The 131,771-nt window shown below is 31.6% G+C and overlaps 11 protein-coding genes and 3 non-coding genes across 18 annotated transcripts; 6 read left to right on the top strand and 8 right to left on the bottom strand.

The window, feature by feature from the left end:
- Nucleotides 1–7,064: 7,064 nt before the first annotated feature.
- On the bottom strand, nucleotides 7,065–7,361 carry LOC146535889 (signal recognition particle RNA). The gene has a single exon (XR_014878391.1).
- A 6,135-nt stretch (nucleotides 7,362–13,496) lies between these two features.
- On the top strand, nucleotides 13,497–13,569 carry TRNAK-CUU (transfer RNA lysine (anticodon CUU)). Its single transcript has one exon. It is a non-coding gene; the product is annotated as a tRNA-Lys (tRNA).
- Nucleotides 13,570–14,698: 1,129 nt separating this feature from the next.
- On the top strand, nucleotides 14,699–16,323 carry LOC146535887 (uncharacterized). The gene is made up of 3 exons (XM_085191415.1): nucleotides 14,699–14,853; nucleotides 15,384–15,551; nucleotides 15,713–16,323. Exons 1-3 carry the CDS (start codon nucleotides 14,817–14,819, stop codon nucleotides 16,186–16,188), a joined length of 681 nt encoding a protein of 226 aa, XP_085047541.1. The 5' UTR covers nucleotides 14,699–14,816; the 3' UTR covers nucleotides 16,189–16,323.
- A 535-nt stretch (nucleotides 16,324–16,858) lies between these two features.
- LOC146535886 (uncharacterized) lies at nucleotides 16,859–26,345 on the bottom strand. 5 transcript variants are annotated; one of them, XM_085191411.1, is made up of 5 exons: nucleotides 26,194–26,345; nucleotides 19,054–19,234; nucleotides 18,657–18,719; nucleotides 18,246–18,393; nucleotides 16,859–17,384 (listed from the first exon to the last, which is right to left on the bottom strand). In XM_085191411.1, exons 1-5 carry the CDS (start codon nucleotides 26,243–26,245, stop codon nucleotides 17,190–17,192), a joined length of 639 nt encoding a protein of 212 aa, XP_085047537.1. In that variant the 5' UTR covers nucleotides 26,246–26,345; the 3' UTR covers nucleotides 16,859–17,189. The 5 variants fall into 5 exon arrangements, with proteins under 5 accessions (XP_085047537.1, XP_085047540.1, XP_085047536.1 ...); XM_085191414.1 differs by having other exon boundaries at nucleotides 19,177–19,234; XM_085191410.1 differs by lacking the exon at nucleotides 18,657–18,719 and having other exon boundaries at nucleotides 18,246–18,516.
- Nucleotides 26,346–32,349: 6,004 nt separating this feature from the next.
- Nucleotides 32,350–37,047, bottom strand: LOC146535885 (uncharacterized). Its single transcript, XM_085191746.1, has 4 exons — nucleotides 36,927–37,047; nucleotides 33,214–33,283; nucleotides 33,045–33,075; nucleotides 32,350–32,835 (listed from the first exon to the last, which is right to left on the bottom strand). Exons 1-4 carry the CDS (start codon nucleotides 36,973–36,975, stop codon nucleotides 32,641–32,643), a joined length of 345 nt encoding a protein of 114 aa, XP_085047872.1. The 5' UTR covers nucleotides 36,976–37,047; the 3' UTR covers nucleotides 32,350–32,640.
- A 3,136-nt stretch (nucleotides 37,048–40,183) lies between these two features.
- On the bottom strand, nucleotides 40,184–43,385 carry LOC146535884 (uncharacterized). Its single transcript, XM_085191925.1, has 4 exons — nucleotides 43,275–43,385; nucleotides 41,393–41,441; nucleotides 40,812–40,842; nucleotides 40,184–40,618 (listed from the first exon to the last, which is right to left on the bottom strand). The coding sequence occupies exons 1-4, from the start codon at nucleotides 43,321–43,323 to the stop codon at nucleotides 40,424–40,426; spliced, it is 324 nt and encodes a 107-aa protein (XP_085048051.1). The 5' UTR covers nucleotides 43,324–43,385; the 3' UTR covers nucleotides 40,184–40,423.
- Nucleotides 43,386–45,549: 2,164 nt separating this feature from the next.
- Nucleotides 45,550–47,184, bottom strand: LOC146535883 (uncharacterized). Its single transcript, XM_085191194.1, has 4 exons — nucleotides 47,025–47,184; nucleotides 46,383–46,431; nucleotides 46,216–46,246; nucleotides 45,550–46,017 (listed from the first exon to the last, which is right to left on the bottom strand). The coding sequence occupies exons 1-4, from the start codon at nucleotides 47,071–47,073 to the stop codon at nucleotides 45,823–45,825; spliced, it is 324 nt and encodes a 107-aa protein (XP_085047320.1). The 5' UTR covers nucleotides 47,074–47,184; the 3' UTR covers nucleotides 45,550–45,822.
- Nucleotides 47,185–53,803: 6,619 nt separating this feature from the next.
- Nucleotides 53,804–58,878, bottom strand: LOC146535882 (seroin-like). Its single transcript, XM_085191193.1, has 8 exons — nucleotides 58,818–58,878; nucleotides 58,374–58,410; nucleotides 57,435–57,450; nucleotides 56,763–57,024; nucleotides 55,503–55,527; nucleotides 55,310–55,313; nucleotides 54,799–54,822; nucleotides 53,804–54,163 (listed from the first exon to the last, which is right to left on the bottom strand). The coding sequence occupies exons 1-8, from the start codon at nucleotides 58,867–58,869 to the stop codon at nucleotides 53,942–53,944; spliced, it is 642 nt and encodes a 213-aa protein (XP_085047319.1). The 5' UTR covers nucleotides 58,870–58,878; the 3' UTR covers nucleotides 53,804–53,941.
- Nucleotides 58,879–64,170: 5,292 nt separating this feature from the next.
- Nucleotides 64,171–66,808, top strand: LOC146535881 (uncharacterized). Its single transcript, XM_085190622.1, has 3 exons — nucleotides 64,171–64,748; nucleotides 64,971–65,145; nucleotides 66,507–66,808. Exons 1-3 carry the CDS (start codon nucleotides 64,339–64,341, stop codon nucleotides 66,666–66,668), a joined length of 747 nt encoding a protein of 248 aa, XP_085046748.1. The 5' UTR covers nucleotides 64,171–64,338; the 3' UTR covers nucleotides 66,669–66,808.
- Nucleotides 66,809–67,710: 902 nt separating this feature from the next.
- Nucleotides 67,711–68,006, top strand: LOC146535880 (signal recognition particle RNA). The gene has a single exon (XR_014878393.1).
- A 14,822-nt stretch (nucleotides 68,007–82,828) lies between these two features.
- LOC146535879 (uncharacterized) lies at nucleotides 82,829–85,744 on the top strand. The gene is made up of 4 exons (XM_085190779.1): nucleotides 82,829–83,122; nucleotides 83,378–83,588; nucleotides 84,658–85,030; nucleotides 85,273–85,744. The coding sequence occupies exons 1-4, from the start codon at nucleotides 82,856–82,858 to the stop codon at nucleotides 85,289–85,291; spliced, it is 870 nt and encodes a 289-aa protein (XP_085046905.1). The 5' UTR covers nucleotides 82,829–82,855; the 3' UTR covers nucleotides 85,292–85,744.
- A 4,289-nt stretch (nucleotides 85,745–90,033) lies between these two features.
- Nucleotides 90,034–97,333, top strand: LOC146535878 (uncharacterized). The gene is made up of 2 exons (XM_085191804.1): nucleotides 90,034–90,193; nucleotides 96,755–97,333. Exons 1-2 carry the CDS (start codon nucleotides 90,142–90,144, stop codon nucleotides 97,051–97,053), a joined length of 351 nt encoding a protein of 116 aa, XP_085047930.1. The 5' UTR covers nucleotides 90,034–90,141; the 3' UTR covers nucleotides 97,054–97,333.
- A 294-nt stretch (nucleotides 97,334–97,627) lies between these two features.
- On the bottom strand, nucleotides 97,628–101,517 carry MED30 (Mediator complex subunit 30). The gene is made up of 7 exons (XM_085190778.1): nucleotides 101,182–101,517; nucleotides 100,793–100,908; nucleotides 100,344–100,416; nucleotides 99,773–99,878; nucleotides 99,429–99,636; nucleotides 98,981–99,112; nucleotides 97,628–98,347 (listed from the first exon to the last, which is right to left on the bottom strand). Exons 1-7 carry the CDS (start codon nucleotides 101,297–101,299, stop codon nucleotides 98,252–98,254), a joined length of 849 nt encoding a protein of 282 aa, XP_085046904.1. The 5' UTR covers nucleotides 101,300–101,517; the 3' UTR covers nucleotides 97,628–98,251.
- Nucleotides 101,518–102,885: 1,368 nt separating this feature from the next.
- On the bottom strand, nucleotides 102,886–128,331 carry LOC146535876 (RNA-binding protein 38-like). The gene is made up of 5 exons (XM_085190777.1): nucleotides 127,959–128,331; nucleotides 122,405–122,531; nucleotides 108,744–108,816; nucleotides 105,388–105,623; nucleotides 102,886–105,245 (listed from the first exon to the last, which is right to left on the bottom strand). The coding sequence occupies exons 1-5, from the start codon at nucleotides 128,178–128,180 to the stop codon at nucleotides 105,115–105,117; spliced, it is 789 nt and encodes a 262-aa protein (XP_085046903.1). The 5' UTR covers nucleotides 128,181–128,331; the 3' UTR covers nucleotides 102,886–105,114.
- Nucleotides 128,332–131,771: the final 3,440 nt, after the last annotated feature.

The raw sequence follows: 131,771 nt of genomic DNA, 5'->3' as shown, positions 1-131,771 counted from the left end.
ATTACTATTTTCTTTGGCACCAAAGTATTTAATGCGAGCAGTTAGCAGCTACTGTCCAGTTAAATGCCCGTGATAATTTATTATTGTTCATTTTAAGTACAACAAGAAACAAATATTATTGTTTTAATTATTAAAAACTAGCGACCCTGTTGCGGCTTCGCCCGCTTTAACTACTGGATTATTCATATAATGTATGTTTGCAAAGCATTTAAGATAATGTGAAAATTAATTAAACCCTAATGCAACCCGCATTTTCGTACTTTCAATAAGGATTTTCCAATTGTTTTACACAGCAAGGATTTTTTAGTAGGTACCGTAATTTTAAATCTGTGCTACTAATCTTTTCAAGTACTTATTAAAATTTATTTAAATTACTATTTTTAGATAGTTAAATGACATTAAATAATACATTCAACTCGAATTATCCAATACGTGCAAACGCATCTAAATCTTCGTTGCTATAAAGGCAGGCGGGTTTTTTTTTTTCGAGCTTGTGGTTAATGCTGAAGAGGGTATTCTGTCCCTGATGAAAAGCAAACACTACGTGGCTGCCTGTGACGAAAATTAAATAGAATGCATCGGCCGGGAATTGAACCCGGGCTGCCCGCGTGGCAGGCGAGCATTCTACCACTGAACCACCGATGCGTGTAAGGCAGGCGGCCGCGGCGGACGCATGGCGAGTGGCGAGCCGTTTCGCAGCAAGGATTTTTTGATATTGTAACAACTTCTAAAGTACTTATTAAAATGAAAAACAGAAAAGACAGTTTTGATCTACATTAAATGGCCAACGTAACTAATATACTTATTTATATGCTGAGAGTAAGGGATAAGTGAAACTTGACTCGATACAGTTGATGTGTGAACGGCGTGATGTGTCAATAATTAAATGCGTTTTTCTCTAAAACTATTCGCAATTTCGAAATAGTTTGAAAAACAAATTTTATCTTCGTTTAACGTAGAAATTTAATAAAGTATTTTAAAGGATAAGGATTAATACCATTATGGAAAAATAACCCTCACAATAAAAAATATATTGAAATTACTATTTTTAGACAGAAATATGATCACTACACGTTATTCTTAAAAGATACGAATATGCTCTCGCGGACTTTTTTGTAGATCTTATTAAGAGGAACAATACTCCAGTACATTTTTTTCATGTAGTATTTACCATTAAAGCAGCGCATGCGCCAAAGTGTCTCAGCGGGTAGGACTTTATACACATTTATCGTATTTATGTTAATTTACATAAGAATTTACAAATAATAAACTATATATAAACCTTCCCTGAGAAATACTCGACCTAATGGTGAAAACCGCATCCAAATCCGTTGGGTGGTTTAGAAGAAGAAGAGTTAGAAAGTTCAGACAGACACAAAAAGCGACTTTGTTTTATAAGATATAGGATAGGATATCAATTATTGATAATATTATTTACTAATAATATATGAAGGTTTTATTTAGTTTATTGAGTTCTATAGATTAATTTTCTAAAAAAAAGCATAAAAAATTTAAAAAGATAAGATTAATGTGGCCTTGCGTTACGTCACTCATCCCGTAATCTTAGAGAAGATAATACTAAAAGTAAGCAAATAAAACGATAAAGCAGGTAACCTTTGCCTGTCCTGCAAAATAAAAAAAAAATAAAAAAAAACCAAACACAAAAATGGCGGTAAACATATTGTCAAAATCAATTTAACCATTTCCGGTCGTAATAAACAAACAAACTTGTATATTCAAAATATATTATGTACATTCAAAAACGAGTTTTAATATTCAATTCATAGCGTCATGTTAGAATGTGATTTATGCTTCTATTTATGATAATTTAATTTTGAAACTATGTTCGTAATGTTTATAAATATGATTAAGAATAAAATTATAACAAAACTGGCACAAGTAGTTATACTTGTGGCTTCGCCCGCGCCGCGTGTTTAGATGGATAAATAACAAAGATTTGGGTATGACACATGACATCACGCTAAGTACACAAGGGAACTCTGACCGCAGGTACAATAGGTTACAGCGAAACTGTTCCTAAAAAAAAATTAACATCATACATATATGAAATAGCCCCTACCTTTCTTGGTAAACGGACTATCCGACTCAATTTTTTTTTCAATTCGCACCCACAGTTCTTGAGATAAGCACGTTCAACCAAACAAATTCATCAGCTTTATGATATGAGTATAGATAAATATTTACTTTACATTAACCCACATCTACGGGTAATAGTAAAGTTATTTGCTAAGAGTTTTTGCCTGTACTAGATATTATAAATTAACAAATATGGTAACTCATATAAGCTTTATACATTCCATTTTCTTCTTTTATATTCATTTCCATTTGCTCTGGTGTAGAGGCAAAGCGCGGCGTTGAATTCTGCCATTTAACACGCAATGCCACTAGAATTCAGCAGAAAGTGGGGAACGGAGTATCTTAACACTAGGTCTCTCTGCGTACCCGGCTGTGTGCGGGATACAGCGTGAAGCTGATATAAAAAAAATCAAACCTAAAATAAATAAATAGCGCTATACATTTTGCCAACTCGATTAACTTGTCGGTTGTATTTGTACTAGTAGTTTGGCGTAACTCGATTCCCAGTTTAAATTGTATCGGCGCGCGGCGTGCAGGCCCAAGTTGAAATGATCGTGTCGCGCTAGGCAGTTTATATTTTGAACTACTTTTTTTATCATAATTTTCGAAAGTTTATTTTTTTTATAGTTTGTTTAAAATGTTATATATTTTTTTATTAAAAGTTACACGGATAGAAAAAATAAAAAAGGATGACGTAGTGTTACTACACAGACAGCGTTTAAATATTTAAATATTTTCCAATCCCCACTCTGGTAAACGCAGTGTTGTAGCCTATTAATCCCTTTTGAATATTCTATCTCGATTTCGGAGTAAAAGGGAAGGATGTAGAGTTTAACACTACCTTCCCTATATCGAGCCCGTTATATGAAGAATAAAACTTGAAGTTAAAACAAAAAAAACAACAAGATTGCTTAACGAATTCTTATATTGATTTGTTAGTCACTTCTAAAGATTTAATTATGTTATAGAATTTATTCATTTTTTATTTCAAATTCTTTTTATTAATTTAATAATGACTAAAACAATCATAAAACTGACATTGCCAGTTCAAAATGATAATCACTATGGCTGTTCTTCAAACTTTTCAGTCGTTAGTTTTATTTGTTAATTTGCTTCGAAGCCCCACTTGCGGCTACCGTTTTACTGCTATGAGATTGGGCTGCTAAAGTTTTCTCGATAAGCTAAATTCGGATGGCTTGCACTAGACTTCTATAATTTTGCATATTAATATTATTTGCATGTTTTTTGTAGTATAAAAAAAGTCTTGAGGAATTTATGTATTATTAAATTTCATAAAACTCGTTTAGTAGATGATATATCAGTTAAAACTAGTCGAGTTAGACATAAAAAATAAAAATAATATTTTAATAGTAAAATTTACTGTCGAGTATTTTCGCAACCGTGAAAATGGCGCTCATTTCTCGGTATTCTCAGCCAACCTCGACGATCGTGCGCCCAAGGCACGACGTAGATTTATAATGTCTCACCTAGAAGGAAACAGTTCTGTCAGACATTCCAATCGGAATTATTAATTTAGATTTTTATTTACTGTTATTTCTTATAGTCTTAACAACTACTTTAGTATTTAAATTTAAATAGGTTCTTAAACAAAATGGGCATCCAGGTGTATTTACAATAAGTAATTACTTTCAGAAAGGTTCTCTCTCCATTCACATAGAACCAGAAAAAAATAAAAGATAAAATAATCACGTCATTTATAAAATGAACCCCAACAACGACAAGAAACAGATAGACTAATAAAGAATCTCATTATTGCGCGAAAATCGGCGTGCTCCCACGATATCGAATCCGACATGCCGCTACAAAATAAATACTTAAAATAAATTATCCGTTTCCAATAAAACAACTTCCTCGACGCCATCCATGAAATACTATATAGAAAATATAAAGCAATTTGAATTCTATCTTTAGTTGAGAAGATTGAATATGTAGGTAGTGCTGCGAGCTAGGGATGTGCCACGTGACACGAGTTAGCAATTCGTACATTTTTCAAAACCTATCCTCCGGTTTAATCGAGCGCGGGTAAATATCGCGTTTCTCGATGTTCGCGAAAATTATCGATAGGGTGACTCGCATTGTGTTAGATCGAAATATAGAAATGGGGTTCCCACGAATATGTTTTTCGGCCGAAGTCATTAATCATACATTGAGTGCTACCACAATACGCCTAATGGAGGGTTTTGTCGCGAATGGGATGCTGATGGGTCTACACTCTATACTCTATACGTGTATGTCTAAACGTACGGCAGCAAGGTGAACAATGCCTTGGCTTTTGCTTGAGCTTTTGTCTCAAATGTCTCGTAATTTATCATATTTCTTGAGAGTCGCCTAGAAATGTAATTAATGATAAGTATGATCGAAACGGCACTCACCGCCTCCGGCTACTTCAACTACAGCCATTAATATAAAACGGAAAATGACTGTTTGTTATAGTTACGTGATACGTGTTATTGATAGCTTCTAAATTACATATTTTATACACATTCGTCCGATAAGAAAGTATTATTTATTTTCGAAACGCTTATATAAATAAAAATAAGTAGAAACATTATTTTTTTCTCAATAAGGTTTACTTCGTAAAGTTGATAAATATGGTAAAAATGAAACAGGAATATTAAAAATGCTTTGAGACGATCAATCATCGACGTAGCGATACGCTGTTTCTTATTTGCATAACTGGAGATGGAGATAATTGTAGATAGTTAAAAGTTCCCCCTTAAAATTCCACGGTGAAATTCACACTAATGATTGGACTCTACTGCATTTATTAATATTCTGTGGCAATAAATCTGGAAAACAACCGTTACGGACTGCTTTCAACTAACCTGATTGTAGATAAAGTAGACTCAAACTGTACTAAACATATTATAATAATAAAGTGCTTTTAAAATAGAACAATTTAGTACATTTTAAATTAGCAGTTCGTAAGTCATTTGAGGACAGAGTAACTGTAAAGGCGGTAGGTTGAGGGTTGGATTCTCACACGAGAAAATGGCATATTTAATATTTTCATTACGTCTCTCTCGTGTCGATCTAAAGCGCGGTGTTGAGCCTCGCCATTTAACATGCTATGCCTAATTGCTTAGCATGATAGAAAATAAAACCAGTACTTTGAGAATAAAATGAATGGAAGGAAGTACAAGTTATATTTACATTCAGTTAAATTTTATCTTTTCGAAAGGGTCAGTTAACTTCTTCCAAAATATTTTAAAATTCTAATCACGCTCATATGACCTGTAAATATCAATTTCGATGATTTATTTATGATGGATGATCCCGATAAGGTAGCTACGATCGAATTATAATAATAATAACGTGTTTGTTTACTCGTTTGTAGGCCTATCGCGTCGGTGCAGGCGTTGATCCAACAAATTTAAAAGTTAGCTCTAATATTTTCGAAGTTACTATTTTACGCCTTATATGTAGGAAAAACAATGTGGCCGTCCGTCGTCGCCCATGGGTAGACGGGAGTGACTGTAAGGCGACGGATGTGAGACGATCCCTATTGGGAAATGAAATATTTGTTTAAATTTATATTTTCTTGTCTTCATTCTGGCGTCGAGGCAAAGCGCTAAATTCCGCCATTCAATATACAATGCCACTCCAGGATTCGGTGGAAAATGGGGAAAGGAGTATCTTAACTACCAGGTTGCCTCTGCCTACATGTATCCCGCACACTGTGTTGCCCACTTTCCACCAAATTCTTCTTTATCTTATGATATTCCTGTTAAAATTTAAGCACGATTTCATAGTAGAAAAAGGACTAACAATTAAATAACAAAATAAAAGACGATTATTTGTAGGGTGACGGGACTAGTCTAAACATGTCCGTCTGTCTGTCCGTGTTTATTTGTGCAGGGTGTTTGTTTATACAGTTGTCTGCGGTCCGACTTAATAATAGACTGTCTCCAATATTGATACCAGAATTGTGTGCGGTAGGGTTTGATTCTGTAAATTATGTTTTTTGTATATAGATAATTAAATAAATTGAGAGGCTAGTCGTGGCTCAGGGGCATAAAGTGTGCCTGTAAGCGCGACTGGTGGTGGGTTCGACTCGCACTCGAGGAAATGAAATATTTTTTCAAATTTATATTTCCCAATTTTCCCTCTGCCTATCCTGCTGTGTGCGGCATACAGCGTGAGGTTGAAAAAAAGTAATTAAATAATTGCATTATCTATATAATATATAAAAAGAGATTTCCCACTGACTAAGGTAAGATGAACGCACAGCAATAAAGTATAAACGTGATAGGACAGATGTCTATTTTCATAGTGTGGTCTATTTTCATAACCCGCTAAGAAGGGATTTTGAAAAATTTTAACCTTAAAAGGGGTAAAATAGGGATTGAAAGTTTGTATAGAATTTTAGTTTTTTTAAATCGGCACCGATTTTTATAAAATTAGAAAGGGTGCAAATTAGCAGGCGAAGCTGCGCGCGTCCGCTAGTACCTACAGTATAACTGACATTACCTACAAATATAATCGAGTAGAGAATATGTTTTTCACTGTCATTGTTAGCAATATAGAATTGTAGACCACGTTGCGCAGTTGTTGTTTGACGAAGGGGTTTTTTTTTTATAATATTTGTAGCTTATGAAAAAAAAATGATGTGTCATGTCAAATCAATCCGTCATTGTAAGGTAGAATCACTGCACATGTGACATTGTTTGTCAGTCAATCGTTTAGTATTGAGTATATTATATACATTTCTTTAATTTTTTATATAATATTATATTGTATGAGTGCCTTATATATATAACTCTGTATGTATTATAATCAAATATGCTATACCTACATCCATATTTTAATATTATCCTCAAGGAATTATGTATTGAGGATGGAATGGAATGTCAAATAAATATAATACTATTTAAACCTTGTTTTACAAATAAAACTAGATTTTTCAAAGTCAAATAAAACAATAAGCTTATATCAAATGTAAGCAAAAAGGATCGGGTCTGGTTGTATTGGTCGGGCTGTCACCGCGCGCCCACTCCCGGTCGCTGTCCCACTACTGCCCCATGCGGAGACTTTTGGCTGCTGGGTTTCCCCTCTGGCCCGGTGCGCCCCTCCTCAGTGAAACCTGCACCTCCCGGACTCCTCCGGGTGGTCCATATTAACACCAGGCTTAGTGTGGACGTCCAGTCAACGTGGACCACGCAGCGCCAGGACTCCCGGCCTCAGACCATCCTCCGAGCCCGACCTCCGAGAAGCCGGATTACAGGAGACGCCACGCTCCCGGTCGAACGATGTGGTGAAAATATTGTTCCCTATCAGGCCAAATTACATGATTCAAATCCTACCTTGTCCAAAACTTTTTTTATTCTGGCGTGATGTTTATTTTTTTCAATGCATTTATGTTTTGCAAATATAATAAAGAAAGATAAATAATTTATTTTTTTACTTTTAAACTTTATTGTTATTATTATCAGGTTAGCTTTTATACAATAGCAAGCTTTAAACAAATTGTTAAATTCAATGTATGTAAAATATAAAATATTTTTATTTTTTAAAATCAATCACTAAATCAAAACTTCAAATATTTTTGTTATTTTTCTCTAACTAGATGGACAATATACAAGATTACTACAAGATTACTATCAACAAAAGTTTAGTCTCAATAAAACGATCTTATATAAAGCCAAAACCAAAAGCCAAAGTTATAATATTTTCTTATACGGTTAAAGTAATATAATATTCGAACAAAAACCACTCAAAATAATAAATAGAAAACAGCCACAAAGTACAGACTATTTTACATAATATATACTTATCATCAGTTTCCATTCTAATTATATTCTTCTCCGTTTTTATAATTGATTATGGAGAAATGTTTACTTGACGTACTAGTGACTATAATGAAAGTCGGCTATAATAAGGAAAATTACTTGTAAATATGATACTATGGTAATTACAGGGACGAGTCGAATCAATGGCATGCGGTCATTTTTAAAGCACACATTGTAAACTTGAAATTGATATAATCGCTTATGTTAAGTAGTAATTATTTATTTTTTATTGTTATTATGTAGAATGTGGATAATAATTTATATATAAATTAAATAAAAAAATATCTTTTAAATGTCCTTAACAATTATTAAATGTAAATGTAAACGTAAACGTAAAAATCCATTTATATAAAGTTTTGTATATTAAAGCAATGAAAATTCCCATAATCATTTTAGACATAAAAATGTTCATCTTTCATAATTAATTAATTATTATGTTCCTAATTTTATGCAGGTTTCCTTTTTATATTAACATTTGACCTTAATGTACCTATCATAAAAATGATTCCCTATTCCCATTTAGGGAGTACCTTACTGTTTTAGCGTTTAATATATTCTTATTATGCCATTCTTTTGGCTAAATTATGATTTAAAGTTACGATTACGACCAAAAAGCTTTCCTTGTGGGGGAGCCGCCTTAAGTAACAAAAGATGGTTTTCATAGCTTAGAATAAGAGCACGAATTTTAATATATATTAATCATGTAACACAATTTAATAACTTTTGGAATTAATACAAATATGTATATTATTACCGTTGATAACTTTGGAATTCGTAGACTATTCACAACTCGCCTTGTAAAGGTATCTGCCGTATAATATTTCGAAATTGGTGTATAGCCAAAAATGTCACTGACCCTTATTACATACTAGCGACCTAAACGTGGCCTCGTCCGCTTTAAATTTGTTGTTATATTATAACCATCATATAAAATCTTTACATGAATTGTAGCCCCTCTATAATTCTGGCGTATTCGTATGAGCTACGTTATTATAAAGTTTAATCTAAATCCGTTCAATAGTTCTGCGCGAAAGTAACCAAACATCTATCCTCACAAAGTTACACATTAATAATATTATTAGGATAATATAGTGATTAAACACTCCTGTATAACAACGAAAAGTTAGTGCTTAAGATTTATAACACCGCATGGGATGTAGGCTTGAAATTATCTTCATTGCACTTAAAATGCAGCTCTACCATTTTGATCCATATTATAATAAGATAAGGTGCAAAAGTGTATTTACTTAGGAGTATGCATTAAACAGATTTGGCGCAGGTGGCTGAGAGGAACTTCTGGTAAATGGTTCCGTCTTGGTGAACAGGTTAATTATTCATACTTTAGCTTAAGAAATTGGTTCTAATCTCTTGGGCACAGCACTGAATTTGATGACTGAAATATTAAGAGTGATAGTCCAGTAGTAAGCTAATCTAGGTCTTGAAACCCAGGTTTGTTTATAAGTATGTCTTGCTGAGATATATTATAGTTTTAATACTTTTAACGTGATATTTTGGATTCTATTTTATTAATAATGTACAAGATATCTGTAAAATTATTTACTTATTTGAATAATTTAATACAGACCTTGTGCTTAACACTTACGTATATATCTAGCTGTCCCTATTCCGCTTTCCTACAAGATAAAATTTCCTATAAGATAAAGACTGATTACAATTATTTAATAATATATTTTAACAATACAAATATTTTAACAATATAAATAATATTTAATAATTGTAAATGAATCTTTATCTTATTATTTTTTTATTATTGCCTCATTTCTGAATGTACCACAATCTATTTTTTATTTTTAACATTTATTTAATTATATTTGTTTTATCAGCAAATTAACACAAATTTTATCAATAATAGTATACTTAAAATAATTTAAATTAGTTTAAAAAGTAATTGAAGGTGATTTCAAAAACACAGAGCACTTAAACCCTTAATAACAACATTCGGTTAAAATCTCTCCGTCGCGTCGCTCAGCCGTCATGTTCAATCACGAAACTTGAAATTCAAGTGGCACGGACGCTTATGCTTACTGTGAATTATAATATCTTGGGATAGGCTCGTTCTTTTAGTTGTATAAGATAGAGAATTAGAACTAATTAAATATATAAACGTGTTGTTTTTTTACGTAGTAAGTAACCAAAACAATATAAGAAATACAAGTATGGAGTATTATTATCTAAATAAGTTATTAAATAGTTGTTGGTACGATTTTATAGCTTTATGTGATATCTCGCATGTAGCGGGGTAGCAGAGGGAATTTAGTGTTTACAGAGCGGGCAAAAGAAAATAATTAATTCCCCTGAATGAGAATCAAACCCAAAACCGTCGTTTTTACAATTAAACACTGTGCTACTGCCTCAAGACGGTTTCAATATAAAAAAATATTTAATAGTAAAAATATCATTAACACAAAAAACTATTTAAGCTATAAGCTGAGAGTATGGTCACTCTACTCCCTTTCCATTTGACATGAGGTGATTACGGCGCTTGTTTATTTTGTTATTATTATATTTTATCTAAACACAATCGTGATTATCGAATGGACGTAAGACGTAAGGCGGTCCGCCTTATGAGTGATTTGGTTTTTTTGCTGCCATTCCTTTTGTAACTCGTTGGATTGGAGCGACGCGTAGATCTCTTGTTAGTGATGGATTTATTTGCCTTTCTGTCAGAAAGATAGATTTGGAAAAAATATTGTCTTATTTTATAGTGTCTGTGTTTATTCAATGTCAACTTCATTAAAGGTTCAATAACAAAAAAATCTAGGTTTGATTTCGGGTGAAAAGCGGAAGGTAAAATATTTTTAAATTTGAATCTCTCTGCTTCACTTACAGGATAAAGCGTGAAATTAAAGAAGATCAAAATAATTCTGAAAAAAGAAAAAAACTAATATTAAGCAAAATTTCTTATAAAAAAGGAGGTTTTCGAGAAATGATAGATCGATTTTAATGAAATTACTTAAAGAAACAGAACTATACTACCTACTACTACATATTAAATCCTAGTAGGTATATAAACTCTGTAAAAGATAAGATATTTCAAAATTTCAACGAATGTTTATTCAGTTGTAAATAGACAGCTGACATTTCGTATGTGGCATTTCATGTTTGTGAAATGGAGTCTAGATGGTAATGCCAGGAATCAAATCAAAGCGATGTTGGGGGAGCCGACGTTGGGAACCTAATTTCGTTTACATTGCTATAATACACTTATAAGTATCTATAGGTAAGTAGATACCTAACAGACCATACTGATTTTATACAGTTTTTTAACTAATTTCTGTAAAAGAAGGTCCTCAATTTGACAGTCTTTCTTTGCTGATTGTTAAATTTCGTTATTTCATAAGGTACCTAAGTTATTTTTAGTGGAGAACATATTTTTAATAACAAAATAGATTGAAATACTTTATATTTAATAAGAATAAATTTAAAAATAGCAAATAGGAATACAAATTCATATAAAACGTTATAAAAATATTTTCAACACTTCTCACGCACACTCTAAATGAACGTTTCTAATATCAAAGCTGGATCTTTTCCAACAAAAACGTAGGATAACATTCTTCGACTACCATTTTTTATTTTAACTATTGATTAATTGTAATGCAAAGAAAACTTATGTGTTTATTTCGGGGCAATTTGTTATCATTAAATTTTTATATAGGTAACAGAATTTTTAATAGCTTCACGCTGTTTCTCGCACACATCAATAGACAGATTTATTTAATTTTATTTAGAGAATTTAGTGTATAGACTCACTATTCCACTTTTTCCGCCGAATTCTGAAGACATTTTGTGTTGAATGGCGGAACTAAACGCCAAATTTTAACAGATGAAATTAAAAAAAGGAGTATTCTGTCATATTTCATTAAATATTTCGTTAACACTTTAAACGCCCAAATTATAAAATCTAAATAATTTTATTAGATATCGTAGCAAGATATTGACATAGTATAATACAAATTAAAATGGACATCAGGAGACATTCTATAATGAATAGTAAAGCTAAGCAAATAAACAATACTGCAATATGAGAGGATGGCGCTCGCCGGGCGCGGGCGTCCTCCTTCCATCGGCCTCGGCGCACTCTGCTGATTGCGACTCGCGTGCCATTTGCATTTTACCATCGATGGTATGATTGCGCTCAGAGATTACAAAAATATTATTTTCATAAAAAATATATTATGGACCCTTTAATGTCTTATAGACCTTTTAATGTCTTATACATTTAAGTATAAATTTCTTTAATAAAAAAAAAAAATGTCGTGTCATTTCTTTAAAAAGCGTTGAAATAAATAATAATAAGTAAATTAATAATATGTTTTTAAATCGAAGAAATCGGGCTTTTATTTCATATTATTTATTTGGTTTGTTATTTAATTTTAAAAATATATTATATTATATTTAATTATGCACTATATATTATATTAAATTTATATAACACGATTGCCAATTATAATGTATTACCTACAAAAAAATTTTTTTTGGTATTTTTTTATTTTCCGAATAAGTTTTCACATTACCGCCTCGCCTGTACAGGTCCGGGAGAGCGATTTGGGAGCCAACACAACATCTTAGTAATTTGAAAGCGTCGCTCGCGTTACTGGAACTACGCGTAACATATACTTGCGAGTAGGCGCGATCATATCAATAGAACTATGATAACAGAATAGCTGCTTCGATAATCATTTTTCCCCTTTAAGATGAAATTGAAATAGGATGCTGTTTGCCATCCATTTTGTATGTAGTTATAGTTATTTCTTTGCTTGGAAAGGTTTAAAATTTGTATGCGTATTGTTTTACGATTGATGTATGGGAAACTGGGGGATGGATGAAATTTGAGGTGGGAAAATTTAACGTAGGTAGTACGATTTGCTAAATTCTTGTAAATATGTACTATTTAAAATAACTCTTAATAGTAAATACAACGATACAAAGTATAATGAAGATAATAATAATAATATCGTTTTATGAAAATTATTCATCCGAAAAAGTAAATGCGTACTTAGGCCAAAAACCCAAAACACTACAACTCTACGTTTACCTAGTCCTTTAGGATTAAGAAAATATATGAAAATATAAAATTACAAGGCCACTTAAAACACAAGTATTCATATAGTACGTTTCCTTACAGGATGTTGACATTTCCCCGTAGCTTTGAGGCCCGATGCGTCTTTATTTCTGTCTTTGATACGAATGCAGTGCAATATGCACTTGTCAACAAGCCTGAGACTAGACTTAAGCTACAAAGCTAAACTGCCGGCGGCTTTGATACCATCGCTTTTCAAAAAATATTAAAACTTACAAACATAGATTTTTCTTTTTTTTTGTGCAAAAAAAAAGCATATATAACTAAAAAGAAAAGGGCAAGCCCAATAGTTCATTAAGATTAACAGTCGGGACCTATATAAATTTTAAGAAGAATTATAATAGGTCTCGACTACATACGAGATAACTAAGAACTAACGAAAGAAACTTTATGCAATAGTTTTATAATTTTTCTATTTAACACTTAATAATTGAAGTATATAACAATATACAAAACTAGTAAATAAATTTCGATAACATGCTATAGCCCGGCTAGCTCAGTCGGTAGAGCATGAGACTCTTAATCTCAGGGTCGTGGGTTCGAGCCCCACGTTGGGCGAAATATTTTTTGTGATATTATATTAATAATATACTTAAATGAATAACACAGTATTTTAACAAAAATGAAGTTTTAACAAAACTTTTTAAAGTTTACTATTTTAATATATATGTAATGATTGATATCGATTATAATAATTGTTACTGAGAAAAAAAATTAAAAAATATTTTAAATTACATTATACGTGTAGCTAGCTATGTGCAAGAAAAAAATAATTTATAATTATTTAGGTACATATTTTATTTTTATATTTGGTATAATGCCTATATATTTTTAGTAAGATTAATAAAAAAAGGTGTGAATTAATAGTTTTATCTTTCCAGTTTCCTTTTTTATTCCAGAAATTAAATCTCTTTGAAATTATTATTAAATTATACATGTAGGTTTTTTTAATACAAAAAAGTCTATTATGTAGAATTAGAATTTATTCAAATTGTCTTTCGCTTACTGCCATCTTTCAGGTGTTTGCAGTACTACGTAGTAACGTATGGTGTCGAAGAAAACTTTAGCATAATAGTAACAAAATAAGCATATAGGTGACGCTGCCATCCTTTGTACGTTTGTTGGCATATATTGGTAATTTAAATTTTTATAATAAATTAACTATATATATATTCATATATTAATATATTATTGACTTTTCAATATCTTATATATTTATATTGAAAACTTATAAGATTCATTAAATATTTGTAGTATAATTTTTTTTACTTAGTTGATCGACATCTTAAAGCGACAATGTTTGTAATAAATCTGCAGTTTATTATCATATCAATAATTACTATTATTTTTTATTGTGTGCACATCAATTATTAAAATAAACATTCTTGTTTTTGCTTGCACTGCGCATCCGTATTATTGATTAACTCGTGTTCAATCTATTGATTATTTAAATAATAAAGTGTCCGTTTAACAGCCTTGTTCATCATTATAAGATTTTTATTGGCTTGTTTATAGGTATACTTCATATTAATACTTATTTTCTTTAACATAGGTACTTATTTCAACAAATTTTATACAGGATGTAAAATTATTTTGGGGCCCCCGTGGGCACAGGTGTCGTGCCCCATCACAAACAAAGTAGAATGAAACAGCCATCTTTAATGTAATAAGATAAAGTATTTTCTGTGATCTCAGGTAATTGCGGCACTTCCTTTGCGACATCATTTTGAGTAATTTGTGTAGTTTATATAAAACATAGGAGACATGCGAGTCAAGCTTTATAATGTGTTTGATTTAGGAGCAACATGTTGAGATCAGTGTCTATTTGTTTATTTATTTTAGGTAAGAACGTTACATTATATTTCTGTGATATATCCTTACTTAGTATATATTTTGAGTTTTGACGCTGTATATTACAGTGAGGGCAAAGGAAACCTAGTGTTAGGACACTCCGTTCCCCACTTTACGTACAATTTTCGAGACATAGCGTGTTAAAGAGGTGGAATTCAACGGTGCGCTTTGTTTTGTTACTAGAGCGAAAAAAAATATGTAATAAGCTCCCACGAGTAGAAATCGAACCCACACCGGTCCGATGATTTAAGATTGTTCCATGTTTTATCAATGAAGTATAAATAAATAAAAGTATGTGTGAAAGTTTACTTATTCCTCATATTAAGGTCAATAAGGACTTAACATGGAGAAAGTAGCAAGTTCTTTATTTAAATAGTCAGTATAAACAGATATTTAATTGCAAATCGATTTGACAATTCAGAAATGTAAAATACCATATTATTCACAGTCATTATAAATTCAAGAAAGCCATTTTATATGTTAAAATAATTTAAATAAATATATTTTATTTCTACATCAAGGCGTGTCTGGTGTAACCGACGGCATATCTACTAAAGTTGACTTCGGAGAAGAAGAATCTTCAGTAGTAAAGAATACAAGTAAAGAAGATGAAGATGTTGAAGTAAAACATACAATAGTTGTTTCTACAAAACTTAAAAATAATAATCGAAGAGGATTGCATACAGATGGTAGGGATTCACTATAGATGCTTACCCAAATATTTGTAATAAAAAAATTAAGCTCATTCTTCTCTATTTTTTTAATATTATTTGTTTAGATTATTTTTAAAATAATAAGTTTTTTTTTTATTTGTTCTGTATTTAATATGAACATTTGTTTAAAATTTTAGGCGAGTCAGCTGATCTAACATATTCTATTGGTGGTAAACATGAAAGAAAAGAAGACACTGGCGAGGTCCCTGTAATAAAAGGCTACAGAGCTCTCGAAACAACCCAGATTCGAACACCGGATTCTCGTTTCAAGCCCACTACATTTGTATATCCTGAAATTATTTTCCAAAATAGAAACGCTCGTGACGAATTCGATTTGTATCCTAATTTCGTTGCGAATACTCAATGGAAGCCGTCTTCCTTCTTCAACAATATAAATTCATGGAACCAAGCAGACAATTATGCCCGAACTAGACCAGACTATCAAAAATTTCATAGAAGAGTAACTGATGATGGCGTTAGAGAATTTTATTGCAGAAAATGTCGGGAATTAAGTGGGCCAAGGGGATGTGTCGAATCGAGAACTCATTCGTGGATATATGAGAGTACGACTCCAAAAATCAAAATAGACGGAAAAATTGCAAAATTAAATTGAATATATCAATAGACATATACATTTAAATAAGTTGAATGTTATTTTTATTTAAGTAATAAAAACCTCCGATGATGTTACCACCGTAACCTTCACGAAGACATAAAGGTTGCATGGTATGAGTAATATAATTACGTATATAATAATCGTACTGTACATACATACAGTTTTAGTAAATATTCATAGAATTTTATTTCACGTCCTTGCTCTGATAATAATACAAATAAGTTGTGTTTTGTAAACAATGTCCCGTAAATTGAACACAGAATCTTGCAGAGTACATTCCATCAGAGTACTTTGACAGGCCGTAGAGGCGCAGCGTCACAAGGGAGTGACTGTAAAGCGACGGTAGTGGATCCACTCGAAGAAGTAAAATATTTATTTACATTTATATTTCCATTTCTTCGCTCTGGTGTCGAGGCAAAGCGCGGCGTTGAGTTCTGCCACTCAAGACGCAATGCCTTCAGAATTCGCCAGAAAGTGGGGATCGAAGTGTCTTAACACTAGGTTCCCTCTGCCTAACCTACTGTGTGCGGCTGTGCGGGATACAGCGTGAAGCTGATTCAATTTTATCTAGGTCCTCTTTATTTATAAGGGATACAGTGTGAATATAATTATTTCTCATTATTATACTAAAATTAAAACATGATCTAAAAAAAACAAAGATTTTAAATTTTAACTATAAATATATTTCAAAGATATACAGGAAGAATTTATTATGTAAGTAAAAAATAAATTTAACGTTTTTATTTATATTTTATAATAATATAGGCATGAATGGCGCCGATAGTCTTACTGTTGGCAAGTAGAATCAGTGTTAATTAAATGTTTTATATAAATCAATTCTAATCACAGCCTTTTTGTACATTAGCTATTATTTTGAATCAAAAATATATATAATACATATATCTTGAAATCATCAGCAAATTTTATTAAACAAGATTAAATAATTTCATTAGAATACTGCATTAAAATTTCGATTAAATCAAATAAATTGAAATTTCTTAGCTTTCAACCTTATACTTAGTTACTTTTCCGTTATTATTGACGACAGTCTCAGCTCCTCTGTAGCCTGTAAGTTTTCCGTTGTCATTTGCTGATGAAGCAAATGATGAGCTGGAGACGCTGTAGAATTGTGGTTTCCCACTGGAACGATCAGCATCGTTGAAACGGTTGGTCACATCTACGTTCGGCATATCCTGAAAAAAAATATTGCATGTTTTGAAGTTCTTTTAAATGGAAAGGAATAAGGACTTCTTTCTAATATAAGGACGAAGATTTGTAATAAGTGAGAAATAAATACAGGATAAAGAAAGGTTAGTAGATACGAAAAGTAAAGGATTTGAAACTTAACTTATATTATCTTTAAATTTATATTTAAAATAATTTTGCAACTCATTGTTATTATATCTAGATAAGTTAACTTATTCATGGTTAAAATCTAGTAAATTGTGAGGATAAAAAAGAGGTGAACGCTCATATAATGCGTCTCCATGATTCCCATCGATAACAAAACTATATAGACGTCGTCGTTAATATTCATTAGACTTAGTCACGGTTAAAATTGACCAGCCTCAATAATGACGTAATTTCACAATAAAGCCTGCTTGAACCATAAGTACCTACAATAAGAGCTTTTAGGATATTATGTGTTTATTTTAGTGCATATATGATCCTCTAGAATATTCGCGCAGTATTTTGTTCTAGAATATTTAACGTAACTGCAGATTGTAAACTCAGGTATAAAATAATTAAAAATAGAAAAAAAATCTTAAATGAAATCTGCGAAGCCATCTAAAGCACTACATTGCCTTGCTTGTCGTATTTTCCAAAATAGATATTTAAAATTTAAAAAAAATACATTATAGTACATTTCATTTTAATTATATTAAACAACTACCGTGACAATATGCATTCGTTGCACCGGAGTGCGTGTTTAAATATGCTAAGTAACATACATAAAAAAATAAGTGTTATTTTTTGATCCTGTATTCCATCACTTTTTCATATCTTTTTAAGAATTTTAGAGTTATTGCAATAGTATCAAAAAACAATCTTACAATATTAATAGGATCGATAGCAGCCACTTGGTGAGAGAATCCGGGCCCCAAAGCTGCGCTTGCGAAGGCTGACTGACGAGATTGGTCCATGTTCGATAATCCTGCTCCTGGGCCGAAGAAAGGGAAGCCACCTCCAAAATTGCCGAACCTGAAGAAAGTTGGACTATAACCAAAGTTTTGGTTAATTGGCCAATTGTTATACGTTAAATCGTAAGCTTTACGAGCAGCATATGACGCCAGCCTTTGGCTCTCATAATCAGAACCAAAAATCCTGTAACACAATGAATGATTCAAATAATGTTCCCAAATTAGTTACATATGAGGTGAGCAATACGCAAGCGACAGCTTGGCGAGTGTTAGTAGAAAATTGATAAATAAAAAAAAGTCGAGCCCCATTTTCAATACAATTACCTTCGGGAAGGTCGACGCATGCGACGGAACGGTCTAAAAGGGGATCGGGTAACCCCAACGTCACTATAAATAATAATTATATTAATATCAAGTCTAAATGAATAGATTCTGTGTCTTATGTATGACAGTATATTTTATATACTGAACATAAAAATAGTATCAATTAATCTTTTGTATTCATAGTTTTATATATCTTAAGACTACCATAAAAACAAATGGTCAATGAACCTTCAGTTCACCATTGTGTTCGTACCAATCCATTTAATGTGTATTTGGGAGCTATGTAGTGTTAATATAGTGTAGAACAAGTAAATATGAAAAAAAAACAACAAATATAATAAATCTTTCACCATCCACCACCGAAAGCATCCAGCGACTATTTATGTGTAGTTCTTACTGTTGAATTAGATTGTCGTAGTTTGTGAAATAGTTAGGGTAAAAAGAGCTGACGTCGTTGAAAGGTGTGAAGAGATCGCTGTTTTGTACGAGCTTGTCGTTCAGGTCGTATGTGCCGCCGTACCTATTTCCCGCCGAGTCTTGGTAAGCGAATGATGCTACACCCTGTGATGCTGGATAAGCTGAAAAAATAGAGAAGAAACTGAAATGAAAGACAATTAAAAAACGACTCCGTGGCGTCTAGGATCTGTTCCTACTCGGGAATATATATATATTTTTGGTGAACAATTAATATTAGGTTAGATCTTAATATTAGGTTCCCTACCGGATTCCTATCAGAAAAATGTATATGGGTAAAGCGTGAAACTAAAATTACAATCTTATATGTGTTATTTCCTTTTGAGGAGTGTCTAAACAAGAGGCTAAATAATCACCATCCATCGGGTTATTGATTTAGAGTTGTTTGGTACCGTTAATACGTAGGAGTCATTGTGTTTGACTCATTTATGTACCTTCTTATATGGATTGCTTGAATATAAAAACAAACAAAAGCTGAATAAATTTAAAATTAATAATATAATGGAAGAAAGCCGAAATTGGAATTGCCATAGAAAAAAAATAATGATGACGAGTGATGTAAATCAATTTATTTCCAATTAACTTAATAAAATATTAATTGTTGTAGTTAATAGCTAATATTTATTGACGCGTCGGTAATTTAATGACAAGAGAATATGATAATAATAAAAAAAATACCTCGTGAACAAACTCACGAGCACTGATTGATGGAAAATCCTAATCACGTTATTTAAAAATAATTTTCTTATCTTGTTAGAACAGACGAGCTTTAAATGTATGTATATTACCTCTAATAAAATGACTCATACTTTGTTAACTGATGATTTATATCTAAGTTGCCTACTTTTCTAAGTTTTGTATATATATTTTATATTTTTACTTGTCCTTTTCAAATTTGTCTAAAATTTGTTTCAAATTTTTGAATTTATAATATTCTTATGATTCCTCTCTCTGTATTCTAAATCGTGTCCAATTTGAAAAGAAATAGCGTTATTATAACATGTACATTAAATTAAAAAGGAAAATATTTAGAAATGTATAAAAAAATCGAAAAGTCGGATCAATCGCTCTTGGAAATTAACTAAGCCGAAGCTGAAGCGTGATTTTGAACATAGAACAGACTAACAGAGCCTTGCTTGCTTGGTCTTTTTTACAAAAGTATGTAGTTATTATATACTTACTACATACTATATTATTTAATACTATTACTATTGATTGATCTCTTTAAATAATAAAAGATTATAAGTCCAGGATTCCGACTGCCCATTATTATTAATTACGAATTTATTTCTTATATATTTCCACTTTAATTTTATTACTTTAATTTACATAACAATTGAATCTACAAATGCTATTGTAAAAAAATACTTAATTGAATAATTACTAATTTAAAATATTAATTAATAAAATAAAGCTTACCAAATACTATAATATAATAGTAATGTCGATTTTTCTAGAAAAAATATAGATTTCACTTGTATATACTAAGGCGACGTTTAGTACACTGAAAACATTTCATTACTTCATTTACACCATGACTAATATACCTACGCGACTACTGCGCAGTAATATATTAAAAGGCTCTATTTAGTGTATTGATGTTATACATATTTCGTCATATATAAAAATAATCAACTATAGCAACTCTATGTGAGTGTGTGTTTGTAGAAAATAATTTATCATAATCATATAAGAATGATTCCAAAATTAGGTGGCAAGTGGGGAGTGGCGGAGTGTCATAACACTCTATCTTCCTATCCTGCTATATGTGGGATAAAAGCGTGAAGCTGATGAAAAAAAAAAACATTTTTTTTTAAGTTCAAGCTTTAGGCCAAAGCCAAAGGAAATCTAGTACCAAGACACTCTCTTCTCTTTCTCTACTTCGAGACATTGCGTGGTTATTTTTTATTGAAGGTTACATTAATATAAATAGGAAATCAGATTTCCATGATCTATTATTATAGTAAGATAAAATTTAATAGGTCGAAGATAATATTGTTTGTTTACTATTTATTAACTGTTAACTATTGATTTAATAACAATTATCTTCATAATATAAATACAATTTTATTAAAGTAGGTATATAGAATTCACTTTTAATAGTTTATATATATTTTATATAGCTAAAATTATGATTGTGGAAAACTTATCCTTTGCTTTTTTACTAATAATTCCATAATTATATAAAATTTTTAAAAAATGAGTTTTATTTAACAAAGGCGGTGATAAAAAACGCTTGGAATCAATCATACTCAAGAAAGCTCTCAACTTCTTGCTTAGAATGTTTTGCGTTAATTGTTATGTTATAATAACGGCAAAATACTTGTAAATTATGAGAAGTAGCGATGTTCAATTTATTTTATATTTTATAATTTACTTAAAAAAATCTAAAAATTAATCATTATATTAATTTATTTTTATCAGTTTAAACATACGAGACAACATTTTTTCACAAATGAAACATATTACAGGCATTAATTAATATTGTCATATGTATTAAGTTTTTTTAAGTATTTTAGCGTAAAAAAGCAACCTATTTTAAGTTTTCTAATTATAATAGATTGTAGTCTTATAAAATACCATTAAATTAATATTTCTAAATAGACTAAAAGTGAGAATAAATGATCTTTCATTCCAACACAAAGCAGTAACAAAGGCTTCTTGAACATAAAAATATATCAAATTTATTTTGATATTCTAGACAACTATTATTAAATGCTTCTAAACTTAATTATATCTCTCTACCTAACACCGGATGCTAAGTAAGATCTCGATAAGATCGCTAAGGCGTATTAAATCTGTACAATGAAAATAAATTTGTTTTAATGCTTTAACAAAGGAGGCGTTCAAGATAATTTAAAGTTTATTTCTCCAAAAGGTAACCTGACACGGAGATGAATATAGAGGTATTTTCAATGTATTTCATTAAATTAATGATAATAAATAGAAAATGAGATTATTAATATATGTTAGACTTAAATATTTATCTTACCTAGCATTAATTTTTAACAAAAGTACTCTGAATTGTAAAGCTAAACATATTTCTTCCGAAACGCTCATTACGCTAGTGACTTCTTTGAATATTGCATTTGCAATATATTGCATTGCTTTGAATTTGCAGTGATTTCCTTAGATTGAATTATTATTTTTTGGTATTTATTTTTAGTTACCTGTGTAACACTTGTTATACGAGTGACTTTACAAAAATAAACTAAAATAAAATAATAAAAGTCGTCATATCGCTAAGAATTTCTAATAAAAAGCTTTTAATAGTCTTACAAATATCCCATTATTTAACGACTTTAAATTTAATTTAAGATTATTAAATCAAATTGAAGTCTATTTTTTATTTCAAACGATAGAGTCATTAACATAATAAAACGCCTAACTATATGTTTTGAACAGTTAGTGAAATCTTCATTATGTATAATAAAACTGGCAGACAGACGAGATGATTTTGATACAAAAAAATATACCGTTTACATACTCGTACGTTTCGTATGTGACAAGGCAAGTAGGTATCTCTGGGTATGTGAACTTGAAACCGGTTTACATTTTTTTCAAGACAAATTCTCCAGAACTTGAAGCACGTTCATGATTAACTTCAATTTAATTACTTTATTGTTACTTTTGAAGAATATTTCTTTGTTAAATTAAAAGGACAATGTCCTGTGAAGGAAAAGTAATAATAAATACTTTTTTAGGTTTCAGCGATATTATTTTAAGAATTATAATCAATTTTCTTCACGCATATATAAATTTTATGAGGTAACATAAAACTTTGGAAATAAATATTTATTATATGAACATTACATTTTAAATCACTAGAATTTATGTTATGGTAAAATCTGTCGACCGGTTTGTTATCACCTCTTTAAAACATGTAAATATTTTCTATCGAGCTACGAGTAAATGCATGTTCTAGGACTAATCCTTTTAAGTGTTTTTTTCATTTATTTATGTACCAGACAAGAAAGAAAATTACAGAAAAATATGTTAACAGATTACTTAAATAATGTAATAATTAAAATATTTTTGAAATAAAAAGCTGTCACAAAATTGATTGTAGCTGTTTTTTAATATACAGAATACTGGTATTAACACTTTTAACGTGTATTTAAATTATATTGTATTGAATAAAAATAAGAAATAAATTGGATGAAATTTAAAATACTTTTAATTTACAAATATTCAACTACCTGTCCTGCCTTTATATAAAAAGATGTTGTTTAGAAAATGAGAAACGGTTTTTCCTTATAAATTTATAATTATACTAGTATATAATAATACCATATTACATTAATATTAAACAGAAATGTAGCTTTAACGATTATTTAATATAATAATTTAAGAAATAACAATAGCAAAGGTTGATAAAACTATTTAAATATAAGTCTCTAAGACCAGATTCAAAATATTTATATATATTATATTAACTATTATAATAAACTATGATAACGGTTATTAAACCAGTTTGGCTTTCGAATTCTTCTTTTGTTATTTTTATGTGAAAATCCAAAGTTTTGCCAATTTAATATACATACAATTTGATATCACATCTTTAATGGAGCCGAATCCTTATGGGCGTGTCGTGTAGATAAGTGGTTATGTACGTGGGTTTGTTAGTCCTAATTTCTATGTAAATTTTTCTGAGCTTTCTTCAATTTTTTTTCACGATTTATTACCAACATAATTTCTAATTTAACTGTTTATAGTTATTTATGATATAGCCATTAGTTAGGTGCAAGTTTAATTTAAATTTATATAACTGCTTCATGAACAATATCCGATAAATATTAATATCGTTAAAAATAATATCACGTTTTAATAATTTCGTTAAAAATATTTATATTTAAAAAGTTGATTATCAAAATCAGATCAGCTTCACGCTGTATCCCGCATATATATAATCCCGTATATACATATATAATTTTTAAAAGCTTTTATTATGTATCCTATTAAGATATCATAAGAAATGAGTAAAAAGCTGTATTAAAATTATTATAAAAATTTTTCATAATTGTCATTGAAAAAGAAACCCGTTGTTTCTCAGTGAAAACATTAATTGGAGATATAATTAAATAATTGCAAGAACGAATACTAAACTACGAACACCCTTGCTCGTAGTTTTCATTCCAGTATCCAAATAAATTCCAGATTTTTAATGGCTCTTTATAGTAACTTCTAGATCTTGTATTACATTTCCAATCATATCACCCGAAACTAATTGATCGTTACAGTTCTATGATGGTGAGTTTTTGTCGCACATTGACTAAATATGCATCATAATATATAAAATATTTAGTTGATTTTTTCTCAATATTTTGTTATTAATAATAAATAATAAAAACAATAATAATAAATAGAGGCCGTCGTGCCGCAGCGGCGCAAGGGTGTGGGTTCGATTCCCACTCGAGGAAGTGAAATATTTATTTATGTTTATATTTCCATTTCTTAGCTCTGGTGTCGAGGCAAAGCGCGGCGTTGAGTTCACTCAACACGCAATGCCTCCGGAATTCGGCTGAAAGTGGGGAACGGAGTGTCTTAACACTAGGTTCCCTCTGCCTACCATGCTGTGTGCGAGATATAGCGTGAAGCTAATAATAAATAAAAACTTTACAATTTCGACTTTATAAATGACTTTTTTTTTAAATAACACCGTTATTTTGTCAATATTTTAAGGTTACCTACTCTATTGGGTCGTAATAGATTTTTTAGAATATTCCACTCAAAAGCATTATTTTATTAAATACATTTTAATGACTTATTACTAAGTAATGACTAAAACTAATCTCTTCTATGTGGTCACATTTATCGTGTAATAATTGCTTTTTCATTACACTATTTAATGATTACTAAATCTTATTCTGTGTTCTAATTAATTATGCTTATACACGAGTAACTTACTATATGTAACTTTTACGTATATATTATGGCAAAAAAATAAATTAAAAAATTAAAGTTAAGTTAGAAAATCAAGTCATTTTAATTAGGCATGTTTCTCAACTCAAATACTATTTTTAAATAACAACCAGAACCATTCGTTCACTGAGTATAGTTTTTATTTCTGTTAAACTTTTACCTTAAACTTTTCACTATTTTTAAATCCCATCTAAAGCTTGTACAAAAATAGTGTTAGAACTAAGTTATGAATTATCTATTTCATGAGTCTCGAAATCTTCCAGTATTACAAGTTTCGAACAACATATTTTTTTTTCATAAGATGTAAAAATATCATTAACTTGGAACTAACGTAAAAAAAACACTTTTACATTTACGTTTGTTTATGTGTGAAATTTCAAACCTATTTGGCTTTGAAACCTTATACCAAAATATATAGAAATTATCACCCAATATTTAATTTAATTTGGTAACTATATGTATTAAATTTCACACAAAACTGCTAATACTTTAAGCATATGCCTATTTCTAACTTAGTATTGGGGATTTCCCTTGTTTATTTGTACTATAATTATTATTTGTACTATAATTATGTATAGTATACATTATATGAGTATTTCAATGTATACGAAAAAGGAAGAGACTCTTTGTTTAATTTATATAGATGGTTAAACTTGCATATCGCTTTTGTTTCATATGCAAATTAGTTTTTTGTAACACTAACACTACAGTTCATGAACTGGTGTTTTTGCGGGTTTATAGTAGTTTTAATTAAAGGAACGAGAATAACTATGTAATGTCAGATCACTCTACTTCTACTACTATTTGAGTTCAAATACATAGTGAAAAGCTATTTTTGTAAAACAGCTTAAATTTATAAAACAAACTTAAAATAATGTTACTATTTTCCATTGAAATAAATATTATAAAATACATATTCCCGCAGAAGCTGTCATTACTTTTTTTATTTAAACTTGACGTTATTAAAAATTAAAACATAAACGATGAAAATAACATTTCTAATAACTTAATACTATCGTAAAATAAACCAATAACTATAGGCGTGGAAATTAAAAAAAGCAATATAGCTTCTAAACGATTTAAAAAAGAAAAATTTACACATTGCTATATAAAAGTAAACAAAAACAATAGAAGAACTCACCATAGCTGTATGTTATCTGCAGGAGTACTGCACTGATAAATATAATTTTCATTTTCACGATATTTCACAGTTCGCGAGTCAAATTAAATGTCTGTTTGTTCAGGACACAAGTCTCTAGGTCGAATGGTCGATCGCTAATGTTGTTAACATGTAACCGCACTCTATTAAATGCTCTTCTTCGACGCTTATCAGAAGTTTTCAGATATGCCAATTTAGATCTTATAGTAATTGGTTTAGGGATTAATTTTGTAAACAAATAGTAAAATGTATTTTTAAGTGAAATCCTAGATTAACTGAATGCATTTCATGTTTGTAAACATCCGGGGGTGGATATTTTACTTAACGAATTGAAGTTAAACAAGGTATATGTTAGAATATTAGAAGGTATTAGATTAGAATATAGTAAATAATCCAAAAAAATAAATATTTAATTAATAACGTAGGCTTTAGTGTAGAGCTTCTAATTTCAACCAAATGTATCAATAGTCTAAACCTCATGTATATTTATATCTTTTGTGAAATCTTAATTTTATCATTTAATTATATCATCCAACCCAATCTCAGCATTGCTTCAAATAAATCAATATAAATATTTTCTAACGCGTATAAATTCGTCTTGCTCTCAAGTGCTTATTGTTATAGAACGCCTACAGTCATCAATCATTAGTCAAGTTACCTATACATTTTGATTATTTAAATTTATAGTGCGGCAATGTTGTTAACTTTTGTTATAGTTAATTATAATTGTTACTATTGCCAGTAGCAAAAGATTTAATTGACTTTTAATCTCTCGTCCTGTGCTTTTTTTACACATATATTCTTCTCTATTTTCCTCTAGTTGAGTCGGAAGCCTTACCTTCTCCTTTTTATGTAATATTGTATTTTTTCAGCCAAGCTTTGTAATTGCAGTATAGTGTTATAATAAATTTATTCATTAAATTTTCATATCTTATTTCTAAATTGACCGAAGCTTAAACGTCCAGATTTAAAGACAATAGAATGGAATTCTTTAATACAATTAGACTACGTTAGATTAAGGAAAAAGTGAAATAATGTTAGACATTTCCTTATGATATTTTTAGGGTTCCTTAGCCAAATACGGAACCCTTATAATTTCGTCAAAAATTTTCTTTTTCACCTCCTTAAAAAAATATGGATATCATATAGAATTACATGACTTAAAAATACATAAATTCGTATATGAGTAAATTAACAAACTAGCAATATTTACGAATAACTTTAATTAATATGCATTTTAAGATAATAACAATATGTAATATAAGTAGAATAACAATATGAACCCTGACATCATATTTAATACTGTAACCGATAAGATCTGAGATACGTACGTACAGTTTATCTTAGTGTTCATATGTATGTAGGATTGACACAGAAGACAAGTTCAAGGCGAAGGTGAATAAGTGTAACATATTGCATTAAAAAAAAATGTTAAGAAAATAGCTGGAACTATTTGGGTATAATTTCACTTTTTAGTTGTAAACTTTTCTTGCTATATTTATAAATCTTTCAACATTATTGTTTATTATACATACTATTTTAACAGCTATACTTCACGATGAAAGGACAGGAAGTTTCTTACTTAACACAAAGATAAAAAAACTACATCTCCTCTTCAATTTTCTTTCAGCTGCACGCTGTCTTCTTTTATTGACTTTTATTTGAATATTTCCTCATAATAAAACTAAGCGATAAGAATACTATTATGTATATTGTGTACCTACTTTACATAATAATTCGATCATTCAATTAATCATATACGAGCATGCCACTTTTTTCCTTACAATTTGAATTAGTCACCGTTAAAAGTCGTGACGATTTAAACACATCTTACTTAGTTTGATAATATAACACTATATTTTTCTTGAATTTTGTAAGTAATAATTCATTATTTACGTATATATTTCCATTTCTTCGCTCTAATATCAAAACAAAGCGCGGTGTTGAGTTCTGCCACTCAACACGCAATGCCTCGAGAAATTTGGCAGAAAGTGTGCAACGAAGTGTCTTCTTGTCCTCTGCCTATCCTGCTGTTTGCGGGATACAGCGTGAAGATGATTTAATTTTTAAATTTTTAATTTTACAGGTATATTTGATAAATGTGTCAACTGATGATTCACAGTAGAACATAATTACTTGCGGTTCGTAAATTTGTTTTGATATTAATTAACAAATTAGGTATATCCATACTTCGACGTCATCGTGCAGTGCAGTGGGTATTTTGCTTTGTCAAAGACGATAGTTGTACATACGAATCCTTATTTTTAAAAAAAAGTTATAATATACAGTCACTATACAGTCACCTTACATGTCGCTAAAATAAGCGATACCAAAATAACTGACCCCTTCAAATAAATAAAAAATATTTAGTACACGCAATGCCTCCAGAATTCGGCAGAAAGTGGGGAACGGAGTGTCCTAGCACTACGTTCCGTCTGCCTACCGTGCTATGTGCAGAATACAGCGTGAAGCTGATTTAATTTGTTATGAGATATTAATATACTAGAGTGACAGAACTTTCCATGCTAAATATGTGATGCATAGTTGTTACCCAGAATTGAAATAATGATTAGGATTTTTATTACAAAGCCGTGAGGAATGGTCATGTTAAATGCTTTATTTATAAGTATACGTTGATAGAATGAAACGAATTAGATAAGGCAAATTATAAACCTCCATGACTGATTCTAGCTTTGTTTTCAGTGTTAATAGATTTCCATTAAGAATTAAATTGTTTAAACAATTATATAATATATAGTGCATTTTGTATCGTATAATTTTAATTATGAGTATATAATATATATAATTTTAAGACTTGAGATCTTTTGTTTTTGGAAAAGATTTATTTCAATTCGTTTATTGTTTTGATCGCGTTTTTCGTATGAGGACTACGTGGACAACAGAGCTTTTATGCATAGCTTGTGATAAAAAAAATGTTTTACTTGCAGCAAAGCTTACGTTTGTTTTTTTATAAATTGGCTTACCTACAAATAAATTCATAATATTATATTTATTATAATAGCGAATTGTTCGGATATGGAGCTCTCACGCGAAAATTTTGCTGCAAGAAAATTCTATACAAATGGACAAAATAAAATAGGAGAAAACTCTATTTAACGTGAAAGGAGTCATGGCCAATACTAGTATCTACTAGATATATAATAGAAAAATTATTTTAAAACAATTTTTATAATAAAACCAATCGGTAGTTCTATAAGAAGCTTATTAGTCACAATTTAATTAATCAAAATATACAACTAAATTATTATTCGAGACATTTTGAAACAATAATATCTAATGGTTTTTACGAACAAACCAGTTTTCTATCGTCCAAGACATCACAGGAGCACTTTTTGTGACAGCTCAATTAGCATTAGCTAGGTATATTGTGATGTAAATTCTTCGAATTTCCCAACAAGAGACAGGTAGAAGTAACCTATTCCTTTTTTGCGTCCACTAATGGTATTAATAATCTACCAAAGCCGTGTTTGTTATTTTTCATAGCCATTAATCTGGGGAAAACCATTGCATCATGGTACCTTAAAACGATAAGATAACTAGAGGTGGTGTATGCAATATTCTCAATAATAAAATTTATGCTAAATGTTAAATGTAAAATTTGAGGCCAGTCGTGCCGCAGGAGTAATAAATAAGTGTGTGACTGTAACGCGATGATTGTGGGTTCGATCCCCGCTCGACGAAAGTTAAATATTCATTTACATATTTCCATTTCTTCGCTCTGGTGTCGAGGCAAAAAAAAATCCGCCAGTCAACACGCAATGCCTCCAGAATTCGGCAGAAAGTGGGGAACGGAGTGTCTTAACACTAGCTTCCCTCTGCTTATCATGCTGTGTGCGGGATACAGCGTGAAGATGATTTATTTTGTTTTGATTTAATTTACTCTCTCTCACTCAAAGGAGACACTAGATAACTAGAGGTGGTGTAGTGTAATACTTTTAGATTTGTTAGTAATAATTTAAACTATTTATTAGATGTAAAATTAAATTAGGACTGCATCGAGTTAAGAATGTACCTACATGCGTAGTTAGAAGCCAAGTCATATGAAAAAGATGCGCAATAAATACCTTCTACGCATCTGTTACATTTGTTACACATTAGGTTACATATACGAGTACGGATCAATTTATGATGACACGTGGTGAAAATTGCATTTTCCGTGGTCATGATGGGCATGGGCAAATTCTATTAAATGGTGGTGGTTCCTAGCGTGGGTTAGAAATTAAGAACTACGAGCTTTGCGTCCTTCTAATGAAAGTACATTTTTACCATATCATATCAATATTATGGTCTTTCTCCATAAAACCCGATGAATATTTGTGATATTTTTTCTCAATAAAATTATTAATTGGCTAGTATGAAATATCTGCATTTTATCTTGATTAAATATACAGTTAAAATCTCTATATTTTGTCTATTTATATTTTTATGTATCTTAATTTTTATTTCAAATAATGTATTATTTGAACCACTGCGTTCAGTTTCGGCAGTCAACACGGAAGGTTTTGAAATTTCGGCGAAAAATTAGAACTCCAGTTCTATTCTGGTCCCAACAATAGGTTCCGTCTTCCTACTCTACTATACACAGAATACAGGTTTAAATAATATTCTTAAATATGACAAAATGAATACTATCTCCAGTATTAGAAATAGTAAAATTAGAATTAAATTATTAATTTAGGTATCCATATTAATATATTAATCTCGACATCAGTATTTGCACTTAGACGCGCCCAGCAGTTAATTATACGCAATTAATCTCACCAACGTGCTCCACGATCCGAAACGAAACATCACGACCATCAAACCGGATCAGTCCATACCTAACTAAACATTAGTAAATAGCATTTTTAGATCACTTCGATATTTATAGTCTTTTTATTATGGCGGTATGAGATAGAAAAGGAATATATTTATTTCTTTCTTATATTGTAGAGTGATTTATAGGTATAATTTTATTTTTATAGTCTATAATTTAAAGTCAAATAGCAATCAATTATAATGACAATATTGCATTATAAATAAAATATTTGTTTGCTTCAAAATTAGATATTAACCCTAGTAAAAGTAAAGCATCTTCTTCTTCTTCCGACTACAAGATCTCCAAATAATAATTTTAAAATAAGATGCAAGATAGATGTAGTACAACTTAGTTAATTTTTATCCAATCCAATGCTATTTACTTTGTGTATAAAGACACATATTTACACTTATGCTATTAAATTTGTTAAGGCGCTAGAAGCATTTTTTTTATCTTCACGCTTTATCCACCATGTAGCAGGGTAAGCAGAGGAAGCCTAGTAAATAACGTGATATTTCAATTTTTCCATTTCGTAAACTAGGTGACGCAAACAGACATAAACATAGAAATGGACGACAGTTAATAAAACACAAATACATGTGTAAATTTCTGTATAAATTTGAATTTGGAATTCCTAACGAAATGAAGGAAATTTGTGATTTAAGTGGCCAGTACGACAAAACGCCAATTTCATTTGTAAGGACCTAATATTATAATTGATCGCTGTCTTTCTATGAAAGAAATATGAGAAACTCTATTATACTTTTATATTATACTTTTACATGTATCGATATAATAAACAATGATTTTTAATTTTATCGTCTGTTCGTCTGTACGATGTTACACGTTAATCTCAGAAACGGCTTAACCACCAAACATTAGTTACAAACTTTAGTTTTCAATGCATGGATAATTGGTAAAGTAGTTCAGATGAGTAAACGAATATCTATGTAGCTTAAGCGGGCGAATCTGCAAGAGGTTCGTTAGTATTAATACTAATACTACTATATATATCAACAACTGTCTGAGAGACTGACAACACGTTAACTAAAGAGTATTAGGTTTATGAACACATACGGGCTGTATATGGCCTAGAAATGCCTCTGTCTAATACAGACGTTTTACCAAAATAAAGACATTTAAAAGGAAAAATAGTCTAGGTCGAGAAAAAGGATAATAAATATTATAGGTCAGACTAAATAATGTTACAAATAAAAACAACAAAATAATTTATAAATATAGATTTTGTTAAGGAAAAGATGAGTAAAAATAAAACTCGTTATTACCTAGTTATAAGCAATTTAATTGATAATGCAATACTATTAACAATGATGAATAAGTTATTAATATACCTAAGACAAATATCAGATCTTTGTCTTAGATACAAAGTAGTATAGCTTAGCACTAGGTATTTTATATATTTTTTTGATATGCTTTTATTATTCTTTTACTACTACAATATAATTATGTACATCTACAATTTAAATAACTAATAACGAACAAAATTATTACTCTCATCATTTACATATTTATTCTACACAATTGACACACCATTCCATTTAATACTTTGCTAATTGTTTTTTTTCTAACTGTGAAGCTTCTAAACAAATTTAGGGAGTAAATGCTGTTTTCGTTATTTTTCCGTCGTTGTTGACTACTTGTAAGCCTTGACCATGTTCAGAAATTTTACCGTTGTCGTTGGTCCATTCTTTGAAGGTAGAAACGGCTTCTCCGTACACATGAGTGTTGCCATCTGGCTGTTTGAGGTCCTCTACATTGGTATTGGCAATTAATGCGACCGCAGGCTAAATTGAAAATATCAAATTAATTATATATATTTATATTAAAATTTGTTTTAAATTACGTCCACTGTACTTGTGACTTATTTATTTAAACTTTTTAGCCAAGTTTTATATATAGTTGTATCATTGATTCGAACAGTAAAGCTGAATTTATACTCAATTTGCAAAGTTATTATGTAACATATAAAAAATATTCAAAAAATAATACATACCCCCCAGCCACCCTGGATGTGCTGTTTAAGCCTGTAAATGGATAGAAAAACAAAATTTAAAAATTAACTATGGTAGGTTAGTAGGTAAATAAGTTAATTATGAAGATTTGGATTTTTTAACAGATTTTGATTTGATTTGTTAGCATAACTTATGATTTAATAGACTTACAGAGCTTGAAAAGCATCCCAATTTCCACTTTTCGCCGCTGCTGCTAAATCTCTAGCTACTGACGGTGAACCTGAAAATAGAGTGCAATAAATATAGAAAATATGATGAAAAACTAAAACTTAATAGAACCTCACTACACATGTAGTCTATGTTAGAAATGAAGAAAGCCTTTGTTTATATTCCATCTCTACGTCCATAGAATATTAAACCTGAAATTTTGTAAAATGTTAGAATATTATTCTTAACTTTTGTAGCATTTGTTTCGTTTACGCTAAGCTTATGTTATCTTATGGCCTAAGATCCCATTGCTTAAATCTGCAGGTATCTGTTTTTTTAATGAAACAATGCCATTTTCTTTCAAATGATGTGGGATTCGTATAAAAAAGTGAGTGTAATTTTCTCCAAAATACGCAATACCATAAATTTAATTAAATGTGATTGCGGCAGGATGCTTCTAGGCAACCCTAGTTTAATAATAATAATAATAATAATAATAAAACTCTTTATTTCACACCATAATACATAGCATAAATTAAAATTAACAATAGCTTATAAAATAATAAAATGTGAAAAAGGCGGCCTTATCACTAAAAGTGATCTCTTCCAGGCAACCGAATTATAGGAATAGATAGAGGGGTGCGGGCATAGTGCGTGGGAAAAATAATTATGACAATACGCGAAAATAAAAACGATATATATATATATATATATATATATAATTATATACACACATAACATATATATAAATATATATACTAGAAATATATAAAAATAGAGTATAATACATATAATGCATAAATATAATAATTCATATACATAAATATTCATAAATATATAATAATGATACACTACAATTAGAGAGATAGATAATAGTTTTTTACTTTATATTTAAATGCTCTTATAGACTTAGACTGCCTTATAGTACGTGGAAGGGCATTCCATAGTTTCGCTGCTTGTACCGTGAACGATTCACTGTAACAACGAGTATGGCACAAAGGTATCTCCAGCACATTATCTTTTTGGGAGCGGAGACTTAGTGGAAGACGGGAGTTGGAACCGAGAAAGGAAAAACGCTGCTTAAGGTAGGTTGGAGTTTCAGGATGGAACAGGATAGAGTAGAGAAGAGAAAGAGTGTGCAGATTTCGGCGGTCTTTAATAGGAAGCCAGCCAAGTCGAGTACGATACTCACTGACATGATCGAACTTCTTCAGTCCGAAAATGAATCTAATAACCAGGTTTTGGAGGCGTTCCAACTTGTTAAGCAGTTGCTGCGATAAATCCAGGTAACAGGTGTCTGCATAATCTAGGATAGGTAGCAAAAGTGAGTGGGCTAGGGTTATTTTAGTTTTGATTGGCAGAATATTTTTCCATCTTTTTAACCTACCTATAGCGCAGTACAACTTGCGGCTCAACTTAGAAACTTGAGGAGCCCAGGAGAGACTGCTGTCCACCATGATACCTAGATTTTTGACAGTGCAACAGTATTCCAAATTACAGGTGTCGAAGACTGTAGGAGGAAGGGTAGGAAAATTGATCTTGGATAGTTGTCTAGGATTGCCGAGAACACACACTTGAGACTTTTTAGGATTTATAGATAAACCGTAAGACTTGCTCCAGGTACTAATTGTTAGCAGGTTGGAATTAATTAGACTAATAGCCCTCGCAATGTCTTGTACGTCCGTGGTTGTATAAATCTGTAAGTCATCAGCGTATAAGTGAAAAGGCAAGGATAATAGCTTGGTGACGGAATTTATGAAGATGGAGAAAAGTAAAGGAGAAAGTACTCCACCCTGGGGAACACCAGCATTAAGGCGGCAAACAGATGACAGTTTTTCATTTAAACGAATGTACTGCTCTCGATCATGTAGATAGGAATAAAACCATTCAATAGCCTCTGATGAAATATTAATAGACTTTAGAACAGCTAAAAGGATTTCGAAATCTACTGTATTAAAAGCGTTAGAAAAGTCTAAGAGAGCGAGGATAGTTACTTGTCGATTATCGATTCCATATCTTATATCATCATTGACTTTATTGAGCGCAGTGACAGTGCTGTGACCAGGGCGGAAACCAGACTGGAAGGGAGATAGGATATGATTTTTGGTAAGGAAGGAGGAGAGTTGTTCGTGGACTATACGTTCTAGTATTTTGGACAGGAACGGGAGGATAGAGATCGGGCGATAGTCTGTAAAGGAAGTGGGGCTAGACACTTTACTTTTAATCTATTCAACTATCAGCTATCATTCTTAAATATAAGTTTCATTAAAAAAACATACAGATTTAAGCACTGGGATCTCGATCTATTATCTTATATTACAGCATCTTTACGGAACATAAAAAAAGGAATATATCAAAATCTAGTTATAACAGTTGACCATTTCGCTTGAGGTCATATCACGTTCACCGTGACATATCCCACGACACTACGAGCACACAAACTAATCAAACAATTATTGATGTTTTAGGTGCCTTATGATTTTTATTCAAGTCGTTTATCTCGTTTTTTTTACTATTCGAGTTTTTTTTTAAACAATTCTCTGTAGTAGTAGTGCGAATCAAAAGAGTTGCTTGTTTATCAATTTTAAAGTGACATCCTATAACCTTGTAACTAAAGGCGTAGAAAAATATTGAATTAACAACTGATACTATAATTTAATTTATTCATATCAACAGAATTTAAATATATTTTGAAATATTTATTTAAATTTATATTTCAATTTCTTCGCTGTGGTGTTTTGGATAAGCGCGGCGTTGAGTTCTGCCACTCAACACGCAATGCCTCTAGAATTCGGCAGAAAGTGAGGAACGGAGTGTCTTAATACTAGGTTCCTTCTGCCTCCCCTGCTGTGTGGGGGATACTGCGTGAAGCTGATGATTTAGAATTTAAAATAATACAGAACTACGCATGTATTGAAATACTAATAAAAATAACCTTCTTTAATGACGTCGGTTAAAAAAAATGTGACAATATTAATTTGTTGCGAAGATAATATTACATTTAATAATTATTATTGTTCAAAAAACTTAACTTAAAAATTTAAGCTTATGTATTTTTTCAGCGATATCTCTAAAATTACTAAAAATTTGCAATAAAGTTTTGTAAAAATAATGGCAAATAAGGTCATTCTAAGTGTTATACCTAATAATACTAAAATCAAGATCCTTGACGGCACATTTTTTAGTATGCTTAATTTATTCAGCTCGTGTTATGGTCTTTTAGTTACAAAAGTTTTACTTTTGATGACGTAAATATTTTTGTAACTCTTATTATTTTCACTGTAACGTTAGCTGTTCAGCGAAGTATAGGTAAAATGAACACAAAATTAAAGAATTTTCTAATATATACATTTAAAAATGCTCAAAACAATTTTTATCACAGTCCAGAGGAGTCCTTAATTTTGGAACTATTATTTTTGGAAAAAAATGCTTTTGGAGAAAATTAAATCGATATAGACAATTTTGAACAGACTAACTAACTAAAGTCACCATGAGGGAAATAATGAAAAGAGCTTGGTTTTGGTCATAACATACTGATAGAATTCTGCAATACTTAAATAAAGCCGCTAAAACAATAATATTAATGTAGGTTTTTTACTCTAGGCAGTCCTAGTCCTAGGCACTCCTATTCTGTTCTAACTCTGCCTACACGGCAGAGAATAGTGTCAAAACACTTCATTCTATCTATTTTGTAAAATTATAGCCTACTAACCTACCTTCGATAACAACCGCAGTCGCAACCAACAAGAGCACAAGTTTAAACATCTTTAAATGATTTAATAAGATAAAACTTAAACTCGTATTAAACGTTGCTCAACCGGCGGTAGTATGACTTCGAATGCCTGAACTCCGAAGGATACGCTTTATATTATACTTCATTTAACGCCTTCAAAGCTATGGCTGTTCTCACAAGAATAGACATATAATATACAATTCTTTTGTACGAAAATGTCGCAAATAGTTATTGATTTTGGGGCTTTTGACGTGACATATGAGAACCATTTGTTTTTCAGTTGTTATTTTTTTTTTGGTTGATAATTACGTGTATGATTGGGCTAATTTTAATACGCCTACTGCGTATCTGATGTTGTATTATTTAATATATTTCATTTGAAAAAATAGTGACCAGTTTTTCATAATATAGGCATTTTAACTTAAATTTGAACAACATTAATTTGTATCCTTCAGAACATAAGATGAAACATCCTACTGTACAATATATAGTGTAAGATATAAAAAAAAATATATATTTTATTATACATATTGTAATTTGTACATATTTTTATATATTATGGCCTTGTGGCACGTTGCAGTTTACTAGATAATTAAAAAAAACCCTTATTTATTTAATGTAATGAATTGGTAACATTTTTTGACGTATATTGAAAAGTATAGTCTGATATTACTATAGCTGTCCTGTAAGTCATCAAAGCCCATGTGACAGGTATTGTACTAAGATTACCGTCGGTCACGCTTGTCTACCCCATGAGATCACGTATACCTTCATATATTTGTTTTTCACTGAACAATTTTTGAAAATACATTATAGAATCGATAGGAATAAATTATATCATCTTTCGATTATAAAACGTTTATCTTTTTAGGATTCCATACCTCTTAAAGAAAAAGGGAACCCTTATAAGATTATTAAAGATATTACTTTGATGTTCGTCCGTCCGTCTATCTGTCTGTCTGTCAAGAGCCTTTATCTCAGGAACGCTTGAAAAAAATATGTGTCAGTTTCTATCACAGAAACACGTATTACAAACGTAAACACGCTGCTAATTTAAGTCAGGTATCAGAAGAAAGGGGTAAACTAAGCTTAAATTTCAGATAAAGCTCGGTACCTCAGATTTTGTACGGTACCTTCAGTGGGCGAGCACGACTCGCACTTGTCCGTTTTTTTCTTTTGCAAAATAGAATGAAATTTTCGCATCTCTTTTTATTATCCATTTTTGACATATGCAGCCTATATAGCCATCCTCAATCAATTCGAACCAGTAGTTCCTGAGCGCGTGTAATAAACTTTTTAGCTTTGTAATCAACACATTTAATAAAATCGTAACTGGTCGTAGTCTTTACATGGAAGACATGAGATAATCTATTATACCCTTATGATGTAATATCAATACATGTATCAATGTAATAAGCCCAAAAAATATTAATTTCATTTTTTTTGTCTGTTTGTCTGTGTTTGTGCATGCTAATAGGTCGAGATCCCAGTGCAAAAATTTGCGGCTATCTGATTTTAATGAAACTTATTTTTAAGAATGATACATGATAGTAGAATAGATGACACCAGGTTTACCTAGAAAAATCGTGCCGCAATCACTTTTAATTAAATTTATAGTAATTTGTTTTAGTTGAAAAATCGCCCTTATATGTTTTTGTCGTGAATTCAACGTTATTTGAAAGAAAATCGCATAAAGAATTGCAAAAACAATGGTTGCCACCTCTCCGTCTGTCGCAACCTCAGGGTTGCCAGGATTAAATAGATCGTAAAAGATGTTGATAACTTGGACTCTTGTGTTTTTTTGCAATTTGCATTCAATTCTTACAAATATTAGTCTTCTGGGGTAGTAATTACATTATGGTTTCTTAATATAATGAAGGGTGACCACGGGTATTTTTTTACTAATATTCATTAAGAAAATATGTATTAATTTTACAATGCGAAAAACTTTTATGGAATATAACATTTCAATAAACTCTCTCTCTTTCTCTCTTCGTATTCTGCTCGTTTCCTTTAAATTATTATATATTATTATATATTATAAACAAAACTAATTGTGCAAAAATGAATTCAAAGAAATTCAGACAATAATGCCTACTAATAAACGCTATTTAGGGTTTTTTAATTGAATTCTACGATTAATCACTCCAAAAGTGTAAACTATATGTTATTATTTCGCACAGTACTACGTGGCTGCCTGTGAGTGTGAGCTCAAGGGAGGGAGCCGCTTGTTTTTTCTCGATCATGAGGTTAATGCTGTTAACCCTACTGGCTAAAGTGAAGCCGCTAGTGACTCGCTAATCTATCTATATATATATATAAAAAGACTTGTCCTCACTGACTGAGGTAAGACGCACGCACAGCCGTAACTGCTGATGGGAGAAACGTGAAATTTGGACAGATGTTTACTTTCGTAATCTGGACATCCACTAAGAAGGGATTTTGAAAAATTTTAACCCTAAAGGGGTAAAATAGGGGTTGAAAGTTTGCATGGAAAAATCTTTAAATCGCCACCGATTTTTATAAAATTTGAAATTTAGACTCTTAAAAATATTTCATTGAACACATGTTTCGTGGTTTATTTTAATTCACCCCTAAGGGTGCAAATAAGCGGGCGAAGCTGCGCGCGTCCGCTAGTATTAGTATACGAGTATATTTCAACAATTGGCCGAGAGTTAAATAGAGACTTTATTTTATCTCTAATTTCCTAACCCAAAGATTGTCTAGTAGAAATCGCTGAATAACGATATAATAAGACCGCCTTTTGTGTGTCAATTGGCTTTTTTTTTTGGATTTTATACATTTTATTTTTCCTAATGAGGAATTGTGCAAAAGAAAGTGTAAATAAATAAATAGAGGGCGCTAGGGTAATGATTGTACACGAGCGCTATATGGGCTAGAGATGCCTCTGTCTAAACCAGTTACTTTACAAAAAGCAAAGAAATTTTATTAAAAGGTAAAAAAAGTCTAGGTCGAGAAAAAGGATAAAAATTTTAGGTCATAAAACGTGTAAATGTAATAAATAAAATACTCAAATATTATAATTAAGAGAAGATCTAATAAAAAGAACAAAATAATTTATAAATATAGGCTTTGTGAATAGAAAAAGATGAGTAAAAATAAAACTCGTTATTACCTAGTTATAAGCAATTTAATTGATAATGGAATACTATTAACAATGATTATAATAAGTTTTTAGTATACCTAAGACAAACATCAGAGAAGTCTGTGTCTTGGAGACAAAGTAGTATAGCTTACCACTAGGTATTTTATATATTTTTTTGATATGCTTTTATTATTCTTTTACTACTACAATACAATTATGTACATCTACATTTTAAATAACTAATAACGAATGAAATTATTATTTTCATTTACATAATATCTATTCTACACAATTGACACACCATTCCGTTTAATACTTTGCAAATAGTTTTTTCTTTATTATTGCCTTGATAACTGTGAAGCTTCTATATAATTTTAAGGAGTAAATGCTGTTTTCGTGATTTTACCGTCGTTGTCGACTACTTGTAAGCCTCCACTATGTTCAGAAATTTTGCCATTGTCATTGGTCCATTGTTTGAAGGTAGAAACGGATTCCCCAAATACATGAGAGTTGCCATCTGGTTGCTGAAGGTTGTCGGCATTGGCATTGGAAAATGACGCTACTGCCGACTGAAATTTTAAATTACATATTAATATATTTATACAAGAGATTTTTTTAAGTTCACATTAAATTATTAAAATTTATACTAAATTTATTAAAATTTATACTAAATTTATTTATACTAAATTTATTAAAAATTTATACAAAGTAAGTAAATTTGCAATGTTATATATAAAAAAATATTTAAAAAATAGTACATACCCCCCAGCCACCTTGAGTTGGCTGTTCAAACCTGCAAATTAATAGAAAAACTAAATTTAAAATGTAATGTTAATCTATACTATTACTATATACTATAATATAATAAAGCGGAAGAGTTTGTTTGTTTGTTTGTTTGTTTGTTTGTTTGAACGCTAAGATCTCTGGATCTACTGGTCCGATTTACTATGTTTTTGTTTTGTATGAAAGCTGCATTCTTCAGAAGTGCTATAGGCTATATAATATTACATTACACATATGTACTAATAAATTAAAATACTTTCTAATTTGACATGCAATTTATTCTGCCATGTTAATAACAACCGTCGTCGCTACGCAACCGCGTTCGTTATCGCGTCATTTTGATATTCATCCTTATGAAAATAAATATAATAGTCACTTTTAGCATTTAATTTAGATTGAAATTATATTTCTATAGAAATTATATTCTCATATTTCAAGCAGGCGTAGCCGCGTCCGGGTCCGCTAGTGTAATTATATTAAGTAAATTATAAAGCTTAAAATTTTTTTGAAATGTTTTGACTTCAATTTTTTTTGCATAACTTATGATTTAGTCAACTTACAGAGCTCGAAAAGCGCCTGCTGCTGAGTCTCTAACTACTGCCGGTGAACCTGAAAATAGAGTACAGTAAAAATTGAAAATATGATGAAAACTATAACTTAATCGAACCTCACTACATCGTCTATGTCAGAAATAAAGAAGAAAGTCATTGTTTTCATTTTATCTCTACCTACGTAGAATTTTTAAACAAAAATTTTGTAAAATATTGATAATTTATATATTATTAATTTTTAAAGCATTTCTTTCTTCTATGCTAAGCTGTCATATCATATTACATATTTCGTAGTACAGGGTGAGTCATATTGAACTTTCCGATTTCAATAAGGTGTGTATTAAAAACAAAGCGACATGCAGTAAAAATTATTTTATTGTTTGAAAGCACATAACATGCAGTTTTAATTTAGTTGGTTTTAAAAATGATATCCTGTAAATGTCTACCTCCATTGACCACACACTGCTGAAGCCTTTCCCGGAAGTTGTCCATTACTCGTCGAGTCATATTCAGCGGAATAGCATTGATTTCTTCCGTGATTGCAGCCTTCAGTTCATCGATGGTTCGGGGACGATGCGTGTACACCTTTTCCTTCAGGTAACCCCAGAGAAAGAAATCGCAGGGGGTTAAATCAGGTGATCTCGGCGGCCACCCAACGTCACCTCGCAAAGAAATGAGATGACCGGGAAACATTTGTCGCAGGATTTCCATTGAACGCCTGGATGTATGGGCTGTAGCACCATCTTGTTGGAACCAGATGTTATCGTTGTCATGATTCTGCGTTAATTCCTCCAATTTCGGTTTCAGAAAAGTTTCAAGCATGTCGCAATACCGAGCAGAGGTAACTGTGACGACTTGACCATCTTCTTCAAAAAAATAGGGACCCCACACACCAAACTCTGCAATAGCGCACCACACTGTCACTCGAGGGCTGTGAAGTGGTCGTTCGTGTAGGTTTCGTGGGTTATTCTCAGCCCAGTATCGAAAATTCTGTTTGTTGACAGTTCCGGCGAGGTGAAAATGTGCCTCATCACTGAAGATCAAAACAGCAGTGCGGGGGATCTGCTGAATGTCGCGGCATAAATTTGTTCGTGTGTCTAAGTCTCTAACTGTTAATTCTTGCACTACCTGAATCTTGTATGGGTGAAATTTAAGGTCTCTATGCAGTATTCTGCGGACACTACTGAAAGATAATCCTAGTGAAGCGGCATGTTTCCGAACAGAACGCCGAGGGGATTGTTGAATTGAAGCCCGCACTCTATCCACGTTTTCCGCTGACGTTGACGTCCTAATTCGGCCTTGTGGTCTTGTTTTTAATGCTGATGATGTTGCTCTAAAATTTGATACCCAATTTCTGATTGTTGGTCCAGTGGGAATGGGATCACGTCGACCAATAGCAAAATGTAAACGGAACGCACGCTGTGTTGTGATCACGGAGCCGCCATTTTTAATAAACTCTTCAACTACGAACGCACGATGTTGTCCCGACCAAGCCATTGCTCACACTAAAACTGCATGTCATGGCGCGTCTAATGACACCATCCCCACCCTTCTACTCCTTCCCTTCTTCGTGCAACGTCCTTCCAAAACCGGAAAGTTCAATATGACTCACCCTGTATCTTTACGGAACATAAAAAAAGGAATATATCAAAATATAATGCTATATCCTGCACCCAGCATGGTAAGCAAAGAGAACCTAGTGTTAACACACTCCGTTCTCCACTTTCCGCAGAATTCTGGAAGCATTGCGTATCGAGTGGCGTAACTTAACGCCACGCTTTCCCTCGACATCAGAGAAATGAAAATATAAATAGTAAAAAAGTATTTACAAGTGACTTCTTGTACATGAATACTGCACTCCTATTATGTTAAACTTATAAACTTCACCTACCTTCGATAACAACCGCAGTCGCAACCAACAAGAGCACAATTTTAAACATCTTTAAGTAATTTAATAAGATAAAACTTAAACTCGTATTAAACGTTGCTCAACCGGCGGTAGTATAACTTCGAATGCCTGAACTCCGAAGGATACGCTTTATATTATATGCCATTTAACGCCTTCAAAGCTATGGCTGTTCTCACAACAATAGACACATAGTATACAATTCTTTTGTACGAAAATGTCGCAAATAGTTATTGATTTTGGAGCTTTTGACGTGACATATGAGAACCATTTGTTTTTCAGTTGTTATTTTTTTTTTGCTTGATAATTACGTGTATGATTGGGCTAATTTTAATACGCAGTAAAATATAATGTGTGATGTTGTTTTATTTAAAATATTTCATTTGAAAAAATAGTGACCAGTTTTTCACAATGTAGGCATTTTAGCTTAAATTTGAACAACATCAATTTATATCCTTGAGAACATAAGATGAAACATCCCACTGTAGGATGTTATTAGTTACACTTATTAATTTAACGTAATGAATTGGTAACATTTTTTGACGTATATTGAAAAGTACAGCTTGATATTACTATAGCCCTGTCCTGTAAGTCATCAAAGACGATGTGACAGGTATTATACTAAGATTACACGTCGCGTCACGCTTGTCTACCCCATGAGATCTTGTATACCTTCATATTTTTGTTTTTCACTAAACAATTTTTGAAAATACATTTTAGAATCGGTAGGAATAAATTATATCATCTTTCGATTATAAAGCGTTTATCTTTTTAGGGTTCCGTACCTCTTAAGGAAAAAAGGGACCCTTATAAGATCACTTTGTTTTTTTCTTAAAATATATATCTGTTTCTATCGCAACGCGTATTACAAACGTAAAAACCCTTCTAATTTAAGTCAGGTATCAGGAGAAAGGGGTAAGCTAAGCTTAAATTTCAGATAAAGCTCGGGACCTCAGATTTTGTACGGAACCCTTGGTGGGCGAGCCCGACCCGCACTTGTCTCTTTTTTTTCTTTGAAAATGAAATCTCTTTTCATTATCCATTTTTGACATATGTAGGTATACAGGCTACAGCCTGTATCAATTCAAACCAGTAGTTCCTGAGCGCGTGTTATAAACTTTTTAGCTTTGTAATCAACACATTTAATAAAATTGTAACTGATCGTAGTCTTTACATGGAAGACATGAGATACGAGTATTCTATTATAACCCTTATGATGTAATGTCTATGAATGTATGAATGTAATATACCCAAAAAATAATAATTTTAATTTTTATGTCTATATGTCTGTGCTGTGAACGATAATAGGTCGAGATCCCAGTGCATAGATCTGCAGGTATCAGTTTTTTTTTAAGAAACTTATTTTTAAGAATAATACATGATAATAGGATAGATTACTCCAGGTTTGCCTAAAAAAATCGTGCCGCAATCACCTTTAATTTAATTTATAGTAATTTGTTTTTGTTGAAAAATTGCACTCATATGTTTTTTTATGTGAACGTAACATCATTTGAAAGAAAATCGCATAAAGAATTGCAAAAAGAATGGTTGCCACTTCTCAGTCTGCTGCAACCCGAGGGTGGCCAGGATTAAACAGGTCACGTAATGTCGATAATTTGCACGGGAAGAGGGTACTCTGTCCCTGAAGAAATGTAAGCACTACGTGGCTGCCTGTGAGGAGCTTAACCCTACTTTCTCATGGACACGCGGCGATGCGCGGCTTGAGATTGTAACAAATTAATGTTGTTGTTTACATGACCGCGGGTCGCCGCGCGGCGACGCGCGGTGTTAGATCTACTATTCTGTATAGACCTGTTCAGTTGACCCGCGCGGCACCACGCGTCCATGTGAACGTAGGGTAAGGGAGTGAAGACGCTAGTGACTCGCTAATATTAATAAACGAGTATATTTCAACAATTGACCCCGCCGCAAATAGAGGGCGCTAGGGTAAGGAATGAACACGGGCGCTATATGGGCTAGAGATGCCTCTGTCTAAACCAGTTGCTTTGCAAAAAACAAAGAAATTTAAAAGGTAAAAATAGACTAGGTCAAGAAAAGGATAAAAATTTTAGGTCATAAAACAAAATATGTAATAAATAAAATACTCAAATATTATAATTAAGAGAAGATCTTATAAAAAGAACAAAATAATTTATATATAGACTTTGTTAAGAAAAAGATGAATAAAAATAAAACTCGTCATTACCTAGTTATAAGCAATTTAATTGATAGTGCAATACCATTAACAATGATCGTTATTAATAGAATACAAACATCAGAAAAGTCTTGGAGACAAAGTAGTATAGCTTAGCACTAGGTATTTTATATATTTTTTTGATATGCTTTTATTATTCTTTTACTACTACAATACAATTAAGTACATCTACATTTTAAATAACTAATAACGAATGAAATTATTATTTTCATTTACATAATATCTATTCTACACAATTGACACACCATTCCATTTAATACTTTGCAAATAGTTTTTTCTTTATTATTGCCTTGATAACTGTGAAGCTTCTATATAATTTTAAGGAGTAAATGCTGTTTTCGTGATTTTACCGTCGTTGTCGACTACTTGTAAGCCTCCACTATGTTCAGAAATTTTGCCATTGTCATTGGTCCATTGTTTGAAGGTAGAAACGGATTCCCCAAATACATGAGAGTTGCCATCTGGTTGCTGAAGGTTGTCGGCATTGGCATTGGAAAATGACGCTACTGCCGACTGAAATTTTCAATTACATATTAATATATTTATACAAGAGAAATTTTTAAGTTCACATTAAATTATTAAAATTTATACTAAATTTATTAAAATTATTAAAATTTATACTAAATTTATACTAAATTTATTAAAAATTTATACAAAGTAAGTAAATTTGCAATGTTATATATAAAAAAATATTTAAAAAATAGTACATACCCCCCAGCCACCTTGAGTTGGCTGTTCAAACCTGCAAATTAATAGAAAAGCTAAATTTAAAATGTAATGTGAATGTAATTATATTAAGTAAATTATAAAGCTTAAAATTTTTTAGAAATGTTTTGACTTCAATTTTTTTTGCATAACTTATGATTTAGTCAACTTACAGAGCTTGAAAAGCGCCTGCTGCTGAGTCTCTAACTACTGCCGGTGAACCTGAAAATAGAGTACAGTAAATATAGAAAATATGATGAAAACTATAACTTAATCGAACCTCACTACATCGTCTATGTCAGAAATAAAGAAGAAAGTCTTTGTTTTTATTTTATCTCTACCTACGTAGAATATTTAAACTAAAATTTTGTAAAATATTGATAAATTATATATTATTAATTTTTAAAGCATATCTTTCTTCTATGCTAAGCTGTCATATCATATTACATAATTTTCATAGTATCTTTACGGAGCATAAAAAAAGGAATATATCAAAATATAATGCTATATCCTGCACACAGCATGGTAAGCAAAGAGAACCTAGTGTTAACACTAGGTTAACACTAGTGTTCACACACTCCGTTCTCCACTTTCCGCAGAATTCTGGAAGCATTGCGTATCGAGTGGCGTAACTCAACGCCACGCTTTCCCTCGACATCAGAGAAATGAAAATATAAATAGTAAAAAAGTATTTACAAGTGACTTCTTGTACATGAATACTGCACTCCTATTATGTTAAACTTATAAACTTCACCTACACGACAGAGTTTAATGTCAAAACACTCTATTCTTCACTCTGTATTTTGAAAACCTACCTTCGATAACAACCGCAGTCGCAACCAACAAGAGCACAATTTTGAACATCTTTAAGTAATTTAATAAGATAAAACTTAAAACTCGTATTCAACGTTGCTCAACGGACGATAGTAAAACTTCGAATGCCTGAACTCCGAAGGATACGCTTTATATTATATGTCATTTAACGCCTTCAAAGCTATGGCTATTCTCACAACAATAGACATATAATATACAATTCTTTTGTACGAAAATGTCGCAAATAGTTATTGATTCCGGGAATTTGACGTGACATATGAGAACCATTTGTTTTTCTGTTGTTATAATTTTTTTGGTTGCTATTTACATGTATGATTGGGCTAATTTAAATGGGCAGTAAAATATGATGTGAGGTATAGTTATATTTAAATTATTTCATATGAAAAATTTGTGACGATTTTTTCATAATATAGGTTTTAATTTAAAGAACAATATGAACTTAAATTTGAAACCTTGAACATACATGAAATACATTCTACTGCTCTAGAATGACAATGGTAATTAGAATTTCCATAAGAATGTTTTCTTAAAAATATGTAATGAAAACTAGGTAAATGATTTGTGAAGGAAGTAGGTACGTGTCTGTGTCGTCGATGTCTGACGGGTCGCAAATTCAAATATAAATTTATGTTAAAGTTTAATAATATTTTAATTACTTGTAAATGTAAAGTTATCAATTCATCAAAAATGTTTCTAGTTTGTTATTATTACAAGCAAGAGTGAGAGAAAGTCCTGCCGCCGAGACTGACGAAAGAGATTGCTGGGAACCTGTAATTCCGGCCAGTAGCAGTCAACGAGTTATTATGCATCCAAAATTGGCCGTTGCCTACATCTGCCACTCCATGAGTCCCCATTGCCGCTTTGTACTTGAACTAGTATGTAGAGAGATAATCTCCTTATAATGGAAAGGAGCTTGGACAGTGAAAGTAAATGCTGAACCCACACTTGGATCGCAAATTCAGCCTCTGCTGCGAGCTTTCCTTGCAACGTGTTGAGCCAGGTAAATACATTTAACGTTACGTAGTTTATTTCTTCAGTAAAAAAAACGCTAAACTGTAAGATATAACTGAGTAGATACGCTCTTAACAAAAGTTATTGAACATGATGAGCATTTAGTATTGATATACATATACAAATTGAAGACTTGGAACATCTGATGAACAAAAATAAGGTTCCAGCGAAACTATAAGAAATAATAAAATACCACTTTTACAAAAGTAGTTCAGCATAATAGACATTTTCTATTGACATATAAAAAATGAAGATCTAGAAGTGGAATATGTGCTGAATAACCACCAGACCAACTAAATTATAAGAAATAATAAAAACGGCCCTAAGCGAGACTTGTTAAGTATGGTGGGCAATTTTAAGTTAAATTAATAAATAAAAATAATTGAAAATAATTTAAGCCATCTTGCCACTGTGGGAAGTTTAAATAAAATTGGTATGGTTAAATATAATTGGTATATGGTTATGAATTTGGCAAGGGCCATAAAGTCTACACAAACGAAGTCGCAGGCGGCCACTAGTTAACAATAATATGTCGTTTTTTGAAACTGCAATAGTCATGAGCATTTTATTCTTTATATTTTTTACGTTTTCCCATGTTTTTTTTATACAGGTCTATATTTGTAATATTGTAATATATTGTCTTAAATGTATAGATAATTAAAACCATTTATTAATTTAGTATAATGGATTATTAGTTTAATAAGTAGTACAGAAAATGACGGATGGTACGTATTAAGTATAGTCAGTTATTAATATATCCCTTTACGTCATCAAAGCCGACGTGACAGGTAGGTATTGTACTAAGATTACACGTCGCGTCACGCTTGTCTTCCCCATGAGATCTTGTATACTCGTATATACATATACATATATCTTTCTGTTTTTCACTGGAAAGTTTTTCTAAATAAATTTAAGAATAGATAGGAATAAATTATATACAGGGTGTCCCAGGAGACAACGATAAATTGAAAACAGGTGATAGACCAAGTCGTGACAGTTATGAGAAAAATATAAAAAAAAATCTGTGTCATGTATTTTTCATATTATATTGATTTAAAAAAATATCGGAAAAACCGACACCCTGTGATGATTTTTCAAGTCCTAAGACTACAAATATTACTTTTTTTTAATTTTTTTTCTGTAATGTAATCATGAGTAACCCTTCTGTGAATTATCGTTTAAGATTGAACCATACCTGCATCAGTTTTCAATAAAATGCCGTGTTTTTGCCAAACATTAAATTCAAAAAATTTAGTACACCCAACTTTAACCGACTGTACTATAAAAAAAATGTACTACACTGTTTTAGCAAGTAACTTTAAAAGTTGGCGCATTTAATCTGGATTCCGAAATGGTATAATACTTGCTGGATTACTTCTTTGTTGAAGAGAGAAAAATCTAAATACACGATAATCGGGATGACGTTCAACGTTTTGGTATCTTTTCCGATACATTCTAGCTGCAGCATTAGCATTACATAACCATTCTCCATGAATGAAATGCATATTGGCAATGTGTCAAAGACCGAGTATATGGCCTGCGAGATCGCGGACTCGAGCACTAGCCTCAGTTCAGCAAGTAGCAAAGTTCAGGTATCTTAGATCCGTCATGCACGAGTCTGGAGGCATCGATCACGATCTCGATGGTCGGATAAGCGTTGCCTGGGCTAAGTGGCGGGAGGTCAATGGTGTGGTCTGTGATCGCAGGATACCGTCCAAACCTTTTCCGATTTAGGGGCTGGCCCAGGACTTATAAGAATAGTGCTCGAGTCCGGGCTCTCGCAGGCCATATACTCGATCTTTGACACATTGCCAATATGCATTTCATTCATGGAGAACGGTTATGTAATGCTAATGCTGCAGCTAGAATGTATCGGAAAAGATATCAAAACGTTGAACGTCATCCCGATTATCGTGTATTTAGATTTTTCTCTCTTCAACAAAGAAGTAATCCAGCAAGTATCGTACCATTTCGGAATCCAGATTAAATGCGCCAACTTTTAAAGTTACTTGCAAAAACAGTGTAGTACATTTTTTTTATAGTACAGTCGGTTTTAAGTTGGGTGTACTAAATGTTTTGAATTTAATGTTTGGCAAAAACATGGCATTTTATTGAAAACTGATGCAGGTATGGTTCAATCTTAAACGGTAATTCACAGAAGGGTTACTCATGATTACATTACAGAAAAAAAATTAAAAAAAAGTAATATTTGTAGTCTTAGGACTTGAAAAATTATCACAGGGTGTCGGTTTTTCCGATATTTTTTTAAATCAATATAATATGAAAAATACATGACACAGATTTTTTTTTATATTTTTCTCATAACTGTCACGACTTGGTCTATCACCTGTTTTCGTTTTATCGTTGACTCTTGGGACACCCTGTATATCTTTTCTCTTTTTTTCTTTTGCATTTATCTTCTATTTTTGCATAACATTTTTCTAAATTGTAGGCGCGCTGAGTTTACTTCAAAACGAAACTACACAAGCTATATTTCATTGTATAATTATACAGGGTGGAATTGTCAGCACCACTTTAAATGAAACCACAGTTTTAACTACTCTATAAAAGTCTAATATAATTCGGAAAAAAAATAATTCCCAAAAATGAAAAAGTTATTTTTTCAAACAAAATAAATAATAAAATTATCGTTTTAAAATAAAACGTCATTTGTAAAGTATAACATAGGCACGCACACACTTACCTGTCAAATCGGAAACGTCGCACACGTATGTGTGCGTCACACGAAATACAGGTATGGATAAAAATCGTGAATTGAAAAAAAAATCCTACGTCCAAACTGTTGAGGTACCTTGATTAATTTCTTAGGTGTGGGTTTGAAATATATTACCCTATATGCAGTTTCAATAAAAGAAGCGCTGCCTCTTCCACCCTGTATATTTCTTGTATTCTCCAGATTCCGATAATTTCTAAAATATTACGATTCAAACCGATTGTTTTTGTTGCAACAGGATCTAGAAAGTGCTAATTGAAGATTTTATTATTTACTTTGATGTCACTATGGCCACGGTATAGGTATGCGTGATGCCAAAATCACACATACGATAGTTTCGCATTCGAACCCAAATTGAAATAAATTTAGAAACTTTAAAAAATAATTTTATATACCCGTTATATCCACCTGCTTGGTGGCAAATGTATTTTTCGTTATAAGTAGAAAAGAAAGTGGAAAACGGGACGGAAAAGGGAAAGAAATATTTTATATGCTGTTACTTAAAAGGAGCACTGACGCTTCTATCCTATAGGCACTCAATGTGTAAATATTTTTAGTTTTGTGTGTATTCATTATTTTACCATCTTATTTTGTAGGAAAGTAAAAAAAAGTAAAAAAATAAGCCTACTTTAAAGTTTTATTATACACAGCTAAAACATAACAGTAAATATACATAACACATTCATCACAAGTAATAAACTACTGGGACTTCGTACGTATCCACAGGGTAAATGACTTCGTCTTCTACAGGTACCAAATAAAGAGTGCCTTCAGTCTGCTCCTGAAAAAATAATCAATATCAAATATTGAATTACATACATCCTTAATAAGCTATTTTTTATTACATAGTATCTACCTTGGCACAGCCTTCGGATTTAGGTTTTTCTTCACCTTCGCCTTCCTTATTTTCACCTTCTTCCTTATTTTCTCCTCCTTCCTTATTTTCGCCTTCTTCTTTTTCTTCGCCTTTTTCTTTATTTTCACCTTCTTCTCTATGTTCACCTTCTCCTTCTTCGCTATGTTCTTCTTCACCTTCTTCTCTGTGTTCGCCCTCTCCTTCCTCTTTATGTTCTTCTTCACCTTCTTCTCTGTGTTCGCCTTCTCCTTCCTCGTTATGTTCTTCTTCACCTTCGTTGTTTTCGCCTTCTGATTTTTCACCTAATCTTTCTTCACCCTCATTTTCTTCTCTTTTTGCTTCCTCTCTGTAGAAAAAAAACAATATATGTTTATTTTAAGGAAATTAATCGATTCAATGGTATTAAAAGTATATTATTTTCATGAATGTATTATTGTACCTTTCTAAGGGCTCTTCGCCTCCTTCAGCCTCCCTTTTTTCAACTGAAAATAATATAAAGTTATTAAATTTTATTTCGCATTTCAAAATAAAGGTGAATTATTATTTATAAATAGATAGCAAACAAAACTTACTTGTTGCACAGTATGCAACTGTCAGAAATAGTATAAATACAAATAATTTAGACATAGTGAAAGTTGTTTAAGCTCTATGAAACTTAGTGCTAATGCTTATAGTGCATGTATGCATTCGTCTGAAAATTTTCTGCTAATTTATATGAGACAAAATGACTACAACCTTGAGTTTGCTATTGATATGTAAATAATATATTTTAAGGCCTTAAAATATATTATCTCTCCTTCTTCATGACGGAGTGTCTAAATTACTTTTTAAATCGTAAATAATTAACGTTGAAATTTGGTTTAATTTGCCTTATTGTGTTGCTTTAAAAACCAAAATTTGAACAAAAGATATACAAGGTTAGTTGGGTCATATATTACATTACCTATAAACCTTATTTTGGTTTTTTTTTTCTTATAATATTAATAATTATATCTAATTATTAATTATTTATCAATACTTTTTAATATTCAAAATTTCGAGAGCAATCAAAGCGAGTGGTAGTGGAGCATGCTTTTTACTATCCACTACAACCTACCGGAAACAATCTTTAACTATATAAAAAGCCCGAGGATCGATTAACACCGCGTAAGGAGCCACTTTTTCCAAGTTATTTATTTTATCATCATCATCACCATTAAACCATCGTCGTCTACAGCTTGACACAGGACTCTCCAATGGCATGCCGCTGTTCGTTCTTCGGCTCTTCGCATCTAGCTATTTATTTGCCCTAAATAAACGTCATCCTATCCCGCACACAGAGGGAACATAGTGGTAAGATATTCCGTTCACTTTTTTCTGACGAATTCTAAAGGCATTGCGTGTAGAGTTAAATAAGTTTTTTTTCTATACAATAGAGGTATGATTAATTCCATTCGATTTATTAAGACAGGTGAGCTTATAGCTTGCAACTCCTAATAGTTATTTATAAAAGGTTTTTTAAAATCTTCAACTCTACGATGCCTGTCATTCATATATTTTTATCACATATTAACATATTAATTATAAAGTTTTATAACATGTTAATTCAATAGGTACATTTAATTATTTTTATTAGCATAATTATGGAAAGATATTAACAAATTATACTTATAGATATTAAGAATCAAGTATTTACAGTCTGAGCAAGCCTCATATTCAAGTTTTTGCTATATATAATTTCAGGTTACATCATATTTTCTTGTTGCCTTGATCATTATTTTCTGGAAACCAGCGGACCATATCTCCATGACGTCGTGTATAAGAAAACCTACAAGATTCATAGATACAATTAGTCAATGATTGACTAATCAATGATGGGGTAAATGCAAAAATAGATAAAATAGCATAAAAAAAATTATAAATAGAATTTTTGAAATACCCATAGTGCAGAGAGTTTATTATATTTCGCTAACAGATTATTATATATGTCTATAACTAATTGATTTTTTTGTAATGTATGATTACGAGTGGGGATCGAACCTACAACCATCATGTTTACAGTCTGTCAGTCATCTTTTGCGCCTCAATGGCCTAGACACCAAATACGTATAGTAACTTAACCCAATTAAAAAAATTAAATAAATTATAATTAAAATGCTTAAATAAAACGAGAGTACCATAATAATCAAAATTTAATGAAAAAGTGAAAGCATTACAATCAAAAGCAAATATCATTCTACGAATATATTTAAAAAAATGCAAATAAAATAAACATATTGAATTAAATATAAGACGCTATCATTATTATTTAATGATATTTAAACTGTGTTTGATCCAAAGTAATTAATATTTTCTTGAACATCGCCATTTACATTAGACACTAGGCTACCACCACCAACTGATGTTTTTACACCATTAATATTTGTAGCCTGGGTGAAAGATGATGATGCAGAACTGACGAAGTTCTCATTTCCATTAGGCTTCATATTTTTTATAGCCTCAGGAAATATTGGTTCTTGGAATGTCTGGAATATTGGTACCTGAAAAATGTATTGTTTACTAAATAATCAAATTAAATCAGCTTCAAGCCGTATCCCGAAATCAGCAGGGTAGGAAGTAGAGGGAACCTAGTGTCAATACACTCCATTCCCCTCAATTCAACTCAACGCCGCGCCTTGCCTGAACACCAGAGCGAAGAAATAAAATTATAAATTTAAATAAATATTTCCTTTCCTCGAGCGTGGATCGAATCTACATTCCACCAGTCGATCTTACCCTCACACTGTGCCCCTGCGCCACGACTGGCCTCATATTGCTTATTAAAAAGTCTAGAGAAGTACCTAGTATAAGTATATTCTTGTTATCCTGTCCTGTGAATTCTTGTTCATTAGGAGATATTTATGAAAATTAACGACGCTCTTCGTACAAGTAACATAAAATAAACTATTATGTTGTATAGTTGTTGTAGAATATGCAGAGGACATCTAGTTTTTTTATCTTCTTACGAAAGCGAAAAAATTAAACTAATTTACTTCTCCATGAGGGAATCGAACTCACAACCGTAGCATTTACAGTCAAACGGCTTTATACTTCATTGTTAATATATTATATAGTATTAAATAATATTATATAATAGTACTCTTAAAATATTATAATTTAATAGAGTCTACTATACCTGTGGTAGAATTACGGGTGGATTCTGTAAGGAATGTTTAATATTAATTAAATCAATACTTTAAAATGTCTATTTAAAAATTTTCTTGCATACTAAATGAGAAATGATAAAATATTGAAAGTAAAATAATTATTATTTAAAAAAATAGCGCTATAAAACAGTAAAATGAAAATTGTGCACATAAAAAAATATAATATTACTTCGCTACAGAACATTTAGAAGTAAATTAGTAATTAAATAATTAATAAATATAAGAAAACATATTGGAAGACAGATGATCCAAAGCGTGCCAAATGAAATTAGCAAGTGATAGGGATATATCATCATAAAAGTGCATGGACCATGTACTGTGCAGTTATTTAAATTAAACTTTAATAATTACCTATAGCTAGTATTACCACCGGTAGTTTCTTGGCTTAATGCTTATTATACCTACTTTATATAAAATAAAACTTTTAATATTATTTATATAGTAATTGATATTGCTGTATGACATCTATGGACTACTTACGGATCTGAAACAAAAAAAAATGTTATAAGTCTATGAAATGAACACGAATGTACTAACTACCTAGCAAGGCATATCTTCTTATTGTTTAATTAGCATAAAAAATTGGATTTTATAGTAAAAATATGTAAAAGATTGCTTGAGGTTGAACTGAAAGAAAGTTATTTACTTCATATTAATAAATTTCGATACGTACATAACATTTGGTGGGTTATCTCCGACTGTAAAATTAACAAAAAATAAATAATTTTATTTACCTTTTTTTAAAACCTTCAGTTTTCGTAATTAAAATCTTAATAAAAAATAATTTTAATTTTACATAACAAAATTAACAATGAGGAAAATTTTTACTATAGAGCACTAAAACAGATGTTATCTTAAAAACACAAAGAAATAATAATATCTAGTAATAAATTTTATAATAAATGTTGACGTGTCTTTTAAGATATATTATAATTATTAAAGCGTTCACTTATAATTGTTACCAAAGTTATATAAATATGAATATATAAAAAACCTACAGAAAAAGGTAAATCTAGTGTATCGTAGAGTCAACTCAGAAGTAACTAATAACTGAAATTCTTCTCCTTCTTTCTCCTATTATTATATTGACAAAAAGTATTGTATATTTATATCTTCAAGTTGTATCCAACAAATAATATACACCTATCCCCCGATTTACACGGTAGATACGTTCCTGAGAAAACCGTGTAAATCGAAAATTAAAAATTTTCAAGTCAAAACCGTGTAAATCGAAAAACTTGCAGAAAATGCATAATTTTGATATTTAACAGTTGTGATTTTTTTCAATATTTTTAGGTGTACACAGAAATAAAAATAAAATGCATTGACAGGTTAAAATATGTAATATATTACTGAAATACTGTTTTTTTATTAAACTACAATACATTAAACAGAAGAACAAAAAATAAAACCAAAGGTGTTTTATTATCATTCATCACTGTTAGAAATTACTCTCATCCTTTTTTTCGGAATCACTTGAATTTATTTGTGCCGATTCGATGTTTGAAGCAGAAATATTTACATTATGAGAGATGGTAAATCGGTTATTAACAATTGCTTCAAATTTTTTGTAAGATCTTTGTAACTTCTTCATATTGAGCCAAGCAGCGATTCATGTCACGAGTGCGATAAAAAAAAAAAAAACTTCTTTGAAAAACCGTGTAAAAGCGAAAACGTGTAAAAAAGTACCGTGTAAATTGGGGGATAGGTGTACATACACAAAAATAAACACCGCATGTTAAGGGACGAAAATCAACGCTGCTTTGTTACCAGCAAATGAAAATAACTCATTGCTCCAAGTAAAATTTTCATCATCACATTTTCATCCATCCATCACATTTTTGAACCAAAAAATGTTTTACCAGCATGATATTGGGAATGAAACATTAATAACTATCATATATGTATATGACGTAACTATTTCTTTACTTACACACAAACTCCTTAACCACACCATCGTTATTAGTAACAACAGTAGTGCCACCAGTTTGGATAACTTTTCCGTCTTTATCAACAGTTGATGAACTTGAAGAACTAACGGATATGCCATTAAAGTTTGGTCCCTTATTCTTGACAATGTCTTCAGGGGTTGGAATGACTATAGGTGGTATAGGTGGCATTCTGGGGAAAGGGGGGAACGTTATGTGTGGGAACGGTGGGAAAGTTGGAAATGGTGGAAATGTCAGGTGATGAAACTGTAAATAAAAAATTAATAAGTGTAACCTTTTTTGAAGTCTTATTTCACAATAAGAATACAAAAATATTTCAGAAAACATATAAAAATTTGAACGTAACAGGACTCGAACATACGTCTCCTGTAAGCCGTGCAAGGGCTGTGAGTATCTATTAATAAATTTTTTTACATTTTTTTACTAGCAACAAATAAGCTGTAACAGGCGTATAAGAATTTCGACAAGGCTTGACTTTTATGTGCAATATGAAGTATTTTTCTTTTCTAAATGTGTTAATAACACTTTAAAAATGTTAAAATAAATATGAAATCCTCACTTTTTTTATGTCAATGCATAATATAATAGTTTAATTATAATATAAATTATTAACAGACTAGTACTAATAACAAATGTAAACCAATTTGAAAACTTACCTTAAATTCATGTCTTCTGAAAAATAATAAAAATATACATGAGGAAAATGTTATAATACATTTCACGATTTTATTTTTATTGCTCTAGTTGTATTACTATGTAACTCATATTATACCTTAAATCTCTTAAGAATAATAAAAACTGTAAACTGTTACAATCTTGAGATCTTATACAATCTTGACAATATGTTTCAAAACAATATTATGATATATTATTTATTTATTTTTACGATGATTGTGTTTATTTTTTTTATTCAACAGATGCATGCATTTTTTATTCAACAGATGGGATAGGCAGAGAGAACCAAGTGTCCGGACACTCCATTGCCAACTTACCGTACGAATACAAAATTTTTGTGTTGAGGTCGTCATGGAGCAGGGACACAGGCGTGTAACTGATAACGCGACGGTTGTAGGTTCGATTCTCACTCCGTGAAATGAAATGATTTTATTTTAATTTCCTCGTTTTTTGTATTTCAGCAGATGCCACCTTCTCCACCTGGTGCCTTCTAATTTCTCCTCCTTCGTTATCGTGCGAGTCGGACTCGCACACCTAGAGTTCCGTACCAATTTCAGATTTGTAGATTCAAGGGATGTACAACTTATAAAAGTTACTGAAATTTGCGAGCATAATATCCAATCATTTTGTATGAAATAAACTACAAACAAAACCTTTTTCTTCGAGAAAGAATCTGTTCTCTACAAAATCCAAAAAAAAAATATAAATATTCATTGGAAAAGTTACATTAATGCTGATCTGAATGTTTTGACTTAGAAGCTTGATGTTTTCTGTTCTCCAAGGGTCCATAAACCTGAATATTTGATATTAATTTCAGCTTGATAGACGGACAGACGCACAAAAAAGTAATCAAATATGGCTTCCCTTTTTTACTTTTGAGGTACGAAACTCTAAAAATATATTATAATTAATATACTTACTTTGGAAAATCATCATTGTTTTGCCATACAAAACCAGCTGAAAGAAAAACACAACTTTAAACAAATTACGTAGCACTTGTAGGTATATTTACATTTTTATTCGCTTAATTTTACCTATATAAAACTCTTGAATCAGTTATAATGGCATAAATTCCATTCACTTGAACAATAGTTATTAATTATATTATTTGCATATAATGACGCAATTCCATAAGAAATTTGAAATAATAATATTTTTAATCTTTATTCAGCTACAGTTTGATATTTAAGATAAAAGGAAATATAGTATTTTTAATATAGTATTTGAATTAGTTAACAAATTTACTTCTAGGTTTATTAATACATTAGGAACAATAAACGGACGGATGGATTTTTCATAATTTCTACTAAATAAATCCTGATTTTGTAATATATTTTTTTCATAAAAACACAAAAAACACTTACCGTTAACTGAAGCAGCTATAAAAGCTGTAAAAAGTAAAATCGTGTACGCCATTATCTGGCACTGATATAATAATAATAATTCAACTTCGCTCAAACTCAACAGTTGGAAATATACTGAAAAATCGTGCATTTAATGCTCATTTAAATATTATTCATATGTTTTAAAACAACTGTACAAACAGTGCGACGAATGGGCGTTCTCAGAAACTTTAAAAATATGAAAAATATATTAAGCAACAATGATGTCTTCTTCAGACAAATTAAGTCTTTTGTAGCTAAAATCGTATATATGTAGTTTAGGTATGGAGAAAATAAGTTCTTCTAGAATTTTCCACGTAAATAAAACATTTTTTTTTCCTTACATATTGTTAAGGTCTGTCTTATAAACATGAAAAATTCTACTTGCGCTTTTTATTTAGTGTTTTACTTATCTATTAACTTTTTTAAACTATCGAATATACACATATTTTCATTTAAGCTTTATACATATCTTTATGTTAAAATAATCGCACGATTTCTTATAAGAAAGTGTAATATTAAATAGTTAATAAATATTTTTTTTTTTTTAAGCAAAGACAGAGCTATTCGCTAGTAAAAGTACTTACCTTAGTAATATTACCGATCACGTGTTATGAATACTTACTATGAATGGTTAATAGTTATTTAAACGAGGAAAACCTAGGTCTTTAATGGCATAATAATTTCACATTCATATCAACTTTCTGATTAATATAAATAAAATGCAATAATACTATTTATTATATTAACATTATATCAACCGTTTTCTTATTAAAAACTCATTTTTGAGATATTCCATAATAAATTTCGTTGTAGTATCATTTTTATTTAACAAACATTGTATAGATGTGTCTTTTAAGTATAATGTTTTTTTACTTTTATAAATATTTGTATCACTGATCACGAAAGTACAGCGAAAACTTGGTAACTCCCACCAATTTTTCACCCAAAAGAAACCTTTCCGGTTGTGGGTTTAGTGACTAAGTAAGAATCCAGTACTACCAGTGTAAGTTCTGCTTCAGAACCCTTAAAGATCCTTGATTTTTATTTCATGGATGATCAACTTTCTTTTACTCAAGTTCCCTAACGTGAAGAATTTTAGTAATTTTGCAGTATCACAATAAATGTAATGAACGTACACACTTGTATATAATAGAGTTATGTTATATTAAACATTACAATATAATAATAGCCTATTTATATGTTAATTAGCATGATCAATTATTCAATCTAGGAATTATATCTCTATTATGATTATTCAATGAACGTTTGTAATTAGACCCTTCACGTACTCTATGAGGAAGGGTGATTATATCTAGGCATAATATATATATATGTGTCACTAACTTCTTATTGTTTCCCTTGTAAGGAATAGAAATTCCTACGTATGAATGAATTTATAAAAATAATATTTATATAATATTGCGTCATTATTACAATAACATAAACTATAACATGAATTAAGGTGTTCTTTTTAATATATTTAGGTATCTGAAAGTTACGACTATTAAAAAAACACGACAATTTATAAAAGAAAAGAAAAAAAAAATACTGATAAGAAAGAAATCAGATCAGATAGATAAAGAACATAACAAAGAAATCAATAAATCTAGAAAATTTCTTATTACAAATTTCACATATCACAGTTAATTATTATTTGACAAAGTGCTACAGCACTACTTTATCTACTTTCAAGCCGAAGTCAGAGAATCAAACCCATAACAATTACGTTGATAGCCCTTAACACCTCAGTCGAATAGTAGTCTAATGTTATTATAATTTTTATATTTACTCAAATATTTGAGTTGTCTCTGAAGTATCGCTGGGTAATCTGAATAGTCCACATGTCGCAAGAGACGTGTTAAAAGAAAATTGTAATTTGTAAGACAATAATGAATAGCCCGCTAGTGTTTAGTGACATAGTGACATATGTCACACCTGTTGTTGACGTGCGGTGTGGACTGTGGCGCGGTCACACATGTCTAGTTGGTCGACCGTGACATGAGACGTGCGACCCCGGGCTCTGACTTGGTTTTAATATAATAGGGCTGACTATGAGACAGTTTTTTGTATAGAAATTAAATATTTATTACTTAATATATTTTGCAATTTACATGAATTTTTTTTCAATTTACTATCCAGAAAATATAATACAAAACGAATTTTGCATTTTTTTGACAAATATTCTTTATCCAAAATAAAAAATAATATATATTATAAATTATTCATATTTGTAAAAGTTTTAGGTTATATATTGACCTTTGATCAGACGTTATCATGAATATAAGAATATTGAACTAAAAACCGTTAATCTCTTATAAAACTATAAATATAAAGATGCTTACAAAATTTCTAAGAAGCATGCCTTGCGTGTTGATACCGTTAGCTTAACATCCTGTTGGTTTTAAAGTAAAACATTCAATGCCTTACATTATATGTTATATAAATACCTATATTTTATTTTACATATAGGTGTAATAAACCGATAGCTTTAAACTATTATACGATACAAAAAAAATTGAGTTATATTGAGAAAAAAAAAACCACGAATGCAAACCAGTGGCTGTATTTGGCAATTTTCAAGAATCCAATTGCTTCCAAAAAATAACAGATTCTCAAATATTTGCTCTACCACTGAAAATCGCTGAACATACATAGTGGTATGTATATAAGGATGGATTGCCGTCTATCGCGTTACATCCTGTATACTATAAAATAGTATTTAAGTAATTTATTCATTCAATATATGTAGAAACTCCCAAATGAGTAGATATTTAAGATATAATAAGCGATCTTGGAATAATATTCTACAATTATACATACTTACATAATATAAGTTGTAAGCATATTTTAAGGTATTTTGTAAATTTTGTATTTATTCTGAATATAACATTTTATGACTGCCATTTTTAAATCATTGTGGCAACCCTTACATTTTTTGGTAATACGTCCACTTGACATAGCAAGATTGTGGCCGCAATAAGAGGAGATTTATATTAGCAATACTTTCATTAAGCATACCTAATACATTTTAAAGAGTAAACAATTTTTGAAATCATTTAACAGTCGCAATGTACTTAATCAAAAACTTATATGTAATTTAATATTTAGATAAATAAGCTTTTAAATTGATTTTAATTAATGTTTCATAAATAAAAAAAATATGATTATGTTATTATCAGTCGTTCTACTTAGGCAAAGATATATAGGCGCCCATATATACGGGTAATTCTACCAAAATTGTTCAATCAATATTCAGTAGAGATATGTTTAGAATAAAAATTAGTTGAATAAGTAAACTTCAATGACCAATTTGTTACTCATAGTAAAATTATGCAACAAGTCCTCGAGTCCACGTCCACAAATCAAAGAATGTTATATTTTCTTACAAAAAAATCTTATGTTTAAATATGCGTAATTCATGAATTTACCGTAACATTATACAGGTGGAAATATTCATTTTAAACATATTTTTAAATATCTAAATTATGTGGGATAAAATTTTATAACAAAAATTCTATAGCAACAGAGATACGAAAAATAATCCTTATTCCTTACTAATATTATAGATGCGAAAGTCACTCTACTTGTCTCTCTGTTAGGCTTTCACGCCTAAACACTGTCTCGATTTTAATGAAATGTGGTAGACGTATGTTAAGAAGGCACATAAAGAACGGAAGGGACTTTTATAGCGATATTTCAATTTTCAAATGAGACGTCACTATAAATGCGCTGAAAATATAAAAAACGAGCGAACTATGAATTCGCTCGTTTACTCGTTCTCTTATTCGTTTTTTTACATATACTTCAAGCGGACGAAGCCGCAGGCTGTACATATATGTATTAACTCGCTTTTTTCTCCGACAAGCTAACTTTATATCGCAAGATAATCTTGTCATTACCAATATTTCAAATAAACTTGCCTAGACCAGTTGGCTTACAGCATTATCATGATGAAATTACATTAAAAAATGCTTGAAACATAACACCGATAAAGTAAAATCATATTCGATACTTCGACCTTCTTTCAAAGTATCGAATTTAAATAAAGGTGTCACTGAGTCATGTTATTTAGGTACTACTTGTAGGTAGGCAGGTAGGTATTACTTAATAGTAAATCTGTAGAAACCAAATTCGTTACACGGATGCGGGGTCCACTTGGAATGCAGTGGTAGAATGACGCATTGCCTATTCAGAAATATCGTATCCTATAAATAGTTCAATGTCCTTTAAAGATACTTTTTCGACACCTAAAATAATATATTTAATATGAAGTATATTTTAGTTTCATAATGTTAGCAATGATGTATTATGAACTTTGACTTTTGAAAAAAAAAAAAAATACAGTCGAATTGATAACCTCCTTTTCTTATAGAAGTCGGTCAAAAAAATTGGATAAAAAAAGGCATTATGTTAATATGTTTAATTTAAAAATTGTAATTTTATCCTTTAAGTATAAAAATAATTTAATTCATATAAAGTTATGAATTTCGTTTTTAGTTGTTTATGCCATTATTTTCGCTATCTTGCGCCATCATGAAAAATTTGCTGTTTAAATTTGCTTTACATATTTAACTATCTTTATAAATTAAATAATGGAGAGATATTATGCAAAGTAGCATTTCGGCTACGTAAATATTTGTTAGTTATTGTATGTTGAATTCGCATAGCAGTGATGATGTTTTTTTCTACATTATTAGGTAATACTATGTTTTTTTTTTTTCAAGTTTTATTAAAGTATATATTTTATTAAAAAAACAAAATAAAGAAAATATAAATAAAAATTAAACATATTAATGTGCTGCAAGCTATGAGGTGGAGACACAAATTTATTACGTGTTAGATAAAAATATATTATATAGAAATATTAAAATACTAAAACCTGAATATATCCAGTTATAAGAAATCATTAAAATTCATGTCATTCTCGAAACCAGTTTTAAAATCTTTTAAATATATTTTATCAAACTTTTAAGTATTAATGGGTGACCTATTTAAATTTGACAAATCGAATATTTTAAAACGTCCTCCAATCTTTTGCTAACAATAGTGACTTTTTATATTATACATTTAATACAAAATTGACTCATGTGACTCGCTACTATAATATAGAGGATGTAAATATTTGATATTACTCGTAGTGGGGAGATGTTAAATGGCTTAGTAAAAATATATTTGGTACGTTTGAAAACGTGGCCTGACTGTTTAGGACTCTAAGTAGGACGCTTGGATTTCCCAATACCATTGAGTTTCACCTTTTTCCGCTCATCTAAACGTGAACAATAAGACAGTTAACTACATAAGGATACGGCTATACGAGTATACATCTCGGATCATCGTAGAGGGGGTATCGCATTGGACAGGACGTCGGAGCAGGCGTAGCGCAGTGGGTTTTCTGAAGGCTGTGGCACGGGCCGCATGCCAACACCGCTGGTGACCTCGTACGACCCTATTAATATAGCGAACACCGATAATTTGAATTTAGTAAAGAACAAACACAAACATGAAGTTCATCTGTACTTGCTTCTGCCTCGTGTTTACTGCTGGGTTCGCAAACTCTGCCCCCGCCAATGGATTTGTCTTCCCGGATGAGAGAAGACAATATAAGAAATTAGAACCCGTAATCACCCCGCCGGTGCTCCCGGTTTTGGAACATTTAGAACGGGATCCCAGTACACTGCTTCCGGGAGAACGTGGAAAAAGTGTGAATAAAGTGAATCCGAGATTTGGTTTTGGTGGCGGTTTCAACGTGAAGCCGACCGGGAATGGGGGGCTGTCCGCGAGTGTGAGCAGTAGTGCTAGTGGTGCTGGAGTAAGTCATTCAGCATCTCAGTCGTTTTCCTTTGGATTCAATGAAGGATTTAGTGCTTCTCATTCGGCGAGTCAAGCCTCTTCTTTTAATGGTTTCGGAAGGTAGATCATTTATTTAATTATATATATTTAAATAATTATAAGTTCGCAATTATTTCATTATATTAATGATAAAATTAAAATAATATGGTAAAATTGTTATTTTAATTTATATTTAGATTAACTTTATTTAAGATGGAATTTGACATTTTAATACACAGATTATAAAATTAAAATATATAAACTAATTAAAAATATAATTTATTTTATGTTTAAATATTACAGTGGCTTCAGCGGCAGCCAGGCTAGCAGTCAAGCAGCGGCCTTCAGCGGATCTGGCTCATCAGTTTCAGGGGCCGCGTCTTCTGCATCCGCTCTTGGAGGGTTCGGTGGCCAAAGCGGAAGTCAGAGTGCTTCCTCTGCTTTTGGCTTCAACTCCCTAAATGCTTTCCAGCCTGATGTGAGTATTTTGTTTTGTTGTTTTATGTCATGACAGAATATTTTTTATTGGTAGAAGTTATAAGCAATAGTTTCATTTAAAATGTGTGTAATCGTGAAAATCAGGCAATAATTAAATAAATTCAAGATGTCAATTAGATATTATTAATTACATATCGAGAAATCGTAAACTATCTTTTAAACTTTGATGCTATTTTCATTATAATTTCGCTTAAACGATATAACGAATAATATCAAACCGACCAAAAACTCTATTTCCTTGTTTTTCTTTTGCATTTACGCCCAATGTTAATAATGTATCTCCGATCTCCAGTTAACGTCAATCTTGGATTTTTTGACATGTCTATCCAATCACTAACCTGCATGCCGTCCTCCATCTCTGTCTATTTCAATCTATGGTTGCAATTTATGGATTAGGATTGATTATTAATATCGGGCGTAAGTCAATTATATTTACTTATTGCGACAGGGGCCTCCGTCATTATTACCTTTTTTTCAGATTTAATAATAATAACAATAATAGTAAAATTAAATTCATATTGCAACGTTAATTTTATAAGAAATACCTAATGTAGTCTGAACATTACAAAGATATTCATTTTCTTAAATTATTACGAAAGTGGGGAACCAAATGTCTTACCACTAAGTTCTTTCATTACTCTGCCTACCCTTATTCGAGTATATGCGAGAAACAAGTTAACAAAAACGTATAAGCTCTAAAATAAATAAGAAATGTCTTCCTTTTAAATTAATTTAGCATTAACTTTTGTCGCGGGCCATTGTAACCTATTATCTCACGAAATGTTAAGGTCGTGCTTTCACATCCTGTTTCAACCAGGAAATTTTGGAATCAATGTGACATTTATAATCTTTGAATATATTGTTCTATATTATAATTTTTATATTTATTTTATAACTAGTGGACCCGAACGCGGCTACGCCCGCTTGAACTTTACTAATATTTATCAAATATATTTATGAAATTATTTTCAGTTTTCAATAGAGAGATGCGTTAAGCAAGCTCATTTTGGGTGACGTTTTCCAACAACAAACTTTGTCAATGCAAAATGCTTTGCATGTCAAATTAATGAGTATTTTAATATATTGGTATATATCGAAAATATTACAAATATGAGAAAAAAAAGTATCCTATGTTCACGAGACCCTCCAGTATCTCTATATGAGTATTTTATCACAATTAAATTAGCGGTTTGGCCCTGATTGCGTAAAAGACAGACAGACAGACAGAGTTACTTTCGAATTTATAATATAGGTATGGATATATATGTTTTTTAGATTTTTTTAAGATATGTTTAATATTGTACTTTAATAATAAACTATGTATATCATTTTCAATTACAGGTTTCATTTGGCGATGGCCTCCTTGACGTACGACACCGTGGCATACCAAACTTTCCTTTTCCTGAATTTATTGGAAAAAGCAATGGTGTTGGTGCAGCTGCCTTCAAATCAAGAGCTTTAGCTAATGGAGATGACTTTTTAGCATTATTAGTATCTAATTAAATAGTACAAGGAAAGTCAAAGTGACTTTTTTCAATCAATTTCAATATCGATTTACAAAATCGAGTCGAATGATCATTGTAAAACTGAGTAATATAGAAGCATATATTACTTAGTTTTACATTTAAATAACTTTTAATTTAGAAAACTATTTGCAAATCCAAAGAACAGCGTTGGGCGCACATGTCGAAACTATGCTATATATTTACAACCTGTCGTTTGTATTATCGTTATCAAAAATACATAAAAAATACATAAATAAGCAATTGATTACATCGTCTTCAATGATCGAATTGGATTATTGAAAGCGAAGCGAATCGAAAAGACATAGGCGAATATCCATTGGTAAAATATATGGATGTATGTCTCTTTCAATTCAATTTTCTTTTCATTATTATCAGTGCAACGGATCAATAGTTAAATTTAAAAGAATAACTAAAATGTATGTTTAAAATAAATATCATTTGTGCTAAATGTAATACTCAACAAAGTCACACTTCGAAATGACTGAAAATATTTATTAACATAACATAATTTTAAAATAAGAATAAAATATAATAAATTAAGTTGTATATTTTTGTGTTTTTATAAGATGTTCATAAAAACTTCTAAAATTATGTAATAATTAAGGTCAACGATCTGTTAGTTTCTTATTTTCAGATAAATAAACGATTTCGTAGCTCATAAAAAGTAAAAATACTTAAAGGTAATTTAAATAAAATATCCAAAGCAAAATACATGCAATGCATGAATTGCATTTTTTCTGAGAAGTAATCTTTATATAATGTAATGAATTTATTTAATGCTAAAATTTAAAAATACGAAAGAAATAAACTGGCGACAAAATATTTCAATTTTTTCTACGATTTGATCCAATACACTAAAGACACTTTTTTTTCTAAATGTAGTAAAAATGTTAAAATATAAGAAATATTAAAATATAAAATAAATGTTGTGAAGCATAAGAAAATGTTAACTCAACAAGTAAGGTTTTGAACCATGTACTCCGACTTGATAGGGAATAATATTTTTAACACATCGTTCGACCGGGAGCGTGGCGTCTCCTGTAATCCGGCTTCTCGGAGGTCGGGCTCGGAGGATGGTCTGAGGCCGGGAGTCCTGGCGCTGTGTGGTTCACGTTGACTGGACGTCTACACTAAGCCCGGTGTTAATATGGACCGCCCGGAGGAGTCCGGGGGGTGCAGGTTCACTGAGGAGAGGCACACCGGGCCAGGGGGGAAACCCAGCAGCCAAAAGTCTCCGCATGGGGCAGTAGTGGGACAGCGGCCGGGAGTGGGCGCGTGGTGACAGCCCGACCAATACAACCAGACCCGATCCTTTTGGCTTAAATTTTCAAGGCTTTTTATTAAATAGATCGCTAAAATAACATTTTACACGTAAATTCAATACTATTGAAATTATGATTTTTTGATTAAACTTATTATTGAAATGAGACTGTGAAATGTTAGTTAAGACAACAATTACAATACGTTCCTGAAACATTTCCATTTCACTGGCGTGGAAATATTTGTTTTTCTATTCATTTTGAAGTAAATTGTAGGACAAATATCAGGGTTACAACTAATTAGAATTTTTGGACACTTCAAAGAGTTCAACGTTAGGTCAGCTGGTCGTGAAAAATGTTTTTAAAGATTTCAATAATAATATCAGTGTTGAATATAATAATTATTTTTTATATTATTATTTTATACTATTATTTTACACCAATCGTAGCGCGCGCATGAATAACTGTAAGCGAATTTTCGTAAACAAGTTCAGTTTTGTCGGCCTTAGAGCCGATCATAACTCTGAGAAAACAAATGTATACATGGATTAGTCTTCGTCGAAAACAGCTTTAACAGATTAATACATTTTATTTGTTATACATATATTATAAAAAATATATATATATTTTATAAAAAAAATAAATTCTTACTACGTTAAAAAAACAAATTTAATATCTCTCTAAGCATACAAATACCCATATTTGTGAGATTTACGTGAAAACTTCTATGTATAAAATTCTTCTATGCCGAAAGTACTTCCTTAAAACGAAAGTATCTTAAAATAAAGTATATTGTTTTTTTCTTTTTATCTTTACACATTTATTTTGCACATTATTTTATTTTATTTTATTTTATTTTATTTTACATCCTTATAATTTTTCGGAGCAATCTCACATCTATATCTATACTTATAATAAATCTGTAGAAAAGTCATTTCTGTACATTGAAAATATTTAAAAAAAAAATAGCTGGGGTGTTAAAGGACAATTAACAGAATCCATTTCCAGCATTTTTGAATTTTTTGTCTGTTTGTCTGTTTGTCTGTTTATCTGTTTGTCTGTTTATCTGTTTGTCTGTTTATGTGAACACGTATCACGTAAAAAGTACACAACAAATTTAAGCAACGTTTACATTTAAAAATTACAAGTAAATCAGAGTAGGTTTTAGTTTTTATTTCATTGTAATCGCTTCAGTCTATCAAAAGATATAAGTATTTAACGTTTTCAAGAAGTTAATATTGGAGATCTATTGACAACAAATAGTAAGTACTAACGAATCTTGATAACGAATAAAACATCTCAACAAGTTATTATTTGTTAAGCATTAATTACTTCGGGAGAAATATTATTAATTTTGAAACTTTAGCAAAATATAGTTTTTGATTATTTATACTGAGAAAACGGTATGTTTTAACTATGATCGAACGATTACAGTTTAACTATTAGCACAATAGATGGCGCTCTGGCAAGATTCTCTGGAAGAAAAGAATTTGAAAACGTTTTAATTACATGACTGTTGATAAAAATATAAATTAAATTAAATAGTCTGTAAAGTGTAGTAAAATATGTTTATTGATTACTTATACTGAGAAAACGGTATGTTTTAACTATGACTATCGAACGGTGACAGTTTAACTATTAGCACAATAGATAGCGCTCTGGCAAGATTCTCTGGAAAAAAAAGAATTAGGGAATGTTGTGTTTTTATCAGTGTATGTATGTTTATAAAATAACTTATTTATGTCTATTAATATCATATTTATTATTACTATTTACACCTTTCTGCTATCTTCTTTTCTTTCAAACGGTTGCATGTAAGAAAGCGCTTTTAGTGATAAGGCCCGCCATTACACTTTTTTATTGCCTTTTTGTAAAAATTGTTACTGTATTGTTTCTTTGTTTTTAGTGCAATAAAGTATTATTATTATTATTATTATTACATACTAGCCGACCTGCTGTCCCGAATAGCAGAATAAGCATTAAAAACACAAAATAAAGAATGACTGTTAGGCGGTACGAAGTTCGCCAGGTCAGCTAGTAATACATATAATGTTTACGTACGCCTGTTCAAAAAATCTGGCAATAGTGGATGAACTAAAAATCAGTTATGGAATAAAGTAGATTTAATTAAAATCTAGAAAAAAATATTAAAAATATTAAATATTAAAAATATTAAAAAATATTAGAAAAAATTAAAGTTATTGTCTTTTTTATTAGTTACTTATTTGTGTCCACTATTTCTTAGTTAGTTATTTATTTTTTATCTATACTTTTTCGTTTATAATATTATTAAGTAAGCATAAAATTTTACTTAGTTACACTCAAAAAAATATTTTTCTTATTAGATTGACTGGATGAAATTTATTTTCTCCATAAAATATTAGTACCCATATACCTCATAGGTATCAACATGATAGTTGTTTTAGACTAACAGTATTTTTTTTCCTATAACCATAATTGCACATGAGTTCGCTACATTAAACCTGTATCGTCAATAACCTCTTGGCTAAAAATACTACGTACTTACACATAGTGCCACCTCTACTTTTTAATCATAAATAATCTGCTTTTATATAATTATATACAGATATGAGCAGCCGTGGCGTAGGGGTTTAAAAAACGCGACAGGTTGTGGGTTCGATTCCCACTTGATTAAATGAAATAATTAATATTTTCGTTTCTTTGCTCTTCGCAGAATCCGGCGGAAAGTGGGGAACGAAGTGTCTTAGGACTAGGTTCCCTCTGCCTACCCTGCTGTCTGCGGGATACAGCGTGAAGCTGATTTTAATTTAATTTATTTAAAATTAAATTTTAGCAGATCTTGTAAAGTCATTTAACGGTTAATAAACATAATAATCTATATATATAAAAGGACTTGTCCTCACTGACTGAGGTAAGACGCACGCACAGCCGTAACCGCTGCGCGTAGAAACGTTAAATTTAGACAAAAGTTTACTTTTGTAATCTGGACATCCACTAAGAAGGGATTTTGAAAAATTTTAACCCTAAACGGGGTGAAATAGGGGCTCAAAGTTTGTATGGAAAAAAAATTAAATCGGCACCGATTTTTATAAAATTTGAAATGTAGATTTTTAAAAGTATTTAATTGAACACGTGTTTTATCGTTTTCTAGAATTCTCCCCCTAAGGGTGCAAATAAGGGGTTGAAAGTTTGTATAGGTTTTTTTAAATAGTCACCAATTTTTATAAAATTTGAAAATCAGACTCTTAAACGTATATAATAAAACACATGTTTCATGGTTTTCTAGAATTCACCCCCTAAGGGTGCAAATAAGAGGTTGAAAGTTTGTATGGAAAAATCTTTAAATCGCCACCGATTTTTATAAAATTTGAAATTTAGACTCTTAAAAATGTTTCATTGAACACATGTTTCATGGGTTATTAGAATTCACCCTTAAATACGCAAGCGAAGCTGCGCGCGTCCGCTAGTAAATTTATAAGATAATAATTACTCTACATGTGATTTTCATATTAGTAGAAACAATGAATGGCGTAGCTGCGTTATTATCTAACTTGAAACAATGCGATGCTTCACAAAGATGCCCATTCGGAATCCTGGCTTTGCCCATGACTCATGTGAAACTCCAAGTCGCGTCCAGATTATAAATGGATCTTAAGTTGGATCACCGCCGAGGTTACTATCGTCCATCATTTCTGGTTTCACAGCGAAATTAGAATATTAAGTGTATGTATCAGAAAATGCAAATTGAAAGATCGCTTTGAGTACTAATCTAATATGGTACTTTGTCCATACCTATAATACTTTAAAATATTATTCCTTTTAATCTTTCTATATAATATATCAAATTAAACGAATTTTTAAGCAATTTTTTTTTTAGGAAATTTATATAGAAACTCTTATACTATTATATATAGTTACATAGTTATTTTAATTGCGTATAGGTATTTAGGTTGTGATACTTTGCAATAATTCTTTACGCTTTTGTTAAAACCAGTTTGCAAATCAAAGTATATTTTTTGTATTTGTAGTGATAACCTACGAAAAGTTTATCTTCATAAATGTTATTGTAAATACTCCACTATATACATTTTTAGTATGAGAATTAGTTTTTGTTTAGTCTTATATTTTATAAAATTTGCATTTTACCTTATAAATATTATTTACCCGTTTGTTTATATTAAGTTATGTTAAGAAAAACTATGTATATCAATATATAGATACAATAACAGACATAAAAATTACTTCACCCTACTGCATTCCTATATCTAAGATGGAGAGATGGAAATTTATTATATGAATATGTGAGACGAGAATTTACGCAGAGTTTAAGCCAGTCAAGTTCAAACAGTCGCTGAGTGATTTCGTGTTTATTTAAAAAAGATTAATATGACAAATTACGGCCCGTTGGTGTTCTGTGTATTGACATTAGTGCATTGTGGCTTGTGTGTGAGAATATTTCCGAGAGACGGCGAAACTGTATTATTGACGAGGGAATTTAGTGTGAAGCCATCTTCTCTGGTTCCCATACCGATTCCCATAAGAAAGGCTGCTGATATCACAGCTGTGCCGTTGACAGTACCAGGTGAATTTGCAATTAAACCAACAAAAACATTAGCGCCAGGTGCACTAGGAATGCATGAAGACCAAGTGACTTGTGCAGCGGAGAGATCGTATGAACAAATTAAGATCGAACCTACTGCTTCCACCACGATGCCAGTGGCAACCAAGGTCTCGAATATCAAACTACATATAAGCACAACAGCAGCAGGAATTGGAGCCATTGCACCTACTAGAGTGTTACCAACTTCAATATTTGTGACCGCTCCGATAGAAAGAAAAGGTTAAAAGGATTTATAACTAGGCTTTGAATTTGAACTGTATTTATATTAAATTAATCATAAATTACGCCTTTAAGTATAAGTTATAAAAGTATTTATATAATTAAACTTGTCATTTTAAATTATATTTAATAAGTATCCTCATTAAATCCGTATGTAAGATAAAAACCGTATTATAGGTTAAAGCAAGAATCTAAATAGAATAATGTATTATTATGAACAAAAACAATGTAAAGGTGTAATTTAATATAAACACAATTGCCTTTTGCCGACACGGTATAAAGGAATCCCCTACAACTGGATAAACCACTTTTGAGGCCGTTTACATCAATATGTCTTTTTTCTATAATTATGGATAGGTTGTAATTGTTATATGCCTTAGAGCATAACATTGGCGTATTTTAATAATACTCATATAAATTCTGTTCTGTTTACTGGAAATGTATGAAAATTCTTAAATTTAATTTTGGATTCAAACCTGCAATCTATATGACTTAAATAATGTTAGTTATACAACGAAGACCGATTACAGACGGCCTTGAGAGATTCATTTTAATATTAGTAATTAAGTGTTCAATGATACTCATACACAGCTCATACAGGTTTTTTATAATATTCTTATTTTATATTTATCACAATTTCAACTTTGACTGAAAATTATTTATAATGTTAACTTTGACCAATTGATCAATATCTAATGCTAAATTTAATATCGTTTATTATTATTAGTTAAATAATTAGAAATAAAAGCAGGTTTCAGGTATTCTTGTAAATGAAAACTTAGACACCTAGTTATACCTAAATATACATTTTTTAAATTAACATACAATTTTATTTAGATACCACTCCCACAATCTTTAAAATACAGTTTTAAACGTCATTTTTATCTATTTACAATTTTGTATCTAAAAAACTAGTTCTATATTATTTTAATATATCCATTAATAAGGTCAAGGTGCAGTGATTTTAAAACCAAACCACCTTTGTTCGCGCTTCAAATTAAGGAAAAAGAAATAATTAAAATACATTTTTATTTGTTATTAAAATTTTATTTTATATTATGATCTCATATATTACATGCAAAACTCGGAAGAGATCATGGCAAGTCGTGATGATAATATACTTCAAAAATCTATAAATAAGGCTTCAACGGACTCTTAAGACCACTCAATCGCGATGTTATTAGCAAGAAGATTGTTTGTAAATTACCTTTTCTTAATATTTTTTCATATTTTTCTAAGTTTTATACATGATGTGAAAGGACAAAGTAATTTAAGTGATGAAAATGTGGTACTTGTCGCCCCAGTGCTGGCATCGACTAAGCATCCACGAGCTAGAGTCGTAGAAACCGCAAAGGATTTTCCTGTACTACGACTTATATCAAACAATGCTGCCAGTAGAAACGAGTTTAAGAACAACGATACATCTCAACCTATTTATGTAGAAGTAAGTATATGATATGTGTATATATCTAATATACAAATAAGTTTTACTCGGTTTACTCAACCTTAAGTTTAATTATAAAAAATCTAATAGGGTAGGCAGGGGGAACCTAGTGTTTAGACACTCCGTTCCCCACTTTCTACCGAATTCTGGAGGCATTGCGTGTTGAGTGGCAGAACTCAACGCCGCGCTTTGCCTCGACACCAGAGCGAAGACATGGAAACGTAAATGAATGTTTCACTTCCTCGAGTGGGGATCGAACCCACAACCGTCTCGTTGCAGTCACACCCTTGTGCCGCTGCGCCACGATGGCCTCAAGTTTAATTATAATTTTAGAATATTATAGAATGTTGAAGCAGAAAGTGAGAAACGAAGTGTCTTAGGTTCCTTTTCCTCAACGCCGCCCTATGCCTTGACACCAGAGCGAAGAGAGTGAATTTCCTCGGGTGGGGATTGGTCCACAACCAGTCACACACAAATTTATTTTATCATATCCCACCCTGCAAAGGATAATTATAAAAAAGTGTACGTACAATCACAAAGACCTTTCGTTTGATTGCAGAGACTTCAAGATCAAATTAATATAAGAAGAAGATCTTCCAGTTACTAAAAGGATTATCTGTATTTTTATATTATAATTTTAAAGTGATTAATAAAATAGATAATTACATTATCTATTAATTAAAATTCAAAACGGATAGAGTTCGTGACACTAAGCAAATTATGACCGAAGAAATATAATTATACAATTGCATCTACATATATCAATGACAACAGTCATGCTATGAATCAGTACATTCTGATATCTATTAACACTTACTATTATAATTTTGTTTGTAATTTTTAGGGTTCTGTACCTTGAAAGGAAGAAACGAAACCCTTATAGGATCACTTTGTTGCCACAGGAACGCGTACAGGTGTCAAGCTAAATTGAAATGAATATGAAATATACAAATTATACTATCCCTTGGAGCTGTGAAAAGTTCAACTTTCTAAACCAATGCATTCAAAAATGTATGCCACAAAATCCTACAGGGTGTTTATTTCCAGTGAACTCAGAATCTTAAAATTGGTACGAAGCAACGTCTTATAGTACAGATGAAAGGAAACAGTGCGAAAAGTTAAAATTTATAGGTATTTTATTAAAAAAATCATTTTAAACTTATATTATAGTTTATTGCCTATAAAAAGAGTGCATATTTAAGTTTTTCAAGTAAGTACTTCCTTTTCCCGGTTAACCTACTATTCTAAAATTGGTACTCGTATTTAGCCTCGGTGTGCGAGTCCAACTCACACTTAACCTGTTTTTTTTAAATTCAAGATTAAATCTTTAAATATTATATTTGTACTAGCGGACGCGCGCAGCTTCGCTTGCGTACTTAGGGGTGAATTCTAATAAACCACGAAACATGAGTCAACCTAGTCTAGCATTGTTGTAACAAATGGTTTAAATAAAAGATAATAAATATAAAACAAGAGCTCGACGGCATGTGGGCCTATGGTAGATTTATGACTCCGAGAGAAAGTTCTATAAAAAGCATTACGAGAACCCTGCTGCACATGTTGGGGCACATGAACATTTGGATGTCGATGACAATAGGCTCGCTGATTTCCGACTTCAGGGAATTTCATATAATAACTCCATGAGAAACAAAGCATCGTGGGAAACGAGCCAAAGGGGTGGGGACACCCGAATTTGTATTAAAGCCGACCAACCTTAGGGATAAGGCAATTCCACTACCAGCACTCTTATAGTTAAGAACTAGTTTTAATAATAATTGTATTTTATTTTAATAAAATAGTTTTTAAATACAAAGTTTAAGATATTTTTACTGGCGCCCAACGTGGGGCCTAGCTAAGTGAACAAAACGCGCAATCATAAGTAATTCCGCAAAAGTTTCGCGAAGTCTCTCAAGACTATGGCTAGGCAACGAAACCAAATAAATACGTAAAAATACTGTTATCAGTGGAAGAAAATGATCAAGGAAGCTGCCGTCGTGAGCATTCTGTAAGTACCAAGTAGCATTATCTTTGTCACCATTCCTTCCCATCTGAAACTCCCAACTTTTGTATATAATAGCTATAGGAATACTAGTAGTGTTATTCACTCTCCTTCTGATAGTGAGAGTAGTGAAAGTAGCGCGAGTCAGTCGTCCTACCATTTTAGAGTCCCGTGTTTACATTAAACAATGGATCCAAAAACCTTACTTTCGTTCGTACCTTCGTATAATGGCGATGCATTTACTTTATATAATTATATTAACTGTGCTAAGCAATGGCTACAAATAGCGGGTGGAGATACACCACAAAATGTTATGTTATTATTAAGTAAATTAGAATCTAAAGCTGCTATTTCAATATCTATGATTGAGCATGATTTTAAATGGAATAATATAGAATTAGCATTAAAAAGAGAATGCGGAGATAATAGAGATTTAAATACGTTATTAATAGAGTTAGGAAATGTTAAGAGAAAAGGTTTATATAAAGATTTAATATTCGAATTAAAACAAAAGTTATTTTTTATTAGAAGTAAATTATTAGATAAATATAGTGAAAAACTTTTAGTAGATGAGGTGATGGAGCCGTACATAAATACCGCCCAGAATACCTTAAGAAAAAGTTTACCGTATCATGACCAAATATATGTATCTAACTGTAATTTTAATGAAACGGCAACTAGAATATTGCAATTAGAAGCAGAAGGGAGATATGACAACTTTAAACAAAATTTTTATAACGTTTTACCGCCGCCGCGTAATGTACATCAAAATGGGTATTCACAATATAAACCGAACTATAATTATAACCAGAGACATATTAATCCGTCTACATCGCGATCGAATAATTTTCCGATGCGACATAATTATAATAATAATTTTTATAATAATAATAATTACAACCATAATAAAAATCAATGGATTCCGAATGCAAATATTTTTTTTACTAGGCCGCAGAATAGTTATTTTAAAAGGAATCAATATCATCCTAATACAAATAGGATCCCGCAGGAAATGGGGGATGTTTCAATGCAATCAGCCCCTCCATTACGTCCTGGTCAGGTCAGTTTAGAGAAAGGTATTGTTGCTGAGGAAGTATTCCACCATGAAAATAATTTTGATAATAATAAAAGTTGCAGATGCATTAAATATAATTGAAATATTCCAGACAAGTTCGGATTCATTACAATCTCATTGTGGTGAGGAAATATCGTTAGACAATACACCATGTAAAACGGACTCTACTGTAAATACAGGGTCCAATTCATTGCTTTCAGATAATAAAATATTAAGTAATACCAATAAAAAAAGTGGCATACCAATTATTAACAATTATCCACCGAAATGTTTAAGACGTGTAGTGTTTGAAAGTGCACCTAACGAAAGCGCGAAATATGAAAAAAGTATGTGGTATTTTTATATTCCACCAAATAATGAGGAAAAAGTTATTAAAAATTTTATGTTAGAATATTTAAGTAAAGAAAAATATGCGTTTATAATTCCTAATGAAGAATTATATTTTAAAGTTTCAGAAATATATAGGAAATATTTTGATCATAGTAAGTTTAAGCCAATAAGATATACTAAGTTTTTAATAGAGATAGATAAAAAAGAGGAACAATTACATTTAATTAAAGAGTGTCATTTATTAAATAATAAACATGCAGGTTTTAAAAGTGTTTATAAGCAATTACGGAAAAAATATTATTTTGAAAATATGCGAAAGATTATTAAGAAATATATCGTAAATTGTGAATTATGTAGGAAACAAAAGAATTATAGGAATGATAGATTGAATAAACGAATTAAGCCTCCAAAGTTATTTAAAATAGATGATAAGGTTTATTTAAAAAATTCAATGGTAGATAGGCACAAAACGAAATCAAGATTTCTGGGTCCATACAAAATCTTAAGTATAGAACCGCATAATAAATATAAAATAAGCAATGGAAAAATTTATCACGTAGAGGAGTTAATTGTTTCAGAATCCTCTATTCTTTCGGATATAAGTTCCAGTAGTTAGACCCTTCGGAAAATGTAGTAAAACCTACTCGAATATTAGAAGGAAAGTGCTATATAATAATTATAAAAGTTAGAAATAAAAATTATTATACATAAATTAGAAAGATGTAAATCACAGATATCAAAGTATACATATTATTTTAGAACATATTAAAATAAAATTGTTTCAGTAAATACTAGATTGTATTGTAAATTTAATATGTTTTTTTACTGATAATTGTGTAAAGTAGTATATAGAAAACTTGCAATATTGTACCTACTATCCAATACAACCTTCCCTGTTCCTATCCTATAATGCGAACGGTAATTATAGCATACAATATATGATGTCGAAGATTATACTGAACTAGAACATTAATATGCAAAGGAAATATTTTATAAAGAAATACTTGTGAATAGCGGAAGATGTCAAATGGAAAAAAACCATCGATGGAAAAAGAATTACAGCTAATGGAAATGGAGAATAAATGAAATTCCAACATTTAACTATGAAAATCACGACATAGTATAATATGGTTGACAACTATTATAACTATTATTATATTGATATGCCTAATTTTTGTTTAAATTCTCAGATCCAGGTTTCGTTCGAAACATGTACTTCGAATTTGGAGGGGGACAGTCAACCTAGTCTAGCATTGTTGTAACAAATGGTTTAAATAAAAGATAATAAATATAAAACAAGAGCTCGACGGCATGTGGGCCTATGGTAGATTTATGACTCCGAGAGAAAGTTCTATAAAAAGCATTACGAGAACCCTGCTGCACATGTTGGGGCACATGAACATTTGGATGTCGATGACAATAGGCTCGCTGATTTCCGACTTCAGGGAATTTCATATAATAACTCCATGAGAAACAAAGCATCGTGGGAAACGAGCCAAAGGGGTGGGGACACCCGAATTTGTATTAAAGCCGACCAACCTTAGGGATAAGGCAATTCCACTACCAGCACTCTTATAGTTAAGAACTAGTTTTAATAATAATTGTATTTTATTTTAATAAAATAGTTTTTAAATACAAAGTTTAAGATATTTTTACTCATGTGTTCAATGAAATATTTTTAAGTTTAAATTTCAAATTTTATAAAAATCGGTGGCGATTTATAAAAAAATCTATACAAACTTTCAATCCCTTATTTGCACCCTTAGGGGGTGAATTCTAGAAAACGATGAAACACGTGTTCAATTAAATACTTTTAAAAATCTAAATTTAAAATTTTATGAAAATCGATGCCGATTTAAATTTTTTTCCATACAAACTTTCAACCCCTATTTCACCCCTTTAGGGTTAAAATTTTTCAAAATCCCTTCTTAGTGGATGTCCAGATTACGAAAGTAAACATCTGTCCAAATTCCACGTTTCTACCATCAGCGGTCACGGCTGTGCGTGCGTCTTACCTCAGTCAGTGAGGACAAGTCCTTTTATATATATAGATAATGATAAATTTTCGTGTTTATAAAAGTTATTAAATTTTTCCAATTATGTTTTAATTTTATTCAAAATAATTTAATTTGTTTTTGTTCTAAAGCTCCTTTTATGTTTAAAGTACCTACCTAACAATATCACCATTTTAGTATAACCACAATAATTTAGTTCTTGAGAAAATTCATCATATCAAAGAAAGAGATGTGTCAAATCTTGTTAATTATATAATTTCTTATTTTTATTATTTCTTTAAATAAATATAAGCCATTTTTGCGTTTAATTAATTTCTTTTAGAACTCATGCCGTACCAAGCAAGACTACATAAAAAAGAAACAAACTGACATAATATTACCTAATGAAGGTGCGTATCGATTTTATTATTTATTTCATTGAGGAAATATTATAAAGAATGACGGAAATAGTCTTTAAATAAATTAACATCGACGAAGGTTGCAAGTTGAAATGGATATATTCATATCTTTAAAAAATATATTACAATAAAAAAGAACAGTTGTTGTAAAAACATTAATAGTATAAAAAACCCCTTTTTTAATATATCAATGGGTAAAAACACGCAAATGTAGACCTGTGGAAAAAGCAATGACAATATCTACACTTAACACTTTTGCTCGGGAAAACCAATATAAATATTATTATTTTTTAAATGCGTTAGTGACCAATCGTTGACCAATAATTAATGTAAATAAATAAAAAAAAAATCGTAAAATTATATGTAAACTGGACTGTATACTAATAATGATTTGTAGCAACAATTATTGTAAGAGTCCATAGTAAACTTAATTATATACCTAACCTACGAGTATGTATAATGTTTTTTTCAGCCTCACGCTTTTTTCCCATTACCCATCCATTCTCCGCTTTGCGTCCGATACCAAGAGACGATAGAGTGACAGAACTCAACTGTTTGGCAACTGATGCATATAATAGACTTTTTTACATATAGTATCCCGCATATCATAAGCTAGGTAGGCAGACAAAACCAAGAGTTAAGAAACTCCGTCCCTCATTTTCCCGATTTCGAGGTGACGCGTGTTGTGTGGCAGAACTCAACACCGTACTTTGCCTTTCTACCAGAGCGAAGAGATTAAAATATTAATAAATAATAATTAATTCCCCCAAGTGGGAATCGAACCTACAACGTCACGTCACGTTTACAGTCACACGATTGTGCCACTACGCCATAACGACCTCTATAGCAATAGCATCATTAACATAAACAAATAAAACATTATTTATCAAACATTGCCCTCTAATTTACCATGTGGTCTTTGAGATGTTATCAGATTTAGGATTTTACCTAAGATTTCTTTTTAATGTTAACCTTCAAAAGCAAAATGCTGACGTTATACTATCATTAATTATTTAATGTTGATTTTTAAAATAAAACCCAATGATACTTTATTATTAATTAGTAAAAAACTCTCAACGGTTTGCTTCGACTTCAGTTGGCTATAAATATTTTAAATTAATTTGTAAGTATATTAAATTATATTTAAAAAAAAAAACGTACCAAAAAATAATATTATATATATAGCAACAATATATATTAATTTTTTCTTTCTATACAGGCTATAGAAATTGATACGCAGTGTAGTTAGACATTATAGTATATATTATGGCCCTACGAGTACACATTACATCTAAATACATTTAAGTATAAAGGAAATCCTAGAATCTTTTATAAATAAATATAATTTATAATTATTACGTATAATTTGCGTGCAAAAACGATAATAAATATATATTATACACGTAATTGTTACAGTGTTTGGATTTACCACTCTTAAATAAGAACTAATTAATGTTAGTATTATTTACGAAGCGTTTCCATGAATATTTAACATGACGCTTGTGAGGTATAAATGTAATAAAAATATAGGTTTTCTGTCTTTTATATTATTTTTGGTGAAGTCTATATACAAAATGGTCGTAGGTTCAGTTCCCATGACAGACAATGGGTTGAAAAATATTAAAACTTGTAGAGAGAAGTATACAGTAGTTTTTTAATGCCCTTTCGCAAAATATGCTTAGCTTTAAATATTAATATGTACCTACTTATACAAATACTTAAACAAAATTGCTAAAAGAAAACATCTACAATTTCACTTTGTCTATACCTAAGATTCATTTTTTTATAAGAACTTCCTGAATTTGACTACCGGACTCCATGTGCTGGTCACCATCTTGCGAGTATCATGTAGCACAACAAAAATCTGATACCGCATGTGATCAACCGCAAAATGTGTAACCAAAGAAGTTTCCTCTCTAAAAATAAACTTCCTTTTTGAATTTATGTAAATAAATAAATAAACTTTAGACATGACTTTTTGTTTTACAGAACACAAAAAAAAAATCTTCGTTTTTCATTCGTTTTTAATCGATTTTTTTTAATTCGTTCACGAAAGCACAGTTACGTGTCAATTCAAAAACCCTTTAAAAGATGTTAATCATATAATTTAATAAGAAATGGATTGATTTTCTTCATTTGAGCTAAAGAAATCATCATATCCGTTTAAATTGAATTACTCTAAAATTTTATTTCATGTTATTTACAATATGAGTAATTCTATCAAAACTTATATAGTATCATGGGAAAAACATTTTCCATGCCTTTTCTACTTCCTATTAAAAAATATTACATAATAATAACCCGATACTAGAAAATCGTGTATCGTGTGAGCGCAATTAAATGTTAATTGAGATTTTTTAATAACACTTTACACTACAGTACTTACCAGACAAATTTGAAATCAAAATTTTATATAAAAATCTCGTTTATTCATACATAAATATTTTAAGAACTATAATAACAAGACAAAAACATAACAAAAGTGGAAATTCACAACTAGTTTTGACAACAAAAAATATAAAAATATATAAGGCATCCATCCGGTTTTAAGGAATAACCAGATATACTTAAAAATACGTGACAGAATTAGCAAATTACTATTCAGGTAGTTTCACGTTTCGTACGTTTTATTGTTTATGATGAACTGACATTACATTCAAGTACCTACTCCATCATTGAGTATTAGGTATTTTGATAACGTCATCGTGGGAAGCGTGGTGTCCTGCTAAGGCTAGTAGGCGGTCCGTGACGTAGCAGCGCGTCTGCTGGAAAAAACTTGCTTATAAATAGGTCGAGAGGCGACTCCTGCGCCAGTGGTCAACATGGGACTCTGCAGTGTAGAGTGTCTCTTTGTTCTGGCGCTGGTGGCATGTGCCCGTGCCTCGGTGAATGACAATGCTATCGAGGGTGGTGACCGCATCGTGCTCGTAGCACCAGTTTTGGCACCCCCAAGAGATTATAGCCCGCGTTCCTCGGATAGGGCTCGGCAATTCCCTATTTTGGTGTTGCTAGCTCAGCAAAATGGTCCTAAAAATTCGGAGCCACAAGCTAAATCTTTGCCTATTGATCCGCAACCTATATATGTGCAGGTAAGTTAATTTCCTTAATTTTGATATTTTTAGGGAATTTTAAATCTATATAATAGAGTAGAATAATTTTAAATTTATAAAATTATTTCTTTATTCAGTTATCTCCACTTTAATTTTATAATCATATGAAAAAAATACTGACATTCAATAAAAATAAATATAAATATATTTTTTTTATTTAATGGAAAGATAATAGTTTTGTAAAAACTAATATTTGTAATTATATTGATCGCTTAATATATTATTTACTTGTAGAAACTAGAAGACCAAGAAAAATCGCACTCGAATAGGCAAAAGCGTCATTTGCATAAAATTTTGGGGCTTGGCCATAGTTTGTCGTTTGGAGGCGGGGGTAGTTTCGGCTACGGAGGAGGCGGCTACAGCGGAGGAGGATATGATGGAGGATACGGCGGCCATGGATATCAGGAACCGAAGACAGTCATCGTGAAAGTTGTCAAAGAACATGGTGAGTTTATAATCCTTTAGGATATTAATATATGATAGGTATATTTAGTCATCAAAATATCTATAAAAAATAAGAGAGACCAGCGTGTTGCAATGGACAAAGCTGCCCTGGAAATTAGGTGGTTGTGGGTTCGATCTTCCGTCGGTGAAATAATATCTAATTGTATTCATTTGCTCTGGTAAGACAAAGCGATTATTAATTTTATAATATTTAACATAATTTGTTGCCGCGCGCGCATCTCACTGTAAACGCAATGGAGGATGAGTGAGTTATTTTCATTTTCCTCTCTATGGTAACAAGTCCGGCAGAGCGCGGCGTTGAATTCCACCTAATAATTTCTCAAAGTCTGGGCGATAAGTGAGGAATGGAATGTCTTATTACTGGGTTCACTCTGCCTGCCAAAACTAACTAACTTATTTCAGCTTCTTTATTTTTTTTGTTTCTGTTACGAGTATATAGATAAATGTAATAAAACATTATATGTATACAATATAAAAAATAAATAATTATTTTTACTCACAAGTTATTTCATATTTGAAGGTTATAGAATGATATTAAAGATTTTTTACACTCTTGTGCAACACTAATTTAACTTAATTATGATGTTCATCGTTTTTATATAAATAACAAAACAGGTTGTAGCCTGATACAATAAAATGCTATTTTTTTGGTCGTAAAAACCTGAAGAAGATTATTTAGTTAGCAACTTTATCTTTTTGATTCTAAGTTAACGATCGCTTATTTCAACAAATACCTTCTTGATGTTGTGTGAAGACTCCTTTAATGCTTTATTTTATTTCACTAATTTTATAACCGGACTTACAAAAACGATTTTAAACATATCAAAAATATTTAAAAATTATATACATACAAAGCAAACAGTAAACAGAAGTGGTAAAGTCGATATTTTTCGAAACACCAAAATAATATGCTATATCTAAAAAAATATAATACATAAAATATATAACAGGCAATTTTGAATTTTAAGAATTATTCTCTTCGTTGTTTTGGGAAAATAATCCCCTTAAAATTTAATTAAATATCATATTTAATAAAATTTCTCTTTTAGGTCATCATCATGGCGGCGGCAGTTATGGAGGTGGTAACTACGGAGGATATAACCCAGGGCATGGCGGTGGATATAATCCTGGATATGGGACTGGATATGGAGGCGGCGGTGGAGGTGGAGGCGGCGGCGGATTTGGCGGAGGATTTGGTGGAGGATTTGGATATGGAGGCGGAGGCGGTGGTGGAGGCGGGGGTGGAGGTGGAGGTGGAGGCGGATATGGTCCAGGATATGGCAACAGCCCCAATTATGGTGGTCACGTACAACCAAGCCATGGTGGTTGTGGCGGAGGGTGCGGCGGTAACTATGGCAACGGTGGCTCTTCTGCTACAGCTACAGCGACGGCTACTGCAACTGCTCATGCGGGCGGCTACGGGTAAGCTTAATGTTTTTTTATTACCATTTATTATTGCAGATTTCTTTATATTAAATATTTTCCTTTTCGTACTTTTATAAAGTAAAAATCTACAAATAATATAATCAAATAATTATATGTAATAATTATGTAATTCTGTTCGCTATGTATATCTACAAGATTTAATTATCTCCTCAGTAGCATATATAATAATAGCATAAAAGAATTTTATCTTATCTTACAATTATTTTTCTTATTTTCAGATACAAGAAACGCAAGTAACTTTTTAACATATAAAAAACGCATTTAACCAATAGATACCACAAAAGGAAACTGTAAACTAAATTAGTTATTCATTTTGAGTAGAATAGCTCTACGAACGGTTTAGTTAAAACCAAGTAAAGTAATATATGTGTGTAGTGAGATAGCTAACTGCCAATTAAGTATGCCTCGATTGTTACGAGACGACTATCAAATGTAGTTGAATGCAAAACATAGGTAAGATAATGCATATTCATATGAAAAACTTAGAGTAAAGGATTTATTTGTTTTATTATGTAACGTAAGAACAGCTTATTTTATTACTTATTTTATTTAGTATGTAAGTTTTCTTGTTTAAGATATAATTATATATGTTATCAGATTAAAGAAATAGTAGAGTTTTTTGTACAAAACTATAATTATAATATATTCGTACTATATTAAAATATAATAATATAATAATTATTGCTCAAATATGTGTTTGATTTTATGTTATCCGAAATTATTAATTTCAAATTCAATTATTAATTACTAGCGGCCCGCCCGCGGCTTCGCCTGTGTGAACTACGTTATTATTAATTTCTGTCTCCATGAGTACATACGTCCTATAAGTGACGTCCATGTAAAATTTGAGACTCCTTTGACTTGAAGTAACGAAGTTTCATACAAACTTTCAACCCCAAAAACAACCCGTTAGAACTCGAATATTGCAAATTCCCGTCTTAGCGAGCACCTACGTCCTATAAGTAACTCCTATGCAAAATTTGAGATTCCTGGCACATGTAGTTTCAGAGATATCGTGATGAGTGAGTGACTTTTCGATTTTATATATATAGATAAAAAGAGAATTTATTAAACAAATGAGCCTCTTCTCTATTCCGTCCGTAGTTTATTTCTCAGAAATTTATTTGCATGTATATGATTTTTACTGTTCCTTGTTGTAAAAGTGTGAACATATTCAAATCATACAATAAATAGTTCTTTCTATTTTATTTATTAATTTACTCTCAAAATTACAATCTAGTAGCACAACATGTGACAAGAAGCGCGACGGTTGTGGGTTCGATTCCCACTTAGGGGAATAAACTATTTAATATTTTAATTTCTATCTATTATATATCTATTAGCTATCAGCTATAGAGCAATAAATTTCTATCTATTATCTATCAGCTTCACGCTGTATCCCGCACACAGTAGATTAAGCAAAGAGAACCTGGAGTTAAAACACTCTGTTCCTCACTATCCGCTGAGTAAATTTTTCGAGGTATTGCGTGTTAAGTGGCGGCTGGCCTGACTCTTGCCTTGGTCTTAGCCTTGGAGTCGTACCAGAGCGAAGAAATGAAAATATTATTAAATAATAATTCAACCCAGAACTCTCGCGTTACAGTCACGCCCTTACCTTACCTTGCCCTCCCACCCTGCGCCACGACGGCCTCAAATTTCAAGTTTTTTTTATTAAAAATCATAAAAAATATATTAAAAGCCGTCAAGAAATTATATTAAAACCAATTATATTTAAACGCTTGAATATTTCTCATTCAGCCGGATATTATGTTGAGATCAATGAGTGTAAAAACCACTACACTCTTGTCAGAACATAATAGCTCCACGAGCGTGGTATCGTCATTATTATTAGGAATAGCAAGAACTTGTTATTTTCTGTTCATTTATAATTCAATAGATACTGGTAGAAACCTTTTTTTATCGATGATTCTATTATAAATATATTTATGACGTATACTGTTAGATATTATTATTATATGCTTTAAGCTTTGTTTGTTTATATCTTACGAAGCTTCTTGCTCAATAAAATATGAATAAAAAGATGAATTTCTAAATAAACTGTAAATATTTCAATCTTTCAAGCAGATCTTCATAATAATTTCTTAAAAAACATAATATCATAAAATTTTGCAAATTGCTACATAACATAAATATTTAAAAAGTCTTTAAGTTAAAATCTAAATACATATAGCAGGTAGGAACCTGTTAATAACTTCCCTATTATTAATATGTAATATATTACTTATATATTATACTTGCAATGTTTAATATTGTCATCATTGCCTATTTTATTTTATAAGGCGTACATTTATTTAATGCAACAGTGCAGACTTTAAGCTTACTATATTTACAATAATTATGTCTTACTGTCAAATTAATTTAGAAACATTTTTTTAATTAAAAATAAGCTACTACGTTGAAATAATTTAACTCTAATTTTTTTTTAAGATTATTGTATGAGCAAATCTGTGGCTATACAAAAGTAATAATCAACAATAATAATTATACTATATTACTCAATTAATATTTTTAAATGTAATCTAATATACAAGTAGATAATATTTAATTTTTCAATCTGGTGTATAGATTACTTTTAAATTATATGAATCAGTCTCGGACAAACAGCAAATGTAACGGTACTTAGCAAAATACCGTCAAGCAATACGAGTAAATATATCATTAGTGATCGAGTGTTTATATATTTTATAATAATATTCGTATACCTTCATTTTAGCCCTAATTTTATATCTATAGTACTTTTTAAAATAAATATATTTATGTAGGTATAGCAAAATAACAAAAATGTCTTTTAGTTAAAATCTGTCATCGCAGGTCATACCGACCTAAAATTATTTATATTGAAAAGAAGCTTTAATGAAATGTGATGAACCAAGGTATATACACCCTTTCGTTCTTTTAGATGCACTGCTTGCAGCTGCTTTATTTTAGATACGCGTTTTAAGATACTCTGTTCTCCGTTTTCCGTCCGAATTCAAGATACTAAGTGTTGAGTGAGGACTTATTATAAAATACCACAGTCAGTTCTTTATAGTCAGTAAAATCATAAATTATTTTTAAAAAATCAGGACGCATAAAAACCATTATTTCACTGTGGATCTTTTCCTAACATGAAATATAAAATGTGATATAGCTACAACATGCCAGCATAAAGTAAATGCATAAAGTTCAATTTTGTTATACAGCTAGCTCATTATTTCGAGTACATCTGAGGTCTATTTCATTGCACGCATCATTTAGCACGATGGTCTGGTAGGGAGCGGTCATCGCTCGACCGAGGGTCGTCGCACCTGGAACTGCTATTAAATTAACCTTGTATTATGCAATAAAAGTTTTATTATATTTTATAATAACATTTTACAGCAGAAAGTTTGAAAATTATCTCCCATCTTATAGCTATCCCGGCTTCTCGAGAATATTTGGACAAGTAAAACAAAATAATTTTTCATTTCATTTTTAGAGTACTTTTTAGAAAAAAGAAAATCAAAACCCTTATACGTTCATTCAAATCGAACCCAGAACCGTCGCGTTTGCATTCGCACCCTTGTGCCCTTTTGTCTGCAAAGTAGGTATATGAACAGAAAGCCTATAAAGTTTCTTTTAAATATGAAACAAATACATTTATTATATTTTTGAAATCAGACGTCGCGGCAGGAACACAATCGTGTAAATTTGACTGTAAACACGACAGGTTGTGGGTTCGATTCCCACTTGAGAAAATTAAATATTAAATATTTTTATTTCATTGCACTGGTGACGAGGCAAAGTATTGCTACTCAAAAGAAGGCGCCAGAATTCGGCAGAAAATGGAGAATGGAAGTGTCTTAATGGAGTATATTGACACTAGGTTCCTTGATTTCCTCTGCCTACTCTATTATGTTTAGGATACAAGCGAGGCTAAAAATATATATATATATATTTAATATGAATAAAAAGCTTTTTATTATTTACACCCAAACTTTCTCGTAACTTTCAATACAACTTTGTAAGATAAAGTGAAACACGTCATGACATATACTCGTATGTGCACGTTTTCATGATGACTTTCACATAATAAATACTGAATAGAGAAGAAAAACTATTTTAGTAAAACGGTTTTTTAATAAAAAAAACGTATAAACGTAAAAACAAATTAAAAACCCTAAAAGACGAATATTTCAATAATAATTATTTGAACGCTAAAATTGAAGTTAAATAATATATAATTAAGAAAGATAAATAAAAAAATATTCTATAGGAGGATGTGCAGCACTTCATCATTTTAAATACAGTATGAGAAATACCCAAGATGTGTTTTGATGATAAGAATAATGTTTATATTGCGTATATAAACCTATTTTGCATATTTGTTTTGCATTTATATTGTATTTATACATACATAATTATACATAACGGTTGGTTCGTACCATTAGCATTTTTAAATCGTTGATTTATGAAATTATTCTTAATCATTTGAAATTTTATTTTTGTACAACTTACCTAATTATGTTTTGGATTTACTAATTAGTTATAGATTGGATTTATATTTAATGCACTGGTTCTATACATATATGTTAGTGTCAAAACACTCCGTATCGTGGCTCAACATCGCGCTTTGAGCTAGAATAGGAAAATGAAAATCTATCCGTATCGTCTCTAAATGTAAAAGAAATAAAAAAGGATGATATGATTTTTTTTTATTTTTATTATGTTTTAACTATTTTGGTTTCCTCGTTTTGGTTTGACAAAGTCGAACATCAAATTAAATATAAAATATTAAGAAATGTTTTTTTTATGAAATTTAATATGCCACTAAAAATACTTGATCTTGTTATGTATATAGCTTTTAAGAGCTTCTAGCTTTCATTTCTCGATTGTTCTCCATAAGTAGAACACAGGCAACGCCGGAAGCAGATCTTGTTCATTAATAGAGATAGTGATTATCACGAGGAAAGTTGCATCCCAGGGGTTCGAGCGGCCCGTACGTTTTTAATCCGGTTCCGTGCGCCGGCGCATCACTCGTAAGCTCGCTGCCGCGGTCCGCGCCTGCGCCCAACTACTTCTACTTACGTCTACGAAAAATATTCGCAATGTATACTAAATCATTAATTTTTCTTGGTGTTCTGTGCGTCGCTTTGATTGGTAAGTTAATGAGATATTGGAGAATTTTTTTATATAATTAAGTTAATATTTTTTTTAATTTATAAGAAAAAATAATAAATATTTACGTCGACCTCGATAATTATCATTGAGTCAATTATTCTTATTACTTTAATTGTATTTTAATTCAATTTATATATTTGTAGTTAAATATTTTTGTGGAATATCAAATAATTATTGAGAGGACTAAAATACAATTACCCAAATATGTTTAAAAATAAATTTCCTTAGTTTTTATTTAAAACTTTCATTGATGGACACGAACACCGCTTAAATTCTGTTGTAAAACAACAGTTACGTTCAAACCAGTTGATGAGACCTTTTCGCGAACGCTACACTCACCGATCAAAATAAATAACTCGTATGAAATAAATAGGAATAATATGAAAATGGATTCTACAAAATTTATAATTTGAAAATTAGACTTTGTAACATAACTATAACATAATTATTGAAACTTATATCACAATTTAATTTCCAAAACACAACGTTTAAAGAATATTAAATTATTAAGATGCAATTATTCCATTATTTTAATTTTGTTAGATACATATTTTTGATATCACATCAAATATAGATAATTAGCGAACTGAACGCGGCTTCGCCCGCTTAAACTAACTAAAAACTAAGTCCGTTTAGTAGTTTTTGCGTAAAAGTGGAACAAACATCCACCCAAACAAACTTTCACATTTCAGTCAAACAATCTGATAAATTTACCTTTATTATTTACGAGAAAATTTAGTAAAATTTAATTTTAACTATATGGCTTATTATAATAAATTTAAAATCTACGAATATTTTAAGAATATCTTTATGTACTTTGAATAAATATTGTTTCTTCCCTGCTTTTTTACCACATTGGATCCAAGTCTAGTCAGTATCCACAAAAAAAATTAACCAATTATTATAGATATTGTTTTTGAGACAAAAAAACAGTATGACGGGCTAATTAATATGTATTATTTATACTTATTCAAGTTTTAGTCACGACCAAATCTGCGCGGGTAAGTCGTGATGAATCTTTTCCGTGTTCGTGCGCCCGCTACGGCACAGCTTCATTTTTTTTCACTTTATAACACCTAACACAATCAATTAGAGCCTATTGATATTCATAATAGCAAAATTTTTCTTTCAGAAGTGATATAATAAATAGTTAATTGCCGTATAACTATTTGACAGGTTCTTATATTATATAGGTAATAATAAAGAATCGTTAAGTTAATGTTTAGGCAATTCACATTTTAGGCTGACCTTAAATAAATGAGAGGCTGTGAAAAATAGATGATAGATATGATTTATTATTTTATCAGCTTCACGGTGGTAGCCAAAGTGTTGAGACATTCCGTTGCTATTAGGACACTCCCGTTTTTCCACTTTCCGTCATATTTTGAGTTGTTACCAGAGCGAGGAAATATAAAAATTTAATATTCTTCTTAATGGAAATCGAACCTGTCGTGTTTTCAGTTACACGCTAGTACCCCGGCGCCATCACTGGTCTCAAATAATAGATACATTAGAATATCTATATAATTAGATAAATGTTCATATAAGTACAAAAATAAACATCTAAATTGTGAAAGAGACCATACAGTTGGTACTATACTGATTGGCATCAATATAAGTTAATGAGATATTTAAATAATGTGATAAAAAACTACCGTTACAATAATTACGACATCCATCATTGTCTGTAGACAATGAAAATAGATATAATATCAAAAATTTTAATGAAGATTTGATATGCCATTTTAATGGCATTTAAACCTTTTATTGTCTGATTTAAGTATAAATACCTACATTATAAGAAATAATATGCAAAAATATCATCATAATCATAATGAAGTAAAATATTAAACAAATTAACAATAACTAATATAAGTTTTTTTAAGATACTTCCGTTCCTCACTTTCTGCCGAATTCTTGAAGCATTGCGTGTGGAATGGGGGAATTCAACAAAGAGCTTCGCCTTATTACCAGAGCGTGGGAGCAAGAGTGGGAATCAAACCCATAACATCTCATGCTTCTGCTCCTCCACCAGGACGACCTCACAATAATTGGTATTCTGAGATGTCTATGAATAAAGCTTCCGATAGACGGATTAAAAGAGACTTGCGGTTCTAAAATGCAATAGATATGTAATTAAAATTGACGTTAAGGTCGTATAATTTTCTACACAAACCTAACAATCAATAAAATTAGAATTCCTAAAATGCCAAGGTAATATGCGGTGCATTGGTTTTTTTATTTTTACATTCGAGAAGAGATTTTATCAAAGGGTGATTTTAACACAAGTGCATATATAGATGGATGTATTTGACATACATACATAATGCAACAATTGATAATTAAGGATATTTTTAAATATTTTTTTTAGTATTAAATTAAAATAATACATAAAATTATATGAAATAACCGATACCTACATTCGATCAATACATCCGGTAAATACAACAATAAATATGTACAAAATATAAGCACAGAAGGTTTACTAATATATAATAGTATAAAATTTAAACTAAAATCAATATAATACTTATTTTAATCTTACGCATCATCAACTTTGAAAGCATGTAATGATATCATCGCTATTCTAAGAAAGGCACAAACCGACACTCTTAAAGCCAATGCCTGGAAGTAAATCAATGAGGTATAAAAAATAAATTGGTATGATTTCATGAGAACCATTCGTTTTCCTTTAATAACTATGTTAATAGCATATAATTATCATATTCATGAAAAAATAAATACCAAAATATATATCAAAATTATGTTACACTGACTAAATTGACTAAAGTAATTATATCTTAAAAACACCCCGTTAAATTTAAAATATAGCTTATTAAAAAAATGTTCTGGAAAAGTAATAAAAATTGTATTTTTTTTTTCAAATATTTTTATAAATAGTACAATGATAAAAAAATATTCAGTATAAAAAAAAGATTCGAACAAAATATATCACGATACTCTTAGCGGCACGACACGCTCATTTTTTATAATATTGTTATTCTTAGTTATGTAAAATAAAGTGCCTTATTATCTGTACATAATTCTATATTAAAATATTTTTTTCTGAATTGTGAAGCTCACCATCTAACTATTATCCACGTAGATCTTAAAATCTATTAAGCCATGAATTTCCCAGCCTACATACAATTACAAGAACTTACAGCTCTCGCCATAGTCTGATTCCAACAGGGTTACAATAGAATAAAATATAATTTTTGCAGAAAATCGATAATAAAACTAATTATCTTAAACATTTTAAATACCATAAATGGCAAAATTATAATAATTATAAAACAAATATGTTTACAAACAAAAATGCAACTAAAATATTGAAGTAGGTAGTATAACCAATATTGAAGTAGGTAGCGTAACACAAAAAGGAGCCGATGTTATTACCAGAAGGGAGCGAATTGGAATTTTATAATAATGCAAAAACAAACACGATTAACCTGTTCCACGTCGAGTTACACACCACTGGACAGGACAATGACTTTTATTAGGTACGTGGAGGCTATCTAGTGTCGGTAAAAGTTGCCGGACTCAAAATTTGCAAATAGAGACAAAAAATATGTAGAGCAAATGGGGTAAATCGACATTTTTTTCCCTTCTTTTTCCCTAGCCTGTACTATCCCATTGTTGGGCAAAGGCCTCCCTCCACTTCTTCCACAGCATCACCAGTCAGGCTTGTAATGGTCCAGCTCGTTCCGCCATCTCCGCTTTGATCTGCCAATTCTCCTTCTAGAGTTCGACTTAATGTTTTTTTTACCTTGCTTCAAGCTTAGACACATGAGTCCTTCGGATGGATTGTACTGTGGGACCCTTCAAAGAACTACCCGCTAAGACCCAACGCAATTCCTCTCCACCAAAATGAGAATCGCTCGCATATACTACTACGACGCCTCTGTGGAAGGCCTATCTATTGCATGCCACCGTTGCCTTCAGGGTTCCCCGGAGTTTCCAAGGTTACCCGCAGCCTCGATGGAGGCTGGAAGATAACTATGGCCCTCCTGCAGTAGCATCTCTAGGGTAGAGGGAGTTAAAGACGCATATATATTTCCTTTATTTCTTTTTATCCGACTATCTATTTCCGAAGCTGTGGACTTCAGATGTTTATATTAATTTTAATAATTTACTTATTGGTACAAACGAATATGAACGTATTAAATAAATTAAGAAATTAATTTATAATATAACGTAATAAATTAATTGGTAAATCAAAACAATACCATTCCATAATTAGATTGAAGTGAACCGACATATGTTATATTAAATGAAACGTGGCCACGTTCAGATAAGAAATCTAGGGTCTTAACTCTTCACCTTACTGTTCCACTTTTCTCATATATGGCTCGTCTCGAGTTATATATTACTACCTACTTAGCTAGGAAACTTGTCTGAAGTTGTCATGTGCACCTAGGCCATATAAACACGTTCCATATCGATAAGTTGCTTTTTGAAGATGCAATTAGTAATAACTAGAATATAATCGCTTTTTATATTATTATTTTATTAATATAAAAAACAATAATGGTTGAAAAATCTTTTTATTTATTTGTAATAATTCTTTTTTTTCTAATTTGCCTAGACATTTAAAATTTAATAATGTTGTCGTTACGTTATAAATATTTTATTTCCAAGTTTTTCTTGTCAATACTTATAATCAACGCCACGCTTTTGCTTTGGTACCAGAGCGAAGAAATGAAAATATTCATAAATTCAATTTCCCGACTGGGAATCCAATCCGCAACCGTCGCGTTAATGTCACACTCTTATACCCATGCGCTGAACTACGACGGCCTCTCATATAGATTAAATATAATTAGAGATTTAATTCCTTTTAACTGCATAATTAACCTAGAGAAATTGAAGAAAACCACATTCTAAGACAACATTAGTTTTAATAGTGTATTCGCATCGCAATCTCGGTCAACCACAAACAAGCAATTCGGAAAATGGGAACCTACCTAACAAAATTACCTTCCCTCGCCCAAGCCAATGTGTACCTTAGCATATTGATTTGAGAATTTTATTTGTCTACAAACGTTATAGAGTACTTCGAGACGAATAACCGCAGGTACAGTTAACATTTTAATAAGCAAAAACTCAGCCTCTTACCGCTGGACCGTTAGATGAAAGTCGCATACGTCTCTTTACCTTTAAGAACTGATTAACAATGTTTGAGAAAATAAAGCAAAGGAAAGTGGCCCATAGTACAATATAAGAAAGCTTCATTTTCAATATAAAAATAATTAAGCTTTTTTTTCTCACTGTGCAATGCAAGCAAAATAGTATATATAGGAAGGCGATATGCGAGAATTGTAATAACTTTCAAACCAACGTAATGGCCAGTCATTGCACTAAAATTTTGATATCGTGATAATATTTTGAGTAAAACTAGAGAAAATTTTATTAGTGAAAGTGTATATACCTATAGATAATAAAAGTTAAGCTAAGTTTTGCATGTTGCACGTATATGTAGCGGCTGCGGCCAGATTACAATGTGTAATTTTTTTTATCGTAATTTATATTAAATACAAGCGATAGTTTTACAGGGAACCGATTTTTTATACCGTCTAAAGATGTTTGTTGCTAATAATTTTGAGACGTAATATTTTTAGGGTTCCGTACCTTAGAAAGAAAAAACGGATTATAGGATCACTTGGTTGTCCGTCTTTCAATACCATTTATCTTAGATAAGATTTTAAAAAAATTTGGTACGATTTTGGTTCATTAACAAAAAAATATAGTCGATATCTGGACACTACTTTATAAAATAAAAATATAAACTGCAAATGACCATAAAAATCCAGCATCGTGTACATATATTTGAACTATAAACGTTTCAGCCTTTGTCTTTGTCTATTTATTTCGCCGTTGTTTAAGCTTAGTAAGCTTAAAAATATTCGCAAGTTGAATGGCCGAAGTAACCAAAGAATCGGTTCGAGCAAGACCAAGAAAATGAAGTCTATTAGCGAATTTACGACGCATGATATATGCGCATGCACAGACATATCTCGTGACCTCCGCACATATCTATAATATATTGTTTATTACCTATGAAAATACATATCACGACTCAATAATAAGTGGACAATTATACTATAATAATGGAACTATTTAAATAGTATTACGAAATATTATGATTTTAAAAATAAAAAATATTCATCTGTCACGTATACCTACCGACTACAAAATTATGTTTTAATTTATGTTAAGTAATTTTTTAATATATGCATCTAATACCAATATATATTTATTTTCATTTCATTGCTGTGGTAACGAGACATAACGCGGCGTTAAATTCAGCCACTCACAACGCAATGCCTCTAGAATTAGGCGGAAAGTAAAAAACGGAAGTGTCTTAATGGGAAACGGAGTTTCTTAACACTAGATTCCCAGGTAGCCTTTGCCAGCCAGCTATGTGAGGGATACAGCGTAATAAAAAAATAAAATAATGTTTATAAGTATAGTATTTATATTATACACCAGCCCACAATGTTAATCAACGATACTAAACGTAATATTTCCTACTTCCAGAGGCACGTCCTAAATGGCAGACTCTACCAGAAGTTCCCGGTTACGTACCAGTTTACATCCGCAACGGCGACACGCCGCTATATGAAATCAATCCGGATTTAGCAGAAGCTTTCCACGCTTTGCCTATAGGCCGAAGCGTTAATAAAGAAGTGGAAGCCTCATCAGATATAGAGCTAGAACCGCCACAGAGTGTTCCAGACGTCATACCCATTGACGATCGTCGCATCTATGAAAAGAAACTTTTGGACAAAAAGAAGAAGGCTAGCTACGATATCCTTAAACCTGTTGAACGTAGATAAATTGTGTACTTATCTATTAAAAATATTCAATTTTAGCGATAGGTTGTTATTTAGATTGACTACACTTAATTTTTAAATATCGTGTGGTCTAAGCCATTTAGTATTTAACGATAAAAAGTGAGATTTTGGGTGGAACACCCGTATGTTTCAGTTCGATGAACTCTACTTGCCACTTAGCATACTAAGTATTTGTAAGAAATGAAATATAACAATTTACATATTATATTCTAATTTTTGTACTCATTATGTTATATAAATATAAATTATTATTTATTGTCTAGATGTTTTATTTTATTACTGAAAAAAAAAAAACTTCTAACTAATAGATCAGCTATCCCATGATAACTTCTTACAAATGTTATCATGGGATAGCTGATCGCTGATCTTACCTGACCGGGATACCTAATGAAAAACTATTTAATATTAAATAAAAATATATCAACATTCTGTCGAATGGTCATTGAACCCACAACCATCGCCTGTGCGGTGAAGCACTATTACTATTCTATTCCTTACCACAATAGCGTGCTAGCGGGTTGCTTTAAAGTGGAATAAGGAGAAATGAAACGAAAACTTTTGACAGAACGATTTATATTCTATATTTTATTATTCCTTAAAACATAAGCAGACACTTTTATGTACGAATACAAGTTCTATATCAGATATGAATATACTATACACCAATTGATTCTTAAATATCAAACTTTATAACAAAAACTACGGAACTATGAAAAGTGTATAAAAATTACACTCAATTATGTAGATTGATGTTAAAAAATCAAATTCACATTATCAATTAAAAATTAACCAGTTTTTAACACACGCAGCCTATAAAGACCACTACAACAAAATTTAAACTAACACAATATAATTATATCTATCACTTAAAGTATAATTATAATAATTACATTATATAAATAAAGACACTCTGTTCCCCATTTTCTTCATGTCGTGTCTAACACTAGGTTTCCTCTGTTGTGGGTTGTGGGCTCAATTCGTTTCGTTCCTCCGATTATGGAAGTAAAGGAGTGGTGGAACTCAACACTGCCCTTTATCTTCATACCAGTGCATGAAATAGTAAATAATTCATTCCCCCAAGTGGGAGTCGACAAAGCCTTCACGTTAACAGTCAGACGACGTGCCGCTGCGTCACGACGGCACCCATTGTAAATTTTTTAAACTTAAAATTAAATCGTAATTATGACCTTCGCATCGTCAACATAACATTGATTTCCCATATTATAGTTCTTAAATTAGTTATTACTTCTTTTAATTGCTTATTTTTCAGGACGACCTGGAATAAAAAAAAATAAAACACTAAAATTATAATAGGAAATCATTTAAACAAAGATACTGTAAAACAATAAAAAATAAATAACATTGATAATAATGTTTTGGCACTATAATATAAATAGTGTCAAGACACTGTTCTCTGCTTTCTACTCAAACATTGAGTGGTAAGAGGCCGACAAGAATAATTTATTAATAATTTTAATTAACCAATGTGTAAAAAATATTATTTGGTACTATTTTTCGCATCTCATTTATCTAATAACTGCCATAGCAAACACCGCCCAAACTCTATAGTCCCTAAATAGTCCTTACCAGTATTGGGTGAATGCGCACAGAAACTTTCAGGCTTTATAAAATAACGAAGGTTGGTTTGGCTCCGGGGTCAATACTCTAAAGGACGTACAAGATGATGACCAACCGAAAATTCGACGGTTGTGGGTTCAATTCCCTCTCTGGGGAATTATTTTCATTTTTTCGCCTTGATAACAAGGCAAAGCGCGATGTTAAGTCTCATCACTCAACACGGAATGCACAAGTGCTGAAAGGAGTGAATTAACACAAAATTCCCTCTGCCTGCCCTGATACATGCATTGAAGAAAAAAAAATACAATGTACATTTTTTTATTTTAAGTACCTGTTCAGTTAAATCTTTGTTTTCCTCTAAAGCTAATCTGTATGATTCCGTGTTTCTTCTTTCATCCAGGGCCTTATTTTCAGCTTCATCCTTCAAAGGAATTAGGCTTTCCATATGCGTGTACTCCATACCCTGTAATATTATAAATAAATGAAATACATAAAAACATATCACAACTATTAAATTCAAGATAAATAATAAAGAGCCATTGTGACGCAGTTGGAACATGTCTGAATACAATAGTTGTGGATTTGATTCCTACTAATACTAATCTTATATTAGATATATAATTTTTATTCCCTGGTGTTTAGTTAGGCAAGTGGTGCAGCCATAACTAAATCATATTTTCCTAAAAAAAGTAAAAATTTGAGAATAAAGTGCCTCTGTTGTAACCACTAAGTACAGTAGATACTTAAAAATATATAGTTATTTACATAAAATAACTCACTTGGCATGTCTCATTACATTTTTCATATATAAGTCTTAATCTCTTAAATAATAATCGTATCGTCCTTAATTGCTCTTGCATTTTAGCCTTTTTGTCATTACTAGCATTTTCACCATGGGGTGTGCCATTTGGAGGCTGTATGGCTTTTAATGTTTGAAATACATCTTGTGTTCTGCTGACTATATCTTGCACTGTTTCTTGTCCAAATCTTATTTAATAAAAATCATTGATATTATTATTTAGTGTATCATAACTAAAATTATGTTAACATATTATTATTTATGATTATTTATATATTACTGTGTTGGATATTTAATAACAACTATAAAAAGAAAGCTACCCACTTGCATAAAGAAGCTGTATTAAACTCCTTGCTCTGTTGTGGAGGTGGCGCAGGAGCTGATGGAGGTGGGTTAGCCACTGCTTGTACAGCACCACCAGCTTGAATACCTGAAATATTTTGAATTTTGTAAATAAATTTAAAACATATTATTAAAATATACCAAATATCTTCTATTTAAAGCTAAGTTAATACTAAAAAATATAAGTCCGAAAATGAATGGATAATTCTGAATCACCTTATATTGGATCTGGTGAATAGTCAGAATATTAAAAAAATACTTCCTCTATAGGTAGGTAGATACCTAAATTTCAGGATTAACCATTCATTAATGTTGTATTTTGTGGTAGCCAATTAAGGCACAGTTTGACACACACAGTTTTGTAGTAGTCAATTAAGCATGTCATACTTTGCATCTTTCCCAGAGAGAGGAAATGAAAATACTGAATATTTCATTTTGGCTGGACTGGCTGACTGGAGTTCAAGCCCACACCCTGTTTATTAGTTTAAAATATCAAATTGCAGGACAAAGAGGTTAAAGAGAGTTTCCAGAATATAATTATGTATATATATACCTTGTTGTTGAACAGCTTGGGGAACAAGACCTCCTGGACCTTGACCCACTCCTGCCATAGGTGTGCCCATTCCCTAAAGTAAATAAATAGAGATTTAAAAAAAAGCTCATTATGGCACAGCAGCACAGAATTCAAAACCATAAACATTTACAAACAAACAGGCACCCTGACTGTAAACATGATAGTTATAAAAAAATATAATGTTGTAATTGTGAAGTTTTGCATAATTGTATATTAGAAGTATTAATACAGAACTGTGCAACAACAGTGTCAATGGTTGATAAAAACAATATGGTATTAGGTTTTTCTAATTTAAATTAATATCCTTAAATAGATGGACTGGATGAATGGAATGAAAGACATATAACAATTAATTATAGATAAAAAAATTGTTTGTTAATTTTTGATCAGAATTATTTAAATAGAATTAATTTAAAATGAGTTCACACCTGTCCTCCCATACCCATATTTCCCATTTGGCCCGGCATAGCTGCTCCGTATGGTGGAACCATTTGATTGCCCATGCCTACCATGCCGGTGTTACCCATAGGTCCCCCCATAACACCTGAAAATGTTAATGTACAAGTTAATAAATTGTGTGTGGTTAATAAATATTGATTAATATATATTTCATTCAGAACGAAAACTAACTGTAACAAATTCTATATAATAAGCTATTTAAAGACAATATACATTATAGGTTACAAGGAAAGTATATTTTGATTATAATTAGAACTGTACTAAATATGTGTTGACCACATCAAGCATGATGTTAAGGGGTCTACCATGATAACTTCTGCCGAGAAGTGTGCCCTATAAGATTGCAAAATAAAATTACCGGTTAACTGATTAGGCATCGATTGCATTTGACCACCCATAGGCCCACCGAAACCAGAACGCATAGCGCCAGCATTTCCCTGGAAGTTACCAGGAAATTGATGTCCTTGCCCGGCCATTGCTTGTTGTATTATTTAGTTATTTTCTTTTAAAATGTCTAAATACGTTCGGTATAAATGTTTACGATAAACAAATAACAAAAAAACTATCACTTATACTATTAACACTACTTCTATATAAGTAATATAATTAACTTTTATTTATTTCAAATATAACAAATGTTTCATTTGTAAGTGTAATAAAACTTTAAGATTTAGTTGAGTTGACAATGCGAAAACCAAACATTTAAGATTTGACACATTGACAGATTCACAGATAACATTTGACAATAGGCTTCTTGATGTTGCCCATTATAAAAACTAAAAACTTGGACGGTACGCTTACGTTTTTTTTTCTCTGTACGCCTAAATAAAATTGAAATGTCTGTCAGTGATTTAGAAATAACACTATTTCTTAAGTGTATATATTTATTTACATGATACTGAAACACAAACAAACCATTTTATAGTTTTGAGCGGAGAAATGAAAATCTTAAATATTCAATTTCCTGGAGCGAGAACCGAACCCACAACTTATCGTGTGTGTGTAACACGCTTGTGCCCCCGCACCACGACTTTACTTATTATATATAATTAGGTTTCAGAAGTGAAATATCAAAAGAAAACTACACAACACTAATGTTACAAATACAATCTTATTTATTAAAAATCAAAATAACTATAAACTGAAGTTTATATAACTAGAGACTTATATAAAACACCAACAACATTCGAAAACACATATAGGTATTTACTCAGTGTTAATTATAGCAGCTCTTTTAACCAATTCACAATATTTATTAATTAAAACATTTAAATTACTTTATAACTTGCTAATAATTATCTATTAACAACCTAGTAACAAATCACATCGACTACAACACGTGTAACCTCAAGTATATGAGGGCCAAATATGTCTTCCCGCTTAAATTAGTAACTTAATAACAATATGAAAAGAGCGGGAGCGGAAGACATTGACAGTGACATTGACACATTGCAGTACTATATTTGACAGTTGACATTTGTAGCACAGAAGTCTCCTAACTATATTTTAATTTTTTATATATACTTAACTCTAAAAAAACTACTAAATGATTTTTTTTTATATTATTATTAAAGAGAAATTGTTTTAAATAAACTAAAATGAGAAAAAGGACATGTATTTCTTGATCTGGTATCAATAGGTCATTAATTCAAAAGTTAGATAAATACTTTTGCTTATAAACATGTGCCACACCAAGACTTAAGCGTTCTTTAATAATTTTTGTAATGTAAGTGTAACCGAGTGGGCTGTGCTCACCCCAGAAAAGTCTGGTGCCCAACCCAGAAATTTTACTTATAACAAAATACTTTCTTTAAATAGCAAAATTTAGTAGAATTTCTTTAATAGATCTGATGATCTCATTGATTTTGAGAGACAATTTCACAACGATTTCGATCTGGACGCTCGCCAAGTTGACGACGTGTATTCTTCCGACCTACTTATTTCTTCCACAATTTTAAATAGAGCAAGAGACAAATTTAAACTCGAATAGAATATATTTATATTTAAGAAAAAAAGTTGACACGACATGGAAAAATAAGGTGGGATGAAAAGAAACAACAAGTTACACCTTATAAAATTATCTTCAGTTTTAAATTATCCTAAATTAAGTACATTATAGTATAATTTTAAATTATTCATAACAATAGTTAGGTATTTATTATGAATTCACATTTATATATGTAATACATAATTAAATTGTGCTTATATTAGTGTGAATGAAATGCACTTGTGGACTGTTCAACTCTATATAGAGTGTACCATACATCTGATATTATGATATGTTTATATATTACTGTTAGAATATAGTTATTTATTTAGTATATGATTTATACAATAGCTTTACTATATTTTAAGGCAAGATGGCCACGTACATATATGGCTTACATGGTTCATGTTTTTGGTACATTTCTAATATTATACTATACTTATAATTAAAGTGTGTATAATTCAATATATCGGACCGAATCTTGGTTTTAGCTCAGACACTGCCGCGATGAGAGATTCGATCCATACGATAAATATTCAACAATTTTTATTACTCTTTCACATAATAAATAGTTATTAACATGTAGATTTACAAATATCAACAAAATAAATTACGAATAACAGCATATTATAATAATTAAAGTTAACTTACTAAGATTCTGTGATAAATCTATATCTAGTGCCCTTAGCTTGTACTATAACGCCGGCCTCATTTATTTATTTGCAAATTTTACAACCGAGGTGATATATTTTTTTGTTTATTTCAAAGAAATAGTTTAAAAGATTTTTTAATATATATATTTTTTGGTTTTTCCCTAAAGAGAATTATCGAGAGGACGGCCAGCGAAAGTCAAAACTTATAACATTAATATTACATGGACTAGTAATTGATTTATTCTAACTAGTAAGTACCCTATACCGCATTGGAGAACAAAGTAATTTTACGAGGGCCTATTAGAAGTGTGATTTACATTATTATGTATATAAGAATAAGTACATTTCTTACATTAAACAATACATAAGCCCTTTATTGCTCTCCTCTAACCTTAAGCTAAACCAAGTCCATCTTAGGACGTATTGAGCAATATGGACGCATAATACAGACCTAATAAAAGCTAATATTATTATAATTTTTGCCTATTTATATATTTAACTACTTTTCTCCTTATATACGTCAAACGGTACTATATCATATCAAAGCCAGATCAGAATATTTTGGGTATATTTATTTGTATTGACATAGGAACAATTTCTAGAGAGACTAAATATTTATTTTATAAGAAAACTGGTTAAGAAATTTCTTCATTATAATTTTTTATCTATAAATGTGTTCATTTTTAAATTTTAATAAGCATTTAACAATGCTTTATCTTGTATCTTTATTATAAAGTCCCCAAAAATCATTTACGCACAACGTATTTTCATTTAGATGAGATATGAGTGTATATTTACAAGACAAACAAATGACAGGGAAGTATTTTGGAAGAATAATAAATGGTGAACCAATGTTGAAATGTCAAGCATATAAATAATAGACAGCAGTTTAACATTGAATAATATCGCTGCCTCAGAATTAAAACCTTAGAAATTTCTGACGACAACAAACTTTCTAAGATTATTGTCATTAGACAGCTCTTCGCAAGTACTCATATTCATAAAAATATTGTTTCATACAAATATATATATATGTACTTAACTGTAGGTCTAAAAAATATTCTATAAGTAAAAAAATAGGTATGTTATAGGAAGTTGGAACAATGAGGCAAGATCATTACCGTTGCTACGTATCAGCCAACTTTTCGCACATAAAGAAACATATTAAAATTGATCACTCGCGTTGCTTCAATCCTTCTTCCTCACTTGCGAGCATCAAGGAGTTGAGGATTACCTTTAAATCTTATAGGACTTTGGAAGAGAACTCTGATGATGCATAAAAAAATGTTCTCCCATATCAATTCCCAATCCAATCTATAGTGTCAATTTCCAATGGTTTCTCTATTTGCTAATATGGCTCGATTGTCTGACGTATTCGTACGTAAAATTTATATTATTAATTTCCTAATTCCCTCACTCTTACACTGGCCTACATAAGTACCCTCATCATGTCTTAACACTAGCATAAAAGCTTATAGCTTTGGTCATTTGTTATATTTGGTTGTTACAAATCAATATACTTGATAAGTTGCAATGGTATTTGGTAATTTACTTTATCTACCTCATCACATTTAAAAACCGCTAATAATGGCTTCAAGTTTTTAAGTTTTTATATTTTTGCATATAGTCGTGTTAATATCAGCCTTCTGTATTACTGCATGCGAGCTTCTTGTAGTTGCGGTGGATAAGAGAGTGGTGGGAGAAGTGGCGCCTGTACGCCGCCTCCCGGCAACGCGTAGTACGGAGACATGTAGCCAGCACCACTGGCCGCGGCTGCAGCTGCTGCTGGAACCAATGGAGATGTTTTAATATTATAAATTGATTTATTTATGCTATTTTGGAATTGTAATATAATAACTAAGTACATTAGAATAATTAAAATGAGTATTTCCATCTATATATTATTCATAAGATTGTTACGAACCTGCAGCTGTTGCATAGGGATCAAATCCAGCCGCCGCATACTGTTGCTGATAAGCAGCAGCACCTTGAGCTGCAGCTGCTTGATATTCGTATAAGTGGTTAGCAGCGGCAACGGCAGCAGCGTGTTGAATCTGAGGTAATTGGACCAAACCACCACTGCCCGCGCCCACGCTCGCCCCCACACCACCAACAGCTCCTACGTAACTGGGCGCCCCGTACACGTAACCCGGTGATAACCTGCAAGTATCATCATCGATTATTTTAATTTATAGTCTACTTGTAAGGCTTTAGCCGCTCGAAAATATTTGAATATTTCGAGCGTCCAAGCGTGAACCCGCGATGATCTCCCACGCAGCTCGACAGAATCGATTCGTGAAAGGTCATCAATATATCCAAATCACACTATAAGTACCTAGCCCCATTTGCAGCCTGAAAGACACGAGCATCTAGTCTTGTTATGTTAGTAGACATCGATTCACTGTTATGTATTATGTAAGTACACGAGCCTCAGTTGTCGTGGTCGGTCCGCCGTCGTGCCGCGTGCGTCACTGCCCGGAAACTTCAAAAATCTTTAAAAATATGCCCGCGGTAGCAGCTTCAGGGCGACGAAAATAACTGTCTTATAGATGTTGCTTGCTTCCTCAATCACCGGAGTTTAACGTTTTAATTAGATTGATGTTTAAAGTTATTGAAAATCCATTTTTTTTATAATTAATTTAGGGCTTTGAATTTAGAATTATAATTTGAATATATCATAATTTTATTGTAAAATATTCTAAGATAGCAATCACATATTTAAATACATTCAGACTTTACAAATTGACAACATAAGTCACTGTCAGGAAATGGTGACCCGAAGAATATTTATCTGTATCAATACCAAAAAAAACCTACTAACTTTTTTAAATGCAATTAACTGTGTTTCTCTTTCTTTTTAAATTCGTTCGATATTTTATCTGCCAGTAACCATTTAAACAAAATAATTTAAATACAATAGAGTTTAATAATTATATGCGACTACGTAAAAATAAATTATGTATGATATTAGCTGTTTGTAGAAACAATAAATATTTTAAAATTTGATCTTTAATAAATTATGCCGATATATTGCCAATGCATTCGATAAAAATCGCATTAAAAAGAAGAGAAACGCCGAGTGTGCTATTTTACGCCCCACTGTAACGGCGGGCGGTCAAGTCTGTTCAGTTCGAGAGCGCTCCAAGCGAGCTGCATCAGCGCTTACAAAGGGTTCTCGGCGGGGCCCACGCTACTTATTTCACCATTTATCGACCGTTTGTCTTTTTCCAACGTTATACACGTCAATAGAGACGGATTGATGGATGGATGTTCGAATATTGTAGCGGGGTTGATTAGTTTAGAGTAGAGGACTAAGGAGCTACGCGCATGCGTTGAATACGCCCGTTCGGAAGCCCCGCCCGCCCTAGCCGCCCACCTGTGGTGTTCTAGTATATCGTAAATGCAATACCTACTTCAGCACCAACTGCTCTAGGTATACGTAAAATTACTAAATATACCTACCAAGGCTCTTAAAATTTCTAAAAAAATACAAAACTTATGAGTAATAAATAAAAACACGCGTAAAGAGCAATATATAACACTGGCGAAACGGCACACAAGCTGTCACATCTACAGTTACAAAGACAGAATCTAAATTTTTATCACCTCTAAATTTCCTATCTGTTAGAAACCTACTTTTACACTCTTAAAGAAAAGTGTTTACTTACATGCATGTTCCTATAACAACTATTAGGGAAACGTGAAAAATATACCTCAAAGGCTGTAATGTATTCATTTTTAATAATATAGTATAGACATTTGAAGGACCAAATGGAATTGAGCTTTCAAATAATAATTTTATATGAAATTCTAATATATTGATGATAAACCATTGGTACCATTTTGTGGTGGTCTAGGTCACCGTGACAGCGTTATCTTTGTAATTCCACAATATAATATATTGTAGTGAAATAATGATAATTAAAAAAAGATATAGGTACGACACGACGGCGGCGGAGGACAGAGACCACGCATTGTTATATTTGGTATTATAATTAATGCATCGTCTCTTGTCTCGCGTAATGGGCCACCAAATATATATGTATGTAACAGAACATCCCTTTCTCAAGAACCATTCACTTTTCGACGTACTGTCATATTAACAGTATCAGTTTAGTACTGTTGCTTTAAAACTCTTCAACAGCATCTGATAAAATATATGATGAACCAAGTGTTCCTTATCTACGGTCGTCGAAACGTGAATGGACCCTATAACTCGTGACTCGCCAATTCCTGTTTTTGACCCAATTAGGATTTATCGCTTTTACGGACAAAATGTTTGTCTAATTTTATTCTGATTATTTTATTTTATGAAGTGTGAAAAGACCAAACTTTAAATTATGAATTGTAATTAAAATTCAATAAATATTTACACATCTATCTAATTTGTCAAATCAGCACAGTATTTTTAGTAGAATCAATAAATAATATAAAGCATGGTTACATAAATTTATAAAACATTTTAGGCCGCGCCACAGGCTACAAGGGAAATTCGGTTACTCAGTACTTGTAAGTGTATTAAACGAAATCCACCACCAACAAAACTCATTTCAAATCAACAAAATCTTACACGAACACGGCATAAAACATAAAATTAAAGAAAAACATTGAGTGTCGAGAACGATGCGAATAGTGATGGCGATGGGCGGCGCCCGCGCGCGTCACGCCGTCACGCCGGCACGCTGTCACGCCGGCGCCGCCCATGCGACGGTATAGCTTCAAAACGTAAACATTTAAAACCCAATCGACTAATTCACACCCAAAACGAAAAATTCACTCTCACGCTCACGCTTGCCATAGATACCTATGTGAAAATGTTTGATTATATAGTCTAGGTGTGGTCCGCCGGCCGCCGCGCCGCTGGCCGTCCGGGGCGCCGCTCGCCTCATCTACCGAGACAAAAGTCAGCTCAGCTGTGGTACCGACAGTTCAATGACCACTCATCCTTTACTTACCTATTTTACCATCGATTGCAATCAGAAATCTCTTCACTATTTCATTCTTTAGCATCTGAATCGGAGACCGTATATTGCGTGAGATATAGGTTTATTTCAAATGTATCCCGCTATCCCGCTTCTTCCGATAGATTAAGTTAGACACAGTTAAGTTTACACTAGACCTACGGCGAGTGTTTGGGTGATAAGGACTGATTTTTGTCTCGTGAGATGTTTTCGAAGCGGCATGCGGCGCCGCTTGTGCTGGCAAATATCGAAGTGTTGAACCATAGAACATCGATGCAATACATATGCTTTTGAGACAACATGGACAATCTAAACTTACCCGTAATGCGCTGGCAACACTGTGGGATAACCAGCACGCACTCCCGCTGCAGCTGCTGCAGCTAGCCCGAATCCTGTAACAAATAATTTTGTCTTAAATAAATGTTGCTTTAACGATGTGACAATGAAATCCATAAAGATTTCAGAGGAAGAACGTAATCTGTCATCGAATGCGCTCCGAAAAACTAAAAGCTATTTCTGCTCATACCTAACGGAAGTTCTCAGAAAGTAGGAGAAAACTTAAAAATTAAAATATATACATATATTATACAGATTGGACCCGATCCAAATGACACAAGAATCAACTTAGCGCAGTCGACGTCAGAAATGTTAATTTCTTTTTATTGCATTGTTAAGCCGCGCGAGGCGTCTATTTCGGTCGCTCGCCGTCCGCCGGGCTCCGGCATCCAGGGACACATCTCTTGACACGACGGCACTCGCTATAAATGGCTTGTAAGTAGCTACCATCACGACATCAAAGAGCAATCAATCGACATAATATACATATATATGTATATATGTATTTAATCATATACATATATATATATATATATATATATATATATATATACTATCTGTATATGTACATAACTACATACGGTATAGGAAGTCAGCAATTTCAATAACAGTAGGCTATATGATATTTCATAGCAAATTGGTGATGAATGTCTAATGATCATAGGTGCGTGACATATGTCCGGTTGGGTTGTTATGGTGAAATTTCCCCTGCCATTACAACAAGCCACGCGTCCGGAGTGGCCCCGGATGGAGTCGCGGTTCGGCTGCTCTGATAATGTTTGACCTTCAATCAGTAATTGCCAGCCTACCAATATTTTTTAATCATTATCAATATAATATTTAATATTGCAAAGTTTTGCATGGTATTTCAATTTTGAATATTTCGTAAGAATTATTGAAAAACAAACGGATCTATAGTTATAAAAGATTTATCTTCTAGGAAAAATTATGAGGATAGAGCGATGAAATTATTTATATCTTATACAAACTACACTATTCCGGAAGCGGAATTGTTATTTTAATTTTGTACTGTTTATTTATAAGTAACATTTAAAAAGGCTATCAAGTTACCCTTAAAATTAAAAGGGTTGGTGGCGTGTTCCTAGAGCGCGTGATGTGCCGCCGCAGTCCGATCGATGGCATACCATTTGACGGCCGAGGTCGAACCACTGTCCACCACAAGCCTTATCTGATTCATTATTTTTTCCTCTTTACAATTGTGACATGGCCTAAATGCAACGGTCTTTTGTAGGCCGCGTGTGACCTAGATAGTTACATCGGCCGTAATCGATTATCGACACCATAATACTTTTAATTTGATTCGATAAAATAATGAAAAGTAACGTATATTTAATAACGACGGTGGTATGACGCAGATTTCAACGTATATTAGTCACCTTCTCCTGAAAAACGGGCCGCACACGTCTCTGTAGAGTAAATACGCTTTGTTTTAATGTTTTTGCTTGGTTTCAGGAGTTCGAGCACGGGTCGATGAACTGCAAAGCCGACACCGAAGCTTAACGACGTTTGTAAGGATTCTACGGAAATACGATTTTAGACTGAGGCGGCATACGCAAGGCAACAATTCATTGCTCGGTTTCTTTAATTTTTACTTTGTATTTAAAAAATCGATTTAATTATAACTTATTATAAACATTTCCAAATGTTTGTACAAAATTATGTACCGATTAAATCGTATAATGAGTAAGTCGGTATTTAACGATTCCGAACTCACGCAAACGTGCCAGAGAAACCAAAGTTCGCAGTAAAAGCGAAGACTAACGTCCATTACCGCATGTAGGTGGTACTAAACAAGCTGGCTTTGTTAATACAAAGTAGCATCAATATGTCGTACAAGTTTACCAGCACAGGAATAGACATAAAACAGTCGTGGCCCAGTTGCATGTCCAAACTGATCTGGACTTGGATTTGACAGAGACGCTTGGACTTCCTTGCCTTTTGATCTGTGCAGTGCTGTGATGCTGTCTCTAATACTTCTACCTATCAGTCTGTGTAAAGATTTGTAGATATATTAAAAAGAAGCAATTAATTACTCCCCACAGACCGTCGATTCCAGGGACAAAATTATTTTTGGACAACACGTGCACGGGCTTAAGCTAGTTAGTCAGCGTCTTTAATCTCAACTTGGCTTATATGTATATTATAAATATTAGTATTTCATATAATATAGATTAATCATTTTTAATTTATAGCTTTAGATTTCTAGTATAAAGAAATAAATATTTTTATCTCATAATATTAGTTAGGTCGTTACTTTAGAGAATGGACGTAGAAAATAGCCAGTTCCACTTCGTTAGTTAAAGTTAAAACAAAAGAAAAGTTGTTAAGAAAATATGTGGGGTTGGCGCACCGCCAGCGCTGGTGTCGCAGCAGAGGCGGCGGAGACGTTCCCAAAACTGCGTATATTTAGACAAAATAAAGAGTCAGCCGAAGACAAAACGAGACGCTACTCTTGTTTTATAAATAACCGCGTCGTTCGCCGGACGGCTCGGCTCGCTCACCCAACCTCTGCTCGCCAGCTGTTGTACATAAATAATAATTAAGACACGAAGAAAGCTACGTGTTTCTTGAAGATGTTTTAAAGCAATACAGCTTCGAGTATTAAATATTATTTCCTTTAGAAAAATTGCTAATTTATCTCGTATATTCTATTTATTTCATCGACATAATATCGTCCATCTAATTCACTTATGTCAAAATGAAAAAAGCAAAATAAAAAGAGAGAATAATGAATACGTCAGCTTAGTTGTTAACCTTAAACGGTTTATAAGCAATGTCGTAAAGTAGTAAAGTAATCTGTGATGTCGGCGGATTACGGGGCTTCGTGCGGATGTCGCCTCTAGGGATCGCGTTTCATGGCGAGGGGCGGAACTCCTGCACTCGAGCCTATGCTAACAATGCCTGAACAATGGTTCCACGCGGACTTCCCTATCCGTTGGAAAACTCGTTGATCGGACACCCGCGTTTAATGAACTCCCGGGCAAGATGTTACTATCTATGGATGTCGAGAAGTAGCTAATAAAACAAAATTTACAACAACAACTTTTCTTTTTTGGTTTCACGCTGCATTCCGTAAATATGAGGGTTTAAGACAATTCCGTTCCTCACTTTCTACCGAATTTTGGAGACATTGTGTTTTGGGTGTCGTTAGGGCTCTGGCGATGTGGCGTGGCAGTCGAGGCGGCGATGGCGGCCGGCCACGACAGGCCTCTGTTCATAATTATTTTTCGGAGAAAATTGCATTCCAACACCAAAAAACTTCTTCAATTATTTCTTTATGTAATTTTCCATCATTTTGTAATTATTAAGATTTCCCTCTATGTCTAACGATATAAATATTCAAACCACTAATGCTGCATAATATACATACTTATACTTTTATTAAGTCTGGACACCTAGGCAGTCATCTATTTTGTCTACTGGGACACATGCCATATGTCCGCATTACGAAGGAGATAGCTACTATTATTTCCTTGGAAGTGGTTCAAAAATTTCACGTTATTAGCCGATGATGTCTACTGATATAATGATTATTATTTTATAATTTTTTTACACTAATTATAAAAGAGAAATCCTACTAGAAATATAGGCAAAAATTATTTATATTTAAAAAAATTCTGTATGTCATCCGTGATCATTGAATTTCTATATAAATTTGTTAAAAAGCAATTAATTCAAGTATTTTTTTTTGTGGAGTAGCATAAATGAATTGTTTGAGGATTTTTTTTCACTATTTAACTAGTTTAGTTTAAAAACATTGCATAAATAGGAATAATGTTTAATTTTAACATATAATAAATAAATACATATATAAAGTTAAACAATTTTTTAGTTGATAGTCCATCACAATTAAATTTTATATTCAAAAAAATAGAATTACAAAGTTAACAATCCAGATCTAAAATTGTATTGTAACTATAGAATACATAAATAGTGTTCATAAAAATTTAATACCAATAATAGCAAGTTTCCGTCGTTTACAATAAAATAAGTAGTGATTACAATAAAGTCAGATACCATCGCCGTGGTCGTTGCGTGGTCGCGCAGCTAAGCTGACCATTATGGCTTCGCTTCATACAATTATAACTACGCGCACTGTTATCGATCGGCGTTTCAAATTATAATGCCTATGTTTTTTATTATTATTTTTTAAATTTTAAATACAACTATTTTATGTCGAATCTATGAAATAATTATCTAAATTTTAAACTTGGTCTATAGTATTTTATTTGTTACTGTTGAAATAGAAATTTAAATATCTAAAAATAAGTTCCATATTTCTTTTTTTTTCACGCTATATTTCGCACTTAGTAGGGTAGGCAGAGGAAGCTTAGTTTGCGTGGCGAAATTCAACGCCGCGATTTGCCTCCACACCAGAGCAAAAAAATTAAAATATCCTGTCGCGTTTATAGTTGCACGATTGTCCCCCTGCGCGACTGGCCATAACTATTTTATATAAAAAAATCTTATAATTAAATGTTTTCCAAAAAAAGATAACAGCAACGCCATTCTAGGTGCTATGATGAGCCAATAGTCAACTTAAAATTTTATGCAAATAGTCCCTATATACACCACGGCTGACTAACTCACAAACGCGTGCGGACTCATCAGTCCACAACGCTTATATAACAAAGCCGAAACCAAAAATAAAAATAGCGGCGTGACAGGGAGCCGGTACCTACTGTTGGTAGACGCGGGGCACATGCATTAGTAATGCACCAACGAAGGGCGATCGGTGCACGCGATCCACAATGCCAAATACATGGATGGGCTAACCCCTCGCCAAACATCTAACAAACTGAACTCTTCATTAATCAATGATGGTTTCTATAGGTTCCTATGCTATACTTCATTTCTGCACGTTATTTCTGGTTTTCATATATTCAGGACGCACGTGGCGCAGAGGCAGAAAGGGTGGCTATAAACGTGGCCGGTTGTGGCTTCGATCCCCACTCGAGAAATGAAATATTTGGTGGTGGTGAATTTGGCGGAAAATGGGGAACGTAGTGTCTTACTAGGTTCCCTCTGCCTACCCTGCTGTGTGCGGGATACTAGATTTAATATTTTTTTATACATTCCATTTGCAAGTTGGTGACGGCGTTGTCGTATCTACTTGTTTTATATTAATAATTAAAAGCAGAAAATCAATAGTTATTTACGTAATGGAAGAGTTCTTAATGGTTGTGTTCGAGTTAATTTCTTAGGTGTGAATCGATTATTTCGGTGCTCATTGCGCTTAATAATTCAACGTGTCGCCCGTCTGTTTGTACAAGTGGCTTGTTCGGCCCTCATCAACACACCCATATAATAAAATTTTAACAATGTTTTCATATTCGACGTCAGACCGGCTAAAGTCCATGGGTATATGTAGATACATATTTAGAAACTGGGTTACAATATTTAGTTCCAACGCAGTAAAGTAGAATAAACTGTACACACGCGTGACGTTTAATAATTTTTATATTCTTTTTGTATAAAATATGTATTGAAAATAAACACCTAATCAAACACAGCGAAACAAAAGAATTTATGTTATTATTATGCTGGTTGTTCGCGAAGTAAAACTTTTATTTTTAAAAATATATATTCGTGATAATTACGTAATTTATAAAATATTCACACTTTTTATATAAAACGGATTAAAGAGGTCAGTCGTGGCATGAGGGCACAAGTATTGGGCACAAGAGGGCACAAGTTGTGGGTTCAATTCCCACTCGAGGAATGAAATATTTAATATTTTCACTTCTTCGCTCCGAGAACGATTCAAAGAGCTGCGTTAAGTTCCGCCATTTAACAGGCAATTCCTCCAAAATTCGGGGGAAAGTGAGTTTCCAGTTTCCCTCTGCACATCCCGCTAAGTGCGGGATACAGCGCGAAGCCACAAAAAAATCTGAATAGGATAAAAATATTATAAAATCTAAAGATAATTACGGATTAGTGCTTATTTGTTTTGGCACTAAGGCAGATGCGCACACGCCGAAGACAGACACGGGCTGACGCTTCATCAATATCCGAGAATATATTTTTACTATTACTGCTAGTAATTCATTTAAAACGTGGTCTCGTGAATTTAAAACTTAATATATCAACACCAAGAATCCTGCGTACTAATAGTATCCAATATTTGCATTTAAATCAGTAAATTCAATAAAAAATAACAGAATGTAAACTTTTTGCAGATTTCGAATAAAAACGTTCAGGTATAAAATTGAAGCACATTTGTCAAAACCGGATAAGCACTACATCTTTCAAAGCGCACCTTGATCAAAACTAAGATAAATTTAAATTATGTAGGTATTCTAAAAGCCGGTTTCATAACGGCCATCTTTTCATAATATCTACTTAGGATTAAAAAGGACCACCCTATCTTCATTCATATTACAATAAAATTATTTAGAGTACCTAGTATGGGAATGCCGAAATCTGAACGGACATTATTCGGTCAGTTATATTTGTAAAGCATAAACAATGTGCATCGTAAACCTGAAATCTCGCAAGACAAAGATACAGACTAAACAGGGTTTTGGAAGCTTTATTGTCTATAAAAAAACTTTTTGTCAGCTTCTCGCTGTGTTTCATATAAAGCAGGGTAGGAAGAGAGTAAGACACTACGTTTTGTGCCAAATTCTGAAGGCATTACGTGTTGAGTGGCGGAACTCAACGCTGCGCTTTGCCTCAACACCAGAGCAAAGGAACTCAATAATGATCAATCTAAATTATATCGATTTCATATTCCTATTCCAATGTATAATAAAAAGATACAATTGACGCGTACAAAACGCGTTGTTAAAGCCACGTGTATGTCACTTTATACAAAAGTGTATACATATTATGAAAAATATGGTAGTGTGTGTTATATTTATTTTCTAAATATATTAATTTAATTATAAACAATTTTTTCACGCTGTATCACGCACAATAGCAGGTAGGCAAGGGGAACTGGAGACCCAGTGTTAACTTGTTAAGACACTCCTACTCCTCCGTCCGCACAATTTTCTTAAAGGGGGTACCAAGTTTTTCTGCACGTATTAATAGGTATATAGAATATGGTATATTTTTTACTATGTGTATTATACTACAATAATAAAATGTATCTTAGCCGATATATTTTATTTAATTGTAATTAGAAATTATTAAAAATAATTAAGAACTTATATAGTCACTAATCAGAACACCATAATAAAATAAAAGATATCGTCTAATTTATGGAAAAAGCCATAACGGAAATCTAAAAAAATATACCATCCTCGCCTTGCGACTTACATTCCCTACAATTTGCATTTGTATACGCCAAACCGTCAGCTTTGTGAGTCAAAATCGAAATAACGGGTACGAGCTTGCCAACGTCCGTTGTCCATACCCCAACGACATTATACAGGGGTACCGCACGGTGCATTACTCGGGAAGGGCATATGGCGGACCGGTACACCACGGCCAGGTGGCCCGTCATGCGCGCCCGCACCCATTGTACCTTACTCTCCCCCCTCCCACTCCCCTCTTCCCTGTACTCGCCCGCGAAACCAAACAATGAGACCTCCGCGAAACACAAGTAATGATGCGAACCATTCTTATACTTTTAACACTTCAATGTAGTGAGCATCAGCTGGTTTGTCAGCTTCTAAACGGTTTAGCATTATTAAGTCTTCTCGTTTTAGCTCTCATGTTTTTTTTTTTAAGTTGGATCTTAAAGTAGGTCACAATCGCTTCGGTTTCTTTATTATATAACTTTTTATTAACATCTAAGAATTACAAAAGATTTTATTCATAGGTAATGTAAAACAAGATATCAAATGTTAGTATATACAGGGTGGAAGAGGCTGCGCTTCTTTAATTGAAACTGCATAAAGGGTAAAAAATTTCAAACCCGAAGCTAAAGAAATTAATCAAGATGCCTCAACAGTTTGGACGTAGGATTTTTTTTTCATTTCACGATTTTTCTCCATACCTGTATTTCGTGTGACGCACACATACACATACTACTACAAAAATACTACTAAGCGTTGCCAAACTTCTACTTTTCATTCGTCAAAACAAAACCGAACGAGAAAGAACGATATCTCGCGTTCTTTTTCACGCAATTACCTATTTATTATAAATCTAAATAACATTCAAACCTCTTATTAAAATTGTTTAACAAAATCCTACTTTAAGTCAATTTATTATATCACCTTTATTATGAAATTATTTAGAAATACTGCATGGTTATTGAACCACCCACAAAGTTATATTCAACATTTTTAACACAAAATGATATTGAACTACGATAGATAGGTACTTACATTTAACATTAGTTTTACATCGTCGTTGTCGCATTCTCCTTTTACTATCACTAATATTTACATCATAAGTAATATTAAAACTCAACATTTGTTTGAAATGTCTTAAAAAAATGTATGTTTTGATAGTACACTCAAATACTGACACAATAGTTTCACATTTGAGAAAAATACTCAGTAATCACATCATCACGATCACGAAACATTCATCACGATTTTAGAAATCCGATTAATGATAAAATTAATATTAAACAACATCCAAATAATTTAAAACACTTAATAATTATTCAACGTATAAAGTCGAACAAAATAATGTAAATACAACAGAACTTAGCCGTTCCGCGGCTAAGTTCCGTTCTCACACAGATAATTAAAAACATTGTAATAGTTGCCATTAACTAAAATACTTATCGAATATACTATTAAATTTTTTATTAAGATTTTCATTATTATTTATATTTGTATGATTATTTTGATAGAAAATCGTATAAAAATTAAATATTAAACGAGTTTTATAATGTTACACGAGGACCTGCGAAAACTCAATACGAAATAAATTAATATTTAGTAATTATTTGTAAATAGTATTGATAATTTTATTAATTATTTTAATATCAAATCATGCGTAAAAAGTATAATCTACATTTATTATGAATTATAGTGTTATATTGCACAATCAATCAATATTAAAAATGAATTTTGTTATCTGTACAAAGACACCCCGCTCACGCCGCACCGATTACCGGGGATTCCCATAGAATCGGTGCGGCGCGTACATTCTGCGCAATAGAAGTTGGGTCGGACTATAGCTGAATGCTATTTACTAAACCATATAAATACAACGGGTTATGGGCCCAGACCACGTCGTAACAATAATAAAGAAGATTGCATCAATCGTAGAAAATTAGAAATACTGGCGAGATTAAAACAGCGTTACTTCACGCGACGCTTCGGCGTTGGTATTGAAATTTGGAGGTTAAGTTGCCGGGAAGGAATAAAAAAGAAAAACAAGCAAAATAAACAATCACAATGGAAAGGAAACAGCACAGTAATAAAACTGGAAGGAGTAAAAAATTGGAATGCTTGGAAGTTCCAAACCATAATACTACTACGGGGGGAAATTGTGTCATCATCATCTGCATTTATTGTAAAAAGAAATGCTACAATTAAAAGAAATATTAATTGTTTCAAGTGTAATAATATGGGTCATTATCGAGCTGAATGTAATGTGGACAGAAAATGTAATATTTATTGTTAGAAAAAGTGAAAAAAATGCTATTATTGTAATAATTTTGTAAACATGTTAAAAATGAGTGTTAGTTTAAAACGGGAACATAAAAAATGTGTTTGTAGTGCAACAAAAGTAAAATTAAAAACCTAATAGAAATAACTCAATAAAAGTGTGTGTAAAGTGTATTCCTAAGTGTTGCGTTAATTTAACATCAGCTCGCCGCCGTTGCCTACATACCTACGCTAGTTGCTGCGACTCGATTTCTTGAATGAAGCGTGTGCGACGTTGCCGCTTTGACAGGTAAGTGTGTGCGTGTTTATATTATACTTTACAAATGGCGTTTTTTTTTAAAACGATTATTTTATTATTTATTTTGTTTGAAAAAATAACTTTTTCATTTTAGGGAATTATTTTTTTTCTGAATTATATTAGGCTTTTATAGAGTAGTTAAAACTGTGGTTTCATTTAAAGTGGTGCCGTCAATTCCACCCTGTATAATCTAATGCAAAGATAAAAAAATAAACATATTTCTTAATAGAATATTGATATTTAATAATATCGATAAGTAACTTAGTAGCCTATTTAAATATGAATAATTAGATAACGCAAAAAAGTACAAAAGCCAATTTAATAATACCCTTACGTAGGTTAGATTAAAACATCACTGTTTATTATGACTGTCGTTTTATGTCTGCTAGAAATTAGATAGCAATTTACCTGGTCTTTTAGATAAACAGATTGATGTTATCAAACGAACACAATTCAATGGCAACAGGAAGTACGTTATGCATGTCATTCTCGCAAAGGTTACACAGTACAGTACCAATTATCCTAAGTTCCATGTTTTATCTGTGGCTATAGAGGTAGAAATAAAATGGTTTTGACGTTTTTCAATCTTGTCACATAAATAAATAAAATATTATTTTAGATATATTTATTTGATTTTTATATTTATTACATGATTATTTTATTTATAAAATTTTATTTTTAAGTTTAAATTTTTATAAAAAATATAGTTGTTAAAGAAAAAAGTACAGATCAACCCGACCCGTAACAAAATTAAATATCGAAGTCATTGAGACAATAAAATGAATACATAATTTAGCACGTATCTTGTATTGTTATCTTACTTAAATAAGAAGATAAGATGATATCTATTATTTATAACTAACGCCAACGTCCGTACTAATAATATAAATATAAAAGTGATTTTGTCTGTCTGTCTATGTGTCTTATATCCTTTTACTTTCCAAGCATTGACCAATTTACCGTACCAATTTAATAATATTTGGCGTAAGATTTCAATAGAAGGAAAATAACCTATTACGAAAAAATATACCTATACCTAATCTCGTCTAGTTATATTTCGCTAGTTTTCCTTTTCACTATCCAGAAGATACGACAGTCATATAGAAAAAAAATCCCTATGAGTATGCAAAGTTAACAAAATAAAGTCAAAATATTAAAAATATAATCTATTTTTTTTTTTGAAGGGAAGGTTCTATTCTAACTCGACCATTCACTTTAAATTACATCAACGGCATCGGTGTTGCCATAAGAACTGCTTTAAAATCTGCACACCCAACAGTTGGTTCATAAATTGAAGTGTTACCAACATTTCACCGCAATCGCAACATTACAAGGGTTGCGTGCGGGGTCCAATCAATTAGCGAGCCTCCTACTGGCTTCCGGTTCCGAGCGTTTAGGGACTTCCGGAGGGGAGGATTGTTCCGCTAATCATGGCGTGAACACGTCACCGTCGAACACTCAGGTTTGTAAAACTTAAAAAAACTTGCATGGGATTATGAGTTTACATGCTCAAAAAATAAATGCTTAGATGGCATGTCATATTTTAGTATCTTTGTGGTCAGGTGTTTCAAGTTTCTATTCGTTTCTATTGATTCGTGATAAAACATAGTACACTGTCAAGAAAGGAAGTCATAAGCTTGTTAACAATTTAGATAATTATTTTGATATTTATGGTAATGTTGTTTGAACATTGTAGTCTTTTAACACTGAAATAAACTTAGTAAACCATAAGAAATATATTACTTTAAAGTGTTGATTCGAGTTTAATAGAATATTTATGTTTTGTTTTAATCATTTTATTTTACAATTACAAAATCCACTCAATTCAATTCAATTTTAAAGTTCATTTGTATATTTTTTATTTTTAAAACGCAGGCACAATATTATAATAAAATGAATAAATGTATGACACACTGTTACCCAAAATTAATTAAATATATATTCATATGCAAACATGTAAATATATGTATTTAGCTTCTCGTTACTAGCCTAAAGAAAATATTTGTAAGTAATATAGTTAATTAAAAACTCTTCATAAAAATTTCAGCGAATGTAGTGATAACATTGAGTACATAATTTGGCACTCAAAGATAAACCACAAATAAAATACTATCTAATTGCTGATAGCAAGAGAAACCAATTGATATTAATTTATCAAACTTAATTATTAATGCCATCAGCAATTTAACCACCAATAGTTATCATTGAAAAAAGACTGTCTGTTTAAATGGTTTTTTTAATGTTGTTAATAATTATGTTCAGACAATTTGGTTAAGAGCATCAAAAGTGTCGTAAGTGTCTTCTATTGAAGAATAGAAGACACTTCTTTCGATCTTTTGACGCTATCAGGTCCTATTTGATAATTTTACGCGCCTAAAATAATATCTTATTGTTTTGCAATAATATATTTAGCAATAAAATTATACCGAATATCTGGATTGTTGCCAAATTGGCGGTAATTTCATAGGAAGTCTGAGAGGTACTCCAATACTGAATACTGACTTGCCTTGTTGGCTGCCTTATCAGCTGACCTAACACTTTACTGCCAAAGGACTTTAGCTATCTGCCAATGTAATATATAAATAGTTTATTTTATATTTAAATATTGGGATAGATCCATTTTAAGCGATCCATGTCGTTATCATTATACTAAACTAAAACACTGAATCCTTGAAGGCTATATGACAATTTTACAACCAAGTGCAAGTGGGATTCGCCCACTAAGGGTTACGTATAAATTTTATAATTGTACGTCGACGGAAGATCCATTTTAAAGAGTTTAAGTTTATTAAATAGATTTTCCGTCTATTTTGCCTTATTGCACTTAACAAACGGACATACAAACAAATAGACTTACAAGAAACTCTTTATAAGGGTTCCCAGTTTTACTTTGAAGAACGAAACTATAAAAAACAATAAAACCTCAATATATGTGCAATACTAAAAAAAATGTAATTAGCTATGCTATTAATAAATAATTGCAAAATATGAACACACCAGTTTATAAATAGAGATTTGAAATTTAATCAACACATACTCGTCACATGTAAGTAACCCCCACAGTGTTGTCACACGCAAAGTATCGTTTGCTTGTGAGCATTTTTTGTGAGGACAACGCGGGTCGGTTCACTAAACAAAACAGAATTTTAAAATATTTTTTACAAAATAAAAGCAACTTCTTTAATTTCAACGGGATCGCACAATCAGAAACTAACCAAACTTTCATTAAACTACTCTTGAAGAATCCTCTCCAATAAAAAAAGAATCTTCGAAATTAGTTGACTGAATATTGAGTTATGTAATTTTTAAATTTCAAGTAAAAAAGAATCATTAAAATAGATGCATCGTCAAATGTTCTGTTCTAACAAACATAAATAAATAACAGTCGAGTTGATAATCTCCTTTTACAGAAGTCGGTTAAAAGGGGGTTTCGTGTGAACGCAAAAAACATGCTACTACAAATGTTTAAGAAACAGCTGAGCCCGTGGTAAGATCCCGTCAACGGTCCCGTGAAACCGTGACTCCTTTTATGAAGCTTACCCTTCTTAGCTTCAATATAGATTCTCTAATGTTACACCTGGATTCTTTATATCAAATATTAAAATCTTTAACTAACAAATTGCCTCATATTTCCATATTCCATGATGTCATATTATTGCCATGCAATTTGTATTAACTGTTTTCCTTAATCTGTGAATATGTTAAACAGTTACGCTGATAAAATATAGTCATAATCAATCAATTATTTAACCTAACTACTATATAAATATATTTATTCCATAAAATGAACTGCAATCTCATACATACCTGGCGCTAAGTTTCCTCTGGGCTTAGCTCCTAGGATGGCCAGGTTGACGTTTGCTTTTCTCCCGTCTATTATGGGGTTGGGGTCCTTGCAGGCTCTCTCCGCCGCTGCTCTGTCACCCATTATTACCTGTAAATAGAACTCCTTTTAAATATCTTTCTCCTGTTTTTTTGTAAAGAAATTGATGTAATTTCCTATAATTTTGCCATTTCACTGCTATTAAATATTAATACATATTCTATAGTTTCTTTGATATTGAAATTTGTATCAAATAAGAATGTATAAATGTTTATTTACGAGATTCAATCATTTCATAATAAAGGGTGATAATCAAAAGCAAGGAGTGTATAAATACATTACAAAAGATATATTATAATTATTATTTCTGGCACCTATATGAATGTAGACTTTTATATAAAAAATATTTTTGGATTTTTTAAATAGTATGTCACTATTGTACTTAATTCAGAACTAAATTTGTATATATCGATTATGCTTATTTCCTACCACGTATTAAATATTTAAATATCATTTAAAATTAAAGTCCTTTTTAAAAACCTTTTACCTTTTTAAAAACCTTTCAAAATATTCGTATAAAACAAATATTTTGTTTTAATTACAAAGAAAAAGAATCTTATTTCAGCATAAGTATATGTTTAAGCCAGCAATATAGCTAGGTATAGGAGACTACAATGACGCGATTGAATTACCAATTGTAATGCATATATGAGCCGCACAGGTCGCCACCTCGCCTGTCGCCCGACCACTGATAGTTGACCTCATGAATATCTCACAATTCAAACAACGACGAATTTTCTATATTAAAAGCCAAAGCTCATTCTTATTTGGACAGAATATGTAACCTGGAAGTCATTTGATAAAAACTACCACATGAAGGAAACATTAAGTAACCTTCAAATTTCAAAGGTCCTATGAACGTTTGAATAAAATGTTCGAATTATTTTTTTTGCTTGCAGCTTTAATTTACATTAATTTATTTTGATTGTATTAGTTAATTTGAATTTCAATTGGCCTTTGTTAATTTGAAAAATGTCATCAAACTTTTCTCTTTTCTACATATCACAAAATAAAATCAAATATCTTAAAATTCTAATATAGTTTCCAATTTTTTCATAGTATAAGATTAGATAAAAATACTAAAAATAGTACGTTCTACAAGATGTCGTCGCTAGAAATTTGTTAGGTAAACTGAACTTGAAAATTTTCAAGGTAAAATTAAGTTAGTTCGTCAAAATAGGTTGGAAATGTTTCAACCTATTTTTAGACAAAGGAGCAGCTTTTCACACAGATATTTTACTTGATTTTGGAAATTAAAAAAAATAGAAATATTATATTTTCACTCATTTTCACATTTATTTAAAATATGAAGCTAAATATACAGGTCACTTGCACTAGTACGATGTTCGCGTACAACAAAGAGAATTGAAATGTAATTAAAACAATTGTAAGCGTAACTCGAACCGTATCGACGAAGGTGACGATATCGAAATAAATCACAGTTCAGTAAATTGTTAGTTGTGTGAAAATAACCATAAAAATAACCTGCACATAACAGGCTGACACAGGGAACCAAGTGTTAAGACACCCATTTGCCGTCGAATTCTGGAGGAATTGTGTGTTGAATGGCGGAACTCAACGTCGTGAGCTTTGCCTTGACATCAGAGCGTAGAAATGAAAATATTAAATATTTAATTTCCTCGAGTGGGGATTGAACCCATAACCTGTCGCGTTTACAATCACATTTTTGGACTCCTGCGCCACTACTGACATCTTACCTATATTATACCTGAATCGTAAAACTTTCTACGTAGTTGTATAAAGAATATGAAATGTTAGTAAAGCGCTCAAATTCTAGTTAGGCAAGGCGTTGATAAGGAATCTTATCGACCAGTAGTTCATAACATGTGTTTGTTTTATTGGTTGGTTTTAAAACGACCTCAGTCATTTTCTTTGAACGAACGCATTCTACGATGTATTTAGAGAAATTTAAAATTATTGAAAGATTAATTTGTTTTTGACGAATGTTGTGTGGGACCAAATACCATTTGGGAGAATATTTTTATTTTCTATTTCTCCGTTATTGAGGTTTAGACCTTGTAAAATACATTAAATAAAAATAATATAATTTCAGCTATATAAAAACCTTAATGTTGAATCAGTTATCTACATTTTAAGTGAACTATAACTTTTTAATATCCGTGTATTTAATTACAGTTCACGATATATTTCCCATGGTTTACCTACATAGTGCACGCTGTACACGTCATTGTTTGTTTATCGCTGTATTTAATGCCAACATTATAAAAATAAAATCTATAACGTACGTAAAAAATTCTGTCCGATATTAGAATGATAAACTAATATTATTGTATGTCTTACAAGTTTAATATTCACATTTTACAGTTGACCTTATTTCAGTAATATTCTTTTTTTAAAGTCAGTGCCAAATATTTTGCAAAGATTTTTTTTTTTACTTATAGGCTGAGTAGGAAGCGTAGGGTATTTGAGGTTCTGTAAGGAGCTTTGAGCATAGACAAAATAAAGTAATGTTTAATTTTCACTACAACCACTCAGCTTCTGCAATATTACTAAACAAACTTACTATATATACAACTTATATGAAAACCAACAAAAGAACATTCAAAGGACTATATGGATATAGTAACGATATGTAAAAAACATAATTAAACAAGAACAAGGACTTAAGGAGGCGAAGTACAATCCAGTAAGCATTCAGTCAAGTGAAAGCACGATAACAACAAATACAATAAACTGTTAGTTTACTGACATACTATTCTAGTTTCCTGTGCGATAACTAAACAAATGTACATAAATTAAATGGTGATATGGATATATGTTTTTACCTAAAAACATTGGGATACACGTGTTTCAAATTTTAATAAATAATATAATTACTTTTACTATAATTATAATATAATATAATTGAAAATGTCATTGACATGTCAATGTGACATTATTATTGAAAAGAGCAACTTTTAAGTTTCTGGCCCTTCTCAACGACTGCCTTCCGAGCCGGTGGTAGATTTGCCGTATATTGTACAGCATCACGGCCATAGTGACTTCTCCTAGTTGGGTAATTAAGAATTTGATTCCCACTCGGTGGAATGATACATTTAATATGAAATTTTCGTTCATTTCAGCCATTCATTACGCAATACCTCGAGAATCCGGCGAACAACGGGGAACGTCAGTGTCTTAATTAAAACAGAGTGTCTTAACATTAGGTGCCCAGATCCCTGCTAGGCGCGGGATACAGCGTGATTCCAGCTGGTTCACGTAAATAATACCTAATTTCATAATTAGATACAGGTGCAGGCTCCTCTGTTTTAATCTATCTATCTTTTGTTTCTTTTTTTCAATATTTTTTTTAATAATGAACGAAGCGAAGGTCTACATCATTGCCACATAATTGTATATGTAGGATCACCACTCAACCAGCTATTGTACGCGCTTTAGACACGTTTGTTAGACGCGTCCGAAATGTATTGTTTCCTTTGTAATGTTACCATTACCTCGTTTAAAATCATATTTAGATAATGAACTCGTTACTTTACGCGAAATGTCCTTCTCACAGTCTTACTGAACTTAAAAATTTAAGAATATTTATAGTTCGATATGAATTTACATAATATTTCGTTTTACTATAGTTTATAGTTGGATAATAATTAATAAGATATAATCAGGGGAAAAAGTAAAGGGGAAAGTGACTGGTGCAATAACAAAAATATATGTAAATAAATTACTTGAATTAAATATTTATTTATTTAATTTACAATAACAAAAGATAAGTACCTACTACGCCGTAGTATCCGTAGCGAGAGGCGTGTCTGGATGTGCGACGCCCAGCATTTCAAACTCGGTGTACGCGAGATCACGAAATTTAGGGCTCCAATGCATTGGTAATAACGTCTATAATGCTATGATAATAGTCTTAAACTCGACACGCCTTGGAAATTAATCAATTAATATTCAGAGTTTCAACTACAGAATTGATTAAAACTTGCTTCTATTGCAAATTGGTTATTTTTCGTCAATCTTTTACGTGAAAAACTCAAGCATTTATGATTTTCCAATACTAATTATTTGATTTTTTTTTGCTCACTTGCTATAAATTTTTCGATTATTTAAACAATATTTTTTTCAGATTTACGCTACTATTCCGCATATAGCAGGGTACACAGAGGAAACCTAGTGTTAAGACACTCCGTTCCCCATTTTTCGCCGAATTATTGGTGCATCGCGTGTTGAGTGGCGGAACTCAACGCCGAAAGCTTGCAAATGATTTCGTTTACTGCTGTGTGGTCTCGTTTCTAGTATTTCATTTGTTGACCAAAGATTCATCACCTCTATAAGGTTATTTTTTTGCAGTGACAGACTAGTTCCTATTCGCCCGCAGTATCAGATGGCGTTCTTTTGTCTACACAAAGTACTTCAGCACGTCCCGACATACCGGGTTTTGTGCCCATACAACATCTAACAATTGTTCTTCGTTGACTTCACCACCACCCGTATTACGAAGCGGTAAGGTTCAAATTTACATTAGAATGAAGACGCTACGACTGATCCGTAGACCGTTTTATCTAGGTTAGATTCACAATATACGCAAAAAGCTAAGCTTAGTAATTAGCTAACGCAAAATACACTTTAAAACAATTAAAAACCACAAAGATCAATAATTAGTAATTAAGAACTTTTTGGTATCGATTTTTTTGGCGTTGCGATTATTACAACTATTTAGATGTCACAGGGAGGGTGCACAACGAGACACGGTTCCCTCCGCTGCGTCAGGGTCCCTACCCTAGTTGAATTGAAAATGGGGTTGTGATTCATTTCCCACGAGCCCCACTCGCACCGCACGATGCCTCCAACTATATTACGCTAAAACATTTCTAAAGGAAAAATTCTGTAAACGATATATTCAATGCAACTGAACTGGTATATATAGGTATATTGATAGATTATAGAAACAATAAACAGCGCACTTTCAGGCGGCACTAATGTATTTATTATTAACACGTTGATTGACGCCAAGGTGGTGTCCATTTATGTCCATCCACTCCACTAGGTAGTATACTTCACTCGCATAAAAGGTACCTAAATACGTATTAAAATAAGTAAAATTCTCAAAAAAAAACAAAGGATTCATATTCGAATGAGCTCAGCTTCCAATGATTGTGCTGATTCAAAGTATTTTGCATTGGTAATGTTTTTGTATATGGTGCAACGGAGCAGTCGGTATCGGTAGTGGGTACACCTGTGAAGCGAGGATACCAGTTCCGCGTTCGAGGTAATTTAGCGTGCCATATGGATGGATATGTATGTGGATATTCAGTATTTAGGTATATAACAGGTAGCAGGTACGATAAGGCAAACATGCGATATAATGGTTTAGAGCCGCGATAGCAATGCGCGCGGGCACATAAAAGTTTACGTGTCATTTCAGTTAAATAACTTGTTTATTTAATAGCTATTTCCTTTAATAGTGTACACGTATAGTGAAAAGTGAGTACTTACAAATCCATAGCCTCTACTTTTGCTGGTCTGTCTGTCGGTGATGACGACGGCCTCCTCGATGTCTCCGTACACGGCAAAGTGTTCCCTTAGGCTCTTATCCGTGGTGTGATAGGGGAGACCACCGACGAAGAGCTTCGTCCATGTGGTGTCCTTCTGTCCCGGCAGGGCACCCAGCGCCAGCAGCCCCTCGGGCTCGGCCGGCAAAGCGCCCGCCATCAACATGCCTTGAACAGCCTCCGTCGCGCCGGTCACCCTTGCACACGCGAACACTAGACTCCGCTTGAGCGGACGTATACGAGGAATGATAAACACTGGGGGTGACAGACGTGCGTCGCGAATGGTGGTTGGACGCGGACTGATGCTCGCCGGCGGCGGCGGCGCACGTGGCGCTCCGGCACCGACGCCGCCCCCCGCCCGCCTGCCCCCGGCAGCCCCCGCCGGTGCCGCTACCAGATGCTGAGGCCCGTCCGCCGTCCTGGCCATATGCGCTCAGCTACCCTACCCTCCGCAACCCATAATGATATGCCTCGTTATCATGACTCGCAAGTCGCATGCCTCTTTACTTTGACACTTACATACAATTCACTAATAATTCTTAAAACTACGTCACGTAACATACCCTTATAAGTTATAATATAGCGAATATTTACATACGCCAGGGTAAACATCCGCTATCTAATATGAAGGAATGTTCCTTATCTCGATGTATACGTACTACTTTTTTTCAAGTTTTGTGCATCAAAATATAGATAACGTCTTACAATAATCTATTATTGTGGTGTAATCTTCTGTTTCTCACGATGTAAGGTATTGCCCTTGACATAATTTTGACAAATGCGCTTGTTTTAATATTACCTATTCAAATATATAATAATACTGAATGCAGCATTGACGCAAATCGTTCAAACACACGGGTCTATTTATATATAGAACCAGTAGAAGTGACGATTTCTGTAAATACCTAAATAGAATATTTTAATTCAGTGCCGACTCTAAGTATATTATGTTCTATGTAATGTACATACTACATGTGATTCATAGTACATACTAAAAAAGACCTAAAAGTTTTTTTTGGTATACTATACTAAACTTTATTATACAATTTGTAGAATTTTAGTGAAGTTATGTCTCACTCATCTTCACTCTGCATCTCTCCGGATATACCTACCCCATTTCCCGAGGAACTGGAGGCATTGCGTGTTGGGTGGCTGAACTCAACGCCACGCTTTGCCTCGCCAGCAGAGCGAAGAAAACAAAATATTAAATATTTCATTTATTCGAATGGGAATTGAACCTACAATCTGTCGCACTTACAGTCACACGCTTGTGCCTCTGCGCCAATACTAGCCTCAATATTAGATTTCAATCGTGCAAACCAAAGATTTACCATAAAATCTCTATTTATTTATAAAAAAAAATCTAAAGAAAAGTCGAGGATATGAGATGATGAGAGAGATGACCTACCAGATACAGATTGCAATTTTCAGATCTGCACAAAAATTTTTATGTGAGAACTTGAAAAGTAATTATTTTAATTCATTATTAAACTTCGAATACCATATTTGCATAAAACATGATGTAGAATAAGAAAAAAAAATGAAAACATAAATGGCAGTGCTGGATTTCTCAAATTTGAAACTTAAAATTAAGTAAATCAACCAATCAAGAAGTGTTTAGCGTAATTAGTTCATTACTAATACCGTAAAATTCTAGATATAATAGCAAATATTATTATAACCTTATTAATTAACAAAACAAATATAATAGTTTTACTTTGAGTATTACTTTACCAAAAAATATTATTTTACAGCATTTCTTGACTAGGTACTTATATGTTTTTACCTACAAAAAAAGTGCTACCATTCACTTTACAAATAATATTTCCAAAAGGTGTTTCGTTCTATCTGCTATATTATAATCTTTTGAGAGAATTCAATGAACCTTTTTCGCTCGTAGGTATAAATGGGGGGTGGGGGTAGTAGGTTCATTGATCGCAGCCATTGTCACCCGTGCGCGTGCGCCGCCAGCTGCTATACCCAAGCCGCCCTAGTGTTATCGAGCAGATGGTGGTAGAAAACGCTTTTTTATTGATCTAATCTGAAATTTTGCGTCACGCTTCAAATGTTCTTGTGAATTATGTTTCGAATTTAAAAAGTAGCTGGCTAGTTGTATATTATGTTATTTTACTTTTATATATGTAATAGATTAAGTTCCTAATCAAAAAAATCATCCTAAAATGAAAATTCGATAAAATGAAAATAAAAAGGCTCAAATAGTCAAATATGTTCAAAAATAAAATTGATAAAAAAAATCGTAAATAAAATTAATAAAAATAATCATAATTAGCAAGATGAGATGAATGTTTAAGCATTTTAAGTAATAACAATTAATAATATCAATTAACTAAAGTAGGCACTATATAAACATATAAAAGAATTTTGGCATAGGATAGGTTCATAAATACAGTACGGTCAAGCAGTCCTGGCCGCCTAGAAGTAAGCTGTAGATCTGTAGACGGCTGCGCAGATTTGATTTTAGGATCTCTCTTACTTTTGATTATTCTTAGTGAACAATGCGCATAAATTCAAAAAACTTACCTTCAGAGCGGCCACGGCTTGTTGGCCGTACTGTACCTAAGGTGAAAATAAGTCAAGAAACTATGAAATACCCTCGTCAATAACCTTTACTAACTTAATAGTATATAAGTATTCATTTAAAGGTAATTCAATTCAGCATCGAATTATTAAACGTTATATATTTCGTTTGTATGTAAATATTTTGTGACGACTGCATTACTGTTATATTCTAAAATTTTATTATTTTAAAATGATACCAAGGCCATTAGGAGATCCCGTGTTGTCTAGTGATCTAGTAGTAGTGATAAATTCTAGATCTTATGGCTTTTAGGCATGCCAGTTGAGCATAATTTACTTCGTCAATGTCACGAAAAATAAAGATGGCAAGACGAGAATTGGTCAGTAAAATTTAATTTTAAAAAATATAAGAACATGTATATTTTTCAATTAAACCGTCAGGAGAGGCCGTGTTAGTAAAATCGTATAAAAGAGGGTAGAAACAGATGAAAAAAACCATAAAAGCATTGGAATTGTACCGGCACTTATTGGAAGGAAACTAGTATGAAGTATTGTTTTTGGGTGATACATATCACTTATTGCAATTACGTAGAATCTCTTTCCGAATAAATTAGAAACATATAAAAGATAATTATTTTTTAACGTTTTTAAAAAAAAAAACATTATATAAAGAATATATGTTTTTTTAAAAACATTAATCGCTTCCGTTTTCTAACATCATTTAAATGGTTTACTTTATTCCGCACCATTTGCAATGTTAGATAAATCACTGTGTTTAGTTACGTCCCTTAACAAAAATATCTTGAAATTTTGTTTATACCTAAGCATTAGTGACAATTAACAACGAAATTTAAATAAAAGGAAATGGTCATAAAATCCATACAAACGAGGTTGCGGGCGGTCACTATTGTATAGACGATATTATTATTTATTTGATTTATTATTCTGAATGTTTGTATTACTTAAAGTTCGCGAGGTCTAAATTGAGCTTTGCGTTTTGCTTCGAAATCAGAGCGAAGAAATAAAAATATATATTTATATAACTAGTTCATTTCCTCGAGTGGGAATCGAACCCACAACGGAACGGACAAGGAATGGTCGAAAGATAGATAATCTGGTCGGAGTGCACACAAACCAAGTTGCAGTCGACAATTATTTAATAAATTTAGAATTTCAGTCTTATAATAAGATCATTTTTTATCGTTTTTCGATATTGAAA

Source organism: Heliconius melpomene, chromosome 10, assembly GCF_056956725.1.
Source record: "Heliconius melpomene rosina isolate 202511_hmr_F chromosome 10, ASM5695672v1, whole genome shotgun sequence".
NCBI classification, from domain to species: Eukaryota; Metazoa; Arthropoda; class Insecta; order Lepidoptera; family Nymphalidae; genus Heliconius; species Heliconius melpomene.
This window is presented reverse-complemented; position numbering and strand designations above follow the sequence as displayed.

Coding starts and splice junctions, on each gene's coding strand:
- LOC146535887 (XM_085191415.1), top strand. CDS start 14,817: ATGTTGAGATCAGTGTCTATTTGTTTATTTATTTTAG. Junction 14,854..15,383: donor TATTTGTTTATTTATTTTAG/GTAAGAACGTTA, acceptor TTCTACATCAAG/GCGTGTCTGGTGTAACCGAC. Junction 15,552..15,712: donor AAGAGGATTGCATACAGATG/GTAGGGATTCAC, acceptor TTAAAATTTTAG/GCGAGTCAGCTGATCTAACA.
- LOC146535886 (XM_085191410.1), bottom strand. CDS start 26,245: ATGAAAATTATATTTATCAGTGCAGTACTCCTGCAGATAACATACAGC. Junction 18,517..19,053: donor TACGACAATCTAATTCAACA/GTAAGAACTACA, acceptor ATTGTGTTACAG/GATTTTTGGTTCTGATTATG. Junction 17,385..18,245: donor CTATCGATCCTATTAATATT/GTAAGATTGTTT, acceptor ATTTTTTTTCAG/GATATGCCGAACGTAGATGT.
- LOC146535885 (XM_085191746.1), bottom strand. CDS start 36,975: ATGTTTAAACTTGTGCTCTTGTTGGTTGCGACTGCGGTTGTTATCGAA. Junction 33,284..36,926: donor GACTGCGGTTGTTATCGAAG/GTAGGTTAGTAG, acceptor CTCTATTTTCAG/GTTCACCGTCAGTAGCTAGA. Junction 33,076..33,213: donor TGGGATGCTTTTCAAGCTCT/GTAAGTCTATTA, acceptor ATCCATTTACAG/GCTTAAACAGCACATCCAGG.
- LOC146535884 (XM_085191925.1), bottom strand. CDS start 43,323: ATGTTTAAAATTGTGCTCTTGTTGGTTGCGACTGCGGTTGTTATCGAA. Junction 40,843..41,392: donor GCAGGCGCTTTTCGAGCTCT/GTAAGTTGACTA, acceptor ATTAATTTGCAG/GTTTGAACAGCCAACTCAAG. Junction 40,619..40,811: donor CAACTCAAGGTGGCTGGGGG/GTATGTACTATT, acceptor TTAAAATTTCAG/TCGGCAGTAGCGTCATTTTC.
- LOC146535883 (XM_085191194.1), bottom strand. CDS start 47,073: ATGTTCAAAATTGTGCTCTTGTTGGTTGCGACTGCGGTTGTTATCGAA. Junction 46,247..46,382: donor GCAGGCGCTTTTCAAGCTCT/GTAAGTTGACTA, acceptor ATTAATTTGCAG/GTTTGAACAGCCAACTCAAG. Junction 46,018..46,215: donor CAACTCAAGGTGGCTGGGGG/GTATGTACTATT, acceptor TGAAAATTTCAG/TCGGCAGTAGCGTCATTTTC.
- LOC146535882 (XM_085191193.1), bottom strand. CDS start 58,869: ATGGCGTACACGATTTTACTTTTTACAGCTTTTATAGCTGCTTCAGTT. Junction 55,528..56,762: donor TGTGGTTAAGGAGTTTGTGT/GTAAGTAAAGAA, acceptor TTAATTTTACAG/TCGGAGATAACCCACCAAAT. Junction 54,164..54,798: donor CACCCGTAATTCTACCACAG/GTATAGTAGACT, acceptor TACATTTTTCAG/GTACCAATATTCCAGACATT.
- LOC146535881 (XM_085190622.1), top strand. CDS start 64,339: ATGAAGTTCATCTGTACTTGCTTCTGCCTCGTGTTTACTGCTGGGTTC. Junction 64,749..64,970: donor TCTTTTAATGGTTTCGGAAG/GTAGATCATTTA, acceptor TAAATATTACAG/TGGCTTCAGCGGCAGCCAGG. Junction 65,146..66,506: donor TAAATGCTTTCCAGCCTGAT/GTGAGTATTTTG, acceptor TTTCAATTACAG/GTTTCATTTGGCGATGGCCT.
- LOC146535879 (XM_085190779.1), top strand. CDS start 82,856: ATGGGACTCTGCAGTGTAGAGTGTCTCTTTGTTCTGGCGCTGGTGGCA. Junction 83,123..83,377: donor CGCAACCTATATATGTGCAG/GTAAGTTAATTT, acceptor ATTTACTTGTAG/AAACTAGAAGACCAAGAAAA. Junction 83,589..84,657: donor GAAAGTTGTCAAAGAACATG/GTGAGTTTATAA, acceptor TTTCTCTTTTAG/GTCATCATCATGGCGGCGGC.
- LOC146535878 (XM_085191804.1), top strand. CDS start 90,142: ATGTATACTAAATCATTAATTTTTCTTGGTGTTCTGTGCGTCGCTTTG. Junction 90,194..96,754: donor TCTGTGCGTCGCTTTGATTG/GTAAGTTAATGA, acceptor TCCTACTTCCAG/AGGCACGTCCTAAATGGCAG.
- MED30 (XM_085190778.1), bottom strand. CDS start 101,299: ATGGCCGGGCAAGGACATCAATTTCCTGGTAACTTCCAGGGAAATGCT. Junction 99,637..99,772: donor AATACAGCTTCTTTATGCAA/GTGGGTAGCTTT, acceptor TTATTAAATAAG/ATTTGGACAAGAAACAGTGC. Junction 99,113..99,428: donor AATGTAATGAGACATGCCAA/GTGAGTTATTTT, acceptor ATAATATTACAG/GGTATGGAGTACACGCATAT.
- LOC146535876 (XM_085190777.1), bottom strand. CDS start 128,180: ATGTTGATGGCGGGCGCTTTGCCGGCCGAGCCCGAGGGGCTGCTGGCG. Junction 122,532..127,958: donor AAAGTAGAGGCTATGGATTT/GTAAGTACTCAC, acceptor TTCTATTTACAG/GTAATAATGGGTGACAGAGC. Junction 105,624..108,743: donor GTGTTGCCAGCGCATTACGG/GTAAGTTTAGAT, acceptor TGATACTTGCAG/GTTATCACCGGGTTACGTGT.